Consider the following 144,179-nt stretch of genomic DNA (forward strand, 5'->3'; position numbering starts at 1 on the left):
CCCACATCATTCCCCCCTTATGCCAAAGTTTAACTTGCTAAGCTTTGGCATAATTATTGTTGCAGCTATGAGGTGGATGGCTGTTTGTTGTTTTGATTGATTATTTTACTTATCAATCTTTAGTGTAGCATCCAGGGCTGTTTTTAGAAGTTTAGAAATTTTTATCCTGGACAGCAGACTCCTGGGGCAGGGACCCCCCTGCAGTCATCCTGGGGCCACCAGCACACACATGGATTTCCAGTCAGGTTCCAGATCCATCTATTTTTCTAAGTTATTTATTTTTAGAGAGAAATTGCAATAGATACTTAGTTTTGTTTGAAGACACATTTCAAGCTGTTTAATGATTGGCACTCATGTGCTCTGTCAGATGCTCCTGTGAACTGGCACCCTTTGGGCAATTGGTTTTATTCAGGATTACTACACCAAGTTGGAAATTTTCTTAGTTTTCAGCTGTGGGAGTGGATCAGAACTACAGAATAAAGGTTTTTTTACATTTTGGTTTTAATTGTACAATTTCCAGTAATTTTGACTTGTTCAATAGGTGACTCATTATTAGCAAGCAAGCCTCATTTTTTCTATACAGTAGAGTACAGTAGAATATAGTAAGTTGACTGAGCCTGGTTGAGACTGCCACCTTATTCTATAGACATGTTTATTAACTGTTTAGAAAATGAATTTACTAGGAATTTAACATGTCTAATATACTTTTGCACTTGATCCAAAATAGAAAAGATAATGTTATAATTATTAGGCATATATTTAGTACAGGATAAGAGTACAGCACTTAATATTAATTAATGTGTTACTTAATGCAAATGATTTAGAGTTGCAATTAATAGTTTTAAGTTTCAGGTTTGTAATACTTTACATGTTATCTCTCCATAGGAGCAGGCCATAATGCCAACTATGTTTAAGTGGTATCATGGCTCCACTTAGCATGTTCTTCACAGTGAGCAAGTCACAGCATCATTGATTCTAGAGAGAGTTTCCAGTATTTTACCAGCCTGGTGCATAGTGCTCTCTGGCACTATGGAACAGTGCCAGTCTGGAGGCGATATCCATTGTACACTTGGCTGTACTGAGTCATCATTGGCTGCTGCAGGAGCTTGAAACTGCAACATAGTTTCCATTGACTTCAGGAGCAGAACCAGAGACTGATATAGCAAATATTTCTAATTGAGGGGTCAGTGACCAGCCTAGCCAATAACTCACATGGAGAGGCAACTTGAGTGTATTCAAGGCCTGGTTTGAATGCACAAAAGAGTTTGACAATGTTTTTATATATATTTTAAACAATTTAATGCAACACATCATATATCAAATGACTGTTTACTTATATAATTTTACCATGAATAATAATAGGTATTTTGCTTTAGTAATAGAGGGGAAAACTATTTTTCATTGTTAAAATGAAAACAGAAGATTCCCAATAGAATCAAGATAACTTTTTATTACCATTTACTTAAATATGCACCCACAGTGGCCTTCAGACAGGTTTTATTACCACGAAGTTATTTTTTTGCAACCAATACCAATCCAAGTTTTAGTTAACAATGACTTCTATAACTAGAACTATTTAAACATTTTCAGTTTGGAAGATGTTTTACAAACTTTTTATAATTGACTACAACCACATTGACTAGTTACCTTACATTTAAATAAACTTATTAAATTACAATTACTAACCAAAGAAATTTACTTTATTTCTTTAAGAGAGCATATCTACAATCTTTTTCCTTTAGCTTAATTTTATTAACATGAAATTAAATTTTTATTACTCTAAAGATTTTGTACATATGATGCTAATTTAGTTTATAAGTTAACTATGGGAGATTACACTCAAGCTAAATAAAATTGAAACCATTATAGTTTATGCAAGGAATGTTCTCTTTTTACCTTTACAGGAAGCTAAAACTTTTTCTTTGTTAGTTATGAAAATGAGTAATTTTTAAAAGCATACTGACTACCAGGTCTCAAAACACATTACACAATTACTTAATTTGTTTAATCATAATCCAGGAAAGATCTCTCCATAGTTTTTATGGACTTTTCTTTTCTTACTGAAATTTGTCTCTGAACAGAGCCACTAATTACCTTTATTTTTGTTGGAAAGAAATCTTCTGGAAGGAAATAAGGCTCACCTGATTGTGGAGAAGAAAAGAATTTATTCCCAATCTTGCAAGAAGGGGCACACAACCAGAAAGTATGGCTGGTTCCCCGAACAAAGAAAAATTACACAATTTATACCCCTAAGCCTATCATGCAAGCTCTTCCTCTGTTTCTCCATAGATTGGATACTTCAGAAGTTACAGCTTATCTGAGAAGATCTAACTTTCCCATGCAAAAATTTGTGATTTAACCACTTCCTCTATCACATTCCAACCATTTTAGTTTTTACCTGCTCCCCTTTGTCAAATAAGGAATGAAATTTTGTGCTGAATTGGTATTGACTTAGCTCTTTTTTGGGCATCTTTTTATTGTCTATAGAACTGGCTTAATCTGGTTTCCTTTGTTGCTGTTTAACCCGGGAGTGGGATACTGAGGCAGTAGGCTGCCAGGTTACATTAATCAATATTTTCTTCCTTTATGTGAAAACTAAACTAATCCTTGTTTTTTACATTTTATGGCTGACAAAAGGTTTAAACTGGGAAATTACAGGGCAAACTGATTCTTAATTCCCTAGCCTAGTAGATAGGTTTAATATGCCACACCTAGTCTTGCCTTCAAAGCTCTTGCAAAGAGGAGGCCCTTTCCCAATAGATTCTATAATCAGATTTTTATAAGACTTTTTCATCCTGCTTAGTCTAATTTGGGCTCCAAGAATATTTATTCACATATATAACTGCATATTTAATTTTTAATAATTTGAATAGAGCTCTTTTAAGAATTCTCACTTGTTAATTTGATACTATCATACTGATGTATGAAGACATACACTGAGCAAATGGGCAGACACAAATAGAGTTAGACACAGAAATACAACTTATTGATGTTACTTATAGTTTGCATTATTTTATATACTGTTTAGCTTAAATTGGGGTCCAGAAATATATATTACTTATATAACTGCATATTAACCTCAACAATTTGAGCAAATAGGCAGACATGAATAGTCTGACACAAAAACATAACTTTGGTTACTTAAAACTTCCATTTTTTACAAAATAAGTATGAATGCAAAACATTTCAAAGGCTCCTGAAACTTTTCTTAATTTGCATTATGACTGTGCAGTTTTACACTATGACCATGCAGTTTTACACAAGAATTTTGTTTCTTAACTAATGGCTTGTAACCAAAATGTTCCCAAAGCTTTAGCACCATTTTTTTTTTGTTTCAGAACTTTATATTTTACTTTGAATTTAGCAGAATTTTGGATAAACAACAAGATTAATTTTATGTATATTTACTTAGGCTATTCAAAGCCTCAGGGAGACAAACTGGTTTCTCTCATGAATTGCCACTCATGAATTGACAGTTAAGGCAGGAGACTTCTTTTTTTTCCAGTCCTTGGAGATAATAAAACTCCAGTGATTGTTTAAACCTAAGGGCTAAGAATTCCACCAGGCAGCTATTTAGTTTATGCTTGGATTCATGAGAGAAAGCAGGGTTACTAATACCAGGACAGGAGACAGGGATGTTTCAGTCTTTTTCTGGACTGTAGGGGCAGAAGCTATCATGAAATAACCATAGGCAAAGACAAGGGGTGAGGTCAGGCTTGAAGCAACCCTAAACAAAGGAAAGGTTAGTTTAGAATTTATACTTACAATAATAGTTTCAGGATAAATTTACTCAGTTATAATTTCAGTTATTATCTTTCTGCTGTTTTATAATATAAATGCATTTATAAATGATTTTAACTTAGTTACAGTTTTTATTAATTTTTTTAACCTTAAGGTGAATTGGATACCTTTATTAAATAAACTACAAGAATTTTATTAGTAACAATTCTTTGAAGTCCTGCCTTAGCAATGAAACAAATTTTCATCTGCAAGTTATGCATTTAATTCACCAGCAAGAGAGTATTGGCATTTAAAGATTCATTTTAAACTACGTTTTTACTTTTTACCATGAATTTTTAGTCGCCAGCAACTGACAAAAGCCAAACATAGATTTCAAAGTGGCATTTCATTCTTTTTTTTCTTTTTCTTTGGTAGTCTCACAACTCTGAAGTTCCCAGACAGACCATTGAAAAGGCTATCAAGTGATTAGAGGTCTATTGTTTCAAGTGATAGTCGCCTATCTTCAGACAGCTTTACAGTTTTAAAGCATTTCAAAGTATTTCTACAGTCTTACAGACAGAGAGATTCAAAAAGCCTGGGCAGAATGCAAATGTATTCTGGGATCTGATGCCCTAGGGAGGGAACCTTACTGCATTTATTTTGATTCTGCTTTTCATCCCCTTCACCTTCCCCTTTCCAGGCAGTTGGGTGCACAACAATCAAACAGGAATGTGGCTTATGAGTAGAAGGTGTGGACTCACTGGAAAGAGGCAAGCTGCTCCCCCATTTCCAGCTTTCTGCCAAAATGGGCAGACAGAACCTACTCAAACTTGGCACCCCTCCTGGGGACCCAGCCACCCTGACTGGGGCAGCCCCAACAAACCCGACAGACAGCCTCTAAGCCCCGGCAAAGGTGCACACCAGAGACGAGGCAGCAGAGCATGTGCAAACATCCAGACTCTGCAGTTTTGCCCCATAATCAATTCACCCCCTTGCCAATGGCAAGGGAGGGTTCCAGCTCAACTAAATTCCACCACTTTACATAACCACAAACTCCAACACAAGCACTCAGCTGACAGAAACAGAAGCACAAAGGTTACTAATCTGACCCGCAAGTTCTATATATATATGTTTCTTTTTAGCATGGCTGCCCCCACAGCCATCACATACCTTAGAGAGAACACTTAACATCTTGTATAAAGACAATTCATTTGCAATTCAGCACCATAACAAAAGATTCCCAGCTAGACATTATTCACTGTTTGACTTTACACCCAGACCAAGCTTCACTAGAAACGCCAATCCATTTTCCTGTAACCAAGTTTTTTAAAAATCCAGACCAATTTCCAGGGCATTAGGACTCGAACCTATAAACAGCCTATCCTATTAAAATCAAGCCTCCACTCTTTCAGTGGATATAAGACCAGTACCAGATTCTAACATGCAGTTAGACAAACCCAAAATACCAGGCTTTTTCCCTATTTTCCTCCTTTTTCCAGACCTAGACAGAATGGCTTTCCCCCAATTTTCTGGGGCTACTAGGGTGCTCTTGGGAGGTGATCAGCCTCTCTCCCTAGCAATTAAAGCTAAGGTTCTCCAGACTGTGCTCACCCAGGGAGTCTTACCTTCTTCCATGTTCAGAGTTCTTTTTCATTCCCAGAATCTTTCTCTTCAGACTTTCCATTGCCCTCAATTTTTATCAGGAAGATTCTGGTGGAGCCCACATCTTTTCTGGATTAAATGTAATCCAGGGGCACCCAGATTTTGGGTTCACCCAAGTTCTCCCAGCTTCCTTGGGGATTTGGAAGGGGCAGCAAAATGCTACCATGTCTGGCCTTCATTTGCAATCCTGGATGAGGCCCTAAAAATAAAATGATATGGGCTATGGGTGGGAGGCTCTTTGTCTCTTCAGAGATAACCTTAACCTACACTGTCTGTCCTGACTTGTGAGTGTGGAATGGTAAGAGGCTGCAGTCCTGCTCTTGGTGACCATGGCAACAACTCCAGTCCCAGGAGGCAATTTAGCAATGCAAACTCTATATACAAACCAGCCAGTCCAGGGAAACTATGATGGTGGTGATACTGAAACTTAAGGGAACTTGGACTTGGCTTCGAATGGGAAATATAATATAGCCTGTGCATAAATTCAAAATCATCTAATTCTGTATCCAAGTGTGCCTAGTCTCTAGAAATCCTGTTAAGTGATATGGGCTTTGAATGTTCAGAAAGGATGTAAGACTGAATGTGTATTCAAGGTTGCATCCAGACAGAATGTGGGCAAGATGCTAATTCAAGCTCACCTGAGGTATAGGCAATATGTTAATTCAAAACCTACCTGATACTCAGGCAAAGACTTAACTAACAAAGAAAGTAGTTTTCTTAGATAAAAGCACCATTTGACTCCCCACCCTGTATAAAAGGAACTTGAAGATCTTGTTTGGGGCTCGGGTTTGAAACAGAAAGCTCCCGAGTCCAGCTGGCCATCAATAAACCATTTTTCCTTCTCAAAATCATTCCTGAGTCCTGGCCTTTCTATTGCAAATAATTGAACCTCTCACAAATTCTACAACAGAGGGAGGCCAATCACCTCCTGAGAGAACCCTAGTACCTCCAGAAATTTAGGGGGAAGCCATTCTTTCTAGGTCTGAAAAAAAGGAAAAAGCCTGGTGTTTTGTGTTTGTCTAACTGCATATTAGAATCTAGTACTGGTCTTATCTCCACTGAAAGATTGGAGACTTGATTATAATGGGAAAAGATGTTTATATGTTCGAGTCCTAACATCCTGGAAATTGGTCTGGATTTTTAAAAACTTGGTTACAGGAAAATGAATTGGCTTTTCTAATAAAGCTTGGTCTGGGTGTAAAGTTAAACAGTGAAAAATGTCTAGCTGGAATCTTTTGTTATGGTGCTGAACTGTGAATGAATTCAAATGTTAATGTTAAGAGTTCTCTCTAAAGTTTCTGATGGCTGAGGGGAAAGGAGTGTGGAAAAAGATAGATATAGATCTTGTGGGTCAGGCTAATAACGTTTATGCTTCTTTCTGTGTCAGCTCAATGCTGGTGATGGAGTAATGTGGTTATATAAAGTGGTAGAATTTGGTCAAGCTGGAATGGCAAGGGAGTGAATTGATTAGGAGGCAAAACTGTGGAGTCTGGATGTTTATGCATACTCTGCTGTCTCGTCTCTGGTCTGCCCCTTTGCCAGGGCTTGGGGGCCATCCGTGTCTGCACCAAGCACCCAGGTTTGTTGGGGATGGCCCCAGTTAGTGTGGCTGTGTTCATGGGAGGCACGCAGAATTTGAGTAGGTTCTTTTGGTCTATTTTTTCGGAAAGCTGGAAAAGGGGGAGTGGCTTGCCCCTTTCCAGTGAGTCCAGGCCTTCTGTTCATAAGCCACATTCCTAATTAATTGCTGTGTACCCGACTGCCAGAAAGGGGGGGAGGTAAAGGGGATGCAGAGCAGGATCAAAATAAGTGCAATAAATTTCCCTCCCTAAGGTGTCAAAGGTCAAAATAAATTTGCATTCTGCCCAGGATCTGTGGAACTATGTAAAAAAGCTTTGAAATATTTTAAAGTTGTAAACTTGTTTAAAGGGAGGAGGCTATCATTTAAAAACAATGGACCTCTAATCACTTGATAGTCTTTTTAATGATCTGGCTGGGAACTTCAGGATTGTAAAACTATTAAAAAAAAAAAAAGGGCGATCCTCTACTTTAAAATCTCTGTTTGGCTTTTGTCAGTTTCTGGCACCTAAGAATTCACAGTAAAAACGTAGTTTAAAAATGAATCTTTAAATGCCAGTACTCTCTTGCTGGTAAATTAAATGCATAACTTGCAGATAAAAATTTTTTCCATTACTAGGAAAAGGCAGAACTTCACAGAATTATTACTAATAAAATTCTTGTAACTTAATTAATAAAAGTATCCAATTCACCTTAAGGTTAAAACTTAATAAAAACTGTAACTAAAAGTTAAGATAAAAAAATTTAAAAAGGAGTTAAGATCATTTATAAATGCATTTATATTATAAAACAGTAAAAGAATAATAACTGAAATTATAATTGGGTGAATTTATAGCCTGAATGTATTATTGTAAGTGTAAATTCTAAACTAACCTTTCCTTTGTTTATGGTTACTTCAAGCCTAACCTCACTCCTTGCCTTGGCTTATGGTTATTTCATAACAGCTTCTGCCCCTATAATCCAGGAAAAAGTGGACATGGAACATTCCTGTCTCCTTGTCCTACTGGTATTGGTATCCCTGCTTTCTCTCATGATTCCAGGTAAATTGCTGTCTCGTAAAATTCTTAGCCCTTGGGGTTGAACAACCACTGGAGTTTTATTATCTCCAAGACCTGCAAAATAAAGGACAACTCGGGACAGATGTTGGACATTATATATCCTGCAACTGAAAGTACTGGGGGAGAATGTAAATTACAATGTAAACAATATAAACAATAATAAATGCGGTGCTGCAGTGCTCTAAAATGTATTCACCAAATACAATGAAAGTGCTACAATGATGAAAAATTTGTTGATGTAGGAGAAGAGGAGAAGTGGGGGTGTAGGGTGTGGGGTATATGGGAAACTCTTACATTTTTTAAGGTAACTTTTTTGTGATCTATGTATTTTCAAAAAACAATAAAGATTTTAAAATTTAAAAATAAATAAATAAAGGAGGTCTCCTGCCTTAACTGTTAGGGTTCTTATGAGTGGCAATTCCATGAGAGAAACCAGTCCCCCTGAGGCTTCAGTAGCCTCTCAGTAAAGATACATAAAATTAATCTTGTTGCTCATCCAAAATTCTGCTAAATTCAAGGTAAAATATAAAGTTCTGAAACAAAAGAAAATTGTGTTAAAGCATTTGAAACATTTTGGTTATAAGCCATTAGTTAAGAAACAAAATTCTTGTGCAAAACTGCGTGTTTATAGTGCAAATTAAGAAAAAATAAACTTTTAAAAATCTTCTATTTGGCAGTCACACTTGTTTTGTAAAAAAATAAAAATTTTACATAGCTCAGTTATGTTTCTGTGTCAAACTATTCATGTCTGCCTATTTGCTCAAATTGTTGGGCTTAATTATGCAGTTATATTGTTGTAGAATTTGAGAGAAGTTTAATTACTTGAGTATAGAGAGGTTAGGACTCAGGAATGATTTTGAGAAGGAAAAATGGTTTATTGACGGCCAGCCAGACTCGGGAACTTTCTGTTTGAATCTCGAGCCCCAAACAAGATTTTTTAGTCCCTTTTATACAGAGAGGAAAGGCCAAATAGTCCTTTTGTTTTAGTTTTTAATAGGCTTGAATTAGCATATATTTCCACATCTTAGTAAGCTCTTAGCGTGGACCTCAGGCATTCTATAAGCTTTTAGCATATTTGCTTTGCATTTCCCCTGAATACTTAAAGTTTATAGACCTTGCATTGTTAAACTGTTTCCTGCTTACCAAGGGCAGGACTGCAACCTTTCATCATCCCACACCCACAAGTCACAGATAGTTTAGGTTACTTCTGAGGAGACAAAGAGCCTGCCACCCATAGCCCACATCATTTCCCCCCTTTGCCAAAGTTTAACTTGCTAAGCTTTGGCATAATTATTGTTGGAGCTATGAGGTGGATGGCTGTTTGTTGTTTTGATTGATTATTTATCAATCTTTAGTGTAGCATCCAGGACTGTTTTTAAGAGTTTAGAAGTTTTTATTTTGGACAGCAGAATCCTGAGGCAGGGGCCTCCTGCAGTTATTCTGCGGCCACCGGCGCTTACATGGATTTTCAGTCAGGTTCCAGATCCATCTATTAATTTTATTTTACCCTTGAAGAGTTTACACCTTTAATTTAAAAGGGGTGCTGAAGGGAGACAGATTTCTTTTTTGTAACTGCTTCCTGCTGGGCATGGGCTATAGTCATTGCCTAATAAGGTGTAAAACTCTTAATTTATTCTAACTGGAGGAAGATGGATCTGGCATTCTGTATGTAGTTGGATGAAGTTTTCACATGGTTAATAAGATGTTTACTTTGAAAGAAACAAACTTAATTAAAAATTTGGAATACCCGTTTTTAAAAGAGGACACATTGGATTACAGAGGTAGACAAGGTTAGGTGCCTATAAAGATGGCACTCTTTAAAAGCTGGTGGGAACAGCATATATATATATATTTTAAGTTATTTATCTTCAGAGAGAAATTGCAACAGACACTTAGCTTTTTCTGAAGACACATTCCAAGCTGTTTAATGATTGGCATTCATTCGCTTTGTTAGATGCTTCTGGTGAACTGGCACTCCTTGGGCAACTGGCTTCACTCAGGATTAGAACACTAAGTTGGAAATTCTCTTGGTTTTCACCTGTGGGAGTGATCAGAACTACAGAATAAAGGTTTTTTTATACCTTGGTTTTAATTGTACAATTTCTAGCAATTTTGACTTGTTTAATAGGTGACTTACCATTAGCAAGCAAGCCTCACCTTTGCTACACAGCAGAGTACAGTAGAATATAGAAGTTGACTGAGACTGGCTGAGACTGCCACCTTAATCTATAGACATGTTTTTAACTGTTTAGAAAATGATTTTACTAGGAATTTAACATGTTTAATATACTTCTGCACTTGATCTAAAATAGAAAAGATAATGTTATAATTATTAGGCATATATTTAGTACAGGATAAAAGTACAGCAGTTAATATTAACTAATGTATTACTTAATGCATACGGATTCAGAGTTGCAATGATTAGTTTTGAGTTTCAGGTTTGTAATACTTTACATGTTATTTCTCCATGAGAGCAGGCCATAATGCCAATTGTGTTTAAGTTTTACTTACTGTATCTTGGTATCATGGCTCCACTTAACATGTTCTTCAACCCAGTGAGCAAGTCGCAGCATCCTTGATCTTAGAGAGATTTTCCAGTATTCTACTAGCCTGGTGCATAGTGCTCTCTGGCACTATGGAACAGTGCCAGTCTGGAGGCGATATCCATTGTACACTTGGCTGTACCGAGTCATTATTGGCTGCTGCAGGAGCTTGAAACTGCAACGTAGTTTCCATCGACTTTAGGAGCAGAACCAGAGGCTGATAGAGCAAATATTTTTAATTGAGGACTAAGTGACCAGCCTAGCCAATAACTCACATGGAGAGGCCACCTGTAATGTATTCAAGGCCTGGTTTGAATGCACAAGAGTTTGACAATGTTAAAGTTTATTCCTTGTTTTTATATATATTTTAAACAACTTAATGCAACACATATATTAAATGACTGTTCACTTACACAATTTTACTATGAAGATAACAGTAGGTACTTTAGTAATAGAAGAAAAAAATTATTTTTCATTGTTAAAATGAAAACAGAAGATTTTCAATAGAATTAAGACAACTTTTTATTACCATTTACTTAAATATGTACTTTGCGGTGGCCTTCAGACAGGTTTTATTATTATTAAGTTATGTTTGCTACCAATACCAATCTAAGTTTTAGTTAACAATGACTTCTAGAACTAGAATTATTTAAACAATTTCAGTTTGGCAGATGTTTTAAACCTCTTTATAATTGACTATAACTACATTGACTAGATACCTCATGTTTAAATAAACTTATTAAATTACAATTACTAAAGAAATTTACTCTATTTATTTAAGAGAGCATATATACAATCTTTTTCCTTTAGCCTAATTTCACTAATGTGAACTTACAATTTTCATTACTCTAAAGATTTTGTATATATAATGTTAATTTACTTTATAAATTAACTATGGGAGATTACACTTAAATAAAATTGAAACTATAATAGTTTATGCAAGGAATGTTTTCTTTTTCTTTTACAGGAAGCTAAAAACTTTTTTTCTTTAAGTTTTGAAAATTAATAATTTAAAAGCATACTGACTACCAGGTTTTAAAACACATTACACAATTACTTAATTTTTAAAATCATAGCCCAGGAAAGATTTTTCCATAGTTTTTATGGACTTTCCTTTACTTACTGAAATTTGTTAATAGAGCCACTAATTACCTTTATTTTGTTGGAAAGAAATGTTCTGGAAGAAAATAAGGCTCACTAGATTGTGGAGAAGAAAATAATTTATTCTCAATTTTACAAGAAGGGGCACAGAGCCAGATATGGCTGGTGCCACGAACAAAGAAAAATGACACAATTTATACCCCTAAGCCTAGCATGCAAGCTCTTCCTCTGCTTTTTTTATAGATTGGATACTTCAGAAGTTACATCTTATCTGAGATTTAACTTTTCCCCACAAAAGTTTGTGATTTAACTGCTTCTTCTATTACATTCCAACCATTTTAGTTTTTACTTGCTCCCCTTTGTTAAATAAGGAATAGAATTTAGTGCTGAAATGGCACCGACTTAGCTCCTTCTTGGGCATCCTTCCACTGCCCATAGGACTGGCCTAAACTGGTCTCCTCCACTGCTGTCCAACCCGGGAGTGGGAGACTGAGGCAGCAGGCTGCCAGGTTACATTAACATTTTTCTTATGTGAAAATTAACCTAATCTTTGTTTTTTTTTACATTTTATGGCTGACAAAAGGTTTAAACTGGGAAATTACCAGGCAAACTGATTCTTAATTCCCTAGCCTAGTAGATAAGTTTAATCTGCTACACCTAGTCTTGCCTTTAAAGCTCTTGCAAAGAGGAGGCTCTTTCCCAATTGTTCTTATAATTAGATTTCTATGACTTTTTTATCCTGCTTAGTTTAATTTGGGCTTTAAGAATATTTATTTACATATATAACTGCATATTTAATTAACACTTTGAATAGAGCTTTTTTTAAGAATTTTCATTTGTTAATTTGATATTATTATCCTGATGTATGAAGACATACACTGAGCAAATGGGCAGACACAAAGAGTTAGACACAGAAACAAAACTCATTGATATTATTTATAATTTGCATTATTTTATATTATATGTTTAGCTTAATTTGGGGTTCCAAAATATATATTACTTATAACTGCATATTTAACTTCAACAATTTGAGCAAATAGGCAGACATGAATAGTTTGACACAACATAACTTTAGTTACTCTAAACTTCTAATTCTTACAAAACAAGTGTGACTGCAAAACATTTCAAAGACTCTTGAAACTCTTCTTAATTTGCACTATGACTGTGCAGTTTTATACTATGACTATGCAGTTTTACACAAGAATTTTCTTTCTTAATGGATTGTAACCAAAATGTTCTCAATGCTTTAGCACTATTTTTTTTTTGTTTCAGAACTTTATATTTTACTTTGAATTTAGCAGAATTTTGGATAAGCAACAAGATTAATTTTATATATATTTACTGAGGCTATTTGAAGCCTCAGGGAGACAGACTGGTTTCTCTCATGAATTGCCACTCTTAGGAACACTGACTGTCAAGGCAGGAGACTTCTCCCCCTCCACTCCCCTTTTTGATTTTGGAGATAATAAAACTCCAGTGGTCATTTAACCTTATTCCATCAGGCAGCAATTTATTTAGTTTACACTTGAATTCATGAGAGAAAGGGTTACTAATACCAGGAGAGGAGACAGTGATGTCCCAGCTCTTCTCAATTATGAAATAACCATAGGCAAAGGCAAAGGGTGAGGTTAGGCTTGAAGTAACCATAAACAAAGGAAAGGTTAGTTTAGAATTTACACTTAAATAATAGCTTCAGGCTAAATTCACCCAGCTATAATTTCAGTAATTGTTTTTCCACTGTTTTATAATATAAATGCATTTATAAATGATTTTAAATCTTAGTTACAGTATTTATTAATTTTTTTAAAAAAACCATTGATTTTATAACACCTTTAAATACTTTTCATTTGACTTATAACATATTAAATGAACTTAACCATTACTTTAATTTTTCTTTTTTTCTTTTTTTTAAATTTAAATTATTTATTTATTTTTAAAAATTACATTCAAAAAATATGAGGTCCCATTCAACCCCACCGCCCCCACCCCTCACTCCCCCCACAGCAACACTCTCTCCCATCATCGTGACACATCCATTGCACCTGGTAAGTACATCTCTGAGTATCACTGCACCCCTAGTCAATGGTCCACATCATAGCCAACACTCTCCCACGTTCCATCCAGTGGGCCCTGGGGGGCTCTACAATGTCCCGTAATTGTCTGTGAAGCACCACCCAGGACATTTCCTCGTCCCGAAAATGCCTCCACATCTCATCTCTTTCCTCCCATTCCCCAAACCCAGCAGCCACTATGGCTACCCTTCCCACACCCATTCCACATTTTCACTGTGGACATTGAATTGGTTGTGTCCATTGCACATCTATGTCAAGTGGGGGCTTAGATTCCACATGGATACTGGATGCACTCCTGCTTTCAGTTGTAGACACTCTAGGCTCCATGGGGTGGTGGTTGACATTCTTCAACTCCATGTTAGCTGAGTGGGGTAAGTCCAATAAATCAAAGTGTAGGAGCTGAAGTCTGTTGAGGCTCTGGGCCTGGGTGTCATATTATCAGTCCAGAGATTCAAATCCCCTAAATATATCTAAAACCCCAGCACCAACTACAATTCCATTAAAGTAGCATGCAAGTCTTGTGAAAAGAGATCCCCTCTGAGTCCAATTCCATCACGCAGAAACACCAGCTCCAGAGAAGGGCCATCTGCCATGGCAGTGAATCCCATCTGCCATGATCATAGAACCTGTGGGTCTCTTTATTCCTCAAAAGAACCAATACCTGGGATTGTATCTACTTTATCTGTCTCTCAGACTCTGCTCATTTGTGCATAAGGGTATTCCTTCTGACAACCTCCAGACTCTTTTTTAGAGACTCATAGCCTTATATTCTCATTTCTCCTTTCCATTTCCCCCTTACATTAGGTCAAACAGCATTTTGAAGTCATGTTATTATATGTAGACAGGGATATTCTGCTGATCCTTGTTGAACCTTTAATTCAAGGTCCTTTTCTAGTTGCATCTTCAGCTGGTATGTGGTAGTGATCCCTCGGTGCCAGGGAGGCTCATCCCCGGGTGTCATGTCCCACGCTGGGGGGACTGCACTGCATTTACATGCTGAGTTTGTCTGTGAGAGTGGCCACATTTGAGTAACATGAAGGCTGTCAGGAGGAAACTCCCAGGCACAGTGCTACTCTAGGCCTTATTCTTAATGGAGGTGTATAGGCTCAAAAGCATAGCCATAAATATCAGGAGCCCACTGTTGGGCCCTCCTTCCTTCCTGGTTCTTGCCATTGCACCTGGGGAACTGCCGCTGCTCCCCCAGGGTCCATGACAGTGACCCCTCGGCCAGGGGCCCAGTACCCCCCCCCAGCTATTGTTTTTAATTGTTTCCACTATGAGTGTATCTAGACATTACTATACACCCTGGACATATGCCCTGTATAACTCCCTGTCAACCATATATATCCTGTCAATAACTTCCTATATCAGTATTCCTCCGCTGCCATTGTTGAACCACTCTGTGATCCAAAACTTCCTGTAAAGTCAATCCCAGCATAATGTCATCTTCACAAGAGTCTTAGATCACCAAAATTCATATATACAATATAGAGTATTTCCCCAGATTCACCATAAAACCTTTTCCCTTCCACAGCGATAATCTCTTAGCTTGTTCATATCATATTTCCTGAAACTGATGTACAGATTCCGAGACAATAGCTTTCAAACAAGTTGACATCTGTGCTTACTATGTGGTCCATACTTTAGGTTGTACAGTTTTCTAAATTTTTTTAGTTATCCTATGTTTTGCCTTATGGTTTACATTATTAGTCTGTCATCCCCTATATGTTTTTAGAGTAATATTACATGTTTTATATTCATCTTCGTGTATTCTCACAAAACTCCTCTCTTGCCCCCGTATTTACCTTGTTTCCATCCATTCCACATCCATTTTCCCCTCCCTTTGGGGCCCACAACGCCAGCCAATCTCCCTTTCCTGAGAAGCCATGTCCAGAGATACTTGCAGCAGTATTCAGGGCCTGACTTTCTCAACTGCCCTAATGCCCTGGGAGCCATCCTTTCTCACTAGAGATACAGTTCTCTCTATTTGATGGCATTAGTCCTCCCCAGGATGTGGGTCCACCCCAACTCTCACTTCTTGGGTCTCTTCCCAATGGTACAACCCACCTTGGCAAAATGAGCCTTCAGCTATTCGCCCAGAGTCCCTCCCGCAACAGCCCATACCCCCTGAGCATCCTAAACAGGTAACCCTCCTACTTATATTTTGATATGATTTTCTCAACATTTTGTTCTCAATTAACACCTGACACGCTCCCATGTTCGTATGTTGCCCCTCCCCCCCCCTGATTTTTGGACAATACTACCCCTCTGCCCATCCCCAGCCCCACTCAAACCCACAAAGCCCCACCCAAAGGTAACCCCTTGCCCCCATTTTGTCCCTTCTTTGTGCTCATACTTACCGCCAACTCATCACAGATTCCACCCCTACAGACGTTAACTCACATCCTTCCTCCACCCCCCGATTTCCTATAAGCCTCTTTTCCGGTGTCTAGCTCTCTGAGGCAGTTTGCTTATTTCATATCATTGACGTCATGTAGTATTTGTCCTTCAATGCCTGGGTTGCTTCACTCAACATAAGATTCTCAAGGTTCATCCATGTTATCACGTGTGATTGTATGTATTTGTTCTAACAGCCGAGTAGTATTCCATTGTGTGTATATACCACATTTTATTGATCCACTCGTCTGTTGATGGACATTTGGATTGATTCCAACTTTTGGTGATAGTAAATAATGTCGCTATGAACATTGGTATACATATATCTGTTTGTGTCCTTGTTTTCAGTTCTGATCGGTTTATACCCAGCAGTGGTATTGCTGGGTCATATGGCAAATCATGGTTAGTTTTTTGAGAAACCTCCGAACTGTCCTCCAGAAAGGTTGGATCCTTCTGCATTCCCACCACCAGTGGATGAGTGTTCCCCTTTCTTCACATCCTCTCCAGCATTTGTATTCTTCTGTTTTTTTCATAGCTGCCAATCTTATGGGAGTGACATGGTATCTCATTGTAGTTTTGATTTGCATTTCCCTGATAGCTAGAGATTTGGAGCATTTTTTCATGTGCTTTTTAGCCATTTGTATTTCTTCTTTGGAGAAGTGTCTGTTTAAATCTTTTTCCCATTTTTCAAATGGGTTGTTTATCTTTTTGTTTTCAAGATTTATGAGTTCTTTATATATGCAAGTTATAAGCCTCTTATCAGATATATGGTTGCCAAATATTTTATCCCATTGTGTGGGTTCCCTTTTTACTTTCTTGACAAACTCCTTTGAGGTGCAGAAGGCTTTAATTTTGAGGAAGTCCCATTTATCTATTTGTTCTTTTGCTGCTCGTGCTTTTGGTGTGAAATTCATGAAGCCATTTCCTATTACGAGGTCTTGTAGATGTTTCCCTACACTGCTTTCCAAGATCTTTATGGTCTTAGCTCTTATATTTAGGTCTTTGATCCATCTTGAGTTGATCTTTGTATAAGGTGTGAGATGGTAATCCTCTTTCATTCTTCTACATATGGCTATTCAGTTCTCCAGGCACCATTTGTTGAATAGGCCATTCTCTCCCAGTTGAGAGGGTTTGGTGGCTTTATCGAATATTATATGGCTATATACATGAGGTTCTATATCGGAGCTTTCAATTCGATTCCATTGGTCTGTGTGTCTCTCCTTATGCCAATACCATGCTGTTTTCACTACTGTAGCTTTCTGGCATGTTTTAAAGTCAGGTAGTGTGATTCCTCCAATTTCATTTTTCTTTTTCAATATGTCTTTGGCTCTTCAGTTCCTCTTTCCTTTCCAAATAAATTTCGTAGTTAGTTTTTCTAGTTCCTTAAAGAAGGCTGTGTTGATTTAATTGGGATTGAATTGAATGTGTAGATCAGTTTTGGTAGGATAGACATCTTAATAATATTCAGTCTTCCTATCCATGAACAAGGAATATTCTTCCACTTATATAGGTCTTCTTTGATTCCTTGAACAGTCTTGTATAGTTCTCTGTATAAGTTTTTTACCTCTTTAGTTAAATTTATTCCTAAGTATTTGATTTTTTTATTTACTATTGTGAATGGTATTTGTTTCTTGATTTCCTCTGATCTTGCTCATTATTGGTGTACAGAAATGCTCCTTATTTTTGTGCATTGATCTTATAACCTGTGACTTTGCTGAACTCATTTATGAGTTCTAGAAGCTTTGTTGTAGATCTCTCAGGGTTTTCTATGTGTAGGATCATGTCAACTGCAAATAATGAAATTTTGACTTCTTCCCTTCCAATTTGAATGCCTTTTATATCTGGTTCTTGCCTCAGTGCTTGAGCAACTACTTCCAAGACAATGTTAAATAGGAGCGGAGTCAATGGGCATCCTTGTTTTGTTCCTGAGTTTAGAGGAAAGGATTTCAGGATTTTGCCATTGTAAACAATGTTGGCTTTAGGTTTTTCATATATACTCTTTATCATGTTCAAAAAGTTTCCTTGTATTCCGATCTTTTGGAGTGTTTTTATCAAGAAGGGGTGCTGTATTTTGTCAAATGCCTTTTCTGCATCTATAGATGTAATCATGTGATTTTTTTTCCTTCAGTCTGTTTATATGGTTTATCACATTAATTGATTTTCTTATGTTGAACCATCCTTGCATACCTGGAATAAATCCCACTTGGTCATGGTGTATAATTCGTTTAATGTGTTGTTGAATACGATTAGCAAGTATTTTGTTAAGTATTTTTGTGTCTAGGTTCATTAGAGAAATTGTTCTGTAATTTTCCTTTCTTGTGGTGTCTTTGTTTGGCTTTGGTACTAGGATAATGTTGGCCTCATAGAAGGAGTTCGGCAATGTTCCTTCTGTTTCAATTTTTTTGGAATAGTTTCAACAGGATTGGTGTTAGTTCTTTCCGGAATGTTTTGTAGAATTCACATGTGAAGCCATCTGACCCTGGGCTCTTCTTAGTTGGGAGATTTTTAATGACTGATTCTATCTCTTTGCTTATGATTGGTTTGTTAAGATCCTCAATTTCTTCTTGCATCAGTATGGGCTGCTTATGTGTTTCTAGGAATTTGTCCATTTCCTCTAAATTGTCATTTTTGTTGGAATATAGGTTTTCAAAGTATCCTCTTATGATAGTCTTTATTTCTGTGGGATCAGTGGTGATATCACCTTTCTCATTTCTTATTTTGTGTATTTGCATCTTTTCTCTTTTTTTCTTTGTTAGTCTTGCCAAAAGTTTGTCAATTTTGTTGATCTTCTCAAAAAACCAGCTGTTGTTCTTGTTTATTTTTTCAAGTGCTTTCTTATTTTCTACTTCATTTAGTTCTGCTCTTATCTTTGTTATTTCCTTCCTTCTTCTTCCTGTTGGGTTACTTTGTTGTTGTTTTTCTAATTCCGTCAAAAGTGCAGTTAGTTCTTCAATTTTTGCTCTTTCTTCTTTTTTGATATGTGAATTTATGGCCATAAATTTCCCTCTCAGTACTGCTTTTGCTGCATCCCATAAATTTTGATATGTTGTGTTATCATTATCATTTGATTCAAGGTAGTCATTGATTTCTTTTGAGATTTCCTCTTTGACCCACTGTTTTTCTAAGAGTGTGCTGTTTAATTTCCAAATTGTGGTGTGAAGTCTGGGCCTCCATCCCTTGCAAATTTCCAGCTTCACTCCACTGTGATCAGAGATATTGTTTTGTATGATTTCGATCTTTCTGAATTCATTAAACCTTTCTTTGTGGCCTAGCATATGGTCTATCTTGGAGAATGTTCCATGTGCACTTGAGAAAAATGTATATCCTGCTGTGTTGGGGTGTAATGATCTATATATATCTATTAGATCCAGCTCTTCTAGTATATTGTTCAAATGTTTTGTTTCTTTAGTGATTCTCTTTTGAGATGTTCTGTCCAGAATTGATAGTGGTGTATTAAAATCCCCCACTATAATTGTAGATGCATCTATTTTTTCACTTAGTTTTTCCAGAGTTTGTCTCACGTATTTAGGGGCACCCTTGTTAGAAGCATAAATATTTATGATCGTTCGATCTTCTTGACAGATTGTCCCTTTCACTAAAATGTAGTATCCTTCTTTGTCTCTCACAATTGTTTCACATTTAAAGTCTATTTTGTCTGATATTAATATAGCTACTCCTGCCTTTTTTTGGTTGTTGTTTGCTTGTATGATTGTTTTCTAGCCATTCACTTTCAACCTTCATGAGTCTCTGGATCTAAGATGTGTCTCTTGTAGACAGCGTATAGATGGGTCATATTTCCTTATCCAGTGTCCCAGTCTGAATCTTTTGATAGGTGAGTTTAGTCCATTGACATTCAGTGTTATTACGTTCAGAGAATTATTTGTGGTAGCCATATTTTGGTTGGATTTGTGTTTGTTATATTTTGTTTATAATATTTTATTTTCCCCTTCTATTTTTGTCTTTTTTGTTGCTCTTACACTCTCCTCCAACTCTGACTGTCCTGTTTTTTCCTTTCTTCCTGCAGAACTCCCTTAAGAATTTCTTGAAGGGGAGGTTTCCTGTTGATATACTCTTTCAGTTTTTGTTTATCTGTGAATATTTTGAACTCTCCATCATTTTTGAATGCTAGTTTAGCTGGATAGAGTATTTTTGGTTAGAAATTTTTTTCCTTTAGTACCTTGAGTATATCATACCACTGCCTTCTTGCCTCCATCGTTTCAGATGAGAAATCAGCACTTAATCTTATGGAGCTTCCCTTGTATGTGATGGTTTTCTTTTCTCTTGTGGCTTTTAGAATTTTCTCTTTGTCTTGAGCATTGGATAATTTGACAAGTATATGTCTTGGGGTGGGCCTGTTGGGGTTTATGACCAGTGGAGTGTGCTGTGCATCTTGTATGTGTACATCTGTCTCTTTCAGTAGATTTGGGAAGTTTTCAGCCATTATTTCCTGCAACAGTCCTTCTGACCCCTTTCCCTTCTCTTCTCCTTCTGGAATGCCTATAATATGTATGTTTGAGCGTTTTGCATTATCATTCAGGTCCCTAAGTCCTATCTGGATATTTTCTACCTTTTTATTGACCACTTCTACTATCTGTTTGATTTCCAATGCACTATCTTCCACATCACTAATTCTCTTCTCTGTCTCTTCTAGTCTGCTGATATTTGCTGCAAGTGTATTTTTGATTTCTTGAATTGTGGTGTTCATTTCCATCATATCTGTTATTTTTTTGCGCATGTCTGCTATTTCCCCTCCAAGTGTTGTCTTCATGTTGTTAACCTCTTTCATTACTTCATCAAATTTGTCGGTGATAAATGTTCTGAGATCTTTCATTGCTTGTGCGAAGATCTGCTCCCCTTCCTGATTTTTAGTTTGTTGATTGGATTCAGCCATGTTTTCCTGATTACTGGTTTGGTTTGTAGATTTTTGTTGCTGTCTGGTCGTCATTTTTTCTTGACGGGTTTAATCAGTTCCTTAGCTTCTTTGTCTAGTCTTGGAGATTAATTAGCTGTTGTTTTTGCGTAAGTGATATATCTTCTCTTTGTCCCTTTGTTCTTCCAATTCCGATTTCTTATTGCTGTTTAAGTTCACTTTAAAGGAAAGTATTAGTGCTGGGGAAAGGCAATTGTGTAAGGAAGGAAAAAGTGTAAAGTAGTATTGGTGATCTATGTTAACAAAGCAACAATATGAGTTCTGGGAGGATGGAGGTTAGATCATGTAAATTGTGTAGAGTTATAGTAGTAGGAAAGTACCTACAATGAGGTAGACGACTGAATATGGGAGGAATATGGTATGTACTAAGAAGCTATTGTTTTCGTAAGAGAGGGAAAGAGAAAAGAGAGGTAATAGTTTCAAGGATGGATACCAGATGGAATACTAAACAAAGGTATTAGAATTTAAGAGTTAGACACTTTGTGGGTCAAAGAAAGGGAGATGGAATATCGGAGAGATAGCAGATGGTGGAGGATATCAAGTTGTAGGGGAAAGGGGATAGTGTAGGTAGCCTAAATCTATTCACAGAGAAATGAGGCAGTGGAGGATGAGGAAACCCATCAAATGTAAGGTGTTTCCTGCAGGACCTATTGTATTATTAAGATAAAATAGAATAAGAAGAAGATCAGGGACAAGAAAGAGAGGAGAAAAAAACACACACACACACACACAAAGAACAGAAACCCCGCTGCCGGGCCCGGCTCAGGCCAGCTTGGCTCGGCCCCCCCCGGCCCCCGCCGCTCAGCACTTGGCCCGGCTCGGCTCCGCCCCCCCGGCCGCCGCCACTCAGCGGGCGGCCGGGCTCGGCTCAGCCCGTCTTGGCTCCGCCCCCCCCGACTTGGCTCGGCCCGGCTCAGCCCCAACCCCCCGGCCCCCGCCGCTTGGCCCCGCTCGGCCCTGCCCCTCCTGGCAGCTGCCGCTCGGCGCTCGGCCCGGCTCGGCCCCGCCCCCCCTGCCCCCGCCACTCAGCCTGGCTCAGCCCGGCCCCCCCCCCCGGCCACCACCGCTCGGCGCTAGGCCCGGCTCCCCCTGCTGCCACGGCGTGAGATGCCTCGGCTCTGCCTACCCAAGGAGGGAATCCTCCACATGTAGCTGGAATGTCCATATATATTTCACAGACAGGTCCTTTCTGTTACCTTCCCTCCAAATCGATGTCCAGACACCTCCGGACCAGCAAAAATCCCGAAACAGCCCGGTCCCGAAGAGTCTCCAACACCGCCCAGCCAATTCCCCACAGGAGCTAGTGACCAGGAAGTTCACTCAGCCGCCATCTTGCTCTCTCCAATTTATCTTCTAAAGTAAAAGAATAAATCTCTTGCAGTTAGTTTGAAATAGAAAGCTACTTTTCAGAATTTGATTTTTAGAACATAAATGTTTTTTTTAAAAGAGGTAAGACTCTTCTTCAAACACTGAGGAAATATTAAGGTTAAAGCACAAGAAGATATTTTGATAAAAGATTTCTTTGTATATTGATCTTATTCAATTTTCATCATAAAAATTTTCCTTCTACAAACCTTTTACACTTTCAATATTCATTTAGGTTTTGTTCCACACTCTACTCTTTCCAATAATCAATCATTTTATCTTAGGACAAAATCATCTTCTGTTTCCTTAACAATAAAAACACACTCCATATATCCCACATACTAAGTTACCAGGCAAACTTCAACATATAATTGCCATTAATACTAAACAAGCTTGTTAAAATAATGAACTTTTTTTCACTTTAAATACTTAGTAGCATGTAATACCAGAAACAGTTTTTTTGGGAAGCAAGTTGCCAGGGGAGACTGGCTGCCGAATAAGTTTGTTATAAAATTGCTTTTTATTATTATTATTATTATCAATTCAGTTTTTGTTAAATAATGACTTTCTGCAATTAGCCATTTAAATACCTTAATTTAAACAATGCTTTGTAAAACTTTTATAATTATTTATACCTTTAAGACAAATTTTACCTTCACAGAACACATTCTCTTACTTAAAGTTACTACAATACCTTTTAAGAACCTGGGCAGAATGCAATGGTATTTTGGCTCTGACACCCTAGGGAGGGAACTTTAGTGCATTTATTCTGATTCTGCTTTTTACCCCCTTCATGGCAGTCGGGTGCACAACAATCAAACAGGAATGGGCTTATGAATAGAAGGTGTGGACTCACTGGAAAGGGGCAAGCCGCTCCCCCCTTTCCAGCTTTCAGGCCAAAATGGGCAGACAGAACCTACTCAAATTCAGCAACTTTCCAGGCGACCCAGCCACCCTGACTGGGGCAGCCCCAACAAACTTGGGTGCGTGGCACAGACACAGATGGCCTCCAAGCCCAGGCAAAGGGCCAGACTAGAGACAAGACAGCAGAGCATGCACAAACATCTAGACTCTGCAAACATCCAGACTCCTCAGTTTTGCCACATAATCATTTCACCCCCTTGCCAATGGCAAGGGAGGGCTTCAGCTCAGCTGTAATTCTACTTTACATAAGGATACAACTCCAACACTAGCATTGAGCTTACACAGACAGAAGCACAAAGGTCACTAATTTGACCCACAAGTTTATATGTATTTTCACCATGGCTGACCCCACAGCCATCACAAACCTCAGAACACTTAACATTTGGTATAAAGTGAATTCATTCACAATTTAGCACCATAACAAAAGATTTCAGCTGGACTTTTTCCACTGTTTAAATTTTACACCCAGACCAAGCTCCACCAGAAAAGTCGATCCATTTTCCTGTAACCAAGTTTGTTTTTTTTTTTAATATAGACCAATTTCCAGGACATTAGGACTTGAACCTATAAATAGCCCTTATATTAAAATCAAGACTCCACTCCTTTAGTGGATATAAGACTAGTACCAGATTCTAACATGCAGTTAGACAAACCCAAAACACCAGGGCTTTTTCCCCATTTTTCTCCAGGACATTAGGACTCGAACCTATAAACAGCCCTTCTATTAAAATCAAGACTCCACTCCCTTAGTGGCTATAAGACTAGTACCAGATTCTAACATGCAGTTAGACAAACCCAAAAACACCAGGGCTTTTTCCCAGTTTTTCTCCTTTTCCCAGTTTTTCTCCTTTTCCCAAGCCTAGAGAGAACGGCTTCCCCCCAATTTTCTGGGGTTACTAGGTTCTCGTGGGAGGTGATCAGCCTCCCCTTCCTAGCACTTAAAGCTAGGGCCTTCCAGACTGTGCTCACCTGGGCAGTCTTACCTTCTTCCATGTTCAGAGTTCTTTTTTGTTCCCAGAATCTTTCTCTTCAGACCTTCCATTGCCCTCGATTTTTGTCGGGAAGATTCTGGTGGAGCCCACATCTTTTCTGGATTAAATTTAATCCAGGGGTGCCCAGATTTGGGGTTCACCCAAGTCCTCCCGGCTTTCTCAGGGATTTGGAAGGGGAAGCAAAATGCTACCGTCTCTGGCCTTCGTTTGTTGTCCCTTCGTGGTCACCAAAAATGTTGTAGAATTTGAGAGAAGTTTAATTACTTGAGTATAGAGAGGTCAGGACTCAGGAATGATTTTGAGAAGGAAAAATGGTTTATTGACGGCCGGCTGGACTCAGGAACTTTCTGTTTGAATCCCAAGCCCCGAACAAGATTTTTTAGTCCCTTTTATACAGAGAGGAAAGGCCAAATGGTCCTTTTGTTTTAGTTTTTAATAGGCTTGAATTAGCATATATTTCTACATCTTAGTAAGCTTTTAGCATGGACCTCAGGCATTCTATAAGCTTTTAGCATATTTTCTTTGCATTTCCCCTGAATACTTAAAGTTTATAGACCTTGCATTGTTAAACTGTTTCCTGCTCACCAAGGGCAGGACTGCAACCTTTCATCATCCCATACGCACAAGTCACAGATAGTTTAGGTTACTTCTGAAGAGACAAAGAGCCTGCCACCCATAGCCCACATCAATATAAGTAATATATATTTCTAAAACCTAAATTAAACTGAATGGTATATAAAATAATGCAATTTATAAATAACATCAATAAGTTGTGTTCCTGTATCTATTTGTGTTTGCCTATTTACTCAATGTATATCTTCATACATCAAAATAATAATATCAAATTAACAAATAAAAATTCTTTAAAAAGCTCTATTCAAATTGCTAAAAGTTAAATATGCAGTTATATATGTGAATAAATATTCCTGGAACACAAATTAAATTATGCAAAATAAAAGGGTCATAGAAAAATCTGATTATAAAAACTTTTGGGAAAGGTCCTTCTCTTTAAAAGAGCTTTGAGAGTGGGACTAGGTGTGACAAATTAAAACCTATCTACTAGGCTGGGGAATTAAAAATCAGTTTGTCCTGTAATTCCCCAGTTTAAACCTTTTAACAGCCTTTACATAAGAGTGGTCAGTGGTTCTGTTGCCAAATTTCAGTAAGTAAAAAAAAAAGGTCCATAAAAACTATAGAGAAATTTTTCCTGGATTATAATTAAACAAATTATATAATTTTAATGTGTTTCAGAACCTGGTAGTCAGTATGCTTTTAAAAATTATTCACAGTTTCAAAACAAACAAAAAAAAGTTTTAGCTTCCTGTAAAAAAAAACCAAACATACCTTGCATAAACTGTAATGATTTCAATTTTATTTAGCTTAGGTAAATCTCCCTTAATTTATAAATGACCCATTAAATAAATTAACATTATATGTACAAAATCTTTAAAGTAATAAAAATTGTAAGTTCATGTTAATAAAAGTAAACTAAAAAATTGTAAATATCCTCTCTTAAATAAATAAAGGAAACTTCTTTAGTTTGTAATTGTAATTTAATAAGTTTATTTAAATGTAAGATAACTAGTCTATGTGGTTGTAGTCAATTATAAAGAGTTTATAAAAACATCTTCCAAACTGAAAACGTTTAAATGGTTCTAATTCTAAAAGTCATTGTTAACTAAAAACCTGGATTAGTATTGATAGCAAAATTAACTTTGTAATAATAAAACCTGTCTAAAAGCCACCACAAGGTGCATATTTAAGTAAATGGTAATAAAAAGTTATTTTAATTCTATTGGAAATCTTCCATTTTCATTTTAACAATGAAAAATAGTTTTTTCTTCTATTACTAACATAAAATACCTACTCTTATCTCCATGGTAATATTGTATAAATAAACAAAGTCGTTTGATATATAATATGTTGCATTAAAATGTTTAAATTTATAAAAACAAGGAATACACTTTAACATTGTCAAACTCTTTTGTGCATTCAAACCAGGCCTTAAATACATTATAGGTTGCCTCTCCATGTGAGTTATTAGCTAGACTGGTCACTAACCCCTCAAATAAAAATATTTTCTATATCAGTCTCTGGTTATGCTCCTGAAGTCAATGGAAACTACGTGGCAGTTTCAAGCTCCTGCAGCAGTCAATGATGACTCGGTACAGCCAAGTGTACAATGGATATCGCCTCCAGACTGGCACTGTTCCATAGTGCCAAAAAGCACTATGCACCAAGCTGGTAGAATACTGAAAACTCTGTCTAGGATCGACGATGCTATGCCTTGCTCGCTATATAAAGAACATGCTAAGTGGAACCATGATTACCAGAATACTGTAAGTAAAACTTAAACACAATTGTCATTATGGCCTGCTCCCATGGGGAGATAACATGTAAAATATTATAAACCTAAAACTTAAAACTATTAATTGCAACTCAGAATCCTTATGCATTAAATAATATATTAATTAACATTAAGTGCTATACTTTTATCCTGTACTAAATATATGCCTCATAATTACAATGTTATATTTTCTATTCTGAATCAAGCACAAAAGTATATTAAACATGTTAAATTCCTGGTAACTTCATTTTCTAAATAGTTAATAAACATGTCTATCAAATAAGGTCGCAGTCTTAGCCAGGCTCAGCCAACCTACTATTCTACTGTACTCTACTGTGTAGCAAAAATAAAGCTTGCTTGCTAATAATAGGTCACCTATTAAACAGCCAAAATTACCAAAAATTGTACAATTAAAACCAAAATGTAAAAAACATTATTCTGTAGTTCTAATCACTCCCAGAACTAAAAACTGAAAAATTTTCCAACTCGGTGCACTAATCCTAAATAAAACCAACTGCCCATAAGGTGCCAGTTCACCAGGAACATCTAACAGAGCACATGAGTGCCAATCATTAAATAGCCTGAAATGTATCTTCAAAACAAAGCTAAATATCTGTTGCAATTTCTCTCTAAAAATAAATAGCTTTATGTATATATATATATACACTGTTCCCACCAGCTTTTAAAAAGGGATGCTATTTTTATAAGCACCTAACCTTGTCTACCTCTGTAATCCAATGTCCTCTTTTAAAAATGGGTATTCCAAAATTTTAATTAAGTTTGTTTCTTAAAAAATAAACACCTTATTAACCATATAAAAACTTCATCCAGCTTTGTACAAAATGCCAAATCCAAACCCATCTTACTCCAGTTAAAATAAAATAAAAATTTTACACCTTGTTAAGCAATAACTACAGCCCATGGCCAGCAGAAAGCAGTTACAAAAAAAAATCATCTCCCTTCAGCAGCCCTTTAAAATTAAAAGTGTAAACTCTTTAAAATTAAAATAAAATTAATAAATAAATCTAAAACCCAACTGAAAATCCATGTGAGCACTGATGGCCCCAGAATAACTGCAGGGGGACCCCACCCCAGGATTCTGCTGTCCAAAACAAAAACTTCTAAACTTCTAAAAACAGAATCCTGAATGCTGCACTAAAAATTAATAAATAAAATAATCAATCAGAACAATAAATGACCACCCACCTCATAGCTCCAACAATAATTATGCCAAAGCTTAACAAGTTAAGCTTCAGCATAAAGGGGGAAAATGATGTGGTCTATGGGTGGGAGGCTGTTCATCTCTTCATAAATAACCTAAGCTGAATGTGTCCTGACTCGTGGGTATGGAACAGTGAGAAGCTACAGTCCTGTTCTTGGTGACCATGGCAATGATTCCAGTTCTGGGAGGCAATTTAGCAGTGCAAACTCTTTATACATACTAGTCAATCCAGAGAAACTCTGATGGTCATGATGCTGAAGCTTAAGGGGACTTGGATTTGGCCTCGAATGGAAAATATAATATAGCCTGTGCATAAATTCAGAATTATCTAATTCCATATCTAAGTGTGCCTAATCTCTAAAACTCCAGTTAAGTAATATAAACTCTATGGACTTTAAATGTTCAAAAAATATATAAAACTAAATGTGTACTCAAAATTGCATCCAAATGAAATATAAGCAAAAAGCTAATTCAAGCTCACCTAAAATATAAACAATATATTAATCCAAAACCTATCTACTACTCAAGCAAACACTTAACTAACAAAAAAAGCCATTTCCTTTCATAAAAACACCATTTAACTCCCCACCATGTATTAAAAAACTTACAAATCTTGTTCAAAGATCAGGTTTAAAACAAAGAGCCCCCAAGTTCAGCCGGCCATCAATAAATCATTTTTTCCTTCTCAAAATCATTCCTAAATCCTGGCCTTTCTATACACAAATAATTAAACCTCTCTCAATTTTTACAACAGGTTGATTTTCACTTTCTTGATAGTGTCTCTTGGTGAAAAAGTTTTAAAAATTTTTTATCAAGCTTGACTTATTTATTTTTCCTTTTGTTTGTGATATTGGTGAAATATATCAGAATCAAATTCCAAATATAAGTTCATAGATTTATTCCTATGATTTTTTTGTTCAAACTTTATTTCAAATTCATAAAATAAAATAACAGACAAAAGGCAGCTGAATAAGTTATAAAATTATTACTCCTAAAAAGTTTTGTCTAGGCACTTTTATCTCATCTAATTCCAACAACTAAATCAATTGTTTTTCTAGTGATCAGACAGACATAGAGAGGAACACAATTTGGTTAAATGACATAGTTGTTCCAAATAAATTCCTGAAAGGAAAGAATTGGTGTGGGCGTGAAACCAAAGAACACACTCAACAGTGAGCCAGACATAGGCTTTATTGCAACTCATGAACAGGTAGCTGTCTGGAGAAAGAAGATAGTGCTCCACAAAGAGGTAGGAAAATGAGGGGCAATATAAAGGGTCTCAGAACAAAGAAATTTCATAACAAAGTTTCTGCTCGGGTCACATGAAGCACACAAATAGGCTCTGATGATGTTACTGTGGGAAGGAAATGTACAGCCTGGAGAAAATTACAGCTATGATACATCTGTTCATTCTTTTCCCTCTGGGCAGGGTCATTAATCTTTAACTTGGGTCCAGGTCATGCAAAGCCAGGATCAGGAAAGGGAATTAAAGCAGCATGATAGAGGATTAACAGCTCATTTATCAATGTGTTGTATGTGCTCTTGCATATGATTTAAAGGTTGTGAAATATTATAATGGGAGTGATCAGGAATATATACACAACAATAAACATTATTGAGGGCACAGGTTCTATCTTGTGCCATATTAAGAATATTTAAAACCATACTATTTTGTGAAACTGCCTTGCATAGTTGGGTAGTTTCTTCATTTAGTCAGGAAATTGCTGCTTTTGAATCATTAAGGGCTTGAGCAGTGTAATTGGCTAAAGCAATTATGTGTTTTTCAGTGACAATTGCAGCACCACCTGGCACAAAAACAGCTAATGGATAGAACCACCAGGAAGTGCACTTCACCTCATATCTAGCCTTGATCATGTCCCAGTGTGGGAGCCCAGAGACTGGGATGCTCCCCTTAAAAGAAACACAGCTGGAAGCATGTAGCCACCCAGTATAAGCTGATACTTAGTATTTAAAAAGTAACAGACCTCCCCAAAAGAAAGAAAATACAAACTTTAATCCCCACAAGGCCATATTCTCCCTTCCTGTGATAACATCACTAAACACCCTGTTTATGCATCTCATGTAACTTTTGCAGAAACTCCATTCTCACACCCTATAGAATGTCTTTATCCTGAGATCCCTTATATTCCTCCTTTTCTCACCTCTTTATGGAACGCTGACTTCATTCTTCAATTGGACACCATAGAAGAAAAGTCTCTTCTGTTCATAAGTCCCAACAAAGCTTATGTCGAGCCATTTGTCTGGTACACTATTGGGTCTTATGGCTACCCCAAACTGTGCCCTTCAAAGGTGGGTTGAAACAATTGGCAAGCCACAACCAGGAGACAGAAGGACCACCAGGAGTGATGGACATGAGTTCTGGGAAGGGAGAATCCTTGGGGGAAGTCCAGAGTTGTCCTATAATGTCCATTTAGGGAGGGGTGGCTGCCCTTCTGGACGAGTGGGTACCAGATAAGCAGGGACTGCCAAGAGAATATGGGGTTACCCACTTGCTTGACTGTTGTAGAGCTCTGCATGAGTACAAGGACACCCTGAAGATGCTGATGGGAGTAGAGCACATGCTGAAAGGATAAATGATGATAAAGTTTGATAAAGATAGCAGCCATGCCGCCATAGCTTTTGGCTGGCCATTACTGTGGGAGTTATAGTTAGCTACAGTGGAATGTCTCAAGGAAAACAGAAATTCACTGCATAGGAGAAAAGTTAAAGCTAGAAAGGGATTTATGGACTTCCATCTCTGCCTTAGTGACAAGTTTCTCTGAGCAACTAGATAAGAGATGTATTCACCAAATGCAATGAATGTCTCATGATGATTGAGGAGGTTGTTATGGGTGGAGGAGTGGAGTGAGGGGGGTGAGGGGTATATGGGGACCTCACATTTTTTTAATGTAACATTAAAAAATAAAGACAATAAAAGAAGTAGATGGTGATTCAGATATAGCAACTATAGAAGAATCCTTAAATCATGTTAAATCACATGTGCAAAGGAAGGCTAAATCACAGATACAACATCCTGCACAAGTAAATGTGCTAAATAGGGCACTGGTCAGTGAAACCATGATTGGAAGAAAATATTTTGTTGGCGAGTTAACTAAGATAAGGAAAACATCCTAGGAGCAACTCCTAAAACCCACTGCTGCCTGGACAGTGTGACTCTGGGCTGGTAGAGACTGGTGGAATTAGTTTAACTACTGGAGAAGCAGAAAAACAACAACATTTCTGCTTTCATGTTAATTGGAATTAAACCTGGATATCCACATTAATAAAATTAGTACAGTTAAAGTTTACTTCTTTTGAACTGGGCAAATCTATGAAAGTAAAAGAGGGAAAAAAGAATAGAAAAAATGCTGGCTGCTTTTGTAAGCCTGCAATTAAATCATGCCTTAGACCTGATAGCAGCTAGCCTCCCCTGCCAACTTGCCCGCAGAAAACTGTTTCAGAAATGTGTCCTTGTAAATGTTTCAATATATCTCTCTGAAATACTGATAAAATAGTAAATTAAAGATCTATAAATGTTCTAATATTATCTTTCTAAGTATTTGAAATAAAAAATTATGTTTGCATATAACCAAATAGAATCATTATTCTGATAAGTTTGTTTAGTGTTAATGATAATCATGTTGAAGAAGGTTTGCTTAAAGACAGTTTCCAGAATCATTTTAGTAACTTAAGTTTGTAAGATGTATAAAGTGTGTTTTTATTATTAAGGGAAAAGAAAGTAATTTTGTCCCAAGAAAATGATTGCTTATTAAGAAAGAAGAAAATGTGGGACAAAAGCTGAATGGATACAGAAAGTATATAAGGTTTGTGGAAAAGGAATTTTTGTGACCAAAGTTAAGTAAGATTTGATGGGTCTATCTATAAAGTTTTTATTTATTTATTTATTTATTTATTTATTTATTTATTTATTTATCCCCCTGTGTCCATTTGCTGTGTGTTCTTCTGTGTCTGCTTTTATTCTCATTAGGTGGCTCCAGGAACCAATCCTTGGACTTACTGGAGTGGAAGAGAGGTGATCATTCTCTTGTGCCACCTCAGCTCCTTGTTCTGCTACATCTCTTATTGTCTCTCCTCTGTGTCTCTTGTTGCATCATCTTTCTGCACCAGCTCTCTGCTTTGGTCAGCACTCCTGTGTGGGTGGGCACTTCTGCACAGGGGGACACTTCCTCATGGGGTGGCACTCCCACATGGGCCAGCACTCTGCGTGGGCCAGCTCATCCCGTGTGCCAGCTTGCCTTCACCAGGAGGCCCTGGGCATTGAACCCTGGCCCTCCTAGGTTAAATGGGAGCCAACTGCTTGAGCCACATCCATTCACCTATCTATCAAGTTTTGATTGCTTTATTATCAACAAGTATACTGATGCAAAAGTAAAATTTGATTCTCTGCCAAAGTGACAGAATTTCTTAAATAATAAGTCAGTTTTATTTTATTAGTTTATATTAGAAAAGGTTTTTCTCCTGAATGATTGGCACACAAAGCAGAAAGTCTGTTTTATCAATATAGCTTCTTATACTTTAACCTTATAGTGTCCTGTTGTTTATGTAAAAAAAAAAAGTCTCATTTTTAAGAGAAACTAATGTCCAAACCTAACAACTTTTAACATGTTGTTTCTCAAGGTTAAATCCAAAAAATTATCTTTTTATTTCAAACTATTGGAAAAGATTTGTTCTTTCACCTCAGAAAAAGTTAAATGATAAAAATAGTTAAGTTCATTTGATGTTAAAAGTTAAATGAAAAGTGTTTAGAAAACGTTATAAAATTCAAAGGGATTTTATAATCTTTTAAAGATGTGTGGGTAAAACATTCATATAAATATGTAAAGATTGCATAAAATTCTTAGAAATTTAACAATGTTTTCTGTATAATAATTAAGTAACATGGTTTGATTATTTAAAAAACTTTATATGTCACAGAAACAACCTCTCTACCTCAGAATCAAGAAGCAGATGCTTCTTGTCATATTCCTCTAATTTGTCCCACCTCTGCTGATGAAGCAGCCTCATGGCTACATAATAAAAAAAACGGTGACCACTGGGGAGATGCCATGGAGTGGCACATAATAGTAAATTATCATGAATGAAATAAAATAACACCACTAATAAATGCAGCAGTCCCAAACATTGCTGGTTTATTGCAAGAAATTAGCACCCAGTTATGTCAATATCACTTTGTTTTAGATCTTGCTAATGTTTTTCTTAGTATCTCTTAGACAAGTCAAGTGAGCTTGCATTTTCCTTCACATGGGAAGGCCAAGAATGAACTTTTACAGTTCTTCCCCTGATGTGGGCTATGGGTGGCAGGCTCTTTGTCTCTTCAGAGATAACCTAAACTGTGACTTGTGGGTGTGGGATGATGAAAGGTTGCAGTCCTGCCCTTGGTGAGCAGGAGACAGTTTAACAATGCAAGGTCTATAAACTTTAAGTATTCAGGGGAAATGCAAAGCAAATATGCTAAAAGCTTATCGAATGCCTGAGGTCCATGCTAAGAGCTTACTAAGATGTGGAAATATATGCTAATTCAAGCCTATTGAGAACTGAAACAAAAGGACCATTTGGCCTTTCCTCTCTGTATAAAAGGGACTAAAAAATCTTGTTCGAGGCTCGGGATTCAAACAGAAAGTTCCCGAGTCCGGCCGGCCGTCAATAAACCATTTTTCCTTCTCAAAATCATTCCTGAGTCCTGGCCTCTCTATACTCAAGTAATTGGACTTCTCAAATTCTAGAACACCCCAAGGCTATATGCATAGCCCAACCATCTGCTCTGGCCTCATGACAAAAAATCTGTCTGTGTGGAAGAAATCTGTGGCTGTAACCCTAATTCGTTATATTAATAATATTATGTCAATCAGTAATTCTCTTCTAGAATTAAAAAAAGCATCAAAGTATCTCATCTTGAAAGCCAGAAATGGGCAATCAGTCGGGATAAACTGTAAGTTCCCAGCTGCTCTGTCAAATTCTTAAGTGTTGTTTGGTTGGGTAAGTCAAAAACTCTACCCTCTATTGTAATCAATAAAGTACAAAATTTTCCCACACCACAAACTCCAGAACAACTGATGGCCTTTCTTGGGTTGCTGGGGATACTGGAGGCCATTCATCTCTCATTTAGCTCATATATTAAAACCATTGTATGTGTTAATCAGAAAAGGTACTGCATGGGAATGGGAGAACTCCCATCAGGCTGTTTTAAAAAGTAAAAAGTCAATTGCACAGGCTCAGTCAGTAAGGAAGGTGGACCTTGACTTCCCCTGTGAATTGGATGTAGCCAGCACTGATATTGGCTTTGGGTAGGGAATGTGGAAAAGACAATATTCTAAATGAGTACCCCTTGGTTTTTACCACAATTGTGGAAGGGGGCAAAATTACAATATTGACCCTTAGAAAAGCAACTGTGTGTAGCACACCATGCCTTGTTACAAACAGAAAACTTAACCCAAAATTGTCCAGTCACTCTGAAGACTGTCATCCCTATCCAGATGTGGATTGTGGATATTGGGAATAAGACAAGAACAGTGGACTATCAGGGAACACCATGAGATCTGTGGAAGACATCTGGGACACTTGTCAGTGGTGACAGGTAACTGTATATCACATTCCTGCCTACTCTTCTAGCACCCCTCTGGAGAATCCTGAGGCAGGTGCCTTTGTGAAGGTCAGTACCATACCAGTAAGACCCAAGAAGCAGCAGAGTGACTCCACAGGAAAAATATTGTGTCTACCAGACCTTGTGAAGCATAGCCCAGCAGTTTCAACTGCTTGTTACTCACCAGTAGCTCCTGGACATTACTCACAAGTACCCTTCCTGCTCACTCCAATGACCACAGCAATTACCTCACTGGATAGGACATGTTGGCTGAGGACAAACTTCAGTAGCATGAAGGCAAGTGAATTACATTGGTCCCCTACCACTCTTGGAGGGAGCAGGGTATGCTTTCACTGGTGCAAACACTACTATGGGAGTCTTTTAACCAATGGGTCACTATTCACTGCCTAAGAAAATTAAGTGCTCTACAGGAGGTGTCAGCAAATTGTCAGTGACTGAGGAATTCCATTTACTTATCACTTCACACAGACTTTGGCTATGGACCAAGATATTGTTTGGATTTTCCATTTACCTTATAACCCCACTGATGCAAGCCTTATAGAAAGGAAGAATGATCTTTTGAAAAAACAAATAAAAGGTGATAATTGATCTTTATGACAGTGGACAAAGAGGCTGTATTCAGCCTTAACCCATTTAAATGCAAGCCTTGGGCTGTGGCCCCTGCTCCAGTTGAAATTTTAACAGCAGGACAAATGCAGACATTAAGATTACAAAGTAAAGGGTCAGCTTCCCTAAGCACTACAGCCTAAAAGGGGATGGAATAATAAACTATTGTTGCCTATTCCTCAAACAATACAAATTGGAGAAAATGAGGTCTTTTGACTATGGTATTGGCCTATGTAGCCTTGCAAGCTGAGCATCTTAAATCCATGGGTAATAGGAGTCAACCAAAACATTGTTATAGGACCACAGTTTATACCAAAAAATTTCCAGTAAAAATCTTTATTAATAATCTGGGGTTTCTTATTCCTGCTCAGGCTCTGTGTGTATCTATGTGAACTCTTCTGCCTAAGCTAGTTTCTGATGTCACTAAAGAAAACTCAAAGAATTTAGAAGGGGAGAATGTATGGTATTAGAAGCCTCCTAATAAAAATCCCCTACCTGATACTTTGTTATCTACTGATGGGAGCATTAGACCAGTATAATCTACTCCTTATTTTTCCCCATAAAAATCTTTCTTTTTGTCCATAGCACCTTAGCCAATACCTTCCTGTAGTAACTCACGCCCACAATTCGGCCCAATGTTGGGTTTACCCAAACCTGCCATCCTCAGGTGCTTCTGGCCTTCCTTGTACTGTTACTTCTGCAAGTTGGACATTGTGAAACACCTTGCTTACATAGTATATTAGAACCCATCAACAAGTTTAGAATGAGACCTTCTCATTTAAGACTAAAATCCAGCTGGCATCTTTCAATGATACTTGTAATTATTTATTTTTCCTTAGTAAGGGAACAAGTGAGTAAGTCTAAACAGCTGAATCTGTCACCCTAGATCACGTTGCCCCTGTCTGTGTGGGACAAAAAGAGGGAATCTGTGATATGGGGTGGTTACCCCTAAAATTATGTGATTTAACTGTCAAGGATTAATGTTCAAAGTTGTGTATATATTCATCATTACTCCCATAAAATTTGACAAACTCTAAATCATATGTAAAAGCACATATGGCACATTGATAAATTAGCTACTGGCCCCGTGTCTGACTGGTTTAATTCTCTTTCCTGGCCCTGGCAACATGTCTTATTAGGTCTGATATTAAATAGCCTTTAGTAGAGGACTCATTATTCTATTGTCTATTATATTGTTGCTGTGGAATGTGAATGCAATAAGTGTCTTTACAGTTAATGCCAGCTCCTACATTGGTGTGGATTGTTGGAGCCCAGAGACTTGAGGCACCCTTCCTTAAAAGGAATACAGCCTGAAGCACATACCTGCCCAGTATAATCTGAATAATTGCTAGTTAAAAAGTAACAGACCTTCCCAAAGGAAAGAATATCCAAATGGTTCTACAAACTTTAATCCCCACAAGGTTGTATCCTCCCTTCCTGTGATATCACCAATTTGTGCACCTCATAGAACTTTGCAGAAACTCTGTTCTCATACCCTATGGAATGACTTTATCCTGAGACCCCTTATATTCCCCCTTCTTTTCTTACCTCTTTACAGAGGCATCATTTGACAGGCCAACATTGAATAAAATTCTCTTCCATTCATAAGTCCAGTAAAGTTCATATCTAACCATTTGCTTAGTGCATTCATTGGTCTTACAGCTGTCCCAACCCATGCCCTTCAATGTTGGGTCAAAACACTTAATTACAGGCAGTATTGGATAATGAGTCATATGAAGTGGCAGGGGTGTATGGCTGTCCCCACATGCATTGTCCAATTTAGTTGAAGGGCAAATACAGCCACCTGTTCTGCCCACAAGTCCATAACCATCCTTTGGGGACTGTTAGTCACCAGCTGTTAAGTGGTAGGCCTGCCATTGGAAAAGACTATCATTTTCTAGTTTGACAGTGAAATCACACAACTCAGGGAGTAACTACCCCACATCATGGATTCCCCCTTGTTGTTCCATGCAGAGAGGGGTGATATGATCTAGGGTGACAGATTCATCTGTTAACCATCCTAAACCATCTTCTACAGCATATCCTACTGAAGGGCTGGGCTTATTCACCTGTTCTCTTACAAGGGAAAATACATAATTACAAGTCTCATTATGAGATGGAAGCTGGATTTCAGTATTAAAAGAAAAGGTATTGTTCCAAACTTTTTGAATGGGTCATAATCTGTCATGCCATCAAGTTGGTTCATGCTGTCCAATTTGCATGAGTGACAGTCCAAGGAAGGCCAGTAATACATGAAGATGGTAGGTCTTTGCAAACTTAACATTGGGTCTGATTGTGGGTATGGGTTACTGCTGAAGCCTACTGCAGAATGGTATTGGCTAGGGTCCAATAGGTGAAAAGAAAGATGTTTATGGGGAACAGTAAGAGGTAGATCATGCTGGTCTAACAGTATACAAGCAATATCCCCATTAGTAGATTTTAAAAAGTAGCAGATAGGAGAGTCCTATGAGGAAGCTTCTAGTACCATACATTTTCCCCTTCTAAATTCTCTGAATTTTCCGTGGTGACATCAAAAACTAGTTTATGCATAAGGAGAGACCACATAAACACACATAAGACCCCAGCAAGAATAGGAGGCCCCAGAGTAGCACTAAAAATTTTTACTGGCATATTTTTGGTATAAATTTTGGTCTTACAACAATGTTTTGGTTGACTCCTATTCTCCATGGGCTTGATTGCTATGATTTGAGGCTGCATAGTCCAGTATCTCATTTTCCCATTTGTTTATTTGAGACATAGGCAACAACAGATTATTATTACTTCCCATTTGGGGCTGTACAGTGAATGACTTTTTAACTTGTATTCTCAATGCCTGCATTGGTCCTGCTGTTAACATCTCAGCTGGAGCATAGGCTGAAGTTGGCTGTGCTGAATTTAAATGGGTCAAAGCTTGAAATAACCTCTTAGTCCATTGCTGTAAACATCCCTTATCACCTTTTATTTATTCTTTTAGAAGGCCATTCCTCCTTTCTATAAGGCATGCACTGGTGGGATTATAAGGTAAATGGAAAATCCAAATGATATCCTGGTCCATAACCCAAGGCTGCCTGAGGTGGCTGGTAAATTCTGGCTGTCATTGTCAATTTGGGCTGGTACCCAATAAAGGACACTTTTTCTAACCACAAATAGTGGCCCACCGGTTGGCTTTCCTACTGGGAAGGCCAACAAGAGTGCCATGACAGTATCAGCCCTTTCCAAGAGCAGGAGGGGACCAATGTAATCCACTTACCATCACATGACTGGGGTCTGTATTTGGCCAATACGTCCCATCCAGGAAGGTAATTGCTGTGGTCAGCAGATGAGCAGGAGGTACACTCGTGGGTCATATCCACAAGCTGCTGGTGAGTGGCAGGTAGCTGTAACTGCTGGGCTAGACACCACAAGGTCTGGTAACCATGATGTCTGCTTTTCCTGTGGAACCACTCTGCCAGTCCTTGGATATCAGTGGTATGGCTCTGGACCTTTGCGAGGGCATCTCCCTCAACATTCCTGAAAGGGGTGTTAGAGGAGTGGGCAGGAATGTGACAGACTTTTACATGTAGCCAATGGTAGGCATTCCAGATGTTCTTCCATAGATCCTACCCCCACAGAGGGTGGCCCACAATTCTTTGTTCCTGTTTCCAAGTTGTCATCCAGGTGGTAAAGACTTTGTATACTGCCCAACTATCAATAAAGATTGTTAATGCATCCCTGAGCTCATATACTATAACCTTCCATATAGCTCTTTGTTCATTGCTTCACATGGTGTCATTTCCTACTAAATAGTGACAGTGCTAGGCTGCACAGCCACAATTGTCCATTCTTTCTTACAGCTGAGTAATTTTCCATTGTATGTATATTCCACAATTTGTTTATCCATTCATCTGTTGAAGGGCATTAGGTTGTTTCCACATTTTGGAAATAGTGAATAGTGCTGCTGTGAACATTGGTGTGCAAATATCAGTTTGTGGCCCTGCTTTGAATTCTTCTGGGTATATACCCAGCAGTGGGATTGCTGGATCTTATGGAAGTTCTCTGGTTAGCTTTCTAAGGAACCATGAAATGGTCCTCCACAATGACTGCATCATTCTGCATTTCCACCAGCAGTGGATGAGTATTCCCATTCTTTCACATTCTCTCCATCACTTCTAGCCCTCTGTTTTTTTTTTTTAATGCCCACCAGTCAAATGGGTGAAAGATGATATCTCATTGTAGTTTTGATTTGCTTTTCCCTACTGGCTAGTGATGCTAAGCATGTTTTCATGTGCTTTTCAGCCATTTGCATTTCTTCCATTTTTAAAACGGTTTGTCCTTTAATTTTCAAGGTGTAAGATTTCTATATATATGTTGGATATTAGGCCCCTATTAGATATAGGGTTAACATATATTTTCTCCCATTGAGTAGGCTGCTTTTTCACTTTTAGACAAACTCTTTTGAGGTGCTAAAGATTTTAATTTTGAGGCGGTCCCATCTATCTATTTTTCCTTTCATTGTTCATGCTTTGGGGGGTAAAGTTCATGACACTATTTCTTAGTACAAGGTCCTTTAGATACTAGCCTACATTATCTTCCAAGATTTTTATTGTTTTGGCTCATATATTTTTTTCAAAGGTTTATTTATTTTTATTTATTTCTCTCCCCTTCCCTCCTCAGTTGTGTGCTCTCTATGTCCATTCACTGTGTGTTATTCTCTGACTGCTTCTATCCTTAACAGCAGCACTGGGAATCTGTGTTTCTTTTTGTTGTGTCATCTTATTGTGTAAGCTCTCCGTGTGTGCGGTGCCATTCTTGGGCAGGCTGCACTTTCTTTCATGCTGGGCAGCTCTCCTTACAGAATGCACTCCTTGTGTGTGGGGCTCCCCTATTTGGGGGACACCCCTGCGTTGCACAGCACTCCTTGTGCACATCAGCACTGCGCATGGGCCAGCTCCACACGGGTCAAGAAGGCCCGGGGTTTGAACTGCAGACCTCCCATGTGGTAGACAAACACCCTATCCATTGGACCAAGTCCGCTTTCCTGGCTTTTATATTTATATCTTTGATCCATCTTGAGTTAATTTTATTACAGAATGTGAGACAGTGTTCCTCTCTCATTCTTTTGGATATGGGTATCCAGTTTTCCAAGCATCATTTGTTAAAGAGGCCATTCTCTACCAGTTGAATGGGCTTGGTAACCTTGTTGAATATCAGTTAACTGTATATGTGAGGGTCTATATCTGAACTCTTATTCAGATCCATTTGTCAGTATGTCTATCCTCATGCCAATACCATGCACTTTTGAACACTGTAGCTTTGTAGTATGTTTTAAAGTCAGATAGTGTGATTCCTCCAATTTCATTTTTCTTTTCCAACCGTCTTTGTCTATTTGGGGTCCCTTGCCTTTCCAAATAAATTTCAGAGTTAGTTTTTCCAGTTTAGTAAAATATGCTGTGATAATTTATATTGGGATTGCTCTAAATCTGGAAATTAATTTGGGTATGATAAACAGTTTAATGATGTTTAGTCTTCCTATCCATGAACAGGGAATACTTTTCCATTTATTTAGGTCTTCTTTGATTTACTTCAACAGTGTTGTATCATTTTCTGCATACAAGTGTTTTACATCTTTAGTTAAATTTAGTCCTAGGTATTTGATTCTTGTTTTTGTTATTATAAATGATATTTTTCCTTGATTTCCTCCTCAGATTATTTGTAGTTGGTTTACAGAAATGCTACTGATTTTTCACATCAATCTTATAACCTGCCACATTACTGAACTCATTTATATGGTCTAGAAGCTTTGATGTAGATTCTCAGGGCTTTTGAGGAATAGGATCATATCATCTGCAAATAGTGAAAATTTTACTTTTTCCTTTCTAATTTGGTTGCCTGTTTTATCTCTTTCTTGCTGAAATGCTCAAGCAAGTACTTCTAACACAATGTTAAATAGTGGTGACAGTGGGCATCCATGTCTTATTCCAGATCTTAGAGGGAAAGCTTTTAGGATTAAATCATTGAATATGATGTTAGTTGTGGGTTTTTCATATTTATCCTTTACCATGTTGAGGAAGTTTCCTTCTATTTTAATCTTTTGAAGTGTTTTTATCATGAAAGGGTGCTGTATTTTGTCAAATGCTTTTTCTGCATCTATAGAGATGATCCTGTGATTTTTTTCTTTCAATCTGTTTAAGTGGTGTATTACCTTGATTGATTTTCTTATGTTGAACAATTCTTGCATACCAGAAATGAATCCCACTTGGTCATGGTGTATAATTCGTTTAATGTGTTGTTGAATACAATTAGCAAGCATTTTGTTGAGAATTTTAGCATCTAGTTTCATTAGAGAAATTAGTCTATAGTTTTCCTTTCTCATGGCATCTTTCTTTGACTTTGGTATTAGGGTGATGTTGACATCATAGAATGAAGAAGGCAATGTTCCTTCCATTAATTTTTTTTAGGGAGAGTTCAAGCAGGATTGCTGTTAGTTCTTTCCAGAAAGTTTGGTAGAATTCACCTGTGAAACCAACTGGTTCCGGGCTTTCCTTAGTTGGGAGGTTTTTGATGACTAATTCTATCTTGTTATTTGTGATTGGTCTGTTAAGTTCATCAAATTCTTTTTTGTCAATATAGGCTATTTGTGTTTTTAGGAATTTTTCCATTTCCTCTAAATTATCCATCTTATTGGCATACAATTTTTCAAAGTTTCCTCTTATGATACTCTTTATTTCAGTGGGGTCAGTGGTGATATCCCTTCCTCATTTCTTATTTTATGTATTTACATCTTCTCTCTCTCTCTTTTTTTTGTTAGTCTAGCCAAAGGTTTGTCAATTTTATTAATCTTCTCAAAGAACCAGCTTTTAGTTTTGTTTTTTTCTAGTGCTTTCTTATTTTCTATTTCATACGGTTCTGCTCTAGTCTTTGCTATATCCTTCTTTCTACTTCCTTAGAGTTTAGTTTATTGTTCTTTTTCAAATTCCTCCAGGTGTGCAGTTAGGTCTTTGATTTTAGCTCTTTCTTCTTTTTTAATAGGCATTTTATGGCTATAAATTTCCCCCTCAGTACAGCTTTTGCTGCATTCCATAGGTTTTCATATGTTGAGTTGTCATTTTCATTCGGTTCAAGGTAGTTACTGATTTCTATTGTAATTTCTTCCTTGACCCACTGATTCTCTAAGCATGTGTTGTTTAACTTCCATATCTTTGTGCCTAATGTGGATCACTGTCCCATACAGATTTACAGCTTCATTCCATTGTCACTTGAGGAATTACTTTGTGTAATTTCAATCTTCCTAAATTCATTGAAAGTTCTTCTGTTGCCTAGAATGTGTTCTATCCTTGAGAATGAGCTATGCTTGCTCAAGAAGAATATATATGCTGCTATATTTGGGTATAATGTTATGTATGTGACTATTAGGTCCAGATCCTCTAATGTATTAGTCAAGGTCTTTGTTTCTTTATTGATTCTGTATAGATATTCTGTCTAGTGGTGATAGTGATGTATTAAAAAACCCCACTATAATTGTAGAGATATTTTTTTCTCCACTTAGTTTTTCCAATGCTTGCGTCATGTATTTTGTAATACCTTGCTTAGGTGCATAAATGTTTATAATTATTCTTTCTTATTGATAGATTACCCCTTTTATTAGTATATATTGTCCTTCACCTGAAGGTCCTAGGAATTGAACTCTGGACCTCCCATGTGTTAGATGGGAGCCCAATCACTTGGGCCACATCTACTTCCCCATATGTTGTTTTTCTTTCCATTTATATCATTTTACTTGTTCTTACACTCTCCTTAAACTCTCTCTCTCTCCTGCTTTTTCCTTTTGACCTGCAGAATTCCCTTTAGTATTACTTAAAAGGTAAGTTTCTTATTGACAAACTCTTTTTTAATGCCTTAACTATATAATACCACTGCCTTCTTGCCTTCATGATTTCAGATGAAAAATTAGCTTTAATCTTTTCAAGCTTCCTTTGTATGTGATGCATTTATTCTCTCTTTCTACTTTCAACATTCTTTATCTTAAGAATTGGACAATTTGACTAGTATAAGTCTCGGAGTAGGCCTGTTAGGATTTATGCTGTTTGGGGTGTACTGTGCTTCCTGAACTTGTATGTTCATGCCCCTAAATAGGGTTGGGAAATTTTCAGTCATTATTTCCTCCAACACACCTTCTGTCCCCTTTGCTTTCTCTTCTCCCTCTGGGATACTTATAATGTGCATTTTGTGTTGTCATTCAAATCCCTAAGTCCTTGTTGGACTTTTTCTGTCTTTTTATCTATCTGTTCTACTATCTGTTTGATTTCACCTATACTGTCTTCCACATCACTAATTATTTTCTCTGCCTGTCCAAATTTGCTGTTATGTGCTTCCAGTGTATTTTTCATTTCTTGCATTGTGACATTCACCACCATCATATCTGTAATCTTTTTAATGTGCTTTTACAATTTCTTCATTTTTTTCTTCCAATGTTTTCTTAATATCCTTAATCTCTTCCTTCACTTCATTGTCTTGATTCATGATATTTATTTGGACATCTCTGATTAGTTGTTCGATGTTCTGAATCTCCTCCTATTTTTAGTTTGTTTGTCGGACTGGGCCATGTCTTAGTATGGGTTGTAAGTTTTTGTTCTTGTCTAGGCACCAGTTTATCTTGGTGGCTTTATTGACTTGATGAGCTTCTCTTTCTACTCTATTGTTTGTTGTTTTTGTGTGTGGTAAGTTTTCACTTTGATATTTCATTTATCTTTTTCTATTTCCTTGCTGCTGTCTATGTTCTGGCTTTCCCTTGGGGTCTCTATCTCTTTGTCCAGTTCCCCCCAGATAATTGCCCTGAAGCTGCCCACTCTCTTGGTTCCCAAAACAGCTCACTAACAAAGAATTTTGCCCTTTCTCAGTCATTTTTGCAAGAATGCTGGGGAGTGCCCACCTACAATGGTGCCATCTTCCTGGAATTCTGTTCAATGTCTCACATTTTCAAATATTTCATCAGTTGAAAGACATTTGGGTCATTTTCACTGTTTGGATATTATGCATAATGATTTTACAAACACTTGTGTACAATGTTTTGAGTGGAAATTGCTTTCATTTCCTTTGGGTTGAAATGTAGGTGTGAAATTGCTGCCTTATATGGTGACTATGTTTTAAGTTTTCCAGAATTGCTAAACTGTTTTCCGAAAGAGTAAAACAATTTTTATTCTCACTAATAATTTTGAAGGATTCCAAATTCTACACATCCATACAAAGACTTGTTATATATTGAAATGCTATCTTGTTTTTTTTTTTTGTTTGTTTGTTTGTTTGTTTTTTTTTTTTTTTGCAGTACTGGGGCCATTTCTGGGACCTTGTATGTGAGAAGCCAGTGCTAAACTACTGAGCCACATCAGCTCCCCTAAGTTTTTTTCTTTTTTTCTTCTTTATATTCTTTTAAATGTTACATTAAAAAAATATGAGGTCCCCATATACCCCCCATCCCACCCACCCCACCCCTCCCACATCAACAACCTCTTCCATCATCACAGCACATCCACTGCATCTGGTGAATACATTTTTTTTCATTTGTTTTGCTTGTTGTTTGTTTTTGTTTTGGAAGCACTAGGAACTGAATCCAAGACCTCTCATATGGGAAACAGATACTCATTCTCTTGACCCGCATCTGCTCCCCTATTATTGTGGTTTTGATTTACATTTCCCTAATGGCTAATGATGTTAAGAATCTTCTCATGAGCTTATTGAAAATAGTTATATGTTCTTTGAAGAAATATCTATTCAGAGTCTTTGCCTATTTTTATTTGATCATTTATTTTTATATTATTGATTTGTTTTGAGGATTGAATCATGTCACCAACAAAAGGTATGCACAGGTCCCAAACTCTGGCCTTGATGGTGTGAACCAATTTGTAATAGGACTATTGAAGATGTCATTATTTAATGTGCATCTAAACAGAATGATGGTGAGCCTTAATCCCATGTTGCTGAAGTTCTTTTAAGAAAAGGAAATTGGGCAAAGGAGAGAATACCATGGGAGAAGCAAGAAACCGTAAGTTAAGAGAACCTGGAAGAGAAAATAAAGGATATCACCATATGACAAAAAGCCAAGGACCATAGATTTTCAGCAGCCAGCCCCAGAATGCCACAGTATTCAGAAGAAAGAATCACCTTACTGATGCCTAAAATTTGGCCTTCTCCTAGCCTTTAAACTATCAACCAATCAATTCATTTTAATTAAGCCAACTCATTCTATGGTATTCTGGAGTCAAGACACTTATCAGATATATGTTTTCAAAACACTTTTTAGGAGGTGGGGCAAGATGGCATCCAAGTAAGTACACCATCGCCATCTCTCCCACAAAGGACTGGTTGTGTTGTGATGTAATTCTGCTGAAGCAGACTATTTTAGGACCCTACAGGGCAGGAGGTGTCTGGACATTGATCTGGAGAGACTGCAGGAGAATTAGCAATTGCTCAAGGTAGAACAGCAGGTTTCTAACACTTAACTCAGAAGCCATGAGAAGGTAAATCCCTTCCCCCTAGACCTGAGGGCATAGTGCTCCCAGAGAGCTGCCACTTGTATGGCAGCATTCCCAAGCCCCATGTTCCCCAAATGTATGAACCCCAAGTCAGTGTTCCCTGAACCCCCACAACTCACATTTTGTAGACCTACATACCCCAAGTCCACATTCTCCTGGGGCTCTGTTTCCTGAGTCCAGCACTCCCGGAAACCCAGTATTGCCCTACCCCTCTGGTCGTGGACTAACTCTGGGAGAGTTTAGGTGGGAAGAGCACAGGAGAGCGAGAAGTGCAGGTTCAATTTTCTGGACTCACTCCCTTTGACTGCGTTTGGATGACTTTATCAGCTGACTTGGGGAGAGCCTAGGAAGACAGGAGAGGAGAATCTGCTGAGTCTGGTTTACCTAAATGCCCTGGGATAGGAAACTTGGTTTGGGAGAAGGTGGAGTCAGAAAATTAACTAGCCCCCCAGTAGCAGACCTAAGGGAGAGGGACAGTATGCTGGGCTTTCCAAAGGCTGCCAGTAACATATTTAGGGTTCCTGGCAAGGGGTGGGTGCTCGCTTTCAAGAAATTAAGAGACATTATTTTCCAAGGTGTGTTGGTTCACCAGGGACCATTTGAATTTCATACAGGAGCCCTCACACAGCCTTCCTGCTTCCCTGGAAGAGAGGGAAGTGAGGAAGGGAAAAAAGAGGAAGGCAATACTCCTAAGCAGCTTATGCAATTGCAAAGAGGATTCCCTGCCTGTGGCCTTATCTGGTCTTTTTTATTGGTTTGTTTTCTTGTTTTTCTTTCCTCTTTATCACACCCCCAAACAACCTTTTTTATTTTTTCCTTTCTCTTTTTCTTGCTTGCTTTTTAAAATTTTTTCCTTTTCTTTCTCTTTTCTTTTTTTTTCTTTTTTTATATTAGATGCTGCAGGCAACATTTCTTATTTGCTATGCTTCCTTACCCTAAATTTCCTCTTTTCTATGTGTACTGATTTTGGCTATCAGCACTATCCCCTTTCCTTTACATCATTCTATCCTCCATCATTTATTGTTTCTCTTACATTCCAACTCTCTTTGTTTAGCCCCCAATATTTCTGACTTTTTATCTCTGGTACTTCTAATCTGTTTTCTATCTTTTATTCTCTCTTTATGTTATTGTCGTTCCTTTTTTCTTTCCCTCTCTCATAACAACACTGGCCTTTTAATTCATACTATTTTCCTCCCAATATTCAGTTTACGATCTCATTATACTATCTCAGTTTACTATCTACTTTTTTAAAGTTATAGTTTTACACAGCTTACTTGAGTTCAATATCCATCCTCCTAGATCTCACATGGTTCTGCTAAAATTCACTATCAGTGCTACTATTATATTTTATTTTTATACCCCTTTTGCTTTCTCTGGACCCAATATTTTCCTTCAAGGGAACTTAGCCAACAGCAAGGAAATAGAATAAGAAGAACAAAGTAACAAAGAGAAGAATTAACATGCATGCAAAAAAACCCCAACTATTTAAACCCCGAGATGAAGAAGCTAACCAAATGAATAAGCCCAACAAGATAAAATGATTACCAGACAGCAACAAAAAAACTACAGACAATAACAATAATCTTGAAAATATGGCCCAATCCAATGAGCAAACTAAAAACCAGAAAGAAAAGTGGAACTCTGAACAAATAATTAAGGCTCTCAAAACACATATCATGAAAAAAAAACATGTAACATGGACCAATTCAATGAAGTGAAGGAAGAGATGAAGCATATTAAGAAAACGCTTGGAGAGCATACAGAAGAAATTGTAATCATGCACAAAAAGATAACAGATATGGTGGGGATCAACAGCACAATTCAAGAAATAAAAATAGACTCTCAGCAAACACCAGTAGATTTGAAGAGGCAGAGGAAAGAATTAGTGATGTGGAAGACAGAACATCTGAAACAGATAGTAGAATTGATCAATAAAAAGACAGAAAAAATCCAGCAGGGACATAGGGACCTGAATGACAATGCAAAACATGCAAACATATGCATATAGGCATTCCAGAAGGAGAAGAGAAGAGAAAGGGGGCAGAAGGGGTGTTGGAGGAAATAAAGGCTGAAAACTTCCCAAATCTATTGAGGTAGATGTATGTACATGTTCAGGAAGAACAATGCCGCCCAAAAAGCATAAATTCCAACAGGTCTACCCCAATACTTGTCAAATTATCCAATGTAAAAGACAAAGAAAAAATACTAAAAGCAGCAAGAGAAAAGGAAACCATCACATACAAGGCAGACTCCATAAGATTAAGTCCTGATTTCTCATCTGAAACCATGGAGGCAAGAAGGAAGAGGTATGACATAGTCAAGGTACTAAAAGAAAAGAATTTCCAACCATGAATACTCTATCCAGCAAAGCTATCCTTCAAAAATGATGGAGAGTTCAAAATATTCACAGATAAACAGAACCTAAAAGAGTATCTCAACAAGAAACCTGCCCTTCAGTAAATATTAAGGGAGTTCTGCAGGAGGAAAGAAAAAAAAACAGGAGAGATAGAGTTGGAGGAGAGTTTAAGATCAACTATAATGACAAAAAGAGAGAGAGAAAAAACCCACCAAACAACACATGATGAACCAAATCCAAAGAAAATATGGAAAATATAAGTAATTCCTTGAAAGTTATAACACTGAATGTCAATGGATTAAACTCATCTGTTAAGAGTCATAGAATGGAAGATTGGATAAGGAAATATGTCCTATCCATATGCTGCCTACAAGAAACACATCTTAGACCATGGATTCAAGGTGATTGAAAGTGAATGGTTGGAAAACAAATTTACAGGCAAACAATAACCAAAAAAGGGCATGTGTGGCTATATTAATATTGGACAAAATAGTCTTTAAATACAAAACTATTGTGAGAGACAAAGATGGACACTACATATTAGTGAAAGGGATAATCTTTCAAGAAGAAAGAACAATTGTAAAGTTTATGTCCCTAACAAGGGTGCCTCCAAATACATGAGGCAAACACTGAAGAAAATAAGTGAAAGAATAGAGACTACTACAATTATAGTGGGGGATTTTAACACACCATTATCACCACTGGACAGAACATTTCAAAAGAGAATCAATAAAGAAACAAAGACTTTGAACAATATATTAGAATATCTGAACCTAACAGGTATATACAGAACATTACATCTAAATACAGCAGGATATATATTCTTCTCAAGTGCACATGGTTCGTTATCCAAGTAGAACACATGCTGCACCACAAAGAAAGTCTCAATGAATTCAGAAAGATTGAAATCATACAAAATAACTTCTCTGACCACAGTGGAATGATGTTGGAAATCTGCAATGGCCAGAGACTCAGATTTGGCCCCAAGATATGGAAGCTGAACAATACACTCTTAGAACAGTGTGTCAAGGAGGAAATCTCAACAGAAATCAATAACTACCTTGAAACTAATGAAAATAATAACATATCAAACCTTATGTGATTCAGCAAAAGCTATACCGAGAGGGAAATTCATAGCCATAAATTCATACATCAAAAAAGCAGAAAGAGTTAAAATTGAAGAACTATCTGCACAATTGGAGAAATTAGTAAAAGAACAACAAACTAAGCACAAAGAAATAAAGAAGAAAGAAATAACAAGGATCAGACCAGAACAAAATGAAATAGAAAATAAGAAAGTACTCAAAAAAATAAAACAAAGAGCTGGTTATTTGAAAAGATCAATACAATTGACAAACTCTTAGCTAGACTAACAAAGAAAATAGAAAGAAGATGCAAATACACAAACTAAGAAATGAGAAAGGATATATCACCAATGGCCCCACTGAAATAAAAACTATCATAAGAAGATACTTTGAAAAGCTATATTCCAACAAGAACAACACTTTATAAGAAATGGACAAATTCCTAGAAACATATAAGCAGCCTACATTGATGAATGAAGAAATCAGTGATCTCAATAAACCCATCACAAGTAAAGAGAATCAGTCATTAAAAACCTCCCAACTAAGATGAGCTGGGGCCAGATGGCTTCACAGGTGAATTCTACCAAACCTTCTGGAAAGAACTAATATCAATCTTGCTTAAACTCTTCCAGAAAATCAAAATAGAAGGAACATTACCTAACTCATTTTATGATGCCAACATACCCTATTACCAAGGCCAAACAAAGACACCACAAGAAAGAAAATAACAGACAAATCACTCTAATGAATCTAGATGTCAAAATCCTCAACAAAATTCTTGCTAATCATATTCAACAACATGTTAAATGAATTATACACTATGACCAAGTGAGTTTCATTCCTGGTATGCAAGGATGGTTTGACATAAGAAAATCAATTAATGTAATACAGCACATGAATGAATTGAAGGAAAAAAATCACATGATCTATAGATGCAGGAAAAGCATTTGACAAAATACAGCACCCTTTCATGATAAAAACAATGCAAAAGATAGGAATAGAAGGAAACTTTCTGAACATGACAAAGGGTATAAATGAAAAACCCACAGCTAACATCATTTACAATGGTGAAATTCTAAAATCTTTCCCTGTAAGATCAGGAACAAGAAAAAGGTGCCTACTATCACCCCTTCTATTTAACATTGTGTTAGAAGTACTTGCTCAAGTACTGAGGCAAGAACCAGATATAAAAGTGTTCCAAATAGGAAAGGAAAAAGTCAAAATTTCACTATTTGCAGATGACAAGATCCTATAGTTGGAAAGCCCTTAGAAGTCTAAAACAAAACTTCTAGAACTTAGAAATGAGTTCAGTAAAGTCACAGGCTATAAGATCAATGCACAAAAATCAGTAGCATTTCTGCATACCAACGATTAGCAATATGAGGAGAAATTCAAGAAACAGACACCATTTACAATAGTAAATAGAAAAATCAAATACCTAGGAAAAAAATTACCTAAACATGTAAAAGACTTATCACAGAAAACTACACAACACTGTTCAAGGAAATCAAAGTAGGTCTATTAAATGGATGAATATTCCCTGTTCATGGATAGGAAGACTAAGTATTATTAAGTTGTCTATCCTAACAAAACTGATCTACAGATTCAAAGCAATCCCAATAAAAATCAACACAGCATTTTTTAATGAACTAGAAAACCTAACTATGAACTTTATTTGGAAAGGAAAGAGGCCCCAAATAGCCAAAAGACGTATTGAAAAAGAAAACTGAAACTGGAAGAATCACACAACCTGGCTTCAAAACACTACAAATCTACACTAGTGAAAATCTCATGGTATTGTCACAAGGATAGACACAGTAACCAATAGAACAGAACTGAGAGTTCTGATATAGATCCTCATATATACAGTCATCTTATATTCAACAAGACCACAAAGCCCACTCAAACGGAAGAGAATGGCCTCTTCAACAAATGGTGCCTAGAGAATTGGATACCCATATGAAAAAGAAGGAAAAATGATTACCGTCTCACACCTTATACCAAAATGAACTCATGATGGATCAAAGACCTAAATGTAAGAGCCAAGACCATAAAGACCTTGGAAAACAATGTAGGGAAGCATCTATAGGACCTTGTAATAGGAAATGGTTTCATGAACTTCACACCAAAAGCACGAGCAGCAAAAGAACAAATAGATAAATGGGACTACCTCAGAATTAAAGCCTTTTGAACCTCAAAGGAGTTTGTCAAGAATGTGAAAAGACTCAGCTAACATGGAGTTGAAGAATGTCAACCACCACACCATGGAGCCTAGAGTGTCTACAACTGAAAGCAGGAGGATTGCATCCAGTATCCATGTGGAATCTAAACCCCCTCTTGACATAGATGTGGAATGGACACAACCAAGCCAAGGTCCACAGGAAGGAGCAATACAGTAAGGATTAGAGTGGACTTAATGATATCCTATTCATGAACTATTGTGGTTAATAATCGAGAAAATGTGGCATTGGTGTGGAAAAAGTGGCCATGGTGGCTGCTGGGTGCGGGGAATGGGAGGAAGAGATGAGATGTGGAGGCATTTTCGGGACTTGGAGTTGTCCTGGGTGGTGCTCCAGGGACAATTGCCAGACATTGTATGTCCTCCCTTGGCCCACTGGATGGAACGTGGGAGAATGTGGGCTATGGTGTGGACCACAGGCCATGGGGTGCAGCGATGCCCAGAGATGTACTCACCAGATGCAATGGATGTGTCATGATGATGGGGGAGAGTGTTACTGTGGGGGTAGTGTTGGGGTAGGGGTGGTGGGGTGAATGGGGACCTCATAGTTTTTAAATGTAATATTTTTTTAAAAATGAATAAATTGAGTAGAATTTGGAGAAAAAAAAAGAATGTGAAAAGAGAGCCTATACAATGGGAGAAAATATTTGGTAACCATATTTCTGATAGGAGACTTATATCCTTCATATATAAAGAACTCCTATATCTCGAAAATAAAGAGACAAGCAATCCATTTTTAAAAATGGGAAAAAATATTTGAACAGACGCTTCTCCAAAGAAGAAGTACGAGTGGCTAAAAAGCACATGAAAAAATGCTCAAAATTACTAGCTATTAGGGAAATGCAAATCAAAACTACAATGAGATACCATCTTACTCCTATAAGACTGGCAGCTATCAAAAAACAGAAGACTACAAGTGCTGGAGAGGATGTGGAGGAATGGGAATACTCATTCACTGCTGGTGCGAATGCAGAAGGATCCAGCCATTCTGGAGGAGAGGTTGTCAGCTTTTCAAAAAGTTATATAGATGTGCCATGACCCAGCAATTCCCCTGCTGGGTATATACGGAGAAATTCTGAAGATAAGGACACACACCGAAATATGCAAACAAATGTTCATAGCAATATTATTCATTATTGCCAAAAGTTGGAATCAACCCAAATGCTTATCAACAGATGAATGGATAAATGAAATGTGGAGTATACATGCAACAGAATACTACTCAGCTATAAGAAGTTATACAGTACAAGCACATGTACTAACATGGATGAATCTTGTGGACCTTATGTTAAGTGAACCAAGCCAGATATTGAAGGACAAATACTACATGACCTCCCTGATATGAAACAAGCAAACAGAGCTGTCTCAGAGAGCTAGAGACTGGAAGATAGGCTTAAAGTAATTTGGAGGAGGGGGAGAATGTTGCATCCTGATGCCTACAGGTGAAGTCTATGATAAGCCGGAGGTAAGTATTTGTACAGGGAAGGGATAACATGGAGGCATAGGGATACCTTTGGGTGGGGATTTAAGGAATTGACGGGACGAAGGTTGGGAGGATGGGTCAAATGGTCCAAGAAATTGGGGGCAGGGCTGGGGGAAACAGTTGAATATGGGAGAATGTCAGGTATATGTTTGAAGCTATACTTTTGAGAAAGCTCTTTAGAAAATGTAATAAGGAAGGATGACATGTTTAAGGTGCTTAAGGAGGGAACATCTGGTACAGGGGCAAGCTTATGGGAGTGTGTGAGTGCTCCTTTTGTCATAGTATGTTATATCATTGGATGGCGATCCATACAATGAGTTTGAAGGTGTACCCACATCCTGGGGAGAACTGATGTTCCCAAATAAAGGGAATTGTGTCTCTCCAGAGAATCGGTGGCTCCCAATTAGTTAGGGCAGTCTAGTAAGTCAAGCCCTCAGCATTGTTGCAGTATCTGTAAATCTGGTCCCTCAAGTAGTGAATATTGATTGTCACTGGGTGTCCTGAGGGGAGGGGGAGAGAGTTATAGACTAGATGGAAGCAGGGCAAATGAGGGGGGGGGCAGTGGAAGTGCTCCACAAAATCATGCAATGATGGATATAGGACATGTTAACTTACACCAAATGTGTATAAAAGTCTATAAGCTAAAAAGTAAACCATAATGTAAATGTAAGGAAACTAAAAATTTAGAATTTGTACAGTCTAAAATATAAACCAAAATGTAAACCAAAATGGAACCATGTTTGATAGCTATGTTTCTTAATCTGTACATCAGCTGCAGCAAATATAACATGAACATGTAAAAAGACCATTGCTAAGGAAAGGGGGAAAGGGTTTGATGTTGGATATATGAGAGTTCCCTATATTGTGTATGTGAATTACTGTGATCTAAAACTTTTTTGAAGACAAAATTAAAAACTGTAAAAAAATAAAAGGAAGAATGTTGACACTGAGGAAGAAATGAAACAAAGTGCCTTACTGCTGTACATATAGGGCATCATCTGTTACAGTGAAGAAAGGCAAAATGTTTGCAACAAAGCTTTATTATATTTTTCATTTTATTACTACACAAATTTATTTTTACTTTATTTTAGTATTTCTAAATTTTATGTGTTCTATTTCTAAACTTCAAACCCATCACTGTATTTCAATTTCCTATTCATTGAATTTGGCAATATATTAGGTTTCATTGCTATAGATGTTTTGGACCACAGAGTGGTTCAGCTATGGCAGGGGAGGAACTCTGGTGTGGAGTGTTATTGATGGGGCACATGTGTGTGGAGGAGTTCTCCAGGGCATGTACACAGGGGACATAAAAATGTTCTGATATATGTTGGGTATTTTCATAATAATTACTTACAAACATCAACGGAACAAGTGGTGAGTTCCTACCCAGGGGAGTTCTGTCACATTACCCAGTGGAACAACAATAATCCCCCAAGTACAATGACAAAGACCAAGGAAGGATGGCCCAATACTGAGCCCTTGATACTAATGACTCTGCTTTTGAGTCTGTGCTCCTGAAATATGAACTAGGCCTAGAGCTCTAGGGTGCCTAAGAGTTACCTCCTGAGAGCCTCCATGCTGCTGAAATGTAGCCACTCTCTAAGCCAGACTCAGCATGTAGACGAATTACCTTCCCCCCAGCATGGGACATGAATCCTGGGGATAAGCCTCCCTAGCACCGAGGGATTACTACCAGTCACTAACTGGTGATGCAAATAGAAAGAGACCTTGAATAAAAGGGTCAACTCAGACCAGCAGAATATCTCAGCCTACATATTGGATCCAGTGTTAAAAACTACTTTTTGACCTTGAATAAAAGGGGAAATGGCAAAGACAAATGAGTTTATATGGCTAAGGGTCTTGCAAAAAGAGTCGAGAGATCATCAGAGGGGTCATGCTTACTCATACCTCAGTAGGACCCCAAAGAGAGCCAAAGTAGATACAATCCGAGGTGCTGGTTCTCCTGCAGGCTATGGAGATCCACAGGGTATATGGTCATGGCAGATATATTTGGAGTTCTATGCCATGTCAGAGGGCCCTACTTTGGAATTTGTGCTCCTGAGTGTGATGGAGCTGGACTCAGATGTGACCTTCCTACACACACCTCTTGTCATTTTTACTGAAACTGTGGTTGGTGCTAGGGATGGTGCATACTCAGGGGACCTGAATCTTTGGACTGCCCATGTGCCAGCTGGTCCCTGAGCCTCATCAGAGTTGCAACTCCTACCCTCTGGTTCATTGGACTTACCCAGGTCAGCTAAGAGGGAGGTGAAGATGGTCAAACACCACACCAGGGAACCAAGAGTGCCAACAACTGCAAGCAGAGGAATTGCATCCATCATCATGTGGAATCTAAGCCCCCTCTTGATCTAGAAGTGGAATGGGCTTCACCATCCCAAGATCCACAGAATGAAGGAATAAAATATGGATTAGAGTGGACTTATTGATATCCTACTATAAAACTATTGTGACTAGTAATAGAAGAAATTGTAGGATTGAGGAGGAGAAAGGGACCACAGTAGTTGCTGAGGGCAGGGACAGGGAAGAAGAGATGTGATGTGGGTGCATTTTTGGGACTTTGAGTTGTCCTAAATGATATTGCAGGATCATATTATGGACTTTATATATCCTGCCTTAACCTACTGAATGTACTGTGGGAGGGTGTGAACTGCAGTGTGAACAATTATCAATGTGTTGCAGCAGTGCTCCAGAATGTGTTCACTGAGTGCAATGAGTGTGCCATAATGATGGAGGCAGTTGTTGCTGTGGGAGGAGTGGGATGGGGGTGGGTGGAATATGGGAACTTTTTATATTTTTTAATGTAACTTTTTTGTGTGATGTATATGTCTTCAAAAAGTACAATTTACAAAAATGATAGGGTGGGGGTGGGATCAGGGTATATGGGAACATCTTTTTTATGTTTTTGTATGTTTTTTAATGCAATGTTCTTTGTGGTCTATTAACTTTAATAAAAAAGTGTAAAGAAAAACACTTTCTATCACACTGTTGCATTTTCACTTTCTTGATAATATCACTTGCAAGACAAATGTTTTTAAGTTTGCTGAAAATGTGTCTGCTTTTGTGTGTCATTTGTTCTTTTGATGTTTTATCAAAGAAATGTTTGCTTAATCCAAATTTATAAAGGTTTACACCTATACTTTCTTCTAGGTGCTTTATTTCAAATTTTATATATTACATTGAAGATGGATCCATTGGGTTAACTCTACCAAATACCTATAAGGCTAGTAATATCCTAATCAAAAGTGAACACAAAGAAATCAAAAGAAAAGAACAAAAACCCTATATTCTTTTAGTGTAAATGCAAAAATCAGCAGCAGATTATTAGCAAATATAATTCAGCAACATTATAATGGATTTTACTCTATGACCAAGTGAGATTTGTCTCTATAATGCAAGGTTGTTTTAACATCCAAAAAACAATGAACACAATACACTGTATTAAGAGAATAAAAGAAAAACAACAAAATATAATCTGAACTGATTTTATAAATTATCAAATTCCAACATCCTTTCATAATAACACTCAAACAATGAATAGAAGGTATTTACTTAAACTGATGAAAGTCATTTAAAGGAATTCCACTGCTAACATAATACTTAATAATGAAAGAGCAAATATTTTCCTCCTCATATCAGGAATAACACAAGGATGTCCATGCACACCATTTTTATTCAATATTATACTGGAAGTTCTAGTCAGTGCAATTAGGCAAAAAAAAAAACCCTATAAATTGAAAAGAAAGAAGCAAACTACCTATTTGCAGATGGCATGACCTTATCTATAGAAAACCCTAAATAACACACTAAAAATGTAACTCATAAATGAACCAAGCATCATTTCCAGATATTAGACCAATATACAGAAATCAATTTCATTTTATACATTTCTAATGAGCAGTCTAAAAAGAGAACTAAGGAAATAATTGATTTACAATATACCAACTTATTTTTACAAAGTTGCAAAACAAATTAATGGGGAAAATATAGACTTTTAAAGAAACAGCTGCCAGAATAACTGGATATTCATAGGTGAAAAATGAACCATTAACACAACTTTTAAAATAATTTCCTCAAAATAGATCACAGAGTTTTATATGAATTATAAAATTAAATTCTTTAATAAAACATAGGAGAGAACCTTTAGAACTAATTCTAAATCAAGAGTTCTTAGACTCAACATAAAATTATAATCTATAATGTGAACCACTGGAAAATTGGATCTCATCAATATTAAGGACTATTTCACTCAAAAGACCTTTCTAAGAGTCTGAAAGTCAAGCTACCTACTAGGAAAAATATGTTTAAACCATAAATTCAACAAGGATTAGTATATATAATATATAAACAAATCTTGTGATGAATAAGATCATATGTCAGCTGGGCTAGGTTATAGTGTACAGTTGTTTGGACAAGATGACACTGGCTTGATTATTATTGTGAAGTTATTTTAAAGTTCATTGCATCTATGGCTCATTATTTGTACAATCAGCAAAGGAGATTGTTTTCAGCAGTGAGAGAAGGAGCTCATCAAAGCAGATGAAACAGGGTTTAATATATATATACTTTTTAAAAAGATACTTAAATTACATACATTACATAAAAAATATAGGGGGTAACCATATGCCTCACTTCCTACCCCTCCTATATTTTCCTAATCTGTGCTGAGCTTGGAAGCTCCATTTCCCAAACACAACGAAGAAAGAGATTGTTAGCCACCAGCTTCAGCTACTGATTAGTAAATTCAGCTGGTTAAAGTGTAACCCTAAGAACAGCTAAAATATGAACCTGTCCAAGTTAGAAAGAGGCCAGTAGCTGCCATTTTGACTCTGTTCCCAGCATGAGGGGAAGCCGGGCTGACTGAAAATTGCAGTAAAGGTAAGGACTGGCTTCTTTCACCCAGATTGTCCTGCAGCCCTAACCAAGGCTGCAGCCCCACCTCTAGCAGGGAGGAAGGTGGCATGTCCTGCACCACCCTCTCTGAGTAACTGCAGGTACATTTGGCTGGCAAAGAATGAATAGTCGGAAGACTGCTGGGGAAACTGTTGTCATTTTGGACCCACATGGCATGGATTGCTGCCCACACCTGCAATTCCATCCCTGCCCTAGACAAGGGAGAAAGGGGTGTAAAGTTTCATTAGTCTCTCTAGGCAACTACAGTGTAGGCCTGCATGATTTGGATGGTTGAGATGGCTGTGGATATGTCCCTACCCACTGGCAAAGGAGTAAGTTGGGAGAAGCATCATTGTTCCCTGGGGCAATGAGGGCAGCTTGAGGCTCCACAGCTAACAGCACCAACTACATCCTTGGCTTCTACTACACAACCAGCAAGGGAGAAAGGACAAGAAATCCTGAAACTAAAGATAAACTGCACCCAGAATAAACACACCTAGTAAGCCAGATTCTGAGACACCAACAAAAAATTACAATCCACACCAAGAAACAGGAAGATATGGCCCAGTTAAAGGAATGAGTTAAGCCTCCAGATGACACAAAGGAATTGAGAAAACTAACCAGAGATATTTAAAAATATTTAATAAATTCAATGAGATTGCTAAAGATATTAAGGATATTAAGAAGATATTGGCTGGGCACAAAGAATAATTTGAAAGCATACAAAGAAAAGTAACAGATCTTACAAGAATGTAAGGTGCAATAAATGAAAATAAAAATACACTAGAATCATATAATAGCAGCTTTGAGGAGGCAGAAGAAAGGATTGGTGAACTTGAAGAAATGGCCTCCAAAAGTGAACATACAAAAGAACAGATGAAGAACACAATGGAAAAAATTGAACAAGGTCTCAGGGAACTAAATGACAGAAAAAGGCATGCAAACATATGTGCCATGGGTGTACCAGAAGGAGAAGAGAAGGGAAAAGGGAAAGAAAGAATATTTGAAGGAATAATGTTAGAAAATTTCCCAACCCTATTGAAGGACATAGATATCTATGTCCAAGAAGCACAGCATACCTCCATGCAAATAAATATGAATAGACCAATTCTGAGACACATAATATTCAGAATGTCAAATGCCAAAGACAAGTAGAGAATTCTGAAACCAGCAAGAGAATAGCAATGCATAACATATAAGGGATACTCAAAAAGATTAAGTGCTGAATTCTCATTAGAAACCATGGAGACAAGATGGCAGTGTTATGATATATTTAAGATACTTCGAGAGAAAAAATTCCAGCCAAGATTCTTATATACAGTAAGATTGCCTGTCAAGAAATGAGGGTGAGTTTAAAATATTCACAGATAAACAGAAACTGAGAGAATTTGTAATCAATAGACCAGCTTTGCAGAAAATATAAAGGGTGTACTATAGTCTGAAAAGAAAAGACAGGTAGGAAAGGCTTGGAAGAGAGTACAGAAATGAAAACTTTACCAGTAAAAGTAACTAAATATGCCAAAAGAGTGGTGAATATAAAATAAGACAGATAAAACCCAAAGGTCAAAGTGGATGAAATAAGAACTGCCTTTACAGTATTAACATTGAATATTAATAGATTGAACTCACAAATCAAAAAAAAAAAAAACACAGCCTGGCAGAATGGATAAACAAATATGAGCCACCTATATGCTGCCTACAAAAGACTCACCTTAGACACAATTACACCAATAGATTGAAAGTGAGAGACTGAGAAAAGATATTCCATGCATGCAGTAAAAACAGCAACATCAACAACAATAGCAGTAGCAACAGAAGCTGGAGTAACTATTCTTATATCAGATGAAATAGGCTTTAAAAAACATTAGTAATGCACAATCTGATGAGGAAGTCAGGAAAAAAATTCCATTTACAATAGCAACTAAAAAATAAAATATTTAGGAATAAATTTAACCAATGATGTAAAGCACTTGTATTCAGAAAACTGTAACTCATTGTTAATAGAAATAAGATTTAAATAATTGGAAGAACAGTCCATGCACATGTATTGGAAAACTAAATGCCATTAAGATGTCAACTGTATCCAAATTGATATACAGATTCAATGCAAACTCAATAAAAATTCGACCAGCATTTTAAAAAGTAAATGGAAAGCACAATTATCAAATTTATTTTGATGGGTAAGGGGTTCTGAATAGCCAGAAACATCTAAAAATGGAAAAGCAAAGTTAGGTGACTCTCACTTCCAGAATTTAAATCATATTACCTATCTACAGTGATAAAAATATCATGGTACTTGCACAAAAACAGACACATAGTCTAATGGAACTGAACTGATGGTTCAGTAACAGACCTTAACTTCTATGGTCAAGTGATTTTTGCCAAGTTCACCAAATGCACCCAGGTCATACAGTGCTGTCCATTCAACAAATGGTGCTCGGGAAACTGGATATCCATAGCCAAAAGAAGGAAAGAGGGTCCCTATCTTACACCTTCTACAAAAATTAACTCAAAATGGATTTAAAAACCTAAATATGGGAGGCAGACTTGGCACAGTGGTTAGGGTGCCCGTCTACCACATGGGAGGTCTATGGTTCAAACCCCAGGCCTCATTGACCAGTGTGGAGCTGGCCCATGTGCAGTGCTGATGTGTGCAAGGAGTGCCCTGCCACGCAGGGGTGTCCCCCACATAGGGGAGCCCCACATGCAAGGAGTGTGCCCCATAAGGAGAACTGCCCAGCGTGAAAGAAAGTGCAGCCTGCCCAGGAATGGTGCTGCACATATGGAGAACTGACACAACAAGATGATGCAACAAAAAGAAACACAGATCTGTATGCTGCTGACAACAGAAGTGGACAAAAAAGATGCAGCGAATAGATACAGAGAACAGACAACCGGGGTGGGGGGAAGGGGAGAGAAATAAATAAATAAATGAATAAATAAATGAATGAATGAATGAATGAATGAATCTTTTTAAAAAAAACTAAATATAAAAGTAAGAACCATAAAGCTTCTAGGAGACATTGTAGGAAAACATTTTCAAGACCTGGTGGTAGGTGGTGGACTCTTAAAGGAGATAAGAGAAGGACTGAGATGGGCTACTGATGTTTAATGTACATAGAGGTTTTAATTAAATTTACTGTGAAAGTGTGAAAATGTATAGATTTGATGGTAACACGTTATAGTGAGTTTATAAATGGGAATACAGCTGAAAAGGGTAGTCTATGGATGTAAATGCCAATTAAAAGAAAGCTAGAGAATAATCTAGGGACTGAATAGCAGAGGTGGATGAAAATTGTGGTTAATGGTACAGATGGAAAAGTGTCCTTTGTGAGCTAGAGCAGATGTACATCACTATCGCAGGGTGGTGGGAATGTGGAGAAGCATGGAAAAAATATAATACCAGACTCAAAGCAGTAAATAGAATAGCCTGACTTGCAGAGACATATAGTGTTGGGTAATTTATCATGAGGCACCTAGAAGTGATATGTATATGGGCAGTTTCCTAAATTCTTACTTGATATTTATAGGCAGAAGACTTCTAGGTCAAGTGAATAGACATCTAGCTTGAATCATTGAAATAGATAATGACAGCCCCTAATCAATTCCAGGAGTTGAGAGAGTTTACAGACCCAGAACAATTTGAATGAAGACAAGGCTGGGGCCTCTTGGGGAAGGACCTGCTATGCTACCAAAAATTTAATCCTATCCTTCTCCAAAGGAAACTTCAGCCTTTATCCAGAGTGATTATGCACTTGGGAAAGGGAAATGATCAGACATGTCAGGAATTATTAGACACTGGCTCTGAACTGACATTAATTCCAGGATATCCTAAATGTTACTGTTGTCCACCAGTAAAAAGAAGGGCTTATGTTATGGAGGTTAGGTGATCAATAGTACTTTAGCTCAGGTCCATCTCACAGTGGATCCAGTGGATCCCCAAACAAATTCTGCAGTATTTCTCAGTTCCAGTATGCATTATTGGAACAGTCATACTCAGTAATGGGCAGAATTCCCACCTTGTTTCCCTGACTTGAGGACTGAGAGCTATTAAGGGAAGAAAGTCCAAGATGAAGTCACTAGATCTGCCTGTACCTAGAAAATGAATAAATAAAATGAAATACTGAATTCCAGAGGGACTGCAGAGATTAGTGCCACTATCAAGACTTGAAGGATACAGGGGTGGTGATTTCAACCACATCTCATTCAACTCTCCTATTTAGCCTGTGCAGAAAACATATGGATCTTGGAGGATGCCAATGATTTTATTTTAAACTTAATCAAGAGGTTACTCCAATTGCAGCTGCAGTTCCAGATGTGGTGTTATTGCTTGAGTAAATCAGTGAATCTCCCAGTATGTGGTATGCAGCTATTCATCTGGAAAACATTTTAATTGCTGTTAGTAAGGACAACCAGATACAGTTTGCTTTCAGCTGGCAAGGTTAACAATATACCTTCACTGTTGGGTATATCGATTATCCACCTCTATGTCATAATCTTTGTTTATGGAGAACTTGATAATCTCTCTCTCCAAAAGACATCACTCTGGTCTATTATATAGATGATATCATGTTGATTAGACCTAGTTATCAAGAAGTAGCAACTCTGCTAGATTTATTGGTAAAACATTTTTGTGTCAGAAGATGGAGACAAGTCCAACAAAAATACAGGGCCCTCTCAGACAGGCAAGATGGTGGTAGAGTATGGAGTTCCAAGAGCCAACCTGTCCTACAGTGCAGTTAGTAATCATCCAGGAGCTCTCTAAATCACCTATTTGGGCAGCTCTGGAGACAGAAGAGCACTTTGCACCATTCTTGGAAGAAAAGAAATAAGAGGTTGGCTATCTGCAGTGAAGATAACCACTCCCAATGGCAGGCACAGAAAGTGAGCTGAGCTGCATCAGTCTCTCAGGCAACTGAAGTTGCTTAGATTGCTGCCCACACCTGCAGTTCCATCTCTGCCTCTGGCATGGGAGGAAGGAGGGTGTAGTTTCATTGGTCTCTCTTGGAAACTATGTAGAGTTTTGGCCCCCATGGCTTGGATTATTGCCCATGGCCACACTCCATCCTTAACTCTTGCAGGGAGAAGGGTGGGCAGAGCCTCATCAATCTCTCTAGGCAACTTCAGATGGTTTCAGCCTGCACAGGTTAGATTGCTGCCCACACATGCAGCTCCATCCCCACTCTGACAGAGGACAAAGTTGGGCAGAAATTTAATAGTACCTCCAGACATCCACTGTCAGTTTTGGCCTGCATCACTTAGTTTACTGCCCACACTTGCAATTCCATCCCCACCCAAGGCAGGAAAAGAGGTTGGGTGGAGCTTCTTAAGTCTCTCTGGGCAACTGCAGTCAGTTTTGTCCAACAGGGTTTGTATTACTGCCCTCAGCCATAACTTTGTCCCTGACCTTGGCAGGGGAGAAAGTAGGGCTGAACTTCATCAGATCCTAGGGCAACAAGGATACCTTCAGCATTCATAGCTTACAGAACTAACTGCACCCTCATCTCCTACCCTGCACATGGCAAGGAAGAAAGGGCAAGAAACAGATGAATAAGAGATGATAATATAAGACTGGCTACACAGGAGCTATTATAAAGTCTCAAAATAAGATCAAGTAAATATCAAAGAGGAGCTTTAGCACAAAGATTGTCAGGAAAAAAGCCTAGGCTAAAGAGAGAAACTGAGCCCAGAATAAATACATCAAGAAAATCAGATTCAGAGACACTAGAAAAAACAAACAAACAAGACTGTATTAGTCAACCAAAAGGGAGCTGAAACAAAGTACTAGATATCTGTTGATTTTTACAAAGGGTATTTATTTGGGGTAAAAGCTTACAGTTACAAGGCCCTGAAGAGTCCAATATGAAGTTGATTTCTCACCTGAAGTCAGTTGACATGTGTTGAAGCAAGATGGTGGGCCTGATCTCTCCTTTCTTAGCTGCTCAGCTACTCTATTCTCTTCAGATGCAAAGTATCAGGTGAATGATTCATCTCTCCCCATGGACACAAGATTAAAGTCCTCTTCCATGTCGGTGGAGCTCTCTATCTTTTCTCACATATCTGCTTCTGCCTCCTTGATTGAGTGACTGATTATGTAGTCCACCGAGGGGTGGGTACCCAACCCCAAGTTACCCTAATGACATGGTCAAATCAAAGCCCTAATCCTTGTTTAATCAAGTAAAGGCAAAACACTTGAATTTAATATAATCAAAGGATGTCATGCCCAGAGAAACAGATTTTTTTTACAAACATAATCAATATCTTTTATTTGGAATTCATAAAAAAAAATCAACCTGCCATACTCCACCCTCTGGATTCCATAAAAGACATTACAAGATTCAAAAAAACTTTAAAACTTTCAGTTAGTAATGTTATCTACAAAATCGCATCACAATCAGTTTATAGAAATAGTTTATCTTTGGGCAAAGTCCCTTCTGGCTTTAGACCTGTGAAACTTACAAAACAACTTAACTACTTCCAATATACAAAGGGATCTATATAAGATAAATATTTACATTATCATAAGGAGAATTTGGAAGAGAGCATGAGTCACTGGTCCCCAACAATTCTGAGAACTTCCAGGGCTTACTTCATTAGATTTCAAAGTCTGAGAGTCATTCTCAAGATGATAGTTTCTTCTCCCTGTACTTCATGGGGACCCACCCTTTCCACAGGTTTTCCCAATGGCTACTTTCTTGTTTCTACCCTCATCAAGTTTCTGGGGGAAAACAGAGCTCCAGACCTTACCATCCAAGAACATTGGGGTGATGGCCACACAGTCACCAAACTCTGGGGTACAATTCATAGTACAGTGAGGTGGTAGCAACAGTCTCCCTTATTTCTGACATACAGGCCTAACCCTCTCAGAGCAGTAAGTTGGAGATCTGGCCTCGCCTAATCTATGGGAGACAGGCCCACCCTTCTCAAAGTTATGGAGCATTGATCTCACTCTCTCCAACCCTAGTGGAATATGCTTCACTCTCTCTGTGGCCTGGGGTGGCAAAAGTCTCCATGAACAGTGGGCTGGAACATCCCCCCTCTTCAAATGCTGGGCAAACTCACTGTCTCCATACATATGGATGGAGTCATTCTCTAGGCCCAAAGAGATGTCTTAATTCCAGACCTAAGCTTCCATGGTTTTCCTCTTAAAGCTGTTTTCCCTTCCATCTCTCCCCTCCATATCCCTTTTAGTACAGGCTGACAGTGGTTTTGTTCATACAGCTCTCACAAAAATCTTGTTGGGTTAGAATGCATGAAGCAGGGGTACAAGCCATCAGACAGTAACACTTTCCACAAATCTTTCCTAACTTGCAAGTTCCAAATTTAGCTAGTTCCTCAAATACAGTACTATCATTTGGTTGCTTGATTTTGAGAAGCTTGGAATTTCCAGAATCGGTTTCTGTTTGCTTTGTGTCCAACCATTCTATCATTACCTTATCTCTTTCCTCTAACATTTGCTATAAGCTGCAAGGAAAAGTGAGGCTGCATTTTTTCCATATTTAGTTTAGAAATCTCCTTTGCTATATATCCAAGTTCCACTTTTTCAAATTCTGCCTTCTATATAACATCAGAAGTCAATCTTGGTAAGTTCTCTGCAACTTGAAAACACAGATTGCCTTTTCTCCAGTTTCCAATAATAGTTTCATTTCCTTCTAAGACCTTATCAAATGTGTCCTTAATGTACATATTCCTACCAACAGTCTCTTCAGCACAAACTAGGCCTTTTCAATCAAGCATCTCACAATTCCTCCAAATACACCACTTACATTTACATTTATAAAACTGTTTCAGCATTTTTGGTAACTGGAAAAGAATGACATCACTTGTCCTGGCACCAAATTCTGTATTAGTCAGCCAAAGAGGTATTTACTATAAAGGATATTTATTTGAGGTAAACACTTAATTACAGGGCCCTAAAGAGTCTGACTTAAGGTTAGGCCTGGTCTATCCTTCCTTAGCTGTTCAGCTGCTCTGTTCTATTCAGCTGGAAACTATCAGGTGAATGGCTCATCTTTCCTGGGGCTGCAGAATCAAAGTCCTCTTCCATGTCTATGGGAATCTATTTCCTTCCTCTTGTATCTGCTTCTGTCTCCTTGAGTGAGTGTCTGTTTATATAGCCTACCAAGGAACCAGGGGCTTAACACAGAGTCACCCTAATGACATGGTCGAATCAAAGTCCTAATCTTGATTTGATCAAGTAAAGATAACACTCTGAATTTAATACAATCAAGGGATAACACACTAAGAGGAACAGACCAACTGCAACATAATCAGTATCTTCTTTTTGAATTCATAAATAATCTCAAACTGCTACAAAGGCATATTGAGAAACAGGAAGATATGACCAGGCCAAAGGAAAAACAAAAACTAATCCTCCACACAACATACAGGATTTGAGCCAAGAGATACAAATGTTCAAACAAATCACCTTAACAAAAGCAATGGGATGGCTAAAGAAATTAAGGGCATTAAGAAGACATTGATGAACACAAAGAAAAACTAAAAAGCATGCAAAGAAAAATAATAGATCTTATGAGAATGAAAGGGACAAAATATGAAATTAAAATTACACCAGAAGCATATAATAGCAGACTTGAAGGGGCAGAGGAAAAGATCAGTGAGCTTGAAGACAGGACGTCTGACAGCAAATACACAAAAGAGCAGAGAGAAAAAAGAAAGCCAAAAATTAAAGAGGGCCTCAGGGAACTGAATGATGTTGGGAGACATCAAACATATGTGTTATGAGGGTCCCATAAAGAGAAGAGAAGGGAAAAATTGCAGAATGAATATTTAGGAAATAATGGTAGAAAATTTCACAACTATATTGAAAGACAGCTATCCATGTCCAAGAATCACAATGTGCTCCAATCTGAAAAAATATAAATAAATCTATACAAATACATATATTCATCAGAGTCTCAGATATCAAAGATAAAAAGAAAATTCTGAAAGCAGCAAGAGAAAATTGATTTAATACATACAAGGGATGCCCAATAAGATTATGTGGTTATTCTCATCAGAAACCATGGAGGCAAGAAGATGGTGGTATGATGTATTTAAGATACTTAAAGGGAAATATTCCCAACCAAGAAATTTATATACAGCAAAACTCTTCTTCAATAAAGAGGGAGAATTTAGATTATTCACAATTAAACAGAAACTTGAAAGAGTTCATCACCAAGAGACCAAGCTTGCAGGAAATACTAAAAGCAGTGCTTCAGCATGAAAGGAAAAGACAGGAGAGAGAGGCTTGGAAGAGAGTCTAGAAATGAGGTTTATCAGTAAAAGTAACTAAAAGTGTAAAAAGACTGGTGGAAACAAGATAAAACAAATAAAAAGCAAAGGTCAGAAATGGGTGAAATAGGTACTTCCATTACAGTAATAACATTGAATGTTAATGCATTAAGCTCCCAAATGAAAAGACATGGACTGACGGAATGAAGAAAAGAAAATATGAGCTATATGCTGTTTACAAGTGACTCATCTTAGACCCAAGCATACAAATAGCTTGAAAGTGAAAGGCTGGAAATAGATACTTCATGCTTCAAGTAACCAAAAAAAGAAAAAAAAACCCACAAAAAACAAAACTAGGGTAGAATATTAGATTGAACAAAATAGATTTCAGAAGCAAAGCTGATAAAGACAGTGGTCATTATATATTAATAAAATGGACAACCCACCAAGAAGAAATAACAATCATAAGTATCTATACACACTAACCAGGGTGCCCCAAAATATATGAGGCAAGAAGTTGTTGATGTGGGAGGAGTGGGGGGTGGGGTTTTGGGTATATGGGAACCTCATATTTTTCAATGTAACATTTTTTATGATCTATGTATCTTCAAAAAAAATAAAAATAAATAAAAACAAAATTTTTAAAAAATAAAAATAAAAGTGGAGTGAAAAACAGTGGTCTCTATGATAATAGTTGGAGTCTTCAATTTACCCTTCACATCAATGGATAGACCATATAGACAGAAGAGAATAAAGAAATAAAGAACTTGAATGACTTAAGTGAAATAGATCTAACAGACGTGTATGGAACAATACACCTTGTGTTTTAGTCAGGGTTCTCTAGGGAAACAGAATCAACAGGAGATATCTGGGAATAGAATGAGATCTTATAAAATTCTCTCCTGTGACCATGGGGATGCACAAGTCCAGATTCCATAGGCAGGCTGCAAACTAGGGGTTCTCATGAAAGTCCAGTTAAGGTCCTTGATGAGTTTTGGGGAAACTTTGGATGTCCAAAGATGACCTGGAAAATTCTCTCTGAATACTGAAATCTCTTCCCATTTCAAGACCTTCAACTGATCGGGTAAGATGCCATTCATTGCTGATGGCAATATCCCTGGTTGATCATAGATGTAATCAGCCATCTATACAGTAAACTCATTGATGACTAAAGACCATAAATAATTGTGCGCAGTTGCTTGATCAGACAAATGAGCATAATTACCTGGCTGAGTTGACACATTAGCCTAACCATCACAGTCCACCGCGTCTCACTTTGGCAAGCATATACATTACCTTAAGCCATCCTTAGTCTCTGAGTAAAAACAATAACAGACATGCATATATATATGTCTAACAATGTTCACCTCTCCTGTGTATGCCAGCAATAAATTAATTCCCTACAGAATAGAGTGCAAGTTCTTGGGTAATATATACTCTTAAACTTGACATCCTTAAATATGACATGAAACTAATACAAATTGTCATATGATAAGGGTTTAAAAGGTTAAGAAATAAAACAGATATTCATTTTATGTACATATACAATCATACTCATAACAAAACAAAGAAGAAAGATTCATGACTATTACAGTCTTAATTGTTGTAACTGGTCACATGCTTGAAGTATTTAAACACTACGTTCTTCCACTACCCATTCCGTACTTCCATTACCATCAGCAAGCACTTCAGCTGGCCATGGTTCTTTGCCCGGCGGGGTGAAACAAACTTTCATTCTTGAAGATTCTGGACCATTGTTAGTCCTGTTTGGATTGAATTGTTGCAATTTCCCATTGACTTTAACCATAGAGCATGGCAGTACTAAGAGACACCCTAGACACCCTAGAGGAACTCCTATACTCTTCTTTATACACATTATGTAGATGCAGTCCTATTTCCCCTTGATAGGATCAATCACCCCTGCCAGTATAGTGATTCCTTTCTTTGCCTGCTGATTCAAAGATAAGAGGAGCCCAAAGTGGACAGGTGGCAGTCTTAGCTTCCAGTTCAGTGGGATCAATGCTGTGTTCCCCAGTGGCAGCACTCCTGCTTTTGGAACTAAGACCTGTAGATCATCAAAGCTTAAGGTTGCAGGGACAGGAAGCAAAAATGTTCCTAGTGGATCACTGGAGGTAAGAGGGAGTGGTGCCAATCACATTTCCATACACTGATTCCTGGATCCATGAATCCTGGTTATGGGAGAAAAAGCACCATGGAATGGATGCTGATTTAGAGCATACACAGCCTCCTGGAGATCAATGTCTCAGCATTGCAAGGTATTGCCAATTAACTGGCTCCATGACTGAGGCTTGACCCACAGGTTCTATGGTCATGGCAGATGGAGTTTAGTGCCATATCAGTTGGCCCTACTTTGGAGTTTGTGTTTCTGTGTGATGGAACTGGACTCAGATGTGATCTTTGTTCACAAGCCTCTCCTGTTACTTTTACCAGACCTGTAGTTGGCACTGGGGTTTAGTGTATACCCAGGGGACCTGAATCTCTGGACTGTCCATGTGATAGTCAGGCCCTGAGCCTCAACAGACTTGCAACTCCTACACTCTGGTTTATTGGACTTACCCCACTCAGCTAACATGGAGGTGAAGGAGGTCAACCACCACACCAGGGAGCCAAGAGTGCCTACAACTGAAAGCAGGAGGATTGCATCCAGCATCCATGTGGAATCTAAGTCCCCTCTTGATATACATGTGAAGTGGACATAACCATTCCAAGGTCCACAGGATGGAGGAATAGAGTATGGATTAGAGTGGACTTATTGATATTCTATTCATGAACTATTGTGATTGGTAAATGAAGAAAATGTGGCACTGGTGTGGAGAAAGTGGCCATGGTGGCTGCTGGGGGTAGGGAGTGGGAGGAAGAGATGTGATGTAGGGGCGTTTTTGGGACTTGGAGTTGTCCTGGGTGGTGCTGAGGAGACAGATACCAGACATTGTATGTCCTCCCATGGCCCATTGGGTGAACTGTGGGAGAGTGTGGGCTATGGTGTGGACCATTGACCATGAGGTGCAGCGATGCTCAGAGATGTACTCACCAAGTGCAATGAGTGTCTCATGACGATGGAGGAGGTTGTTTTATGGGGGGGAGGAGTGGGGTGAGGGGGGTAGGGGTATATGGGGACCTCATATTTTTTTAATGTAACATTTTTTAAAAAGACAAAAAAAATAGACACAGAAAAAAAGGCCATTCCACTGTTTTATCAATCCATTTGCTTCAGGATGATGGGAAACATGGCAAGACCAGTGAATTCCATGAACTTATGCCCATTCCCACACATCATTTGCTGTGAGATGGGTTCCTTGATCAGAAGAAATGCTGTGTGGAATGTCATGGCAGTAGATAAAACATTTGGTAAGTACATGGATGATAGTTTTGGAAGAAGCATTGCATGCAGGAAATGTAAATCCATATCCTGAGTATGTGTCTATTCCAGTTAAAACAAACCACTGCACCTTCCATGGTGGATGTTTTCTAATGTAATCAACAGTCACCAGGTAGCAGGATGATCACCTTGGGGAATGGTGCCATATCAGGGTCTGAATGTGGGTCTCTGCTGCTGACAGATTGGGCACTCAGCAGTGGTTGTAGCCAAGTCACCCTTGGTGAGGGGAAGTCCATGTCTTTGAGGCCATGCATAACCTCCATCCCTACCTCCATGGTCACTTTTTCATGAGCTCATTGGGCAATGACAGGAGCAGCTGGGGAAAGAAGTTGAGTATTAGCCATGGAATGGGTCATCTCATCCACTTGATAATTAAATTCTTCCTTTGCTGAAGTCACCCTCTAGTGAGAATTCAGGTGGGACACAAATATTTTCATGTTCTTTGCTCACTCAGAAAGGTCTATCCACATAGTTCTTTCCCAGAACTATTTGCCACTAATTTTCCAATCATATTCCTTCCAATCACCTGATCATCCAGCCAAACCATTGACAGCAGCCCATGAATATAAGTACAAATGCACCTCTGGTCATTTCTTCTTCCAAGCAAAATGAACAACCAGTTATACTGCTCGAAGTTCTGCCCACTGGGATATGTGACCTCACCATTGTCCAGGGACATTCCAGAAAGGGGCTCTAGTACTGCAGCTATCCACTTTTAGGTGGTACCTGCATAACCTGCAGAACCATTTGTAAACTAGGCCCAAGTTTTCTCTTCTTAGTGAACTGATTATAAGGGGCACCACAAGAAGCCGAAACTATAGGCCAGGAAAGAGATGATAACATGTCAGGGATGGTGACAATGGGCATTTGTGCTACTTTTCTTCACGTAACTTACTTTTGCCTTCAGAATCTTTTTGGGTGGTGGACTTGGCCCAGTGGTTAGGGCATCCGTCTACCACATGGGAGGTCTGCGGTTCAAACCCCAAGCCTCCTTGACCTGTGTGGAGCTGGCCCATGCACAGTGCTGATGCACACAAGGAGTGCCCTGCCACGCAGGGGTGTCCCCTGCATAGGGGAGCCCCATGTGCAAGGAGTGTACACCGTAAGGAGAGCCACCCAGTGTGAAAGAAAGTGCAGCCTGCCCAGGAATGGTGCTGCACACACCAAGATGACACAACAAGATGATGCAACAAAAAGAAACACAGATTCCCATGCCACTGACAACAATAGAAGCAGACAAAGAAGACGCAGCAAATGGACATAGAGAACAGACAACCGGGTTGGGGGTGGGGGATGGGGAGAGAAATAAATAAATAAATCTTAAAAAAAAAAGAGAATCTTTTCAAACCCTAACTCATATATACCACTTACACTTTATTAGGGAGTGCTGCTGTGCATGCCCAACTTTGTGGTTTGGTGGGTCAAATAATAACCAATTCATGATAGGTAACTTGGTTCCCATGGTAAATTGGGGGAGTGGTTATCTGCAGAGGACTGCAGGGCTTTGCTCCAAAATCCTAAGGGTCTGCATTGTGGTTCTCCAATAGGGGCTGGCCAGAGTCTCGAGACGGCATCTCTATTTGCTGCTGAAACTTCCAGCACCATTGATCTGCTGGAGCATATGTCCCAAGTGGTCGTGCAGCTTGCATAGTATCCTAGACCTGTTACACAGCCTCTTTTTGTTCCAGTCCCCAATCAAAACTAGCAGCTTTTCTGTACACTCAGTAAATGGGCCAGAGTAGCACACCCAAATGAGGAATGTGTTGTCTCCAAAATCCAAAGAGACCAATTAAGCATTGTCCCTCCTTTTTTGGTTGTAGGAGGGGTCATATGCAACAGCTTATCCTTCATTTTAGAAAAGATATCTTGACATGACCCACACCACTGGACATGTAGGAATTTCACTGAGGTGTAAGTGCCCTGTATTTTTGTTGGTTTATCTCCCATCCTCTCTCACACAAATGCCTTACCAATAAGTCTAAAGTATTTGGTATGTCTTGCTTCCCAGTTCCTATCGACATGATATCAATCAATATAATGGACCAGTGTGATGTCCTGTGGGAGGGAAAGATGATCAAGGTCCCTGCAGATAATATTATGACATAGGGCTGGAAAGTTGATGTACTCTTGAGGCAGGACAGTGAATGTATATCGCTGGTCTTGTCAGCTGAAAACCAACTGCTTCTGATGGTCTTGTTAATAACAAATGAGACCAAAAATGCCTTGGGAGATAATGTAGGGAAGCATCTACAGGATATTGTAACAGGAACTGGCTTCATGAACTTCACATCCAAACATGAGCAGTGAAAAAAAATAGATAAATGGGACCTCCTCAAAATTAAAACTTAAAATTAAAAATTAAAAAAATAATTTCACCTCAAAAGAGTTTGTCAAGAGAGTGAAAAGACAGCCTAACCAATGGGAGAAAATATTTGGTAACCATATATATAATAGGAGCCTAATATTTAGCATATATAAAGAAAACCTATATCTCAAAAATAAAAAGAGAAATTACTCATTTTAAAAATGGGCAAGTAAATTGAAAAGACACTTCTCCAAAGAAGAAATACAAATTGCTAAAAAGCACATGAAAAATGATTAACATCACTAGTTATTAGGGAAATGCAAATCAAAACTACAATTAGATAACATCTTACACTCATTAGACTGGTGGCCATTAAAAAAACAGAGGTCTGCAAGTGTTGGAAAGGATGTGGAAGAATGGGAATACTCATCCACTGCTGGTCTGAATGTAGAATGATCCAGCCATTGTGGAGGACAGATTGGTGGTTCCTCAAAAAACTAACTATAGGTTTGCTGTAAGATCCAGCAATTCCACTGCTGGGTATATACCAGAAGAAATGATAGCTAGGACACAAACATATATATATACGCCAGAGTTCACAACAGCATTATTTACTATTGCCAAAATTTGGAATTAACCCAAATACCTATCAACAAATAAATGGATAAACAAAATGTGGTATATACATACAATGGAATATTACTCAGCTGTAACAAGGAATATAGTACTAACACACAGAATAACTAGGATGAATCTTGAGGACCTTGTTTTGAGTGAAGAAAGCCAGGCATTGAAGGATAAATACTACATGACCTCTATGATATGAATTAAGAAAATCAGTGGGTTATGGCAGGATATATAATGCCCAGCATCTGTCCCAACAATATCATTTATGACAACTACAAGTCCCAAAAATGCCCCCACATCTCATCTCTTCTTCCCTCTCCCTGTTCTCAGCAACTTCTGTGGCCACTTTCTCCACATCAGTGCTACAGTTTCTTCCATTACTAGTCACAATAGTTCTATAGTAGAGTACCAGTAAGTCCACACTATTCCATATTTTATTCCTCCATCCTGTAGACCCTGGGTTGGTGATATCCACTCCACCTCTATATCGAGAGGGGGCTTAGATCCCATATGCTTGATGGATGTGATTCTCCTGCTTAGAGTTGTACTGGAGGAGAGTGTAAACTCTACAATGTAAACTATAATCCATGCAGTACAGTAGTGCTTCAAAATGTATTCACTAAATGTAATGAATGTGTCACAATGACTAAAGAGGTTGTTGATATGGGAGGCTTTGGGAGGTGGGGTGTGGAGTATGTGGGAACCTCTTATATTTTTCAATGTAAAATTTTTTGTGATCTATGTATCTTTTTTAAAAAATGCTATTTAAGGGGAAAAAAAGAAAATCAAGCTGTCTCAGAGAGCTAAAGACTGGAAGATAGGCTTACAAGAAATAATGGATGAAATGAAGGTTGTGAGCCAATGCCTACATGGGTGAAATCTGTGATAAAATGGAGGTAAGTTGTTGTGCAGTGGAGGGATAAGATGGGGGCATAGGGATCATATTAGTTTCAGCTTTGCAGGCTTGAGGAGGGCTAGGGTAGGGAGGATGGTTCAGATTATCCATGGAACTGAGAGGAGGGTTGGGGGGAGCAGGTGAACATGGGAGATGTCAGGTACATGGTTGAAACTATACTGTTGGGAAAACTCTATAAAATATAATAAGGAAAGGTTACTGGTTTAAGGTGTTTGTCAGGAGGCACAGGTTGCACTTAGCACAGGCTTCTAGGGAGTGTGTGAGTGATCATCTTGTCATAGTGTGTTATATCAGTTTGTGGAGACCCATACAGTGAGTGGGAAGGTGTTGTGCCCACATCCTTGAGAGGTCTGATACTCTCTGCACAAGCCTCTTCTGTCACTTTTACTAAACACTGTGCTTGTCACTAGGATTGGTGTATGCTCAAGAGACTTTAATCTCTGGACTTCCATGCACCAGCTGGGTCCTGAGACTCAGGAGAGTTGCAAAATCTACTCTCCAGTTTGTTGGACTTACGCTGGTCACCTAACAAGGAGGTGAGGATTGTCAACCACCACACCAAGGAAGCAAGAGAATCTACAACTACAAGCAGGAGAATTCCATATTTCAGCCATGTGGATCTAAGCCCCCTCTCAATTTAGAGGTGGTGTGGGCATTTCCATCCCAGAGTCCTCAGTATGGAGAAATAAACTGTGGATTAGAGTGGACTTACTGGTATTATACTATAAAATTATTGTGACTCTAGTAATGGAAGAAGTTGTATCATTGATGTGGAGACAGTGGCAACAGGAGTTGTTGAGGGCAGGGAGAGGGAGGAAGAAGTGTTATATGGGGGCAATTTTGGGACATGGAGTTGTCCTGAATGATTTTTCTGGGACTGATACAGGACATCATATATCCTGCCATCACCCACTGAATGGACTGGAAGAGAGTGTAAACTACAATGTAAACTATAATCCATGCTGTGTGACAGTGCTCCAAAATGTATTCATCAAATGCAAGGAATGTGCCACCCTGATAAAATAGGTTGTTGATGTGGGCAGAGTGGGGTGTGAGTGGGGGGTGGGGTATATGGAAATCTCTTATATTTTTAATGTAATATTTCGTGTGATCTATGTATCTTTTTTAAAAAAAGGATAATAAAAAATAATAAGAAAAAAAAAGATAAAAAGCTTTGCCAGATCAATAGCTGCATACCAGCTACCAGGGGATGTGTCGATTTGCTCAAGCAGTGGTACCACATCTGGGACAGCAGCTGTGATTGGAGTCTTTACCTGGTTAATTTTATAATAACCTACTGTCATCCTCCAAGATCCATCTGTTTTCTGCACAGGCTAGATCAGAGAGTTGAATGGGGATGTGGTGGGAATCACCCCCCCCCCCCCGACCGGAGTCCTTCAAATACTTGATGGTGGCACTAATCTCTGCAGTCCCTCCAGGAATCCAGTACTGCTTTTGATGTACTATTTTCCTAGGCAGTGGGCAGTTCTAGTGGCTTCCACTTGTCCTTTTCTACCAAATAGCCCTCACTGTACAAGTAAGGGATCCATGTGTGGATTCTGCTAGTTACTGAGCATATGTATTCCAAGTATGCATTCTGGAACTGGGGAAATAACCACAGAATGGGTTGGGGGACAAACTGTGAGATGTACCTGAGCTAAAAATTCATCAATCATCTAACCAACATAAACCCCTACACTGACTAATGGACCATAGTGACATTTCAGACCTCCTGGAATTAATATCACTTTTGAGCCAGTGTCCAATAATCCTGAAATGTTTGATCATTGCCTTTTTCCCAATGCACAGTTACTCTGGTAAAAGGCCATAGATCTCCTTGGTGAAAGGTGGGAGGAAGATTAACAGTATAAATTTTGGGCTGTTTAGCATGACCCTTCCCCAAGGAGATTTGGCCTTCTCCTCATTCAAGGGACTCTGTGTCTGTAAACTGTTTCAAGTCTGGGAATTGATTAAGGTCTCTGCATCTGTAATTCGAATTAGGGTTTTGTTCACTCAACCTAGAACTTCTGCTTATACAGATCCAGAAGAAATTTAGAAGACTGCCCAACTATTTCACTTCTAGGTATCCCATTATCCATTAGCTGGTGACTTAAGTCTATGCGACTCAGACTATTTGGAGTGTTGCTTTGAATCTGCCTTTCATTGCAATAACCATGTTCACCTTGACTTTGGCGATTAACTCTCAATTTTCTTAATATACACCTAATAGTGGCATTGCCAGATCACAAGTTGGATCTATATCCAACTTTCTTAGAAACTGCCAAACAGGTTTCCACAGTGATTGTACCCTTCTACATTTCCATCAACAGTGAATAAGCATTCCTAAATCTTTACATCCTCCCCAACCCTTGTAATTTTCTGTTTTGTTAAAAGTGACCCTTGTAGTAGGTGTGAAATGATATCTCAATGTAGATTTGATTTGCATTTCCCCAATAGCCAGTGATGATGAGCATTTTTTCAAGTTTTTTTCACCATTTGTATTTCTTCTTTGGAAAAATTTCCAAGATCTTTTGCCCATTTTTTAATTGGCTCATTGTCTTTTTATTGTTGAGTTATAGGATCTCTTTATATATCATGGATATTAGAATGTTATCAGATATGTGATTTCCAAATATTTCCTCCCATTGAGTAGGTTGCCTTTTTACCCTCTTCACAAAGTACTTCAAGGTACAGAAGGGTTGCATTTTTAGGAGTTCCCATATAACTATTTTTTCTTTTGTTGCTTGTACTTTGGGTATAAGGTTTAATAGACTCCCACATACTAGAAGGTATTGTAGATGTTTTCTTACATTATCTTCTAGGAGTTTTGTGATTTATCAAATGTCTTTTCTCTGTCAGTCAAGATGATCATGGGATTTTTCTTCTTTGATTTGTTAATGTACTCTATTACACTGATTGATTTTCTTGTGTGAAACAACCTTGCATGGCTTGGATAAAACCCATTTGATCATGATAAATAATTCTTTAATGTGCTTTAGGGATTCAATTATTGTGTATTTTGTTGCAGATTTTTGCATCTATATTCATGAGAGAAATGGGTCTGTAAATTTTTTGGTAATATCTTTATCTGGCATTAGTATTACAGTGATATTGACTTCATAGAATGAGATTAGTAGTGTTCCCTACTCTTCTATTTTTTGGAAGAGCTTCAGCAAGATTAGTATTAAATCTATTTTGAGTGATTGGCAGAATTCACCTATGAAGCCATCTGTTCATGGAAATTTCATTTTGGGGAGGTTTTAGATTATGGTTTCAATCTCTTTACTTGTGATGAGTGTATTGAGATCGTCTATTTCTTCTACGGTCAGTGTAGGTTGTTTATGGGTTGCCAGGAATTTGTTCATTTCATCTATGTGGTCTAATATGTTGGTGTACAGTTGTTAATAATATCTTCTCATGATCTTTTTTATTTATGTGGAGTCAGTAGTAATATCCCCATGTTATTTCCAATATTTCTTTGCATGTTCTCATTTTCTTTGTCAGTCTAGCAAAGGGTTTGTTGATCTTTTTTATCTTCTCAAAGAACAAACTTTTGGTGTTGCTGATCCTCTCCATTAATTCTTTCTCAATTTTTCTATTTCTTTCTTTTCTTTTCTCTTATCTTTATTATTTCTTTCCTTCTGCTTGCCTTGGGGTTAATCTGTTGTTCTCTATTTCCCCCAGGAGTAGAGTCGGATTTTTATTTTAGCTTTTTCTTCTTTTTTAATATTTAAACTTCAGCATTGTAAATTTTCTTCTCAGCACTACCTTTGCTGCATCCCTAAATTGTTGGTACATTCTGTACTCATTTTCACTTGTTTTTATATACTTTCTAATTTCTCTTGCAATACCTTCTTTGACACACTTTTTGTTTGAAGTGTGTTATTTAACCTCCACACCTTTGTGTATTTCCAGTCCTCTGCCTGTTACTGATTTTCAGTTTCATTCTATTATGATCAGAGAAAGTGCTTTGTATAATTTCAAAATTTTTAAATTTATTGAGATGTGTGATGGTTAACCTAATATGTCAACTTAGACAGGTAATTTTGCCCACTTTGTTTGGGCAAGCAAGTACTGGGCTAATTGTAATATAAGGATGTTTATGTGCTTTAGTGATCAATGAGGTTACAGCATAAATGGCTGATTACATCTATAATCAACCAAGGAGATTGCCATCAGCAAAGAATGATGTTTTATCCAATCAGTTGAACTCCTTAAAAGGGGAAGTGATTTCAGCATTCAGAGAGAATTTCCCTGCTTGGCTTTGGACAGCCAACTTCTCAGAACTCATTAAAGACCTTCATGGGATTCCCTGGTTTGAGGCTGCCTACAGAATTTGGACTTGTGCATACCAATGGTTACATAAGAGAACTTTATGAAATCTTGTACTATTTGCAGATATATCCTATTAATTTTATGAAATCTTGTACTATTTGCAGATATATCCTATTAATTTTGTTTCCCTAGAAAACCCTGACTGATAGAATGCTAGTAGCCTTATTTTGGATTTTTCCAGATATTCTTGGTATAGAATCACATCAGCACATGGCAAAAAATTTTACTGCTTCCTTTCAAATAGGGTTACCTTTTATTTCTTTTTCTTTCCTAATTGCTCTGGCTAGAAATTCTAGCATGCTTGAATTCTTGTCTTGTTCCCACTCTAAACAGGACAGCTTCCAGTCTTTCACCATTCAGTACAGGGCTAGTTGTGTGTTTTTCACATATGCATTGTTTTTACAAATTTTTATTTATTTTTAAAAGATACTTAGATAACATAAAATGTTACATTAAAAATATATAAGGGATTCCCATATGCCCCACTACCCACACCTCCCTCTTTTCCCCACATTAACAACTTTTTTCATTAGTGTTGTGTATTCATTGCAATTGATGAACACATTTTGAAGCTTTACCACACAGCCTGGATTATACTTTACATTGTAGTTTACACTCTCTCCCACTCAATTCTGTAGGTTATGGCAGGATATATAATGACCTCTATCTGTCATTGTAATGTCATTCAGGACAATTCCAAGTCCCCAAAAATTCCCCATATTAAACCACTTTTTCCCTCTCCCTGACTTCAGCACCTCCAATAGCCACTGTCTCCACATCAGTGTAATAATATCTTCCATTGCTAGAAACATGTCTATAGTAGAATACCAATAAGTCTTCTCTAGTGCATATTTTATTCCCAAATCCCAGGGATTCTGGGATGGTGAAGCTCATTCCACCTCTAATTGAGAGAGGGCTTCAATCCCTTATGGTTAATGGATGGGACACTCGGGCTCGCAGTTGTAGTCTTTCTCGGTTCCGTGGTGTGGTGGTTCTCCATTCTCACCTCCTTGTTACTTGTCTGGGGTGAGTCCAATGAACTGGAGGGTAAGTGTTACAACTTTGCTGAGGCTCAGGGCCCAGCTGGTACATGGACAGCCCAGAGATTCAAGTCTCTTGGATGTGCAGCTACCAACTCCAGCACCAGCTATAGGTTCAACTGAAAGGGAGAGAAGAGGCATGTGTAGAAAAGCCATATTTGAGTCCAAATCTGTCAAACTTGGGAGCACAAACTACAAAGTAGGGCCCACTGGCAAGGCACTGACTTTGGAGCAATCTGACATGGCGGTAGGACTGGGGTGTCTCCAGAATGCTCAGGAGCCCTGCTATGTGGGGTAGTATCTACTTTGGCAGTCTATGGGATCATTTTGAGATGTGCAAAAGGGTTACCTCACTGATGACCTTCCAACTCACTATGAAGTCTCTTAGTGATATAAATTGATTTGACTTTACCTTTTCCCCTTTTATTCAAGGTTTTTTTTTCCAGTTGCATTACCAGCCCATTCTTGGTAGTAATCCCTCAGTGCCAGGGAGGCTCATCCCTGGTAATCATGTCCCACACTGGTAGGAAGGTAATGCATTTATATACTGTTTGGCTTAGAGAGTGGCCACATTTGTGCAACATGGAGGCTCTCAGGAGGTAACTCTTAGGCACCCTCCAAGACTAAGCTAAGTTGCAATTTCAAGAGCAAACACTCATAAGCATAGTTATTAATATCAAGGGCCTATCAATATAATATACTTCTTCACTAGTCATTGCTCCTGTACTTGGGGAATTTTTTCTGTTCCATTAGAGAATGTCACAGAGCTCCCAAGGATGGAAATTCAATATTCTTTCATTTCTTGTGTGAATCTCTACACACAGTGGCAATTTCCCATGAACATTTGAACAGATTTATATATTCCTTATTTGTATGCCCAGGTGAACTTCCTCCCCTGTATTCCCTATCACTGTCACCCCACACCAATGATCCTCCCCTGCCATAATGGTAACCCTTCTGTGATCCAAAACTTCTTAAAAAATGAAGTCAAGAATATTGCCAAATGCAATTAATAAGAAAATGAAATAATAATGATAGGGTTTTTTTTTCCTCTCCCCTTTCCCCCCACCCCAGTTGTCTGTTCTCTGTGTCTATTTGTTGCATCTCCTTTGTCTGCTTCTGTTGTTGTCAGTGGCATGGGAATCTGTGTTTCTTTTTTGTTGTTGTAGCATCATCTTGTTGTGTCAGCTCTCCTTGTATGCGGCACTTTTCCTGGGCAGACTGCACTTTCTTGTGTGCTGGACGGCTCTTCTTACGGGGCGCACTCCTTTGCGTGGGGCTCCCCCATGCAGGGGACACCCCGGCGTGGCATGGCACTCCTTGCGCACATCAGCACTGCGCATGGGCCAGCTCCACACAGGTCAAGGAGGCCTGAGGTTTGAACCGTGGACCTCCCATGTGGTAGACGGACGCCCTAACCACTGGGCCAAGTCCACTGCCAATAATGATAGGTTTAAATATAAGAAATAAAATACATAATAATTTATAAAAACTAAAACTAAAATGAAGTAAAAAATGGGATATTAAAAATAATGAAAATTATTTTAAAATTTGTTTGACATTCTGCTTTTCATCAATCTACTATGTGTTGTCCTATATGTACAGTGTCATTTTCTTCCATTCTTTCCCAAGTGTCTTACTTTTTTTCATTTTGTCTTCAAAGAAGATTTAGGCCACAGTAAAGTCACATGCAGAATATAGGGGAGTTCCATATACTTAACAACCTCCCTCATCCCCCCTTCTCCTATCAATAAACTTTTTACATGTGGATGGTACCTTTATTACAACTGATGTACAAATATTGAAACAAAGATACTAACAATGGTCTATGATTTACATTATGGTTTACATTTTTAATAGATTATTAATTTTTTAAAGATACATAGACCATACAAAATGTTACATGAAAAAGTATGAGGATCCTATATAATCCCACTCCCCACTCCCCCACACCTCCCACATCACCAAATTATTCCATCAGTGTGACACATTAATTGCATTTCATGACTACATTTTGGGGCACTACTAGAAAACATGGGTTATAGTTTACATTATATTTTACACTCTCTTCCAGTCCATACAGTGGATTATGGCAGGATATATGATGTCCTGCATCTGTCCCTCCAATATCATTCAGGACAAATACAAGTCCTGAAACTGCTCCCATATCACATCTCTTCTTCCTTCTCCCTCTGCTCAGAGACTCCCATGACCACCATCTTCACATCAAAGATACAGTTTATTCCATTGCTAAAGTCATAATTCTATACTAGAATATCAGTAAGTCCATGCTAATCCATATATTGTTCCTCTTTCCTGAGGACACTGGGATGGTGATGCACACTCCACCTCTAATTCAAGAGGGGTTGAGGTACCACATGGATGATGGATGGAATTCTCTTGCTTGCAGTTGTAGACTCTCTCAGTTCCCTGGTGTGGTGATTGACCATTCCCACCTCCCTGTTAGCCAACATGGGTGATTCCAAGGAACTGGACTGCAGGTGATGCAACTCTGTTGAGGCTCAGGGACCAGCCAACACACAGTCAGTCCAGAGATTCAAGTCACCCAAGCATAGAGCAATCCCAGGGCCAACTGTAGGTTCAGTAAAAGTGACAGAAGAGGCATATGTAGAAAAGTCACAACTGAGCCCACCTCCATCACACTCAGGATCACACATTCCAAAGTGGGGCCCACTGGCAAAGCACTGAACTACAGAGCCATCTGCCATGACTGCATAACCTGGGTGTCTCCATAGCCCTCAGGAACACTACTACTTGGGGTTGTATCTACTTTGGTTGTCTCTGAGATCCTTCTGAGCTGTACATAAGCACAACCCCTCTGATGACCTCCCGATTCACTTTGAAGTCTCTTAACCATATAAACTCATTTGTCTTTACCATTTCCCCCTTTTATTCAAGGTATTTTTCTAGTTGCATCAGCAGCTGGTGCTTGGTAGGAATCTCTTGGCAACAGGGAGACTCATTCCTGAGAATCATGTCCCATGCTGGAAGGAAGGTAATTAATTTACTTGCTGAATTTGGTTTAGAGATTGGCCACATTTGAGCAACATGGAGGCTCTCAGGAGGTAACTCTTAGGCACTCTGCAGCTCTAGATCTAGTTGAAATTTCCAGCACACAGACTTCTAAGCATAGTCATCAGTATCAAGGGCCCATCATTGGACCTTCCTTCTTAACTGGTCTTTGCCCTTGTATTTGGGGGATTGTTGCTGCTCCATTGGGGTGTGTAACACAGTACCCATGAATGAGAACTCAGCACTCCCCCAGTTTCCATGTGGAACTCTACGCATTACGTCACTTCCCAATGAACTTCTGAACATATCTATTTATCCTATATGAATGACCTGGAGAACTCCCTCTCAATCATGCACCCCCATCAATGGCACCCCCTATCAGTGCTCTTTCTCTGCCTTAGTTTCACCCATCTGTGATCCAAAACTTCTTCAAAAATTAAGTCTAATATATTGCCGAATTCAATTGATAGGAAAATGATAAAGTAATGATATGTTTAAAGATTAGAAATAGAATATGTAATAATTTAGAAAAACTAAAATAAAGTAAAAAATAAATTGGTGTATAAAACCTGAAAAATACCGAGATAAATTTTTTTGATGTTTTGCTTTTCAACACTGTAATAGGTTTGCCTTGTATGTAGTGGCAATTCAATCTCTTCCATTTCTTCCTCAGTGTCTATATTCTTTTTTTTAATGTCTTCAGAAAACTTTTAGCTCACAGTAAAGTCAGATATAGGATACAGGGGACTCCAATATTCCCAACATCAAAACTTTTTCCCCTTTCCTCAGCAAAGGTCTTTTTACATATGGATATTACATTTGTGGCAACTGATGTACAGATATTGAAACATAGCTACCAACTATGGTTCCATTATGGTTTACATTATGGTTTACATTTTATACTGGGCACTTTTATAAATTTTTGGTTACACTACAGTTTACATTAGGGTTTACATTTTACACTATATACTTTTATAAATTTTTGGTGAAGTTTAACATGGCTTGTATCCATCATTGCAGGATCGTGTAGAACACCTCCATTGACCCCCCCGTTACCCCTTCCCCCTCCCTTTTCCAATTATTATATTCCTCTCATCCCCTCCCCTCAGGGCCCACAGTGATGACCATACTTCACTGCTCTATGGACAAAATTGCTAGATACTTGCAAAAATGCTGGAGGCTTAACACATTAGCCTGTCCTTGATTGGGGGCCACCCATGCTCTCGAGAGCCACCTTCCCATCTGTTTGAGAATATTAGGCCTCCCAAGTATGGAGTATAACACCTTCTCACTCATTGTATGGGTCTCCACCCCCTCATATAATACACTATGACATGATGAGCACACTCCCTAGAAGTCTTCCCCACGTGCACCCTGTGCCTGGAGAAGACTGGGGCATAGGGATACTATAGGGTGGGGTTTGCAGGCTTAAAGGGGGCTAGGGTTGTGAGGATGGGTCATATGGTCCACGGAATTGGGGGGAGCAGGTGAACATGGGAGATTGTTGGGTAAGTGGTTGAAACTATAATGTAGAGAAAACTCTTTAGGAATATAGTAAGGAAGGGTTACTTATTTACATTTTAGACCAAACAATGTTATAATTTTTTTGTGAAATTTAACAAAGTCTGTATCAATCATTGCAAGAGCATGCAGAACAATTTCATTGCCCCCTAAATACCCCCTCTTCTATTTATTCTTTTCCTCTCTTCCCCTCCCCCTAGGGCCCATGGCGACCACCAAGCTTAACCGCTGAAGGACAAGATTAATAGATACATGCCACAATACTGAGTACTGACACAGTAGTCTGTCCTTCATTTTTAGGAACCACCCATGATCTCAAGATACATGCTCCCCTCTGTTTGAGAATATTTCAGACCACCCCAGGATGGGAGTCCAACTCTTTCCCAAACGTTATGAGTCTCCCCTCACTGATACAATACACTATGACAAAAAAATGATCACTCACACATCCTCTAGAAGACTAAACCATGTGCTCCCACATCCAACACTTTAAACTGGAAACTCATCCTTGCCATGTTGTCTAAAGTGCTTTCTCAACATTGCCATTTAAACCACGTACTCACCAATCCCCAGTGTTCACCTCCTCCTTCCACCAACCCTCCACCCTGTTTCATGGATCTTCCAATCCATCCTCCCTACACTAGCCCCCTGTCAAGCTTTCATCACCCAATCCAATACCATCACTAAACTCCTTCATATCCCTTCACTGTACAACTATTCATTTCTACATTATCGTAGATTTTGTGCATATGGGCATTAGCTCACAACCTTCTTCTCCCTTTCTATTTCCTGTAAAGCTATCTTCCAGATTCTAGCTCTCTGGCTCTGCTCAATTTATTTAATTCATATCAGCAAGGTCATGTAATATTTGTCCTTCAATGCCTGGCTTGCATCACTCAACACAAGGTCCTCAAGATTTATCCATGTTATTCCATGTTTTAGTACTGTTACTGAATTTTATTTAGGTTCTTCCCTCTACCTGCCCTCAGCAACTACCATGGCCACTTTCTCCAGATCAATGCTACAGTTTCTTCTACTGCTAGTCAAAATAGTTCTATAGTAGAATAAAAATAAGTCCACTGTAGACCTGTCCAGTTTTCTGATCTATGTATCATGGAAATTATAGAGACAGAAGAAGAAGAAAAAATAAGTCCACTCTAATCCATATTTTCCCCTCCATCCTGTGGATCCTGGGATGGTGATGTCCACTCCATCTTTACATAGAGAGGGGGCTTAAACTCACCTGGTTGATGGATGTGATTCTCCTGCTTGGAGTTGTAGGCACTCTCGGTTCTCGGGTATGGTGTTTGACCATTTTCACCTCCCTGTTAGCAGACCTGGATAAGTTCAATGAACTGGAGAGTAGGAGTTGCAACTCTGCTGAGACTCAGGGCCCAGGTGCCACATGGCCAGCCCAGAGATTCAAGTCTCCTGAATATACACCAACCCCAGCACCAACCACAGGTTCAGTAAAAGTGACAGAAGAGGCATGTGTAGGAAGGTCACATCTGAGGCCAACTCCATCTCACTCAGGAACACAAATTCCAAAGTAGGGCCCGCCGACAAGGCATTGAACTCCAGAGCCAACTGCCATGACTGTAGAACCTGTGTGTTTCCATAGCCCTCATGAGTACCAGGACCTGGGGTTGTATCTACTTTGGCTGTCTCTGGGATCCTGCTGAGGCATGTGCAAGAATGACCCCTCTGATGACCTCTTGACTCTTTTTTGAAGACTCTTCGTGATATAAACTCATTTTATTTTTACCATTTTCCCCCTTTTATTGAAGGTCTTTTTTTAAGTTCATCACTAGGTTGTGATTGGTAGTAATCCCTAGGTTCCAGGTAGGCTCATCCTTGGTGTCATGTCCCACCCTTGGGGGAAGCACACATTTATTCTTAAAGGGGTGCTGAAGAGAGATGATCTTTCTTCTGTAGCTACTTCCTGCTGGTTAGGGGCAATAGGCCCTACCTGACAAGGTGTAAAAGCCTCCTGCTATTCTATCTTGGGTAGAGGAAGATGGATCTGGCATCCTGGGCAAAGCTGGATGAAGTTCCCATATGGCTAACAAGATGTTGATTCTGGAAGAAATAGACTTGATTAGAATTTTGAGACAATATAATCCTACTAAGAGGACACTGGACTATAGAAATAGAAAAGGCTAGGTGCCTGCAAAGGCTGCATTTTTCCAAAGTTAATGTGAAACAGTATTCTTCCTTGAGTTATTTTTTTGCTTTTGGCTAACTCTAGAGAGAGATTACAATAGACTACAGGGTTAAGTATAAATTGTTAATTCCAATTCCTATGGTAGAGAAGAAGAAAAAGAAAAGTCATTGCCCTTTTTAGTTAAGGTACAGGAAATGAAAACAGACAAGGTTTCTTAAAGGAAAGTCTGGTTTGTTTTCCCTCTATAAATAGGCATGTGGGCTAGTGTTAGAAGGAACAGCTGACTTTGACATAGACACTACTCAGCTTTTCCTCTTGAAGACATATTTCATGTTGTTCAATGACTGGCATTCATATATCCCATCATGTGCTTCTGGTGAACTGGCATTTTCTTGGGAAGCTGGTTTTACTCAGGATTAGTGCACTAAGCTGGAAATTCCTTTAACTTTAATAGCCATGGAAATGATCAAAACTAGAGTAAAGTTCTTTACATTTTGGTGCTAATTGAGAACGGGGGTTGTTTTCTTGCCAAGTTTTTATCAGAACCTGGTTAGCAGGTCCTGGGTGAGGAAAAGTTGTTTAAGGCCCATCTCAAAGGGGCAAAATTGAAGTGGGTCTTAGCCACCTCATTTGCTATTTCCCTTCTGGAGGGAAAATGCTTAGACCTGGTAGGATGGCATGTGGATCTGCCATCCTCCACAGGGCATGAGTGGGACTGGTTCTGGAGTAAGGGCTAAGAGGGAGATATGGGCTAAGAACATTCATTAACTACTTCAAAAATGAAGTTTCCTAGGACTTTTAACACATTCAATGTTTTTCAGCATATGGTCCAGTATAGAAAAGATATAACCATAATCATCAAGCATATATCTAGAATAGGATATAGGTACAGTACTTTATACTAACTAATGTACTATGCAATGCACAGATTTCTCTTTGAGCTGCAATTAATAGATTTAAGTTCCATGTTTGCAATACCTTACATGTTATCTCTCCATGGGAGCAGGCCATAGTGCCAATTTTGTTTAAGTTCTACTCACAGTACTCTGGTGATCATTGCTCCACTTGGCATGTTCTTCACAGAAGCTGCAGCATCACTGACCCTAGAGAGAAGCTATGAAAGTAAGTTTCAGTATTCCACTAACCTGGTGCATAGCGCCCTTCGGCACTATGAAACAGAGCCAGTCTGGAGGTAATATTCATTGTACATTTGGCTATATCAAGCCCCCGTTGGCTGCTGCAGAAGTTTGAAACTGCAATGTAGTTTCCATCAACTTCAGGAGCACAACTAGAGATGTAGTAGACACTTTTATTGTTTTAGGTGTCAGTGACCAACCTAGCCAGTAACTCAAATGGAGAGGCAACCTGCAGTGTATTGAAGACCTGGTTTGAATGCATAAGAGAGTTTGACAATGCAGAAGTCTATCTTTTGATTTTTATACACTTTTAAACACTTCTAATGCAATATGAAACATATCAAATGGATTTTTTAGTACTATGCTTCTTACTTTTACAGTTTACCATGAAGAAGTTAATTACACAGGTATTTTACTTTGACAGTGGAGGAAAAACTACTTCTTCCATTTAAAAAAAAATGAAAGCTAAAGATTCCCAATGGAATCAAGGTAACTTTACATCACCACCACTTGAATATGTGCATTGAGGTGACTTTCAGATAGGTTTCGTTGCCATGAAGTTATTTTTTGCTATTAGTATTTTAGGTTTCTACTTAAAAATGGCTTTATAGGACTAGCCATTTAAATGCTTCAGTTTAGAAGATGCTTTTATAAACTTTTTATACTTGACCACAACCACATAGACTGACTAACTTACCTTAGATTACAATTAGCACCAATGGCATTTACTTTATGCATTTAAGAGAGGGCAGCCTTATATTTCTTTCACTTAATTTCATTAAATATGAACTTACAACTTTTATCATTTTTAAGATTTAATACACATAATGTTAATTTATTTACATGGTCTTCTGTATACCAAAGAGATAACACCCAAGCTAAATAAATTGAAACTGTTATAGTTTATGCAAAGAATGTTTTTTTTTCATTTCTTTACAGGAGGCTAAACCCTTTTTTAATAAAATTCTAAAACTGAATAATTTTAAAAGCATACTGACTGCTATCTCAAATATATTACAATTGTTTAAATTTGTTTTAATCATAATTTAGAAAAGATAATTTTATAGCTTTCAAGGACTTTTCTTTTACTCACTGAAATTTGGTGATAGAATTGGTAAGTGCCAGTATTTTAAGACTGTTAAATGTTTTAACTTGGGGAATTATAGGATGAACTCATTCTTAATTCCTTCCATTTAGAAGAGTTTTAATCTGTTACACATAGACCCTCCCTCAAACTCTTGCAAAGAGAAGGCCCTGGGTGCTGGGCAGGTCAAAGAGCTCAGGAAAATCTTTTTCTCTTTCTCAATAGTTGCTATATTTAGATTTCTACATGACCTTTTTGTCCTTCTTAGCCTAATTTGGGCTTTAGGAATATTCACCACATATATAACTGTATATTTAATTTTTAACAGTTTGAATTGAGCTTTTTTAAGAACTATTTGTTAATGATATTTTCATCCCCATGTATGAAGATACACTTAGCAAACAGGCAGACATGAAGAGTTTGACACAGAAACACTACTTAGTTACTTAAAACTTTCATTCTTTTACCAAACCAGTTCAACTGTAAAACATTTGAAAGATCTCCCCAAAGGCTTTTTTCTCTAATTTGTCCTATGAACATGCAGTTTTGTACAAGAATTTTTTTCCTTAATTAATGGTTTATAACAAAAATTTCCCCTTGCTTTAATACAATTTTCCTTTGCTTCAGAACTTTGTATTTTACTTTGACTTTAGCAGACCTTGGATGAGCAAGACTAATTTTATGTATATTCACTGAGGCTATTGATGCCTCAAGGAAACTGATTTCTCTCATGAAATGCCACTTTTAGGAACCCTGACTGTCAAGGCAGGCATCCTCCTTCACTTTCCAGTCCTTGGAGATAACAGGGCACTGTACTGGAAGAATGGACATTCAATCCTGGGGGTCCAGAATTCCACCAGGCAGAAATTTAGTCCATTCTTGGATCCATGAGAGAAAGCAGGGTCACTAATACCATTAAGACAGGAGACAGATGTCTCAAGTTGGCTTTCCCCTGAGCCATAGGGGCAGAAGCTGTTGTGAAATAACCATAAGCAAAGGCAAAGGGTGAGGCTAGACTTGAAGTGAGCATAAATGAAGGTAAGTTCAATTTATAATTTATATTTACAATGGTAGGTTTAGGCTAAATTTACCTAATTATATTTTCAGTTATTATCTTTCTGCTGTTTTATAATATAAAGGCATCTATAAATAATTTTGACTCTTAGTTGCAGTTTCTAGTAAGTTTTTACCTTAAGGTGAATTGGGTACCTTTATTAACTAAGACACAAGAATTTTATCAGTAACAACTTTGTGAGGTTTATCTGTTATTCCAGCAATTAAATAGATTCCACTTGTGATTTATGCATTAAATCCACTAACAAGACAGTATTGACATTTAAAGGCTCATTTTTAGTCTACCTTTCACTGTTATCCAATTTGTAACAGGTGAACCCCAAATCAAATTTCCTAGGCACAAGCAAACTGACAAAGTTAAATGCAGATTTCAAAGTTGAACACAAAGTTAAGCACAGATTAATACAGAAGAGATAATTTTATACCTTTAGCATTTCTAGGAACTCTTTGATCTTAATTGATGGCACATGAGGTTTCTTTATCTTGATCACTAGTCACACTTTTTATAGGCACAACCAAGTATAAACTAATGGAAGTTTGAAGTTTATTTCCTCATTTCTTTAAGGAGACACAACATGAGGTTTCTGAACTTCAGATCTACTTGTTTTCTATTCTTCCACTGGTTTAACTGGAACTCAGGGTCTTCCACAGAGGCTGCTCTTGGCTATACTGTGGACATGTGGACCAGCAGTGGGCAGAATTACCTGATTCCTGAGAAGAGATAACTGTAGAGAGTTTGCCAGTATGCTAGAGGTTGCACCAATTACTCTAGGAAGAATGAAGTAGCACCTTTTAGTCTACCATTCTGGCATCCCAGAGACCTCGTCTGACTAAAATGTTCAACACACCACATAATATGGAGCTGAAGCTCTGTTCCCTGAGAATTTTAATTTTCAGAGGCTTCCTGGCCCACAAGCATCTTTGTGGGTGACCTAGGTCTCAGAGGATATCTGATCCCATATATCGGATCAACGTGCCCAAGCCAATTTGGTGGGAGACTGAGCAGTAGCCCCAAATCACCTGAAACATCTGTCTCAGGGTATGTTTGGCTGCTCCTTGAATGGATGGGCCCAAGGATTGGGGGCCATTCAGTTTACTGCTCTGGTTCTTGGTACCCATACATGTCAGGGTCCAAAACCGATGCTCTCTGAATTGAAGCAACCAAGGCTTCAAAAGTCTTGGGGAACGTTTAGAGTTACTTCTCTGGTCCTCCCACCCTGGGAATCAGGGATTCTGCCATCAGGAATTTCTGGGGCTGTCCTATACTTGGAAGACAGAGCAAATAAATCATATGCCCTCCAAGCTGAATACTGCTCCCTCCTCAGAGGAGGGTCAGAAAGCTTCTTCCTCCCATCCTTCTAGAAGTCTTAGGCACAGTTCTAGTTCTATGACTTTTCTGTCTGATAGTTTCCCAATTAAACAAGCCATCAAAAGATCTCTAAGTGATCAATGACCAATTGCTCTAGCTAATAGGCTTTGGGACCCTGAGGCAATAGCTTACTTGCTAACAAAGGTATTTCCATTTTCACAGTTTTTAAGACATTCCAAAACATTCTAAAACAAACCTGTAAAGAGAAATTCAGTAGCAAGAAGTAGAAAGGTAAAAGTTGTGTAAAGGCTAATTTTGCAAGGGTATCCTGGTTTGTGACTACCCTGGCAAAGGGAACTCTCACAGCATCTATCTTGGCTCTGCTCACTGCCTTCCTACTTCATCCTCCAGGTAGCTGGGTGTGGTCATATAGGAAAGCTGCTTGCAAAGGTATGGGCCCACTGGAAGGGGCAACCCCTGGTGTTTTCTGCCATTACCATGTTGCCTCTGAGGGGAGAGGGCTGGAGAAGGCAACAGCAGGCAGGACCAAGGGCAAAGACCCAGCTGCTAAAAGGTCTCAAAAAAGAAGCTTTGAAGGGTTCAGCACTCTGCTGGGGAACCTCTGCCTTGGCAGGGCTGTGATTTAAGCCACTTCCCTATCACCCAGCCATCCTGGATGGGGTCAGATCTCACAAACCTGGGCATGCAGCATGGATGCAGAGAATTACCATGCACTTGCACCTTCCCTCCTAGGATTATGTCCTGAGGGGGCTTGTAGGTGAACCCATTTAAAATGGAGAAGCAAAGGAAGGCATTAAACAAGCTGTAGGCCATAGTTTCACTCACCAATAAGCTCCTGGACTGGCTCACTAAATATGTTACTGGATTTTATTTAGGTTCTTGACTATGCTGCGGAAATGAATTTCAAGAGCACATTGGGTGAGTTAGGCCAGTAATTTATTCAGGTAGGGAAGGAAGAGACATGGGAGAACATAACAGATCAGGGGTCCCAAGTAGAGAGGAAGAAGTTGAAAAGTGATAAAGCAGCCTGAATAACAGACTATAATTCCACATTATAGGTTATAAATCCCCAGGTTTACTTATGTGGCCATACAGCAGAGGAAAAATGGTAACAGCAGTGTGCAGAGGTCAGGGATGGGTCCAGAAGTGAGAGAGAGGGTGAGAGCATTCATTCAGGCCTCATGCATGACTTTTTATGCTGTTAATTTTCCCACCATTTTGCTAATGGCAGGGGAGGAGTTCCAGCTATTTGCTGTTTTGATTGTCCATCAATCTCCCATGAAGGCCCAATGATAAAGACCTTGGGGAATATCTGGGGCTTCTCCTGGCTTCCAGAAGAAGCCTTTGTTCTGAATGGCAGAATCTTTGGGAGGTTTTCCAGCAGCTACCTTGGGGTTTTTTGATGTTCACGTGGACTCTCTCCCAGGTTCCAGATCAGTCTATTGATTCCTTATCTTCCTAGCTTGCTTCAGTACTGTATTCCTTCTTACAGCTAAATAACATTCCGTTGTATGTATATATCACATGTTGTTTATTCATTCATCTGTTGATGGGTATTTGGGTTGATTCCAAATTTTGTCAATAGTGAACAATAGTGAATAATGCTGCTATGAACTCTGGTGTGCATATATCTGTTAATGTCCTTGCTTTCATTTCTTCTGGGTATATACCCAGCAGTGGAATTGCTGGATCACAGGGCAAATCTATAGTTAGTTTTTTGAAGAACTGCCAAACTGTCCTCCACAATACCTGGATCATTCTACATTCAGACTAGCAGTGGATGAGCGTTCTTATTCCTCCACATCCTTTCCAACACTTGCAGACCTGTTTTTTAAATGGCCACCAGTCTAATGAATGTAAGATGGTATTTCATTGTAGTTTAGATTTGCATTTCCCTAATAGCTAGTGATGTTAAGCATTTTTCATGGGCTTTTTAGCCATTTGTATTTCTTCTTTGGCGAAGTGTCTTTTCAAATAATTTGCCCATTTTTAAAATGTGTTGTTTATCTTTTTTATTTTCAAAATACAGGTTTTATTTATATATGCTGGATATTAGGTTCCTGTCAGATATATGGTTACCAAGTATTTTCTCCCATTGGGTAGGCTCTCTTGCACTTTCCTGACAAAAAATTTTGAGGTGGAAAAGGTTTTAATTTTGAGAAGTTCCAATTTATTTAATTTTTCTTTAACTGCTCATGTTTGAATGTGAATTTCATGAAGTCATTTCCTATTACAAGCATCCTGCAGATGCTTCCCTACAGTATCTTCCAAGGCCTTTATGGTCTTGCATCTTATATTTAGAGCTTTGATCCATTCTCAGTTGATTTTTGTGTGAGGTGTGAGATAGTGTTCCTTTCCCATTCTTTTGGATATGGATATCCACTTCTCCAAGCACCATTTGTTGAAGAGGCCATTCTCACCCTTTGAGTGGATTTCATGGCCTTGTCAAATACCATATGTACTGTATGTGTGAGGCTCTATATCAGAACTCTCAATTCAAGTGCATTTGTTGATATGTCTATCCTTGTGCCAATACCACGCCGTTTTGACCACTGTAGGTTTGTAGGATGTTTTAAAGTCAGGTAGTGTGATTCCTCTGATTTCAATTTTCTTTTTCAATATGTCTTTGGCTATTTGGGGCCTCTTGTCCTTCCAAATAAATTTCATAGTTAGTTTTTTTAAATTCAGTATAAATGTTGTGTTGATTTTTATTGTGATTGGATTAAATCTATAATTTATTTTGGGAAGCATAGACAACTTAATGATATTTAGTCTTCTTATCCATGAACAGGGAATATTCTTCCATTTACTTAAGTCTTCTTTGACTTCCTTTAACAGTGTTGGGTAGTTTTCTATGTATATGGTATTTACATCATTAGTTAAATTTATTCCTAGGTATTAGATTTTTAAATTTACTGCTATAAATAGTAATTTTTTCTTGGTTTCCTCCTCAAAATGCTCATTATCTGTGTACAGAAATGCTACTGAATTTTTCACTTTGATCTTATAACCTGTGACTGTACCAAACTCATTTATAAGTTCTAGAAGCTTTACTGTAGATTTTTCAGGGCTTTCTATGTATAGGATCATGTCGTCTGCAAATAGTGAAATTTTGACTTCTTCCATTCCAATTTGGATGCCTTTTATATCTTTTTCTTGCCTCAGTGCTCAAGCAAGTACATCTACCACAATGTTAAACAGAGTCATTTTTAGTGGGCATCCTTCTCTTGTTCCTGGTCATAGTGGGAATGATTTTAGGATTTCAACATTGATGTTAGCTGTTGTTTTGACATATATACCCTTTATCATGTTCAGAAACTTTCCTTCTATTTCTATCTTTTGCAGTGTTTAGATCAAGAATGTGTACTGTATTTTGTCCATTGCTTTTTCTGCAGCTTTAGAGAGGATCATGTGATTTTTTTTTCTTTTAAATCTGTTTATATGGGGTTTTACATTGATTTTCTTATGTTGAAACATCCTTGCATACTTGCGGTTAACTCAACTTGGTCATGGTGCCTAATTCATTTGATATGTTGCTAAATATGATTAGCAAATATTTTGTTGAGGATGTTTAGCATCTAGGTTCATTAGAGAGATTTGACTTTTATTTTCCTTTCTTATGGCATCTTTGTTTGGCTTTGGTATTAAGATAATTTTGGCATCATAGAATAATTTAGTCAATTTTCTTTCTACTTCTATTTTTTGGAACAGTTTAAGCAGGATTGGTGCTTGTTCATTCCAGAATGCTTGGTAGAATTCATCTGTTAATGGTCTGGTCCTGGGATCTTCTTAGTTGGGAGGTTTTTAAAGACTGATTCTATCACTTTATTTTGTTGGTCTGTTGCAATCATCAATTTCTTCTTTCACAATATAGGCTGCTTGTGCATTTCCAGGAATTTGTCCATTTCCTCTAAATTGTACTTCTTGCTGGCATATAGTTTTTCAAAGTATCCTCTTAGGATAGTCTTTACTTCTGTGGGGTCAGTGGTGGTATCCCCTTTCTTGTTTCTTATTTTGTGTATTTGTATCTTCCTTTTTTTTTCTTTGTTAGTGTTATGAAGGGTTTGTCCATTTTACTGATCTTCTTTGTACAATTTCCAATTTTTCTGCATCCAGGATGTGGTCTATCTTGGAGAATGATCTATGTGCTCTTGAGAAGAAAGTATAACCCACTGTGTTTGGGTGTAGTGTTCTTTATACGTGTATTAGGTACAGATCCTCTAATGTATTATCCATAATATTTGTTTCTTTATTGATTCTCTGTTCAGATGTTCTGTCTAATGGTGAGAGTATTGTATTAAATACAATTTATATGTATTATATTGTATTAAATACAATATTATAATTGGAGAGGCATCTCTTTCTACACTTAGTTTTTCTGGAGTTTGTCTCATGTATTTTGAGGAACCCTGCTTAGGTGAGTAAATATTTATGATTGTTCTTTCTTCTTGAAAGATCACCTCCTTTACTAATATATAGTGTCTGTCTTTGTCTCTTACAATAATTTTGCACTTAAAGTCTATTTTTTCTGATATTAGCATAACTACTCCTGCCTTTTTTGGTTATTGCTTGCTTGTAAGATTGTTTTCCAGCCATTCACTTTCAGCCTCCTTGAATCCCTGGCTCTAAGGTAGGTTTCTTGTAGACAGCATAGAGAAATAGGTAATATTTCATTATCCATTCTGCCAATCTATGTCTCTTGACTGGTGAGTTTAAAACATTAACATTCAGTGTTATTACTCTCAAGGATTTACTTACCTTAGCCATATTTTCTTTGGGTTTTTGTATGTCATATGTTGTTTTTATTTCTCTTTTTGTCTTTTAGGTTTTATTTACATTCTTCTCCAGCCCTCTTCTCTCCTGTGTTTTCATTTCAACCTGTAGAACTCCCTTTAATATTCCTTGAAGGGCAGGTTTCTTATTGACATACTCTCTTAATTTGTGTTTATCTGTGAATGTTTTGAAACTCTCCTTCATTTTTGAATGCTTGCTTTGCGGGATTGAGATTTCTTGGGTGGAAGTCTTTTCTTTTAGTTTTTTAACCATGTCATACCACTGCCTTCTTACCTCCATGATTTCAGATGAGAATTCAGCACTTAATCTTATAAAGATTCCCTTGTATGTGATTGTTCTCTTGTCTCTTGCTGCATTCAGTATTTTCTCTTTGTCTTGAGCATTGGACAATTTGAAAGTATATGTCCTCCTTTGGTATTTACATTGTTTGGTGTGTGCTGTATTTCCTGGACATATACATCCATCTCGCTCAATAACATTGGGAAGTTTTCAGCCATTATTTCCTCCAACACTCCTTCTGCTTCCTTTCCCTTCTCTTTTCCCTGTGGGATGCCTATAACGCACATGTTTGTGCATTTTGTGTTGCCATCCAAATTCCTAAGTCCCTTCTCTATATTTTCTTTTTATCTGTGTGTTCTACTATTGTTTGATTTCAGATGTACTGTCTTCCACATCACTAATTCTCTCCTCTGCCTGTTCAAATCTGCTCTTAGTTGCTTCCAGTGTATTTTTTTATGTCTTGGATTGTGCCATTCATTAATACCATATCCACTATCTTTTTGTGCATGTTTATAGTTTCCTCAGTATGTTCTCCCAGTGTCTTCTTAATATCCTTAATCTCTTCTTTCGCTTCATTATGTTGGTCCCTGTTATTTGTTTGGAAAACTTTAATTAGTTGTTGAATGTTCTGCATCCCTTCCTGGTTTTTAGTTTTTTTCATTGGACTTGGCCTAGTCTTCCCGGTTCTTGGTATGGTTTGTAATTTTCTGTTGCTGTCTGGTCATCTTTTTATCTTGATGGGTTTATCCAGTTGATTAGCTTCTCTCTCTACTCTAGGTTTTTATTTGGTTGCTGTTTTATGTATGTGTTAAGTTTTCTCTTTGACACTTTGTTCTTCTTATTCTATTCCCTCACTATTGTCTATGTTCCCTCTAAGGAAAAAGACTAGTTTCAGAGAAAGTGAAATAGGTAAGTAAAGAAAAAGGACAATTGTAATTATGATGGTAAAAGTTAGAAGAGGAACTTTATAAGACCTAAGAAAATTAATATTTAACTCATGTAAGCAGTGTGGAGTAATAAGAATAAAGAAGTGGCATACCTACAATGAAATGGGAAAACAAATAGAGAAACATAGAATGAATTAAAAGTTCAGAATGATGAGGAGAGAAGAACAGAGAAAAGAAAGGATAAAAGAAAAATATTTAATGAAAGAAGGAAAACAGAATTTGTGAGTTAGAACTAAAAACCAGAAAAATAAAGGACTAAACAAAGAAAGGTAGAATGTAAGAACAACAACAGAAAGCAGAAGATAGAAAGACGAATGAATGAAAGGAGACATCGCAACACAGAAAAGGACAAACCAAGGAAGAGGAAACACAGTGAACAAGAAACAAGCCAGCAGTACCTAATTAAATAAAAGGAGAGAGGAGACAGAGGAATGAAAGACAGGAAAACAAAAAATCAACCAAACCCACCAGCAAACAGTCAAACAAAAAATAAGGAAAAACAGTCTTCCCTCTTAGGTCTCTATGGTGCCTGTGTAGTTGCTGATAGTGCTCACCAATCAACCACCCTGAGTCCTTCCCTCTGCATGTTTTGAAGTGGGTTTTATTGAGTAAACTAAGTCAAATTTTAAAAAGTAATTTTCAGGAAAAATAAGAGACCCATGAGAAGCTAATACAAAATTTTGTCTATGTTTTCTCTGTCCTAAAGTATCAGCAGGGTGTTTGATATACTGGTGGATCACTACTCTAAGAGGAGCTGAAAATTGTTCTAGAGACCTTGTATATTCAAGGCAGAAACTCCTCCACTAAGCTAAACTTTCTCATTGGGTCAATTAGCTCTTTAGAAAGCTACCCTGTCACTTTTTCTAGGGCAGGTTTGATACTTTCAGCCGGATAGATTCCTGGTGATTAAGAGTCTGTCCCTGCCCCCTTTCTATTCTTATTGCTTTCTCTCCCATGGCAGCTGGATGCAATAACCTTTGTGAGGGGATTCCCTCTCACCTCTCCTGGTCAGTTTGAGTTCCCTTTGGAAATTCAAATGGACCGTGGTGACTGAACTCACTGCACAAAAAATAACTCTCAACCCTTTTCCAGACAACCAGCTACTCTCTCCTCACAAGGGACACTAATTAGGCTCTTGGAAACTAATTAAGTACTTCCTACTGCCTGCCTCCCTTAGGGGAGTTGAAAGTTTGATGATTTTCATCTTGGGACTAGTAAATTACCCAACTTCACCCTCCCCCTGGCCAAGTTTCTCTATCCCAGGGCAGTTAGGAAAATCAGGCTGCCTCAGCAGATTCACCTCTCCCCCGTTCCTGGTGCCACCTTGAGCCAGCTAGTATACTTCTCAAAGGTCAAAGGGAGTCCAGACAACCAAACCCACAGAAAGGAAGCCCCTCTCCACTCTTCACCAGAACACTCACACTCTCAAAGAATCCTCCTGGTGTAATACAGGGCTCACCACAGCCTTTTGCCTTGAGGATGGGACTCAGTCATCAGGAAGCCTCCAGTCTCAGGGGCAAGAAATTCAGGGTCTTACCTTGAGCAATTTATCTCTTTATCCAGCTCTCTCCTGATTGATGCCCTGAAGCCTCCCACTCCACAGGTTCCCAAAACAATACACTTATGCATGATCTCACCCCCACTCAGCAGCATATTGTGAGAGAGATGGTGAGTGCACACTTAAACCAAGGCAATCTTGCTGCCTTCTTTATTTCATATTATTAGCTACAGTAGTAAAAAAAACAACAACAGTATATTGACATAAAGATGTACATACAGACAAAAGGAAGAGAATTAATTGTTCATAAATAGACCCTCATTTCTATATTCAAGTGATTTTTGACAAGGCTTTCAAGTCTATCCAGTTTTGTCAGAACAGTCTATTTAACAAATGGTGCTGGGAGAATTGGATACCCATATCTGAAAGAAAGAATGAGAACCACTAACTCACACATTGTACAAAAAGTAACTCAAGATGGATCAAAATCTTTAACATAGCAGCTAGAGTCATAAAACTCCTGGAAGAAATTTGTATGGACACATCTTCAACATCTGCTGGTAAGTTGTGTATTCTTAAATCTTACACCCAAAACATGAGCAATGAAAGGGAAAAAAAATGGATAAATGGGATCTCCACAAAATTAAGCACCTTTGTTCTTCAAAGGACATTGTCAGGAAGGTGAAAAGGCAGCCTACTCAGTGGGAGTAAATATTTGGGAATAAAATATGCAATAAATGTAATATAAAGGGATCATACAACTCAGTGATAAAAAAGAAAATTCACCAATCTAAAATTGGGCAAAAGACATAAATAGACATTTTTCAAAAGAGGAAATTCAAATGGCCAAAAAGTACATGGAAAGATGTTCAACATTACAAGATATTAGTGAAAACAAATCAAAAGTATCCTGAATTTTGAGCTTTATTCCATTTTGGTGAGTTGAATTTCTTTATATGATTTCAAATTTTCTAAATTCATGGAAACATGTTCTATGACATAGCATGTGCTCTATCTTGAAAAATGATCTCTGAGCACTTGAGAATAATTTATATCCTGCTGTTTTTGGGTGTAATATTCTGTATAAGTCCATTAGGTTTTTTCCCTCTAAAGTATTATTCAAACTCTCTTTCTTTATTAAGCCTTCATTGAAATGCTTTGTCTAATGGTGATAATGGTGTATTTAAGTCTCCTCTATGATTGTAGAACTGTCTATTTCTCCCCCTGGTTTTGAGTATTTGACTCATGTACTTTGGGGCACCCTGATTAGGTGCATAAATATTTAATTATTTCTTCTTGATTAATACCACTTTTATTAATATATAGTATCATTTTTCCTCTTACAACAGTTTTGCATTTAAAGTATATTTTCTCATGGGACCTGAATCTCTGGACTGTCCATGTGATAGTCAGGCCCTGAGCCTCAACAGACTTGCAACTCTTACCGTCCAGTTTATTGGACTTACCCCAGCCAGCTAACAGGGAGGTGAAGAAGGTCAACCACCACATCAGGGAGCCAGGAGTGCCTACAACTGCAAACAGAATTGTCCATTCTCACCTTCCCGACAAATAACCTGGGTAAGTCCAATGAAATGGAGAATAGGTGTTGCAAGTCTACTGAGGCTCACGGCCCAACTGGCACATGGCCAATACAGATATTCAAGTTTCCTGAGCAGACAGAAATCCCAGTGCCAATTATAGGTTCAGTAAAAGTGACAGAAGGTGCATGTGTAGAGAGGTCACATCTGAGTCCAACTCCATCACAGTCAGGAGCACATATTCCAAATTAGGGCCCACTGCCAAGGAAATGAACTCCAGAGCCATTGCCTTGACTGTAGTACCTAGGTGTCTCCAGAGCCCTCAGGAGCACCAGTACCTGGGGTTGTATCTACTTTGGCAATCTCTGGGATCCTGCTGAGACATGCCTAAGTGTGACCCTTCTGATGACCTCCCAATTCATTTTGAAGTCTCATAGCCATATAAACTCATTTGTGTTTGCCATTTCCCCCTTTTATTCAAGGGCATTTTCTAGTTGCATCACCAGCTGCTCCTTGGTAATAGTACCTCAGCACCAGGGAGGCTCATCCCCAGAAGTCAGATCCCATGCTGGGGGGAAGGTAATGCATTTACATGCTAAGTTTGGCTTAGAATGTGGCCACATTTGAGAAACATTAGGTTCTCAGAAAGCAACACTTAGGCACCCTGCAGCTCTAGGCCTAATTGAAATTTCAACCACACAAGCTCATAAGCATAGTCATGAGTATCAAGGGCCCATCATTGGACCATCGGTCTTCACACATCTTTGCCCTTGCACTTGGGGAATTGTTGCTGTTCCATTGGGGAATATGACAGAGCTCCCAAGGATGGGAACTCAGCACTCCCTCAGTTGTCATGTGTAACTCTACCCACTATGACAATACCCAAGAAACATCTGAACATATCTATATACCCTATATGCATACCCTGGAGAAATCCCTCCTACCCATGCATCACCTATCAATGACACCTCACTCCAAGGCTCCCTACCTGCCACTGTTGAACCCCTCTGTTCCAAAACTCTTTTAAAAATGAAGCCTAATATGTTGCCAAATTCAATTAGTAAGAAAATGAAATAGTAATGACAGGTTTAAAGATTAGAAAATGAATGCATAATAATTTAGAAAAACTAAAATAAAGTAAAAAATAAATTGCTGTATTAAAAAATGAAAAATATCATAAAACTTTTTTGACATTTTTCCTTTCATCACTGTAATAGTTGTTGTCCTGTATATACAGTGGCAAGACATTGTCTTCAAGTTCTTCCCCAGTGTCAACATCCTTTTTTTAAAAAATTTTTTATGTCTTCAAAAAAGTTTTAGGTCACAGTAAAGTCACATAGAATATAGGGGAGCTATATCAGAACTTTCAGTTTGTTTCCATTGGTCAGTATGTCTACCCTTGTGCTGATGCCATGCTGTTTTAACAACTATAGCTGTGCAGTATGTTTTAAAGTCAGGTAGTGTGATTCATCCCATTTCATTTTTCTTTTTCAGTATGTCTCTGACTACTTGGGACCCCTTTCCCTTCCATATAAATTTCATAATTAGATTTTACAGTTCAGTAAAAAAGCTGTGTTTATTTTTATTGGGATTACATTATGTCAGTTGATTAGTTTGGATAGGATAGACATCTTAATGATAGTTATTCTTCCTATCAATGAACAGGGAATATTCTTCCATTTATTTAAGTCTTTGATTTCCTTGAACAGTGTTGCATAGTTTTCTGTGTATAAGTCTTTTACATCTTTAGTTAAATTTCTTCTTTGGTATTTGACTTTTTTAGTTATTATTGTAAATTGTATTTTTTTCTTGATTTCCTCCTCATATTGCTCATTATCAGTGTACAGAAATGCTACTGATTTTTGCCCATTGAGCTTACAACCTGTGACATTACTGAACTCATTAATAAGTTCTAGAAACTTTATTGTAGATATCTCAGGGCTTTCTATGTATAGGATCATGTTGTCTGCAAATAGTGAAATTTTAACTTCTTACTTTCCAATTTAGATTCCTTTTATATCTGTTTCTGCCTGAGTGCTCAAGCAAGTATTTCTACCACAATGTTAAATAGGTGGGGTGATAGTGGGCATCGTTGTATTGTTCCTGATCTTAGATGAGAAGATTTTGTGATTTCACCATTGTAAATTATGTTAATTGTGCATTTTTCATTTATACCCTTTATCATTTTGAAAAAGTTTCATTCTATTCCTTACTTTTGCAGTGTTTTTTATCAGGAAAGGGTGTTGTATTTTGTCAAATGCTCTTTCTGCATCTATTGATATGATTATGTGATTTTATTTCTTTTGATCTGTTTATGTGGTGTTTTACATGGATTGGTTTTCTTTTGTTGAAACACCCTTGCATACCAGGGGTAAAACTTACTTGGTCTTGGGGTATAATTCATTTGATATGTTGTTGAATATGATTAGCAAGTATTTTATTGTGGATTTTAACTTCAAGTTTCATTAGAGAGATTGGTCTGTAAATTCCCTTTTCTTGTGGTGTCTTTGTTTGACTTTGGTATTAGGGTAATGTTGGCATCATAGAATGAGTTAGGCAAGTTTGGTGTTAGTTTGTTGCGGAATGTTTTGTAGAATTCACCTGTGAAGCCCTCTGACCCAGGGCTCTTCTTAAATGGGAGGTTTTTAATGACTACTTTTATGTTCTTTCTTTACTTGTGATTTGTTTGTTGAGATTATCAATTTCTTTTCATCAATGTAGGCTGCTTATGTTTTTCTAGGAATTTGTCCATTTTCTCTAAATTGTCCTTTTTGTTGACATATAGTTTTTCTTTTTTTCTCTATTTTTTTAAATGTTACATACAAAAAATATAAGAGGTCCCCATATACCCCTACACCCTAAACCCCACCCCCCTCACCCCACTCCTCCCACTTCAACAACCTCTTTCATCCTCATGGGACCTTCGTTGGATTTGGACAATACATTTTGGAGCACTGCTGCACCACATGGATAATGGTTTATATTGTAGACTAACTCTCCCCCAGTCCAAACAATGGGCCATGACAGGACATACAATGTCCAGCATCTGTCCCTGCAGTACCATCCAGGACAACTTCAAGTCCTGAAAATACCCCCACATCATATCTCTTCTTCCCTCTCCCTACCCTCAGGAGCTACCGTGGGCACTTTCTCCACATCACTGCTACAATTTCTTCCATTACTAATCACAAAAGTTCCATAGAAGAATATCAGTAAGTCCATTCTAATCCATACTCTATCCCTCCCTCTTGTGGACCCTGGGATAGTTATGTCCACTCCACCTCTATATGGAGAGAGAGCTTAGATTCCACATGGATGATGGATGCAATTCTCCTGCTTGCAGTTGTAGGCACTCTTGGCTCCCTGGTGTGGTGGTTAACCCTCTTCAGCTCCCTGTTAGCTGGCCAGAGTAAATCTGTGGGATCAGTGGTGATATCCCCTTTCTCATTTCTTATTTTGTGTATTTGCATCATCTCTCTCTTTTTCTTTGTTAGTCTAGCTAAGGATTTTTCAATTCTATTGATGTTTTCAAAGAACCAGCTCTTTCTTTTTTCCAGTGCTTTCTTATTTTCTATTTCATTTAGTTCTGCTCTGTTCTTTGTTCTTTCTTTCTTTCTTCTTCCTTTGGGGTTAGTTTGTTGTTTCTTTACTAATTCCTCCATGTGTGCAGTTAGGTCTTTGATTTTAGCTATTTCTTTTTTGATATATGAATTTATGGCTATGAATTTCACTCTCAGTACAGCTTTCATTGCATCCCATAAGTTTTTTATGTTGTATTGTCATTTTCATTAGTAGCAGTTTGATATAATTGATGAATTCCAAGAAGAAATATTGGATTATGCTTGTAATCTGATCTGTACCTGGGCATGATTGAGTTATGATTAGGGCATTGTGTCTCCACCCTTTGGTGGGTGAGGACTCACAGATAAAAGGCATGGTGAAGAACAGAGTTGGGGATTTCTGATGTTAGAGTTTAATGCTGAAGACCTGGGAAGTCAGCACCCAGAGGAAAGAGAAGTCAGCCCAAGGAAGGAAGGAACCTTAAAGCCAGAGTAAAGCAAACCCCAGGAACATACAAACCCAGTAAGCCTGAACACTCACAGACTTTGATGGTCATCTTGCTCCAAACAGACTTTGGTGAGGGAAGTAAGTTATGCTTTATGGCCTGATATCTGCAAGCTCCTAACCCAAATAAATACCCTTTACAAAAACCAACCAATTTCTGGTATTTTGCATCAGAACCCCTTTGGCTGACTAATGCAATTAGTTTCAAGGTAGTTACTGATTTCTTTTGAGATTTCCTCCTTTATCCACTGTTATCTAAGAGTGTGTTGCTTAAGTTCCATATCTTTGCACCTAATCTGGTTCTCCATTCCTTGCAGATTTAACAGGGAAAACATAGACATTATCCTTGTAATAGCTTTCCTTGGTCTCTTATTTTTCCTCAATAAAAAAATTACTTTTGTTATATAATTTAACTTAACTTATTCACTAAAACCCACTTCAAAATTGTTTGATAAATACCAGCAGCCTGAAAAGCTCCACAGGCACTTATGAAGGAAGTCTGGTTTTTCTTAATGGTTGGTTGACTCCTTTCCTGTGGGTTCAACTGTTTTTTTGTTTGTTTGTTTGTTTTCTTGTCTTTCCTTCCTCCTTACTCCCCCCCCCCCCTTTTCTTAAATTAGGTGCTGCCTGGACATTGTAAATCCTCCCAGGGCCCACTGGATGGAATGTGGGAGAGTATGGGCCATGATGTGGACCATTGACCATGAGGTGCAGAGATGCCCAGAGAGGTACTTACCAAATGCAATGGATGTATCATGATGATGGGAGTGAGTGTTGCTGGGGGGGGGGGGGGAGTGGTGGGGTGGGGGTGGTGGGGTTGAATGGGACCTCATATTGTTTTTTTAATATAATATTTTTACAAAATCAATAAAAAAAAGAATGATGAAAAAAAAAATTAGGTGCTGCCGGCTTGTTTTCTGTTTGCCGTGTTTCACCTTCCTCTCATTCCTTTTTTCTTGTGTGTACTGATTTTGACTACCAACACTATCTCTCTCCCTTCCTACATTTTTCTATCTTCCACCTTCTGTTGTTCTTCTTACATTCCACCTCTCTTTGTTTACTATTCATTCAGAACAAACAATTTCTTCCTTCAAATCTGTCAGTATTTGCTTCAATATATTGTGGGTCTCTGCTGATGAGTGGATATATATTTATACTTGTTATATATTCCTGTTGAATTGTTCTCCTTATGAGAATGTAATGATCATCTTTGTTCCTCATAATGTTTTTTAATTAAAGTCTATTTTTTATTAGTATAGCCACCCAAGTTGCATGTTATATTTTTTCCACCCACTCACCCTCCTAACCTATGTATCTTTGACTTTACAGTGAGTCTCTGGGAGACAGCATATAGGTGGGTAATGCTTTTTTATCCATTCTGCTATTCTCTGCCTTTTGACTGGAGAGTCTAATCCACAGATGTTTCAAGTCCCCACTGGTAATACAGGATTTTCTTCTGTAATTTTGTTTTGTAGTCTTTGTAAGTCTTATAGCTTTTTTATTCCTCACTTCTGTTAAAGCCTACTTTTATATGTATTTGCTTTCTTGTGTGTTGCCATATTAAGTGACTTCTCATTTCTATCTGGATATACTTTTCAAAAGTTTTCCTTGTGGCAACGATGGGGTTAAAATTTAACATACTAAATATATAATAATTACATTTATATTGATAGCAGCTTAACTCTAATACTATGCACATATACTTTCCCTATGTTACTCTTTCCCTCCACCTTTTTATGGTACTAGTTACTTCTTCTATCTTTGTGCATTGTACATGTAAAAACCTAGATTTATCATTACTTTTATGCTTTTGCATTTTAACACCTGTAGGAAGTAAGAAGTAGAATTACATACCAAATTATACAATGCAATCATACTGACATTTATAAGTACCCAAATGGTTATCTTTACTGTAGGTTTTTATTTATTTGCATTGGTTTGAACCACTGTCTAATGTCCTTTCCTTTCAGTCTAAAGAGATCTCTTTTTTTCCATATAATAAACTTTATTTATAGAAAAGTTTTTATTCTATAAAAGTTGCATCAGAAGTATGGGAGCCCTCCCATATACCCTACTTTCTCCACCTTGCACATTTTCCTCTATTAATAACATCTCACATTATTGTGGTACATATGTTTCAATTGATGAACAAATACTGAATCATTGCTAATAACCACGGTCTATACTTTATGGTTTAAACTTTCACTTTGCAGATTTATATGATATGACAAAATGTATAATGGACTATTTCGTTCCTTTTTTACAATTTCTCTTTACTTAAACACTAGTATTGCTCATTCGTTGTTTATCTGATATCCCTTAGTTCTTTCTCTGTCCTTTATTTTTCTCCTGGGGAATTTTTAAGATCTTTTTTTAAAAGACTTCATTCAGTATCTCCACATTCTCATTTTCTTCATTGGTGCTGTCTATATTTTTATCATCTTCCCTTGGATAGGTCATTAATTCACGTTTCTTTTTTTTGACCTGACTCTGTTTCACACTGTACCTTTTAATATTTTTAAATGGTATCTCTGTAATCTATTCCATGGGATGTCTGTTTCCTTTTTTTTAGTAATCTGGTATTAGGACAGTGATTTTCCTGAGCTTCACCCTCCTATCAGGAAGGAGTGCCCAAGGTAAATGCACTGTGTGTTTCTGTGACTCTTATTCTGGGGTTTTGCTTGTTAGTTGTTTTTGTTTACAGGAGTTCAAGTGCCCCTCTGTTTCTCAGGGGATAGTCTTCCCTCTTCCAGGTATTTGAAGCCAGCAGGCTTTCATCCCAGACTGTCTGCTTCTATAGATTTTCACATTCCTTTCATTGTCTCATGCCGCTTTTGCCTGGAGGGTTAATTTTGGGTGATTGGTCAACCCAGAGAGCGCTTTCCCAGTTTGGTTTTTCCCAGGCAAAACAGGGTCAAAGACCCATGAAGGGGGTGCTGACTGGCTCAGAAGTGCCATGTGGAGGTGGTCAGGTAAGACACAGAAAGCTTCTCTGATTGATCTCCAAAATTTGTGTTTTCTTAGCCTATGCAGCAAATGCCACCCTTCAGTTAACTGACCTCTCCTACCCTTAGGAAGTTCTCCATCTATAAATCTCCATTACCTCCACCGTTGACAGGGAAGTTGGAAACAATGGCAGCTGCTTCCTTTCAGGTAAAGTGAAGCACTAGCTGTCCTGAGAGCCAGAACCTAGTGATCTGAATTCACTAATCAAAAACTGTAATCAGTGATTGGCTGTACCACCCCATGCTCTTGGAGAAGAGTATTTTATGCCCCTTTCTGTCACTAGCAGCTAGCTAGGGAATGGATCCCATATTTGTCTGCCATTTGAGTAGGGAGCTGGTGTTGGTAGCTGCCGCATTGTGATGGCAATTTATAGTTCTTTACTATAACTTATCATTCTCTTTCTCTCTTCTTTCCTGAATGCTGTAGAGTGTTCTTGCCTCTGGAGTTTAAAAATAGTTGTTTCAGACAATTTCTTCCAGTTTAATAGTTGCTCTGGTGGGAGGACTTTGGCCTGGACCTTCTTATTCCACCTTCTTCTCTGGAATTTTGAACAGATGTTTAGCAAGTTTTAAATTTAATGGTATATTTGCTCTCTCTATTGTTCAATATAACTGGGCATGATAAGGACAATATAATTTTTGGAATCAAGAGAGAACTCCTTGGATTTCTTGGATAACTCTATTGATGAAATGGGTTCCTTGGACACTTGAAAGGTCAGTGGAATTCTTTTTATCGGGAATACTCATTTTAACAATAATTTTGTAACAGTACTGGCAGTAGTCCTTTTACAAGTAAAAATTTTAAGCCAGAAATAGAAAATACATGTCATAGTAAGAATATGTGTGTGTGTGTGTACAGCCATGTAATTTAAGATGTGAAAGCAATTTAAGTGACAATGGATAAAAAGTCTTAAAATTTTGTGATCTTTTAAGATTGTTTGTATCCTATAAAATCATATCCTTAAAGCTAATCCTTTCCTATGTGTATTAGTCAGGGTTCTCTAGGGAAACAGAATCAACAAGAGATATCTGTCAATAGTATGCAATTCTATAAGAGTCTCTCACACAGCCGTGGGGATGTACAAGTCCAGGTTCCACAGGGAAGATGCAACCAGGAGCTGTAATGAAAGTCCAATGAAGGTTCTTGATGAGTTCTGGGAGATGTCAGCAGTCAGAAGACAAGCTTGGAAATTCTCTCTCAATGCTGGAATCACTTCCCTTTTTAAGGCATTCAACTGATTGGGTTAAGCATCACTCATTGCTGATGGCAATCTCCCTGATTGATGTAATTATAACAAGCTATCTATGATTTATCAATGCAGTAAAGTCAATGGTGGCTAAAGTCCATAAATGCCCTTTTATTACAGTTAGCTCAGTGCTTGCTTGATCAAACAACTGGGCACAATTACCTAGCTGAGTTGACACAATAGCCTAATCATCATACTATGTATGTGAACCTATTGTAGATGGGATGTATTTTTTATTTTCTATTTTTTAAAAGATGCTTAGATTACATACAGTATTACAGAAAAAAATATAAGGAATTCCCATATGCCCCATTTCCCTCACCTCTCACTTTTCTCCACATTAACAACTTCTTTCATTAGTGTGGTACATTCATTGCATTTGATGAGTACATTTTGGAGCTTTGATACACATTACGGATTATAGTTTATGTTGTATTTACACTCTCTCCCAGTCCATTCAGTAGGTTATGGCAGGATATATAATGTCCTGTATCATTGAGGACAACTCCAAGTCCCAAAAATGCCCTCATATCACACCTCCTTTTCCCTCTCCCTGCCTTCAACAACTCCCGTGGCTACTGTCTGCACATCAATATTATAATTTCTTTCATTGCTAGAGTCACAATAATTCTATAGCAGAATAGAAGTAAGTCTACTCTAATCCATATTTTATTCCTCCATCCTGAGGACTCTGGAATGGTGATGTCCACTCCACCTCTAAACTGAATGGGGGCTTAGATCCCACATGGCTGATGGTTGGGATTCTCCTGCTTGTAGCTATAGACTCTCTTGGTTCACTGGTGTGGTGGTTGACAATCCTTACCTCCCTGTTAGCTGACCTGTCTTTGCAGGCTTGAGGGTGCTAGGGTTTGGAAGATGGGTCAGATGGTCCAATGAATTGGGGGGAGGATAGCAAGTGAAGACGGGAGGTTGTTTGGTATATGGTTCAAACTATAATGTTTAGAAAACGCTTTAGAAAATATAAGGAAAGTTACTGTTATAAGATGTTGAACAGGGGGCATCCATGACTTATTTTGATATTTTGGACTTCAATTAACTGAAATGATTTGTCTTTAGGATATTGTGATGGAGTGAATGTTGTTTGAATGTGGGAAAAGCATGTGTTTGGGGATACAAGAAACAGACTGTTGGGGACTGAATCATGTCCCCCATACAAATATACTCAGGTCCAACCCTGATCCTGTAGTTGCAGATCCTTTGAAGTCATTGTTATTAATTAAAATGTGGGCTCATTTGTGAATAGTATCTTGGAAGATCTTATTAAGATGAGGCCAAATTGAATTAGGCTGAATCTTAATCACTATGACTGGAGTTCTTATTAGCAAAGGAAATTTGAATGAAGTCGGTCAGTAGAAGCCAGAAATGAAAAGAAACCAGGTACTGAGGCAACTCACCATGTCATGAAGGCAGAAATATTAGCCATGAAGCTGCATGGATTGCTAGAAATCCAGGACCAGAAGGTACAGACTTCCAGAGAAAAAGTGGCCTTTTGAAACTTTGATTCTGGACATCTATCTTTCAAAACTAAAAGACATTAAAATTCTGTTGCTAAATCTAAACCATTGTGTGGTATTTGTCATGGGCCTTCCTGGAAAACTAAGACAAGAGGTAAGTGATGTGACTCTTTGGTTGAAAGCCACTGTCCTAGAATATACTAGACTTAAATTGAAGAAGTAAACTTGTGACAAAGTTGATATCTTAAAAATGATTGCAATTATGATGGATAACATTGATTATTGTTATCTAATATCAGGCAAAGCAGCACCAAGAATATGATAAATAGAAACATATTATGGGAAGTAAAGGTTTTGATGATTTTAAAGGAATTTTATATAATTTTAAAAGTATTTATAACATTCTACCCCTACAAAATTAATCTAGGGAAGGCTAAGCATTTTTTTATTGATTTGACAATGTTTCACATGCTATTTATATAGTATAAAATACACTTTATTTTAGCATCTCTCATGTTACAAGGTGAAAGATTTTTTGTGTCTTCCAAGGGGCCCTCTGGGAAATCACAATGGCAATTTTAAATACTAAAGATATCATTTAGCATTTGATTTTGGGAGGAAAAATGTCATAAGTTATTATGAGGTTTGAACACTTGGGTAACTAAGATCATGGTTCACTGAGAAACAATATTTGGTTACTTGTTTAACCAAAATGACTATAAAATATTTTAAAATTAAATACAAGTTGTGACATAATTGGAAGAAAAAAAAACCTTAGCACTTTTGGGGAGATATTCCAGGCAAGATGGAAGAAATGGAAGTTCTAGGATTCAGTTAATACTCCAGGGCATCTAGTAAACAATCAGAAACTGTATGAAACAACAACTATTTGGGAGCTCCAGAGGTCAGAAGAACACTGCACCACCCAGGGAAGTGTGGAAATAAGAGACAGAAAAACTGCAATGAAGGTGTTTGAGTAGATCCCTCCATGTTATGCAGGCTGGTACCCATCCCCCACTTTCATGGCAGGTCAGCTTGGGAGCCAGTCCTTGGCTAGAAATAAAAGTTCTCTTTCCCAAGAACAGGGTAGGGCACAGTCAAGCACCAGTAGCAGATTTGATTAAGGAATTTGTACCACTGTACCTCAGCTCTGAGGACAGTCACAGTTTCAGCCCATTCAGGACAAAAGGCAGCTGACAGACTCTACTTCAACCTTATTACAATAAAGGTGGGAGCAGGGGTGATTTAGAGACACAGTGGCTTCTTGGGACTCTGGGTAACAGTTTTATGAAGGGCACTTCTTCCCCAAGAATGGGGGAGTGCTGGGCTGAGCACCAAATGTGGCTTTTGATTACAAAATTTGGATCACTGGGTCCTGACTCCAAGGACAGCTACAGTTTCAACCTGCCTAGGACAAGAACAGCCAGCAACCTATGTTTGAACTGCTATCCCAACATGGGTGGAAATGAGGGGGATATAAAGTCACAGTGTATGCCTTCTTGACTGTAGGGATCACTTTGCTGAAGGGTGATTCTTCCCCAAGAGGTGGGGGGGCATGGCCTAGCAATGGTTGTGACTTTTGCCTAGACAGTTTAGATTGCTGGGCCCCTCCTCTGGTTTACAGTTTCAACTGAGCTGGACAAAGTCAGCTGGGAGCTTCTGTTTCAACCACAACTCCAACGGAGTCAGCTGAGACTTAAAAAGCTTAGTACTAACTTAAGACTATGGGAAACAGTTTGCCTCTTATCACCATCTGCTGGGAAAGCAAGGAAAGCACACATTTGTGCAGCCATGAAAGAGAAGTTTGGCATCTTTATGGGTCTCTCCTCACAGAATTTTAGAACAGATCTATGCCTCCTCTCTGCATCCCTGCCCCTGTTTTGACTGGGAAATACTGACTTAGGAAAGTGCTCCCTGGGGTGACCATCCTCCCAGAATTTTCCCTCCAGGCAAAAGCAGCTAAAGACAACAAAAGGAGTGCTAACACATTAATTCTCTATGCAGTTCAATGCCTTTATTAAGGCCAACTACAGTTCATCTCTTTTTTCAGTTAACTTCTTTGGTTAATTGTAGAAACACGGTATCTAGTAGAGTAGGAATTAACCCCATTTAAATTGTAATTAAGAATTCACTAATCACAAGGCAGCTGGAAAAGAGCTGTGAAGTAAAACTTGATAAAATGTGTAGATGGTGTGCTGGGAAAATGTTAAATGCAAATTTTGTAAAAATGTATTTTTAAATTTTTTTTAGTTTTTATTGAAGTATGTCATTCATACATGAACATGTGTAAACAATAAGTGTATAGTAAAGACTGTGAACTTACAAAATAAGCATACATAACATCACACAGGGGTCTCATACATCACCCCTCCACCAACTCTTTGCATTTTATGAAACATTTGTTACAAACTATGCAAGAGCATTGTTAAAATATTACTACCAACTATAGTCCTTATCTTTCACTTGGTGTATTTTCCCCTCAATCCATACTATTTTTAAAAATACATATTTTTGTTACAGATATTGTGAACTTGCAAAACAATCATACAGATATGTAGATTTCCTATACAACTCCACCCTCTGGTGGAACATTTGTTACAGATTATGAGACAATATCATCAGACTATTACCACAAATCATGGTCCATAGCAAATATTTGGCATACTTTTTCCATACACCTCCATTATCAACACAGTACAGCTTTGGCATTGATGCAAGAATATTATAGTATTACTGTTAACCACAGTCTATAGGTCACCCCAATTGTAGTTTTCCCATGCTTCTCCATATTCCCATCACCCAGCAAGAGTGATGTACATCTGCTCTAGCTTACCAAAATACTCTCTTGCATTTGTACCTTTAACCACAATTCTCAACTGCCTCTGGGTTCACTGTGTTATTCAGTCCCTAGATTATTATTTAGCTTTCTTTCTAGTGACATTTACTTCCCCAGATTACCTTTTTCAGCCACAATCCCATTTATAAAACATGTATTTTTTGATACAAAATTTACAGTAGTTTAGATTGATTTTGTTGAAGGCTAGGTCCATACTTTTTTGTATTGTCAACACTTTTTATTTCAAAGAGAAAGGGTAACAGAAAACACACACACACCATACACACACATCATAAACCAGAGTGTCAGATTCTGGCACTCTGATTAACACTGGTGAATTAAACTATGATAACAAGATACTGACTTTGGGGGGATCAAATTATGTTATTATGTTTAGTATCAAATGCATTGTATCTGATGCAGAACTTCAAAAACAATCTCCTCCATTCATCCTACGCATCAGGCTTCAGATGCTCTGGAGTTGTCTTTAAAGTTAGTCCACCCCACTCCTAGGCTGAGTTACATTTCCTCATTTATCAAAGCCTCCTTACATAGCTCTAACAGGTCATTTGTAGGAGTTACTATTATTGAATTATTATTATTGAATTATCACTTTTATTAAATTATTAAGTTACTTTCTTTTTTAAAAAGGAGTGCTAATAAAGTATAGGAGCAAATAAAAAAACAAACCAAACAGTTCAACATTCCCAGAGGAGGAACAGGGGAAAGAAAGTTTTCTCCTTGGGATGAAACAATTGCACAAATAGTGCAATCTCAAAAATTCTAACATTTATCAAGGGCAAGAATCAGATGAATAAGATCTGAAAATATCTGATAAGTTAAGCACGGACTATCCTAAGAGTCTAGAATAGTTGAAACAAGTGTCAAAAGAAGAACCTTAGGACAAAGCTAACAAACAAGAATACCTTAGGTAGACTGTATAACAGTGAAGACAGTGGCAGATGATGGACTGTGTTTAACAGGACAAATATGAGAACATTTTCTCATGAATGATAACAGATATATAATATTGAAATAGGATGCTAATAATTTGGTATTTTGAGGGGAAAATACACCAAATGTAAAATATGGGCTATTGTTGGTAGTGATGTTTTGACAATGCCCTTTCATGGTTTGTAAGAAATGTTTTACAACAGTACAAAGTGTTGGTGGTGGGGAGAAGTATAGGAGTGTTGTATGATGATATGCATGTTCATTTTGTGAACTCACAAATTTTACTATACATTTGTTGTTTATGTATGTTCATGTATTAATGATATACTTCAATAAAATTTTATTTAAAAACTGAAGAATACCCTAGGCAAGAGTGAGAAACTGACCTCCAGAGTAAATTAATCAAGAAAATCAGATGCTTAGATAATAGCAAAAACTTACAAAGCATACTAAAAAATAGGGAGATATAGCCCAGTTAAAGAAGAAACTTAAAACTTCAGAGGAGACACAGAATTTGAGACAATTAATCAAGAAATTTCAAACAAATCCCCAAAATCAATTAAAGAAGATGAAGGAAAATATTTTATATAGACAAAGGATATTAAGATATTAAGAATACACTGTGTCAGCACAAAGGAGAATTTCAAAAATATAAAGAGAAACATAACAGAAAAAATGGGAATTAAGGACAAAATAGAAGAGATAAAAACACCAGAGGTATATAACAGCAGATTTTAAGAGGCAGAATGCAGAATCAGTGAGCTAGAAGAGAGAACCATAGAGAAAAGAATTGGAAAAATTTAGCAGGGTCTCAGAGATTTAGATGGCAATACTACATACATATCATGGATTTCCCTGGAGGAGAATAGAAGAGAAAAGGGGCAGAAAGAATATTTGAGGAATTAATCATTCAAATCATCCCAACTCTTATGAAGGACATAAGTATACATGTTATAGAATTGCAACATATTCCAAACAGAATAAATCCTAATACACCTACTCCAAGACACATACTAATCAGAATGCCAAAGATAAGGAGAGAATTCTGAAAGCAGTAAGGGAAAAGAACCTCATCTCAAACAAGTGAAATGTAATAAGGATACAAGCTGATTTCTTATCAGAAACTATGGAGGTGAGAAGGCAGTGATATGCTATATTTAACATACTGAAAGTGAAAAACTCAGTCAAAAATACTTTATCTGGCAAAGGGCTTTTCAAAAATGAGGAGTAGTATAAAATATTCACAGACTAACAGAAACTGAGAGAGCTCAAACACAAGAGACCTCCCCTGCAAGAAATACTCAAGGGAGTTCTGCAGCCTGAAAGGAAAAGGCAGGAGAGAAGGGTTTGGACAAAAGTGTAAAAATTAATATTATTAGTAAGGGTAACTAAAAGGTAAAAGGAGAAACAAAACTAAGATATGGCATATAAAAACCAAAGGAAGAGAGCAGATGTGGCTCAAATAGTTGAGCTCCCACTTCCCACATGGGAGGTCCCAGATTCAGTTCCTAGTGCCTCTTGAAAAAACAAAACAGAAAAAAGAACAAAAAACAAAATAAACAAAACCAACTCAGGTAAGTCAATGAGGCTAAGTGACTGAGCACCAGTTTCCCACATATGAGGTCCCAGGTTCAATCCCCAGCCTCAGTACCTAAAAAAATAAAAAAGAAAAACAAAATAAACCTACAAAAGTGCTTGAAGTAAGTACTGACTATGTAGTATTATTATTGAAAATTATTGGATTAAAACTCCACAATCAGAAAGTGCAGACTGGTGGAATGGATTTTAAAAAAAAGAGCTATCTGTATGCTGTCTATAAGAGATGTACTTTAAACCCAAGGGCACAGATAGATTGAAAGTGAGATGATAAAAAAGATATTCCATGTAAATAGTATTGAAAAAAAGAGATGGGGTAGCTATACTAACATAGGACAAAATAGACTAAAAGTCAAAATCTTTTATTAGAGACAAAGAAGGACACTATATATAAATGAAAGGGGGCAATCCACCAAGAGAAATAACAATCATAAATATTTATGCACCTAACCAGGGTGCCCTAAAATACATGAAGCAAATACTGACAAAACTGAAGGAAGAAATACACATTTCTACAATAATAGTTGAGACTTCAATACACCACTCTCATTAATAGATAGAACATCTAGACACAAGATCAATAATGAAACAGAGAACTTGAATAATATGATAAATGAACTATACAGACATATACAGAACATAATAACCTAAAACAGCAGGATACACATTCTTTTTAAATGCTTATGAAGCATTCTGCTGACTAGGCAACTTTTTGGGTCAAAAACAGGTCTCAACAGATTTAAAGGATTGAAGTTATACAAAGCCCTTTCTCTGACCATAATGGAATGAAGCTGAAAATCAATAATGTCAGAGAGCTGGAAAATTCACAAATGCATGGAGGCTAAACAGCACTTTCTTAAACAATCAGGAGTAAAAGAAGAAATTGCAAGAGAAATAATTATCTCAAAATGAGTGAAAATGAGAACACAAAATATCAAAACTTATGGGAGGCAGCAAATGCAGTGCCGAGAGGGAAATTTATAGCTCTGTATTAGTCAGCCAAAGAGGTAATGATGCAAAATACCATACATTGGTGGGTTATTTTATAAAGGATATTTATTTGGGGTATAAGCTTACAGTTACCAGACCATAAAATATAATTTACTTCCCTCCCCAAAGTCTTCTGCCACATGTTGGAGCAAGATGGCTGCCAATTTGTACCAGAGTTCAGACTTCTTGTGTTCACCTCTTCACAGGGCATGCTTCTCTCTGGGCTAAGGGTTCCTGTCTTCCTGGGGTTTGCCTCTCTTTCCTCACAATGAAGCTCCTCTGTGTGCTTACTTCCCAGGGCTCCAGTTCAAGACTCCAACCTCCCTTCTCTGCAGTGCAGTTTCTCTACCCAGTTAGTGGGGACAGAACATCCTACTGAGGTGGCCCAATCAAAGCTTCAATCCTTATTTAATCAAGCAAAAGTAAAACCTCTGAATCCAATACACTCTAATATTCCCAAAGGAAAAGACCAGTTTACAAACATAATCCAATATTTCTTTTTGAAATTCATCAATAATATCAAACTGCTACAAGCTCTTTAATGCCTACTTTAGGAAAGAAGAAAAATTGAAAATTAAAGACCTAAGTGCATACATGGAGGTACTAGAAAAAGAACAGCAGAGTAATCCCAAAGCAAGTAGGAGGAAAAAATAATTAAGCAGAAATAAATGAAATTGAGAATAAAAAGACAATAGAGAAAAACAAGAAAGTGAAAAGTTGGTTATTTGAGAAGATCATTAAACCCTTAGTTAGATGGACAAAAAAAATTAGGAGAAAATATAAATAAATAAAATCAGAAATGAGAACATTCCCATTACTACTATATACACAGAAATAAATAGCATCAAGGAGGATAATATGAACAACTGTATGTCAACAAATTAGACCACTTAGATGAAATGGAAAAATTCCTAGAAACACATGAACAACTTATGCTGAATCTAAAAGAAATAGATGACCTCAACAAACTAATTACAAGCAAAGATATTGAATCATCCATCAAATAACTTTCAAACAAGAAAAGCCCTGGAACTGATGACTACACAGGTAAAATCTACTAATCATTCCAAAAAAAATGAATACCAATCTTGCTCAAATTCTTCCAAAATATTGAAGAGGGGGAAACACTACCAAACTCATTCTTTGAAGCCAATATCACCTAATACCAAAGCCAGATAAAGACACTCCAAGAAAAGAATATAAGTCAATTTCCCTAATGAACATAGACATAAAAATCCCCAACAAAATACTTGCAAAACTTATCCAACAGCACATTAAAATAATTATACACTATGATCAGATGAGTTTTATCCCAGGTGTGCAAGGGCAGCCCAACACAAGAAAATCAATTTATGTAATAATATACAATATTAACAAATTGAAAGGGAAAAAGCATATGATCATCCCAAATGATTCAGAAAGGGTATTTGGAAAAATCCAGCAATCTTTCTTTATACAAAGACTTTGAAATTAGGAATAGAAGGAAATATCCTCAACATGATAAAGGGCATATGTAAAAAACCCACAGCTAACATTATCCTCAACGGGAAAAGGCTGAAAATTTTCCTTCCAAGATCTGGAACAAGACAAGAATATACAATGCCATCATTGTGTTCAAACTGTGCTAGAATGGGAAGCAGATTTGGCCCAATGGATAGGGCATCTGCCTACCACATGGGAGGTCCAAGATTCAAACCCAGGTCCTCCTGACCCATGTGATGAGCTGGTCCACACACAGTGCTGATGCACACAAGGAGTGCCATGCCATGCCATGCAGGGGTGTCTTCCATGTAGGGGAGCCCCATGCACAAGGAGTGCACCCCATAAGGAGAGATGTCCAGTGCAAAAAAAGTGCAGCCTGCCCAGGAATGGCAACATGCACACAGAGAGCTGATGCAGCAATATGATGCAAAAACAAAAAAGAGAGACACAGACTCCAGGTGCTGCTGACAAAAATACAGGCAGACACAGAAAAATACACAGGGAATGGACACTGAGAGCAGACAACTGGGGGGGGGAAGGGGAGAAAATAAATAAATAAATACATCTTTAAAAAAACTGTGCTAGAAGTTATAACTATAGCAATTAGGCATAAAAAAGAAATAAAGGGCACCAGATTGGAAAGGAAGAAGTAAATCTTTCATTATTTGCAAATGACGTGATCTGATATAAAGAAAGTCTCCAATATCTACAACCAAGCTACTAGAGCTAATAAATGAGCTCAGCAAAGTGGAGGAACAAAAGATCAACATGCAAAAATCAGTATTGTTTCTATACATTAATAATGAGCATTCTAAGGAGCAAATCAAGACAAAATTTCACTTACAATAGCAACTAAAAGGGAAAAAATAGGAATAAATTTAACCAAGAATGTAAGAATGTACATGAAAACAACAAAATATTGCTAAAAGTACCAAAGTAGGCTTAAATAAAGGGAACTATATGCTGTGTTTATGGATTGTAAGACAAAATATCATTAAAATAACAATTCTACCAAAATTGATTTACAGTTTCAATGAAATCACAATCAAAACACCAACGGCTTACTTTGCAGAAATGGAAAAACTACTTATCAATCTTATTTGTAATGGTAATCAGATCCAAAGAGTCAAAAATATCTTGAGAGTAGGCTGGCCGGCGTTGGAGGCTCTTTGTGACCCGACTGTTTCAGGATTTTTGCTGGTCGGGAGGTGTCTGGACATCGATTTGGAGGGAAGGTAACAGAGAGGATGCATCTGTGAAATATACACAGAGGTCCCAGCTGTGCACTGAAGATTCCCTCCTTGGGTGGGCGGAGCTGCGGCATTCGGTGCTGCCGCAGCGTGGGGAGATGCAGCGCAGGGAGCCGCAGTGGCGGGGTTATTTTTTTTTCTTTTTTTTGGAGGCTCTGCAGTACTGGGGAGTTCGAGGGCCCTGGGCGGCCTGTTGGAGGGTTGGTGGGACAGGAGGCGCTTGCAGACCGATTTGGGCAAACACACGGGAGTTTTATGGCAAAGCGGGGGGAATTTTTGATTGCGGACACAAACAATAGCGTTTCCGCCTAGAGCCACGCCCCCCCCAAACCCGGCTGCTGATCTACAGCAGTCTTAAAGTGATAGCAACAAAGAGATGCTACCAGGGTCTCATAGGGTGGGAGACGTTTGGAAGCTGATTAGGGGAATATTTTGTGAAGCGTGGGAATTTCGGGTTTGGACTCTGTTATTAGCGTTTGGGGCAGGAGCCCCTCCCCCGAACCTGGATATTGATCTGAGTCATTAAATTGGCTGCAGCCTAGAGGCACCCCCAGGTGGCCATTCCAGGGGACCACAGGGTGGGAGGGTTCCTGAAGTCAATTGGTGATATATCCACACAATAGACCCTAGTAAGTGAGTGAACTGTAGGGTACAGAACACAGGATAGAGCTTGTGGATGTGACCTCACCCATAGGGCTGGCACACAGCTGCGGGGATCCCTGAAGGCTGTGATGTACTGTGGTGCTCCCAGGCTTCCTGTTAACCGGACTTGAGGTTGCCAGGTCTCAGTTCCCTGGACTCTGCTGGCGCACACCCCAGAGACTCACACCTCTTGAGTCTTCAATATCTCAGACTTTCCATTCCTGAATCCACCACACCCTGAGGTCCATCTGAGGTCCTTGAATGTCCTAGCCCTCAACGTTTGCGTTTTTTTCTTCTTTGTTTTGTTTTGTTTTGTTTTTATTTTTATTCTTTTTTTATTTTTTATTCTATTTTTTAATGTTCTGATTCCTGGCATTGCATTATCTCCTAGTCTTTTCTCCCATCATATCCCCCAAAGTCTTTTTTTTTCCCTCTCTTTCTTGTCCCACATCTTCTTCTTATTCTATTTTATCTTAACAATACAATAGGTCCTGCAGGAAACACCTCACATTTGCTGGGTTTCCTCAGCCTTCACTGCCTCATTTCTGTGTGAATAGATTTTGGCTATCTACACTATCCCATTTCCCCTACATCTTGATATCCTCCACCATCTACTATCTCTCCTATATTCCACCTCCCTTTCTTTGATCCACAAAGTGTCTAACTATTAATTTCTAATACCTTTGTTTTGTTTTCTGTCTGGTATCTGCTCTTGAAACTATGACCTTTCTTTTCTCTTTCCCTCTCTCACGAAAACAATAGCTTCTTAGTACGTATCATATTCCTCCCATATTCAGTCGTCTACCTCATTATAGGTAATCTACCTACTGCTATAACTCTACACAATTTACATGAATCTAACCTCCATCCTCCCAGATCTCATATTCTTGCTTTGTTAACATATACCACCAATACTACTTTACACTTTTCCCTTGCTTACACAATTGCCTTTCCCCAACACTAATACTTTCCTTTAAAGTGAACTTAACCAACAACAAGAAATTAGAATAAGAAGAAAAAAGTGACAAAGAGAAGATATAACACCTATGCAAAAATAACAGCTAATTAACCTCCAAGCGTAGACAAAGAAGCTAAGAAACTGATTAAATCCGTCAATATAAAGAGATGACCAGAAAGCAACAAAAGTCTACAATCCAAACCAGTAATCAGGAAAACATGGCTGAATCCAATCAACAAACCAAAAATCATGAAGGGGAGCAAAATTTGGCACAAGCAATGAAAGATCTCAGAACATTTATCACCGACAAATTTGATGAAGTAATGAAAGAGGTTAACAACATGAAGACATCACTTGGAGGGGAAATTGCAGACATATGCAAAAACATAATAGATATGATGGGAATGAACACCACAGTTCAAGAAATCAAAAATACACTTGCAGCAAATATCAGCAGACTAGAAGAGACAGAGAAGAGAATTAGTGATGTGAAGACAGTGCATTGGAAATCAAACAGATAGTAGAAGTGGTCAATAAAAAGATAGAAAAAATCCAGATAGGACTTAGGGACGTGAATGATAATGCAAAATGCGCAAACATATGTATTATAGGCATTCCAGAAGGAGAAGAAAAGGGAAAGGGGTCAGAAGGAGTGTTGCAGGAAATAATGGCTGAAAACTTCCCAAATCTACTGAAAGAGACAGATGTACATATCCAAGAAGCACAGCGCACTCCACTGGTCATAAAACCCAACAGGCCCACCCCAAGACATATACTTGTCAAATTATCCAATGCTCAAGAGAAAGAGAAAATTTTAAAAGCAGCAAGAGAAAAGAAAACTATCACATACAAGGGAAGCTCCATAAGATTCAGTGTTGATTTCTCATCTGAAACCATGGAAGCAAGAAGGCAGTGGTATTATATAGTCAAGGTACTAAAGGAAAAAAATTTCCAACCAAGAATACTCTATCCAGCTAAACTAGCATTCAAAAATGATGGAGAGTTCAAAATATTCACAGATAAACAGAAACTGAAAGAGTATACCAACAAGAAACCTCCCCTTCAAGAAATTCTAAAGGGAGTTCTGCAGGAAGAAAGGAAAAAACAGGACAGGCAGAGTTGGAGGAGAGTGTAAGAGCAACAAAAAAGACAAAAATAGAAGGGAAAAAAAATAATACAAACAAAATATGACAAACACAAATCCAATCAGAATATGGCTAACACAAATAATTACCTGAAAGTAATAACACTGAATGTCAACGGAAAAACTCAACTATCAAAAGATTCAGACTGGGACACTGGATAAGGAAATATGACCCATCTATATGCTGTCTACAAGAGACACATCTTAGACCCAGAAACTCATAGAGGTTGAAAGTGAATGGCTGGAAAACAATCATACAAGCAAACAGTAACCAAGAAAAGGCAGGAGTAGCTATATTAATATCAGACAAAATAGACTTTAAATGTGAAACAATTATGAGAGACAAAGAAGGATACTACATTTTAGTGAAAGGGACAATCTGTCAAGAAGATCAAACGATCATAAATATTTATGCTCCTAACAAGGGTGCCTCTAAATACGTGAGGCAAACGTTGGAAAAACTAAGTGAAAAAATAGATGCATCTACAATTATAGTGGGGGATTTTAATACACCACTATCAACACTGGACAGAACATCTCAAAAGAGAATCACTAAAGAAACAAAACATTTGAACAGTCTATTAGAAGGGCTGAATCTAATAGACATATATAGACATTACACCCAAACACAGCAGGATATACATTTTTCTCAAGCGCACATGGAACATTCTCCAAGATAGACCATATGCTAGGCCACAAAGAAAGACTTAATGAATTCAGAAAGATCGAAATCATACAAAGCAATATCTCTGACCACAGTGGAGTGAAGCTGGAAATTTGCAAGGGACAGAGACCCAGACTTCATACCACGATTTGGAAATTAAACAGAACATTCTTAGAAAAACAGTGGGTCAAAGAGGAAATATCAAAAGAAATCAATGACTACCTTAAAACAAATGATAATGATAACACAGCATACCAAAATTTATGGGATGCAGCAAAAGCAGTACTGAGAGGAAAATTTATAGCTATAAAGTCATATATCAAAAAAGAAGAAAGAACAAAAATTGAAGAACTAACTGCACTTTTGACGGAATTAGAAAAACAACAACAAAGTAACCCAACAGGAAGAAGAAGGAAGGAAATAACAAAGATAAGAGCAGAACTAAATGAAATAGAAAATAAGAAAGCACTTGAAAAGATAAACAAGACCAAGAGCTGGTTCTTCGAGAAGATCAAGAAAATTGACAAACCTTTAGTGAGACTAACAAAGAAAAAAAGAGAGAAGATGCAAATACACAAAATAAGAAATGAGAAAGGCGATATCACCACTGACCCCACAGAAATAAAGACTATCATAAGAGGATACTTTGAAAAATTATATTCCAACAAAAATGACAATTTAGAGGAAATGGACAAATTCCTAGAAACACATAAGCAGCCCATATTGACGAAAGAAGAAACTGATGATCTTAACAAACCAATAACAAGCAAAGAGATAGAATCAGTCATTAAAAATCTCCCTACTGAGAAGAACACAGAGCCAGACGGCTTCACAGGTGATTTCTACAAAACATTCCGGAAAGAACTAACACCAATCCTGCTGAAACTATTCCAAAAAATCGAAACAGAAGGAACATTGCTGAACTCCTTCTATGATGCCAACATTACCCTAGTACCAAAGCAAAACAAAGACACCACAAGAAAGGAAAATTACAAACCAATTTGTCTAATGAACCTAGATGCAAAAATACTTAACAAAATACCTGCTAATCATATTCAACAACACATTAAACGAATTATACACCACGACCAAGTGGGATTCATCCCAGGTATGCAAGGATGGTTGAACATAAGAAAATAAATCAATGTAATACACCATATAAACAGATTGAAGGAAAAAAATCACGTGATTATATCTATAGATGCAGAAAAAGCATTTGACAATATACAGCACGCTTTCTTGATAAAAACACTCCAAAAGATTGGAATACAAGGAAACTTTTTGAACATGATAAAGAGTATATATGAAAAAGCTACACCCAACATTGTTTACAATGGAGAAATCCTAGACTCCTTCCCTCTAAACTCAGGAACAAGACAAGGATGCCTACTGTCTCCGCTCCTATTGAACATTGTCTTAGAAGTACTTGCTCGAGCACTGAGGCAAGAACCAGATATAAAAGGCATTCAAATTGGAAAGGAAGAAGTCAAAATTTCATTATTTGCAGATGACATGATCCTATACATAGAAAACCCTGAGAGATCTACAACAAAGCTTCTAGAACTCATAAATGAGTTTAGTAAAGTCGCAGGTTATAAGATCAATGCGCAAAAATCAGTAGCATTTCTGTACACCAATAATGAGCAAGATCAGGAGGAAATCAAGAAACAAATACCATTCACAATAGTAAATAAAAAAATCAAATACTTAGGAATAAATTTAACTAAAGAGGTAAAAAACTTATACACTGAGAAATATACAAGACTGTTCAAGGAAATCAAAGAAGACCTAAATAAATGGAAGAATATTCCTTGTTCATGGATAGGAAGACTGAATATTATTAAGATGTCTATCCTACCAAAACTGATCTACACATTCAATGCAATCCCAATAAAAATCAACACACCTTCTTTAAGGAACTAGAAAAATTAACTATGAAATTTATTTGGAAAGGAAAGAGGCCCCGAATAGCCAAAGACATATTAAAAAAGAAAAATGAAATTGGAGGAATCACACTTCCTGACTTTAAAACATACTACAAAGCTACAGTAGTGAAAACAGCATGGTATTGGCATAAGGAGAGACACACAGACCAATGGAATCGAATTGAAAGCTCTGATATAGAACCTCACATATATAGCCACATAATATTCGATAAAGCCACCAAACCCTCTCAACTGGGAGAGAGTGGCCTATTCAACAAATGGAGTCTGGAGAACTGGATAGCCATATGTAGAAGAATGAAAGAAGATTACCATCTCACACCTTATACAAAGATCAACTCAAGATGGATCAAAGACCTAAATATAAGAGCCAAGACCATAAAAACCTTAGAAAGCAGTGTAGGGAAACATCTACAGGACCTTGTAATAGGAAATGGATTTATGAATATCTCACCAAAAGCATGAGCAGCAAAAGAACTAATATATAAATGGGACTTCCTCAAAATTAAAGCCTTCTGCACCTCAAAAGAGTTTGTCAAGGAAGTAAAAAGTGAACCCACACAATGGGAGAAAATATTTCACAACCATATATTGGATAAGAGACTTATAACTTGCATATATAAAGAACTCATATACCTTGAAAATGAAAAGATAAACAACCCATTTAAAAAATGGGAAAAAGATTTAAACAGACACTACTCCAAAGAAGAAATACAAATGTCTAAAAAGCACATGAAAAAATGCTCCAAATCTCTAGCTATCAGGGAAATGCAAATCAAAACTGCAATGAGAGATGGATACAAGATGGTCACTGAGTGAACTGGCCTTTGCGGTCTGTCCCGTGAAGAGATGGCTGGGTGCGGCTGAAGGTTCTCCAAGGCGGGGCTTTTTTGGGATTTTTGCAGGGCAGAAGTGCCTGTACATTGATTGGGTGGAAAGGTAACAGAGAGGATTGGTCTAGAAGATATAATTTGGGTTCCATTACCCGCAGGTGAGACCCGCACACGGGTTCCTCCCTATTGGGGGTGGGGGGAGCCACGGTCCTGCTTGGCGGCTCTGCTTTTAGATGGCTCTGAGGTGCTAAGAAGTTCACGAGTTCTGGGCGGGTTGTTGGTGGGTTGATGCGACAGGTCGCCTTTGTGGATCGATTTGGGAAGATAGACGGTGTTTTGTTGTGAAGCGGGAGAAATTTTGATTGCAAACACAAACAATAGCGCTTCCCCCTGAATTCCCACCCCGAAAAGCCCGGCAGTGGATCTCCAACCCAAATAGGCTGTAGGCAATAAAAGGACGTAATTGGAAAGTTGTTTTAGGCTGCGGCAAGGGAGGGGGACACGTCTGGAAGCCGATTAGGGAATATTTTGCGAAGCTTGGGAATTCTGGTTTTGGAATCTGTTTTCGGCGTCACAGGCCGGGCATCCGATCTGTACCAGTAAAGTGGCTGCGGTGTAGAGGTGCCCTCTAGTGGCAGTGTTTTGGAATCACAGGTTGGGAGCTGTCCAAAAGCTGAAGTGAGAGATACCCACATTAATGAGCCCTACTAAGTAAGTGAATTGCAGGGTTCAGGCATAATATAGAGTTTGCGGATCTGACTTCCCCCATAGGGCTGGAACCCAGCTGAGGGGATCCTTGAGGGCTGTGTTACGCTGCAGGCTTCCTGTTGACCAGCTTGGTGGTTGCCAGGTCTGAATTCCCTAAACTCTGGTGGCCCACACCACAGAGACTCACACCTCTTGAGTTCTCAGTATCTCAGATTTTCCATCCCTGAATCCATCATGCACTGAGGTCCATCTGAGGTCCTTAAATGCCCTAGCCTTCAACATTGGCATTTTTTCTTTATCGTTTCATTTTGTCTTGTTTTTGTTTTCATTTTGACTTATTCTTTACTTTTTTCAATTTCCTGATTGCTAACACCGCATTATCCCCTAGTCTTCTCTCACAGCGTATCCCCCAAAGTCTTTTTTTATTCAGTTATTTAAGGTTTTTTTTTTGTGGTAGGTGTTGTGTAGTGGGTGTTTTAATTCTGCTTCGTGTATATCTGTTTTTTTGTTTTTTATTTTCTTTCTTTCCCCTACCTGTTCCCCACCCTTTTCCCACCCCCTTTGCCTTTCTTCCTCTCATCCCTTCCCCCCTTTTTTTTCTTTTTTCTGTTGTCTCTCTCCATCTTGTCCCTCATATTCTACTTAGTTTATTTTAACTCAATTATACAATAGGTGCGGCAGGAAACACCTCACATTTGCTGGGTTTTCTCATCCTCCACTGCCTCATTTCTGTGTGAACTGATTTAGGCTACCTACACTATCCTCTTTTCCCTACATCTTGATATCCACCACCATCTACTGTCTCTCCTATATTCCACTTCTCATCTCACTTTCTTCGATCCACGAAGGGTCTAAGTCTTAATTTCTAATACCTTTGTTTTGTTTTCTGTCTGTTATCCACTCTTTAAACTATTACCTTTCCTTTCTCTTTCCCTCTCTCATGAAAACAATACCTTTTTAGCTCATACCATATTCTTCCCATATTCAATCATCTACCTCATAATAGGTACTCTACCTACTGCTATAACTCTACACAATTTACATAAATCTAACCTCCATCCTCCCAGATCTCATATTCTTGCTTTGTTAACATATACCACCAATACTACTTTACACTTTACCCTTGCTTACACAATTGCCTTTCCCCAACACTAATACTTTCCTTTAAAGTGAACTTAACCAACAACAAGAAATTAGAATAAGAAGAAAAAAGTGACAAAGAGAAGATATAACACCTATGCAAAAATAACAGCTAATTAACCTCCAAGCGAAGACAAAGAAGCTAAGGAACTGATTAAATCCGTCAAGATAAAGAGATGACCAGAAAGCAACAAAAGTCTACAATCCAAACCAGTAATCAGGAAAACATGGCTGAATCCAATCAACAAACCAAAAATCACGAAGGGGAGCAAAATTTGGCACAAGCAATGAAAGATCTCAGAACATTTATCACCGACAAATTTGACGAAGTAATGAAAGAGGTAAACAACATGAAGACATCACTTGGAGGGGAAATTGCAGACATACGCAAAAACATAACAGATATGATGGGAATGAACACCACAGTTCAAGAAATCAAAAATACACTTGCAGCAAATATCAGCAGACTAGAAGAGACAGAGCAGAGAATTAGTGATGTGGAAGACAGTACATCAGAAATCAAACAGATAGTAGAAGGGGTCAATAAGAAGATAGAAAAAATCCAGTTAGGACTTAGGGACCTGAATGACAATGCAAAACGCTCAAACATACGTATTATAGGCATTCCAGAAGGTGAAGAGAAGGGAAAGGGGTCAGAAGGAGTGTTGCAGGAAATAATGGCTGAAAACTTCCCAAATCTACTGAAAGAGACAGATGTACATATCCAAGAAGCACAGCGCACTCCACTAGTCATAAAACCCAACAGGCCCACCACAAGACATATACTTGTCGAATTAACCAATGCTCAAGACAAAGAGAAAATCCTAAAAGCAGCAAGAGAAAAGAAAACCATCACATACAAGGGAAGCTCAATTAGATTAAGTGCTGATTTCTCATCTGAAACCATGGAGGCAACAAGGCAGTGGTATGATATAGAAAACGCACTAACGGAAAAAAATTTCCAACCAAGAATACTCTATCCAGCTAAACTAGCATTCAAACAATATGGAGAGTTCAAAATATTCACAGACAAACAGAAACTGAAAGAATATACCAACAAGAAACCTCCCCTTCAAGAAATTCTAAAGGGAGTTCTGCAGGAAGAAAGGAAAAAAACAGGAAAGGCAGAGTTGGAGGAGAGTATAAGAGCAACAACAACAACAAAAAAGACAAAAAAAATACAAACAAAATATGACAAACACAAATCCAATCAAAATATGGCTAACACAAATAATTCCTTGAAAGTAATAACACTGAATGTGAACGGATTAAACTCACATATCAAAAGATTCAGACTGGGACATTGGATAAGGAAATATGACCCATCCGTATGCTGTCTACAAGAGACACATCTTACACCCAGAGACGCATGGAGATTGAAAGTGAATGGCTGGAAAACAATCATACAAGCAAACAATAACCAAAAAAAGGCAGGAGTACCTATATTAATATCAGACAAAATAGACTTTAAATGTGAAACAATTATGAGAGACAAAGAAGGATACTACATTTTAGTGAAAGGGACAATCTGTCAAGAAGATCAAACGATCATAAATATTTATGCTCCTAACAAGGGTGCCTCTAAATACGTGAGGCAAACGCTGGAAAAACTAAGTGAAACAATAGATACATCTACAATTATAGTGGGGGATTTTAATACACCACTATCAACTCTGGACATAATATCTCAAAAGAGAATCACCAAAGAAACAAAACATCTGAACAGTATATTAGAGGAGCTGGATCTAATAGACATATATAGATCGCTACACCCAAACACAGCAGGATATACATTTTTATCAAGCGCACATGGATCATTCTCCAAGATAGACCATATGCTAGGCCACAAAGAAAGGCTGAATGAATTCAGAAAGATTGAAATCATACAAAACAATATCTCTGACCACAGTGGAGTGAAGCTGGAAATTTGCAAGGGACAGAAGCCCAGATTTCACACCACGATTTGGAAATTAAACAGCACACTCTTAGAAAAACAATGGGTCAAAGAGGAAATCTCAAAAGAAATAAATGACTACCTTGAATCAAATGATAATGATAACACAACATACCAAAATTTATGGGATGCAGCAAAAGCAGTACTGAGAGGAATATTTATAGCCATAAATTCATATATCAAAAAAGAAGAAAGAGCAAAAATTGAAGAACTAACTGTACATTTGAAGGAATTAGAAAAACAACAACAACGTAACCCAACAGGAAGAAGAAGGAAGGAAATAACAAAGATAAGAGCAGAACTAAATGAAATAGAAAATAAGAAAGCACTTGAAAAGATAAACAAGACCAAAAGCTGGTTCTTCGAGAAGATCAAGAAAATTGACAAACCTTTAGTGAGACTAACAAAGAAAAGAAGAGGAAGATGCAAATACACAAAATAAGAAATGAGAAAGGCAATATCACCACTGACCCCACAGAAATAAAGACTATCATAAGAGGATCCTTTGAAAAAATATATTACAACAAAAATGACAATCTAGAGGAAATGGACAAATTCCTAGAAACACATAAGTAGCCCTTATTGACAAAAGAAGAAATTGATGATCTTACCAAACCAATCACAAGCAGAGAGATAGAATCAGTTATTAAAAATCTCCCAACTAAGAAGAGCCCAGGGCCAGATGGCTTCACAGGTGAATTCTACAAAACATTCCGGAAAGAACTGAAACCAATCCTGCTGAAACTATTCCAAAAAATCGAAACAGAAAGTACATTGCCCAACTCCTTCTATGATGCCAACATTACCGTAGTACCAAAGCCAAACAAAGATATCACAAGAAAGGAAAATTACAGACCAATTTCTCTAATGAACCTAGACGCAAAAATACTTAACAAAATACTTGCTAATCGTATTCAACAACAAATTAAATGAATTATACACAACGACCAAGTGTGATTCATCCCAGGTATGCAAGGATGGTTCAACATAAGAAAATCAATCAACGTAATACACCATATAAACAGATTGAAGGAAAAAAATCACATGATTATATCTATAGATGCAGAAAAAGCATTTGACAAAATATAGCACCCTTTCTTGATAAAAACCCTCCAAAAGATTGGAATACAAGGGAATTTTTTGAACATGATAAAGAGTATACATGAAAAACCTAAAGCCAATATTGTTTACAATGGAGAAATCCTAGACTCCTTCCCTCTAAACTCAGGAACAAGACAAGGATGCCTACTGTCTCCGCTCCTATTGGACATTGTCTTAGAAGTACTTGCTCGAGCACTGAGGCAAGAACCAGAAATAAAAGGCATTCAAATTGGAAAGGAAGAAGTCAAAATTTCATTATTTGCAGATGACATGATCCTATACATAGAAAACCCTGAGAGATCTACAACAAAGCTTCTAGAACTCATAAATGAGTTTAGTAAAGTCGCAGGTTATAAGATCAATGCGCAAAAATCAGTAGCATTTCTGTACACCAATAATGAGCAAGATCAGGAGGAAATCAAGAAACAAATACCATTCACAATAGTAAATAAAAAAATCAAATACTTAGGAATAAATTTAACTAAAGAGATAAAAAACTTATACACTGAGAAATATACAAGACTGTTCAAGGAAATCAAAGAAGACCTAAATAAATGGAAGAATATTCCTTGTTCATGGATAGGAAGACTGAATATTATTAAGATGTCTATCCTACCAAAACTGATCTACACATTCAATGCAATCCCAATAAAAATCAACACACCTTCTTTAAGGAACTAGAAAAATTAACTATGAAATTTATTTGGAAAGGAAAGAGGCCCCGAATAGCCAAAGACATATTAAAAAAGAAAAATGAAATTGGAGGAATCACACTTCCTGACTTTAAAACATACTACAAAGCTAAAGTAGTGAAAACAGCATGGTATTGGCATAAGGAGAGACACACAGACCAATGGAATCGAATTGAAAGCTCTGATATAGAACCTCACATATATAGCCACATAATATTCGATAAAGCCACCAAACCCTCTCAACTGGGAGAGAGTGGCCTATTCAACAAATGGAGTCTGGAGAACTGGATAGCCATATGTAGAAGAATGAAAGAAGATTACCATCTCACACCTTATACAAAGATCAACTCAAGATGGATCAAAGACCTAAATATAAGAGCCAAGACCATAAAAACCTTAGAAAGCAGTGTAGGGAAACATCTACAGGACCTTGTAATAGGAAATGGATTTATGAATATCTCACCAAAAGCAGGAGCAGCAAAAGAACTAATATATAAATGGGACTTCCTCAAAATTAAAGCCTTCTGCACCTCAAAGGAGTTTGTCAAGAAAGTAAAAAGTGAGCCCACACAGTGGGAGAAAATATTTGGCAACCATATATCTGATAAGAAACTTATAACTTGCATATAAAAAGAACTCCTATATCTTGAAAATAAAAAGATAAACAACCCATTTAAAACTGGGAAAAAGACTTAAACAGACACTTCTCCAAAGAAGAAATACAAATGGCTAAAAAGCACATGAAAAAATGTTCCAAATCTCTAGCTATCAGGGAAATGCAAATCAAAACCACAATGAGATACCATCTTACACCCATAAGATTGGCAGCTATGAAAAAAACAGAAGAATACAAGTGCTGGAGAGGATGTGAAGAAAGGGGAACACTCATCCACTGCTGGTGGGAATGCAGAAGGATCCAACCATTCTGGAGGACAGTATGGCGGTTTCTCAAAAAACTAGCCATAGATTTGCCAAATGACCCAGCAATACCACTGCTTGGTATATACCCAGCAGAACTGAAAACAAGGACACAAACCGATGTATGTACACCAATGTTCATAGCAGCATTGTTCACTATCGCCAAAAGTTGGAATCAACCCAAATGCCCATCAACAGATGAGTGGATCAATAAAATGTGGTATATACACACAATGGAATACTACTCGGCTGTAAGAACAAACACACTACAAACACATGTGATAACATGGATGAATCTTGAGAACCTTATGTTGAGTGAAGCAACCCAGGCATTGAAGGACAAATACTACATGACCTCAATGATATGAAATAACCAAGCTGCCCTAGATAGCAAGAGACTGAACGTTAGGCTTACAGGAAATCGGAGGGTGGAGGAAGGATGTGAGCCGATGTCTGTAGGGGTGGAATTTAAGACGAGAGGGTGGTAAGTATGAACACAAAGAAGAGATAAAATGGGGGCAAGGGGTTGCCTTTGGTTGGGGCTTTGCGGGTTTGAGGGTGGCTGGGGAGGGACGGATTGGTAATATTGCCCAAAAGTGAGGGGAGGAAAGGGTAGCATATGAACATAGGAGAGTGTCAGATGTTGGTGGAGAGTAAAATGCCGAGAAAATCATATCAAAATATAATTAAGAGGGTTACCTGTTTAGAATGCTCGGAGGGGAGGGTCTGATGCAGGACGGGCTCCTGGGGAATGTGTAAATGCTCATTCTGCCAGAGTGGGTGACACCATGGGGTAGAAACCCAAGTAGTGAGAGTGGGGGTGGACCCACATCCTGGGGAGGACTAATGCCATCAAATAGAGGGAACTGTATCCCTCGAGAGAAAGGGTGGCTCCCAGGGCATTGGGGCAGTTGAGCAAGTTAGGCCCTGAACACTATTCCATCTATCTCTGGAAGTGGCTCCTCGGGAAACGGAGGTTGGCTGTCACTGTGGGCACCAAGGTGGAAGGGAAAATAGACGTTAAATGTGTGGAACCAAGGTAAATGGGGGGTAAGAGAGGAGTTTCGTGAGAGTACACAAGGATGGATATAAAACATGTAATATTACACCATAACATATAGGAGATGACAGACTGATAATGTAAAACATAGGATAACTAAGAATGTAAAAAACTGTGTACCCTAAAGTATGCACCACAATGTAAGCACAGATGTCACCTTGTTTGAAAGCTATTGTCTCAGACTCTGTACATCACGTTAAGTAAATATGATGTGAATAGGGTGTAAGAGTATCGCTGTGGAAGGGAAAAGGTTTTGTGGTGGATGTATGGGAGTGCTGTATATTATATATATGCATTGCTGTGGTCTAGGGCTCCTGTGAAGAGAAGTTCAATAATTAGGGGGGGAAAAAAAAAGAAAAAGATAGGATGTAGAATTTTTTCCAAGTCAACACGTATTCTTTATCTAACATTTAAACCCATCGCTATATGCCATTTCCTAGTTAGGGACCCTGACATTATATTGGGCTTCAAATTTCGGGGAGTTCTGGATCATAGAATGGTTCAACAATGGCAACAGAGGAATACTGGTATGGGATACCATTGACAGGTGATATATGGCTGACAGGGAGCTGTACAGAACATATGTCCAGGGTGCATGGTAATGTTTGGATATACTCCTAGTGGCAACAATTCAAAACCACAGCAGGGGGGGTACTGGGTTCCTGGCCAGTGGTGCTCTGTCGTGGTCCCTAGGGGAGCAGCAACAGTCTCCCAGGTGCAGCGGCGGGGACCGGGAGGGAGTGAGAGTCCAACAGTGAGCCCCTGACGCTAATGACTATGCTTGTGAGCTGATAAGCCTAAAATAAGAACAAGGCCTAGAGCAGCATTGTGCCTGGGAATTTCCTCCTGTCAGCCTTCATGTTACTCAAATGTGGACAGTCTCAAAGCCAAACTCAGCATGTAAATGCAATGCCTTCCCCCCAGCGTGGGACATGACACCCGGGGATGAGCCTCCCTGGCACCGAGGGACCACTATCAACTACCAACTGATGATGCAACTGGAAAATGACCTTATACGGAAGGCTCAATGTGGATCAGCAGAATATCCCTGTCTACATAAAATAACATGACTTTAAAAGGCTGTTTGACCTAATGTAAGGGGCAAATGGAAAGGAGAAATGAGTTTATATGGCTACGAGTCTCTAAAAAAAGAGTCTGGAGGCTGTCAGAAGGATTGCCCTTATGCACAACTGAGCAGAGTCTGAGAGACAGATAAAGCAGATACAACACCCAGGTATTGGTTCCTTTGAGGGCTAAAGAGACCCATGGGAGTTATGGTCATGGCAGATGGGGTTAACTACCATGTCAGATAGCCCCTCTTTGGAACTGGTGTTTATGTGTGATGAATCTGGACTCAGATGGGATCTCTCTTCATAACACTTTCATGCTAATGTGCTGGAGTTGCAGTTAGTGTTGGGGTTTAAGATATATCTAGGGGATTTGAATCTCTGGACTCACAATGTGATAGCCACGTCCTGAGCCTCAACAGACTCCAGCACCTACAATCTGATTTATTGGACTCACCACACTCAGCTAAGATGGAGTTGAAGAGAGACAACCACCACACCATGGAGCCTAGTGTGATTACAACTGAAAGTGGGAGGATTGCATCCAGCATCCATGTGGAATCTGAGCCTCCTCTTGACATAGAGGTGCAATGGACACAACCAATCCAATGTCCACATAGAAAAGGTGGCATTGGATTGGAAAAAGTGGACATGGTGACTGATGGGTATGGGGAAAGGCAGGAAGAGATGAGAGGTGAAGACGTCTTTGGGACATGGAGCTGCCCTGGATGGTGCTTCAGGGGCAATCACCGGACATTGTAAATCCTCACAGGGCCCACTGGATGGAATGGGGGAGAGTATGGGCCATGATGTGGACCATTGACCATGAGGTGCAGAGGTGCCCAAAGATGTACTTACCAAATGCAATGGATGTGTCATGATGATGGGAATGAGTGTTGCTGGGGGGGGGGGGGAGAGGTGGGGTGGGGGTGGTGGGGTTGAATGGGACCTCATATATATATATTTTTAATGTAATATTATTACAAAGTCAATAAAAAAAGGAAAGAAAAGAAAACTACAATGAGATACCATGTTACTCCCATAAGATTGTCAGCTATGAAAAAAACAGAAGAATACAAATGCTGGAGAGGATGTGAAGAAAGGGGAACACTCATCCACTGCTGGTGGGAATGCAGAAGGATCCAACCATTCTGGAGAACAGTTTGGCAGTTTCTCAAAAAACTAACCATAGATTTGCCATATGACCCAGCAATACCACTGCTTGGTATATACCCAGCAGAACTGAAAACAAGGACACAAACCGATGTATGTACACCAATGTTCATAGCAGCATTGTTCACTATCGCCAAAAGTTGGAATCAACCCAAATGCCCATCAATAGACGAGTGGATCAATAAAATGTGGTATATACACACAATGGAATACTACTCGGCTGTAAGAACAAACACACTACAAACACATGTGATAACATGGATGAATCTTGAGAACCTTATGTTGAGTGAAGCAACCCAGGCATTGAAGGACAAATACTACATGACCTCAATGATATGAAATAAGCAACCTGCCTCAAAGAGCTAGAGACTGGAAAAGAGGCTTACAGGAAATTGGGGGGTGGAGGAAGGATGTGAGCCAACGTCTGCAAGGGTGGAATCTATGATGAGCTGGCAATAAGTATGAGCACAAAGAAGGGACAAAATGGGGTCAAGGGGTTGCCTTCAGGTGGGGCTTTGCGGGTTTGAGGTGGGCTGGGGATGGGCGGAGGGGTAATATTGCCCAAATATTGGGTGAGGGAGGGGCAACATACGAACATAGGAGAGTGTCAGGTGTTCGTTGAGAAAATTGTATCAAAATATAATTAGGATGGTTACCTGTTTAGGATGCTCAGGGGGGATGGTCTGATGTGGGATGGACTCCAGGGGAATAGCTGAAGGCTCATTTTGCCAGGGTGGATTGTACCATTGGGTAGAGACCGATGAAGTGAGAGTTGGGGTGGACTCACATCCTGGGGAGGACTAATGCCATCAAATAGAGAGAACTGTATCTCTTGTGAGAAAGGGTGGTTCCCAGGACATTAGGGCAGTTGAGAAAGTCAGGCCCTCAACACTGCTGCAAGTATCTCTGGATGTGGCTTCTCGGGAAATGGAGATTGGCTGGTGCTGTGGGCCCCAAGGGGAGGGGAAAATGGATGTGGAATGGATGGAAGCAAGGTAAATGTGGGGGCAAGAGAGGGGTTTCGCGAGAGTACACGAGGATGAATATAAAACATGTAATATTACACCAAAAACATATAGGGGACGACAGACTAATAATGTAAACCATAATGCAAAACATAGGATAACTAAAAAATTTAGAAAACTGTACATCCTAAAGTATGGAACACATTGTAAGCACAGAGGTCACCTTGTTTGAAAGCTATTGTTTCGGAATCTGTACATCAGTTTCAGGAAATATGATATGAATAAGTTAAAAGATTATCGCTGTGGAAGGGAAAAGGTTTTATGGTGGATCTGTGGGAGTACTGTATATTGTATATATGAATTACTGTGATCTAAGACTCTTGTGAAGAGAAGCTCAATAATTAGAAAAAAAAAGAAAAGGAAAACATAGGATGTAGAAATTTTTCCAAATCAATATGTACTCTAGATCTAACCCTTAAACTCATTGCTATATTCCATTTTACTAGTAAGGGAAACTGACATTATGTTGGGATTCACTTTACAGGAAGTTTTGGATCACAGAGTGGTTCAACAATGGCAGCGGAGGAATACTGATATGGGATGTTATTGACAGGCTATCTATGGTTTGACAGGGAGCTATACAGGGCATATGTCCAGGGTACATGGTAATGTTTAGATATACTCATAGTGGAAACAATTAAAAACAACAGCTGGGGGGGTACTGGGTTCCTGGCCAGGGGCTCTCTATCGTGGTCCCTGGGGGAGCAGCAGCAGTCCCCCAGGTGCATCGGTAAGAACCAGGAAGGAATGAGGGCCCATCAGTGGGCTCCTGATACTAATGGCTATGCTTGTGAGCCTATACACCTGCAATAAGAACAAGGCCTAGAGTAGCATTGTGCCTGGGAGTTTCCTCCTGACAGCCTTCATGTTACTCAAATGTGGCCACTCTCAAAGCCAAACTCAGCATGTAGATGCAGTGCATTCCCCCCAGCGTGGGACATGACACCCGGGGATGAGCCTCCCTGGCACCGAGGGATCACTACCACATACCAGCCGAAAATGCAACTAGAAAATGACCTTGAATTAAAGGTTCAATACGGATCAGCAGAATATCCCTGTCTACATATAATAACATGACTTCAAAATGCTGTTTGACCTAATGTAAGGGGGAAATGGAAAGGAGAAATGAGTTTATAAGGCTACGAGTCTCTAAGAAAAGAGTCTGGAGGTTGTCAGAAGGAATGCCCTTATGCACAACTGAGCAGAGTCTAAGAGACAGATAAAGTAGATACAACCCCAGGTATTGGTTCTTTTGAGGGATAAAGAGACCCACGGGTTCTATGGTCATGGCAGATGGGGTTCACTGCCATGGCAGATGGCCCTTCTTTGGAGCTGGTGTTTCTGCGTGATGGAACTGGACTCAGAGCAGATCTCTTTTCACAAGACTTGCATGCTACTTTACTGGAATTGTAGTTGGTGCTGGGGTTTAAGATATATTTAGGGGATTTGAATCTCTGGACTGACAATATGATACCCAGGCCCAGAGCCTCAACAGACTTCAGCTCCTACACTCTGATTTATTGCACTTACCCCACTCAGCTAACATGGAGTTGAAGAAGGTCAACCACCACACCATGGAGCCTAGACTGTCTACAACTGAAAGCAGGAGGAGTGCATCCAGTATCCATGTGGAATCTAAGCCCCCACTTGACATAGATGGGCAATGGACACAACCAATCCAATGTCCACAGAGAAAATGTGGCATTGGTGTGGGAAGAGTGTCCATGGTGGCTGCTGGGTGCGGGCAATGGGAGGAAGAGATGAGATGGGGAGGCATTTTCGGGACGTGGAGTTGTCCTGGGTGATGCTTCACGGTCAATTATGGGACATTGTAGATCCCCCCAGGGCCCACTGGATGGAACGTGGGAGAGTGTGGGCTATGATGTGGACCATTGACTATCGGGTGCAGTGATGCTCAGAGATGTATTTACCAGGTGCAATGGATGTGTCATGATGATGGGAGAGAGTGTTGTTGTGGGGGGAGTGGGGGGTGGGGGCGGTAGGGTTGAATGGAACCTCATATTTTTTGAATGTAATATTAAAAAATAAAATAAAATAAAATAAAATAAAATAAAAAATATCTTGAAAAAGAAAAACTGAGTTGGAGGACTCACATTTCCTGACTTTAAAGCATATTACTTAGCTACACTGATGAAACCAGCATGGAAGTGGTAAAAGATAGATATATTGACTAGTGGAATTGAATTGAGAGTTCAGAAGCATCACATCTATCGTAAGTTTAAGTTTTACAAGGCTGCTACGGCCACTCAACTGGGGCAGAACATTCTCTTCAGTAAACGGTGCTGTGAAAACTGGATTTCCACATCCAAATTATGAAAGAGGACCACTATCTCACACCTTATGCAAAAATTAACTCAATATGGATCAAAGGCTGTATATAATAGCCAGGGCTGTAGAACTCCTAGAAGATAATGTAGAGAAGTATCTTCAACATCTTGTAGTAGGAAATGGTTTCTTGTACTTTATGCCCAAAGCACAAAAATAGAAAAACTAGATAAATGGGAGCTCCTTGAAATTGATACTTTTGTGTTTCAAAGGACTTTGTCAAGAATGTGAAAAAGCAGCCTGCTCAATGGGAGAAAATGTTTGAAAACTACATAATCAATAACAATTTAATATTAAGAATAGAGAAATCCTGTAAGTCAACAATAAAAAGACAATCTGTTTTATTTGGTAAAGGCTGCCAATGCAATATACCAGAAATGGGTTGGCCTTTAAAATAGGGGTTTATTACGTTAAAAGCTTACATTTTTGAGGCCATGAAAATGTCCAAATCAAGGTATCATCATGTGATGCTATCTCATCAAGTTGCAGCTGTGGGCAATCAGGAACATGCTGGCATCCACTTGTCTCTCTCCTCTTTTCCAGGCCTCATTGTTTCAGCTTCTGACTGCTCCATCTAATGCATTTTCTCTCTTCTGGGCTCATCAGCTTCTGGAAGATTCTTTGTGGATTTTTTCGGTGTCTGCAGCTTTTATTCCTCCATTTATAAAGGACTCCAGTAAGAGTATTAAGACCCACCCTTAGTCTCGCAATCTAATAACAGGCCATTAATTGAAGTAATTTAATCAAAAGAGCCTACCTACAATAGAATTGCCTGCACAGGAATGAATTAGCGTTAAAAACAGGATTTTCTGGAGTCCACCCAGCAACAAGCTGTTATAATCCAATGAAAAACTGGGCAAAAAACTTGAATAGACATTTTTCCAAAGAGGAACTACAAATGGCTAAAAAGCACATGAAAAGATTATCGACATCACTAGCTGTTAGGGAAAAGCAAATCAAAACCACAATAGATACTATTTCACAACCTCCAGAATAGCTACTCAAGAAAAACAGAAAACTACAAGTGTTAGAGAGGATGTGGAGAAATAGGAATACTCATTCGCTGCTGGTGATATTGTAAAATGGTGCAGCCACTCTGAAAGACAATTTAGCATTTCCTCGGGAAGCTAAGTATCGAATGTGATAAGATCATGCAATCTCTCCATTAAGTATATATGCAGAAGAACTGAAAGTAGGAACTTAAAAGAGACAATTACACACCAATATTTATAAGTGGCATTATTCACAATTGTCAAAGGTGGAAACAACCCATGCCCATCAACCAATGAATGGAAAAACAAAATGTGGTATATACGATTGATGGAATATTATGTGACTACAAGAAGGAATAAAGTGCTGATACATGCATCAACATGAATGAACCTTGAAAACATTATGTTGAGTTAAACTAGACAGAAACAAAAGGACAAATATTGTATGAACTCACTAATATGAACTTATTGTGATAAGAAAACTCTTAGAGTTAAGAAATCTAAAATATAGTATACCAGGACATAGAACGGGGTAGAGATTGATACTCAATTTGTGCAGAATTTTTAATAGATTGATTGTAAATGTTTGGGAACGGATGGAAGCAATGGTAGCACATTATTCTGAGTGTAATTAACAGATCTGAATTATGTGTGTGATTGTGGTTGGAAGAGGAAGTTTGTGGTTATGTATGTCACGAGAAAGAAAGCTAGAGGATAAAATATGGGATTGTATAACACAGAGAACCTTGTTGTGGACAATGACTTTGGTTAATAGTACAAATATAAGACTGTTTTTTGTGAGCTAGAACAAATGTGCGTCACTATTACAAGTTGTTAATAATAAGGTGATGTATAGGAAAATATATCTAATGCAAACAATGGACTATAGTTAAAAGTAATGTGGTAATCTTCTTTCATTGGTTTTAACAAAGGTACTAAGTGTCAATGATTGTTAAGTGTCTATGGTGGGGGCTATAAGGAGTATGGGTTTTTTCTTTTTGGAGTAATGAATATGCTCTAAAATTGATCATGGTGATGTATGCACAAATCTGTGATTATAATGAGAGCCATTGATTGCACATTTTGGATGGATTGTATGGTGTGCGAATATATAACAATAAAACTTAAAAAAGAGATACCTTAGCACCTTTAAAAGTAAGAAGACTTGGCATTAAAAAATAACAAAATACATGGTGTTCTTGTTTGCTAAAAGCTGATGGAAGCAATATACCAGAAATGGGTTGGCTTTTACAATGGCAGTTTATTTGGTTAAAAGCTTACAATTCTGAAGCCATGATAGTATCCAAATCAAGGCATCGTCAGAGCTGCAACTGTGGGCAATAAGGTAGATGGCAGCCTCATTGCTTTCAGTTTCTGGCTAAAGTTTTCCTCAGCTCCTGTGGCTTTCTCAGCTTCTGAGTTCCTCTATGTCTCTGCATATTCATTTCTGTGTCTGTGGCCTTTCATGCCTCCATTTAGAAGGACTGCAGTAAGAGGATTAAGACACACCCTGGGTCATGCAATCTAATCAAGGCACTTAGCTGAAGGAATTAAATCAGAAGGTCCCACCTACAATAGATTTACATGACCAGGAATGGATTAGCCCTAAGGACATGATTTTCAGGGGTCCACAAAAGTTTCAAATTGCCACACATGGTAAAGTCAATATAAATTACAAGAAATTATTCTAAGGAGACACAGAATCTTGGCTTCTTGTCATATTACTCATAAGCGTAAAAAAAAAAAACTTTTACAACCTTTTATTAAGAGCAGACCAATAATTCCTCAAATGTCATTATAACAGAGACAACCAAATTCTACTTTTGCATCACTAGAATGCATGATACTAAAACTCTTTTTTTTTAAAATAAACCTGTCAAATTTACCTACCTCTGATCATTAGAAACAAAATTTTTTCAACATGGACCTTCTACAACATTCCATTCAAGTCAAACAAACCCAGGGTTTAAAATTGACCCCACTACTGACTTGTTGTGTGACCTTGAGCAATTTACATAATCTCTCTGGCATTCAATCACTGTGTCTGTAAATTGGGAATGATAATCGTATCCACCTTACAATCCTTTCTCTGAGAGAAGACTTTCCTGATCCTGCCCATTCAGCCTTATGACTGTAGTTTAAGCTGTGCCCCCCAGTCTGTTCTCAGAGTCCTCCTGTTCTTGTATATATTATAGGTGAAAGGCTTAGGGTTACACTGACAGAATCAAGAATATGAACCCAAAGATAAGTAGAATTGCCAAATAGATGAACACCTTCACAATCACAAAGAGATGGATCTCTTGGGTTTCCTGTTACTTCTTTGGACATTATCTCCAGTCCTTCCCAGTCTGCAGCTTCTTCTGTGTCCCTCTTTTGCACTCTTACATACTACAAAAATATTTCTAATTCTGCATCATGAGTCCTTTAATAGAATTTGAATATTTGTTTTTCTGTCTTCCACAATAGACCATAAGATCTTGAGGACAAGGGATACTCCCTGAAATTTTTAAAAACAGATTTCTTTAATTAATTACTTTATTTCTCCCCACTCCCTAGTTCTTCACACTTGCTGTGTCTGTTTACCTTTCTTGTTTCTTTAGGAGGCACTGGGAACTGAACCCGGGACCTCTGATGTGGGAGAGAGGTGCCTAATTGTTTGAGCCTCTTCTGTTCTCTGCTTTGTTCTGTTTCTCATTATGTTTTTCTTCTAGTGTCTTTTGTTGTGTCATCTTATTGTGCCAGGTCACTGTCTTCTTTACGAGGCACTGGGAACCTAACCAGGGATCTCCCATGTGGTAGGCAGGAGCTCAAGTGCTTCTCTCCCTGAATCTTGACATAGAAGAAAACCGTAAAAACAAATCCAAAGAAAAATTTTAAAACTTAACATTGAAAAATGAATTTTATGGGGTGCAGCGATGCCCAGAGATGTACTCACCAGATGCAATGGATGTGTCATGATGATGGGGGAGAGTGTTACTGTGGGGGGAGTGGTGGGGTAGGGGCGGTGGGGGTGAAGGGGAACCTCATATTTTTTTAAAAATGAATAAAATAAAATTTAAAAAAAAGAAAAATGAATTTTAAAATAGTATCAATGTAACTAATTCCTTTCTTCTGGATTAAATATTTCAAACATATTCTTACATTTACTCCCCACTATGTTCAGAATATGTACTATTCCCTTTTTATATATGAGCATACTGGGACTTAGAAAATTTCAGGTCTACTCCCCCTGCTACTCAGCAGGTATGTAACAGAATAAGTCTGGAGACATCAGATATGATGCGAACAAACACAGGGATGGCCGTACTGGCAATCCTCAGTTGTTTATGAACAAAGTAAAAAAAATCCTTAAGAAAAAGAACTGTTGATGGAGTTCACCAACTGTCATGCAAGCAAAGCTGTCTTCTTAGGATCACGGGAAGAATCTCTTGGCCTCACTTGTTCTCAAGAAATGTCCCATCCTGCTAGTGCAAAGAGGCGGCCGGGTAAGTTACTACAACCTGAGGACCACAGGAGTTTGCTGCAGAGTGGATGACTTGGCCAGGTTTGAGTACAGGGCCAGAGAAGCCATGGACAGGGTAAAGAAGAGAACTGCTGCCCAACCACTCAGCCAAGAGCAGCTCAGGGATCCCAGTTCCCATTTCCCCTCCCCCTAGCCACCGACTCGTGATCCCCTTCCGTTTTGGGCACCAGGGGCGCACGCAGCCCTCTAGTCTAGTTCAAGCCGGAGTCAGGAGCCTGTAGGCCTGAAGTAACACTGCTGAAAGAACGCTATTTGGCCAAGAAGGCTGTTGCAGAAGTTCCTCAAGTACACGCGTTGCTCAGACCAGCTGTCGCCTGCCAGGTTCCCCAATGCGATCGACCCGGGCATGTAGCGGGAGCTCCAGGAGAAGCTTCTGAAGTGACTAAGCCTCAGCTTCCAGGGCGCTTTCAAGTTCCTGTTGGATACTTTCAAGTACCCTGACCTGGTGCATCACACCGGGGATATTACTGCGGCGCAGTCCAATTTGAGGTCTGGGCCCCTGCAGCTGGTGGATTGCAGCTGTAGGCTGTGCAAGATGAAACCATATCAACACTTCCTCTTTGTAGCATTTGGAGTGCTACTGGCTTCTCCAGGCATGGAAGGCATCATCACATATGGATCCAACATGGACCTAACGCTGCACACCTTCTGCAGCAGGTGCAGTATGCAGAATATCCACACATCTGGCTCTGAAACTGGGGATTACCGTGTCAACCTGCACTGCCTGGATAAGGAAATATTTTCCTGGAGATAAAACCTAGAAACACCTGGGATCTCCCTAAGACTGAGATCCTTGGATTTCATCACTCTTATGCTATTCCACACTCAGCCTCAAACAGTTCAACAAACTTACTATTTAAGTATCCCTATCCGTTTACAACTCCAGAATCTTCTGTTCCAGGTAACCAGATCTCTTTCAAACTTTCACAGTGGTGGTTCGCTCTGCACTTTGGTTCCCTATGGATATAAAAATAGCTGTCAGTTCATTTTGCACATCATTTTCTTATTGTAGGGATGGAAGTGATGATTTCCAAACTCTTTTAAGTGTGAGAGCTGAAGCCAGAAGTCTCATGTGTGACCATTTTTGCAATATGCCATCATTAGTGTTAGCCTATGATTTAATAATCAGGTAAGAGTTGAATAGTTTTCTCAGGAAACCAGAAGTAGGCATGGTCCTTGTGGTGGTTGGGGATGGATTTAGAATCAAGTGATTTCTGTTTTTATTTAGAGCTAGTGTTATTATTTAACTTTTAAAATCATGTACTTTCATTGTTTTGGGAAAATTAAAGAATAGGTAATGCATTTTATGTAGAATAATCTGTAGAAATTCTACATAGAAAAATACAGATCATTTCTAAGATTAATTTCAAGAAGATTAAATAAATGTTCAAAAATAGACACAATTCTTAAAACAGTT

Source organism: Dasypus novemcinctus, chromosome X (genome assembly GCF_030445035.2).
Source record: "Dasypus novemcinctus isolate mDasNov1 chromosome X, mDasNov1.1.hap2, whole genome shotgun sequence".
NCBI lineage: Eukaryota > Metazoa > Chordata > Mammalia > Cingulata > Dasypodidae > Dasypus > Dasypus novemcinctus.